Source organism: Vulpes lagopus, chromosome X (genome assembly GCF_018345385.1).
Source record: "Vulpes lagopus strain Blue_001 chromosome X, ASM1834538v1, whole genome shotgun sequence".
Classification (NCBI taxonomy): Eukaryota; Metazoa; Chordata; class Mammalia; order Carnivora; family Canidae; genus Vulpes; species Vulpes lagopus.
This window is the reverse complement of record NC_054848.1, coordinates 50,186,449-50,330,627: the sequence shown is the minus strand read 5'-3', so window position 1 is coordinate 50,330,627 and position 144,179 is coordinate 50,186,449. Positions and strand designations below refer to the sequence as shown.

General features: G+C 41.9%; 1 protein-coding gene and 1 pseudogene across 1 annotated transcript; both read right to left on the bottom strand.

Annotated features, from left to right (window-relative positions):
• Positions 1-52,111: 52,111 nt before the first annotated feature.
• MSN (moesin) lies at positions 52,112-125,580 on the bottom strand. The gene is made up of 13 exons (XM_041741269.1): positions 125,351-125,580; positions 85,450-85,533; positions 68,656-68,751; positions 65,903-66,177; positions 64,385-64,468; positions 63,546-63,692; positions 62,226-62,322; positions 60,235-60,398; positions 56,926-57,056; positions 56,507-56,667; positions 55,140-55,232; positions 54,565-54,789; positions 52,112-54,008 (listed from the first exon to the last, which is right to left on the bottom strand). The coding sequence occupies exons 1-13, from the start codon at positions 125,360-125,362 to the stop codon at positions 53,844-53,846; spliced, it is 1,734 nt and encodes a 577-aa protein (XP_041597203.1). The 5' UTR covers positions 125,363-125,580; the 3' UTR covers positions 52,112-53,843.
• A 5,488-nt stretch (positions 125,581-131,068) lies between these two features.
• On the bottom strand, positions 131,069-131,630 carry LOC121482786 (annotated as a pseudogene).
• Positions 131,631-144,179: the final 12,549 nt, after the last annotated feature.

The window sequence follows — 144,179 nt, the reverse complement described above, 5'->3', positions numbered from 1 at the left end:
CTTTTTTTTGTATTTTAATTTTCATTGTTACACTTACATTCTATCCTTTTATTGTAGTTTTTTGTACATATAAGTTTTTCTTTCATTACAATTTTGGAACCTAGTTTTCTAACAAGAGTACCAAAATATATACAGGATCCAGTATATTGCTCTATTATGTTCACCTGCCAAATTATATTGTTTTTTCCTTTTTTTCAGATTCGAGTATCTTCTGATTTGTTTAGTGTATATGTCTCTGGGGTTCTTGCCATTTTAGTATTTCACTCTCTCATCCATCTATTCTTCTTTGGATAGAATGACAAGACAGAAAAACTCACCCCAAAAAAGAGAACAAGATGCTGTAGTGACTGCCAGGGACATAATCAATATGGATACAAGTAAGAAGTCAGAATTAGAGTTCTGAATAATGATTATAAAGATACTAATGGGTCTTTTATTTAATTTTTAAAAGATTTTATTTCTTTATTCATGAGAGATACAGAGAGGCAGAGACACAGGCAGAGGGAGCAGTAGGCTTCTGGCCGAGAGCCCAACATGGGACTCGATCCTGGATCCCATGATCACGAGCTGAGCCAAAGATAGAGGCTCAATCACTGAGCCACCCAGGCGTCCTGCTTGTGGGGCTTTTAAAAAGTATAGAAGACACTAGAGAATCGCTTTCTGGAGAAATAAAATAACTAAAATCTAATCAAGTTGAAATAAAAAAGACTATTAACAAGATGCAATAAAAAATGGAGGCTCTCTGAGTGGCTCAGTGGGTTAAGCATTTGCCTTCAGCTCAGGTCATGATCCCAGAGTTCTGGGATCAAGTCCCACAGCAGGCTCCCAGATCAGTGGGGAGTCTGCCTTTTCCTCTCCCTCTTTGTTTTGTTTCTTAAATTCCACATATGAATGAAATCATATGGGATTTGTCTTCCTCTGACTGGTGTATTTCACTTAACATTATACTCTTGGGCAGCCTGGATGGCCCAGTGGTTTAGCGCCTGCTTTTGGCCCAGGACGTGATCCTGGAGTCCTGGGATCGAGTCCCACATCAGGCTCCCTGTGTGGAGCCTGCTTCTCCCTCTGCCTGTCTCTCTCTCTCTCTCTCTCTCTCTCTCTCTGTGTGTGTGTGTGTCTCATGAATAAATAAATTAAATCTTAAAAAACCACATTATACTCTCTAGTTCCTTCTATGTTTGCCAAAAAAATGTGAATATATATCACATTTATCCATTCATCAGCTGATGGACATTTGGGCTTTTAACATAATTTGGCTATTGTTAATAATGCTGCAATAAATATAGGGGTACATGTATCCCTTTGAATCAATGTCCTTGCATATTCTTTGTCCTTGCATATTTTGGATAAATATCCAGCAGTGCAATTACTGGATCATAGGATATTCCTAATTTTAACTTTTTGAGGAATCTTCATAATGTTTTCCACAATGGCTGCAATCCTATGAATAGTGTAAAAGGGGTTTATTTTTCTCCACATCCTTACCAACACCTGTTGTTTCTTGTGTTGTTGATTTTTGCCATTCTCACAGATGTGAGGTGATATATCACTGTAGTTTTGATTTGCATTTCCCTAATGGTAAGTGATTTGAGCATCTTTTCATGTCTGTTGGCCATCTGTATGTCTTCTTTGGAGAAATGTCTTTTCATGTCTTCTGCCTATTTTTAAATTGGATTGTTTTTTTTTTTTTGAGTGTTCAGTTGTACATGTTCTTTATATATCTTGAATAGTAACTTATTATCAGATATGTCATTTACAAATATACTCTCCTATTCCATAGGTTGCTTTTTAGTTTTGCGATTGTTTCCTTCTCTGTGCAGAAGCTTTTTATTTTGATGAAGTCCCAACAGTTTATTTTTGTTTTTATCTGCCTGTCTCAGGAGACATATCTAGAAAAATTTTGCTATGGTCAATGTCAGAGACATTACTACCTGAATTGTAAATAATATATATATTTAAAAGTTCAATATTGTCAGGAATATTTACATTTGTCCTGGATAAAATATGATAAGATACTTAAAAGTATTTTCAAGCTTTATGATCAAATAGGGAGCTGATAATCAGAGAATACAAGAATACAAGGAACTTTTGGGGGGCCTTCTCCCCTCAACTAAAAGGAACTATGTACCCAGAGGGAAGGAGAATATCCCAAATCCACTGCGAAATAATTTACTAAAACATTCCAAAAACACACAGCTCTCAATCTAGAACATAAGAATCTTTTGATTTCCATCTTGGTTGAAAATTATTTTCCTTGATATAAAGTAGGAAATGAAAGATGGATAATTGGATTGGTGGGTCAGTCTCTTGACTACAATTCAGATTGCAACCCAATTCTTTGATAAATTGAAAAAAAAAAACTATCTTTGTCCTACAAATCGAGTATTTACAAAAACAGAAATGCAGCTCTAGAAGGTAATCAAAGCCCTCCAATCATTTTAACCAATCCCCAAACCTCCCCTATTTATTTCAAAATGCTTGCAGATTTTGTAAAACATCTGGACATAGAAAACAAAACTCCTTCTTGGAGAAAAAATATATCATTTTTCTGTGCCTTTGAGGTGTTCTACCCTGTCTTCTTTAAGAACCCTGAGCCACAGCGGTTGAACGCCTGCCTTTGCCTCCAGGTGATCCTGGATTCCCCGGATCGAGTCCCACATTGGGCTCCTTGCATGGAGCCTGTTTCTCCCTCTGCCTATGTCTCTGCCTCTCTCTCTCTCTCTCTCATGAATGAATAAATAAAATCTTTAAAAAAAATGTTAACAGTAAGTCCTAAAAAAAAAAAAAAAAAAACTCCTATATAAAAAAAAAAAAAAAAAGAACCCTGAGCTATCTCTTTGAAATGCAAACTTCAGGGAAATAATTTTTATCTGAAGGGGGAAAGTATTCAAAAGGAGGCAAATGAGGGAGCAAGATAGCTGAAGAGTAGGGTCCCCAAGTCCCCTGTCCCCACCAACTTACCTAGATAACTTTCAAATCATCCTGAAAACCTACGAATTCGGCCTGAGATTTAAAGAGAGAACAGCTGGAATGCTACAGTGAGAAGAGTTCGCGCTTCTATCAAGGTAGGAAGACAGAAAAAAAAAATAAAGAAATAAAAAGCATCCAAAGGGGAGGGGCCCCACGATGAGCCGGGCTAAGGCTGCACAGTGAGTGCCCCCAGGACAGAAAAGCCCCATCCTGGAGAAGCAGGAGCTTCACCAATCTTCCCAGACGGAAAGGTGCTCCCAGGGATTTGGAGCAGGATCCCAGGAGGGGCGGGGATGCCCTCAGGCTCCCGGGGGCACTAACAAAGGACCTGCGCCCGGGAGAGCCCGCCACACACCACGGCCAAGCACCCTAAACGGCTACAGCATGCACCAAGCTGGGCCCGGGAGCAGCTCAGAGGCGGCTCCGCACGGAGGGAGCTGAGCAGCCCCGGGAGCGCGATTCAGCAGCAGTGCATGCCCTGGAGCCCAGGGTGCCAAGGGACACAGCCCAGGATCTGGGGCTCCCCCAGGAAGGCAGAGGCTGGGAGGGCACAGGACAGCAAGGACACTCCTCCCGCTGGGCGGCCCCAAGCTGTGCAGATCAATGCCCCCACCCCTGGAGCATCCAGGCCCCTGCGGTCTGGGAGCTGGGGTAGTTACTGCGGGGGGGTGACTCCAGGGCTGAAGAGCTGGCAGATGCCACTGTTGTTGTTCCTCCTGGGGCCTCACAGGAAAAGCAACCCACACTGAGCCTCACAGTGGCCTCAGGATAAACAGGATAAACAACTCCCACTGAGCCCTGCACCAGGCAGGAGCCTGAGCAGCTCCCCCAGGTGCCCACACCTGAGAATCAGCATAGCAGGCCCCTTCCCCAGAAGTTGACCAAGCAGCCCTGGAAAGCTCCAGGGGAAGCCGAGGGATTTACAGTACATAGAGGGATCCCTGGGTGGCGCAACGGTTTGGCGCCTGCCTTTGGCCCAGGGTGCGATCCTGGAGACCCAGGATCAAATCCCACATTGGGCTCCCAGTGCGTGGAGCCTGCTTCTCCCTCTGCCTATGACTGCCTCTCTCTCTCTCTCTGTGACTATCATAAAAAAACAAAAATACAGTACATAGAATCAGAGGATGCTCCCCCCTTTTTTTGCTCCCCCCTTTTTTTCTTTTCTCTTTTTTTTCTCCTTTTCCCAGTACAACCTGTTTTTGACCACTCTGCACTGAGCAAAATGAGTAGAAGGAAAAACTCACCACAAAAGAAAGAATCAGTCCTCTCTCCCACAGAGCTACAAAATTTGGATTACAATTCATTGTCAGAAAGCCAATGCAGAAGTACTATTATAAAGCTACTGGTGGCTATAGAAAAAAATATAAAGGATTCAAGAAACTTTATGACTGTAGAATTTAGATCTAATCAGGCAGAAATTAAAAATAAATTAAATGAGATGCAATCCAAATTAGAGGTCCTAACGACAAGGGTTAACTAGGTAGAAGAAGGAGCGAGTGACATAGACGACAAGTTGATGGCAAGGAGAGAAACTGTGGAAAAAAGAGAAAAACAATTAAAAGATCATAAGTATAGGTTAAGGGAATAAAGGACAGCCTCAGAAGGAAAAAAATCTACATTTATTTGGGGTTCTTGAGGCGTCGAAAGGGACAGAGGTCCAGAAACTGTATTTGACAAAACATAGCTGAGAACTTCCCTAATTTGGGGAGGGAAACAGGCATTCAGATCCAGGAAATAGAAAGATCCCCTCCCTAAAATCAATAAAAACCACTCAACACCTCGACATTTAATAGTGAAACTTGCAAATTCGAAAGGTAAAGAGAAGATCCTTAAAGCAGCAAGAGACAAGAAATCTCTAACTTTTATGGGGAGAAATATTAGATTAACAGCAGACCTCTCCACAGAAACCTGGCAGTCCAGAAAAGGCTGGCAGGATATATTCAGGGTCCTAAATGAGAAGAACATGGAGCCAAGAATATTTGATCCAGCAAGGCTCTCATTCACAAAAGAAGGAGAGATAAAGAGCTTCCAAGATAGGCAGAAACTGAAAGAATAGGTGACCACCAAGTCAGGTCTGCAAGAAATACTAAGGGGGACTCTGTAAAAGAAAGAGGAAGTCCAAGGGAACAATCCACAAAAACAGGGACTGAATAGGTATCATGATGACACTAAATTCATATCTTTCAATAGTAACTCTGAACATGAATGGGCTTAATGACCCCATCAAAAGGCACAGGGTTTCAGACTGGATGAAAAAGCAAGACCGATCTATTTGCTGTCTACAAGAGACTAATTTTAGACATAAGGACATCTCCAGCCTGAAAATAAAAGGTTAGAGAACCATGTACCATTCACATGGTCATCAAAAGAAAGCAGGAGAAGCCATCCTTATATCAGATAAACTAAAGTTTCTCCTGAAGACTGTAGTGAGAAATGAAGAAGGACACTATATCATAGTTAAAGGATCTATCCAACAAGAGGCCTTAACAATCATCAATATTTATGCCCTGAATGTGGGAGCTGCTAAGTATATCAATCAATTCATAACCGAAGTTAAGACATACTTAGATAATAATACACGTATACTTGGTGACTTGAATGTAGTGCTTTCTACAATCGACAGGTCTTCTTCTTTTTTTAAAAAAAAATTTTATTTATTTATGATAGTCACAGAGAGAGAGAGAGAGAGAGAGGCAGAGACACAGGCAGAGGGAGAAGCAGGTTCCATGCACCGGGAGCCCGACGTGGGATTCGATCCCGGGTCTCCAGGATCACGCCCTGGGCCAAAGGCAGGCGCCAAACCGCTGTGCCACCCAGGGATCCCAATCGACAGGTCTTCTAAGCACAACATCACCAAAGAAATAAGAGCTTTATTTTTTTATTTTTTTTTAATTTTTTTTTATTTATTTATGATAGTCACAGAGAGAGAGAGAGAGGCAGAGACACAGGCAGAGGGAGAAGCAGGCTCCATGCACCGAGAGCCCGATGTGGGATTCGATCCCGGGTCTCCAGGATCGGGCCCTGGGCCAAAGGCAGGCGCCAAACCGCTGCGCCACCCAGGGATCCCCGAAATAAGAGCTTTAAAGGATACACTGGACCAGATGGATTTCACAGGTATTTACAGAACTTTACATCCAAACGCAATTGAATTCTCAAGTGCACATGGAACTTTCTCCAGAAGAGACTGCATACTGAGTCACAAATGAAGTCTTAACCAATATCAAAAGATTGGGATCATCCCCTGAATATTTTCAGACCATAATGCTTTGAAATTAGAACTAAATCACAAGAAGAAGTTTGGAAGGATTTCAAACAGATGGAGGATAAGGACCATCCTGCTAAAAGATGAAAGGGTCAACCAGGAAATTAGAGACGAATTAAAAAGATTCATGGAAACTAATGAGAATGAAGACAAAACTGTTCAAAATCTTTGGGATACAGCAAAAGCAGTCCTCAGGGGGAAATATATCACAATACAAGCATCCATCCAAAAACTGGAAAGTACTCAAATGCAAAAGCTAACCTTACTCCAAAAGTCCTGGAGAAAAAACAGCAAATAGATCCTACACCCAGCAGAGGAAGAGAGTTAATAAAGATTCAAGCAGAACTCAATGAAATAGAGAACAGAAGAACTGTGGAACACATCAACAAAACCAGGAGTTGGTTCTTTGAAAGAACTAATAAGATAGATAAACCATTAACCAGCCTTATTAAAAAGAAGAGAGAGAAGACTCATATTAATAAAATCATGAATGAGAAAGGAGAGATCACTACCAACACCAAGGTTATGCAAACGATTTTAAAAACATATTATGAGCAGCTGTATGCTAATTAATCAGGCAATCTAGAAGAAATTGACGCATTACTGGAAAACCACAAACTACCAAAATGGAACAGGAAGAAATAGAAAACCTGAACAGGCCGAAAACCAGTTGACCATAAAGTTGAGGGTCCATTTCTGGGTTCACTATTCTGTTCCATTGATCTATGTGTCTATTTTTGTGCCAGTACCACACTGTAATGATGACCACAGCTTTGTAGTACAACCTGAAATCTGGCATTGTGATGCCCCCAGCTCTCGTTTACTTTTTTTTAAAATTCGGGGTCTTTTCTGATTCCACACAAATCTTAAAATAATTTGTTCTAACTCTCTGAAGAAAGTCCAGGGTATTTTGATAGGGATTGTATTAAACATGTAAATTGCCCTGGGTAACATTGACATTTTCACAATATTAATTCTGCCAATCCATGAGCATGGAATATTTTTCTATCTCTTTGTGTCTTCCTCAATTTCTTTCAGAAGTGTTCTATATTTTTTAGGGTATAGATCCTTTACCTCTTTGGTTAGTTTTATTCCTAAGTATCTTATGCTTTTGGGTGCAATTGTCAATGGGATTGACTCCTTAATTTCTCTTTCTTCAGTCTCATTTTTTGTGCAAGATACATCCACGAAGGCAAAAGAAACAAAAGCAAAAATGAACTATTGGGACTTCATCAAGATCATAGGCTTCTGCACAGCAAAGGATACAGTCAACAAAACTAAAAGACAGCCTACAGAATGGGAGAAGATATTTGCAAATGACGTGTCAGGTAAAGGGCTAGTTTCCAAGATCTATAAAGAACTTATTAAACTCAACACCAAAGAAACAATCCAATCATGAAATGGGCAAAAGACATGAACAGAAACTTCACCAAAAAAGACATAGACATGGCCAACAAGCACCTGAGAAAATAATCCGCATCACTTGCCATCAGGGAAATACAAATCAAAACCACAATGAGATACCACCTCACACCAGTGAAAATGGTGAAAATTAACAAAACAGGAAATAACAGATGTTGGAGAGGATGTGGAGAAAGGGGAACCCCCTTGAACTTTTGGTGGGAATGTGAAGTGCTATAGCCACTCTGGAAAACTGTGTGGAGGTTCCTCCAAGAGTTAAAAATAGATCTGCCCTATGACTCAGCAATTGCACTACTGGGGATTTACCCCAAAGATACTGATGCAGTGAAATGCCGGGACACCTGCACTCCAGTGTTCATAACAATAATGTCCACAATATCCAAATATGGAAGAAGCCGTGATGTCTGTCGACAGGTGAATGGATAAAGAAATGTGGTCTATATATACAATGGAATATTAGCCATTAGAAAGGATGAATACCCAACATTTGCTTCAACGTGGATAGAACTGGAGGGTATTATGCTGATCGAAGTAAGTCAGTTGGAGAAGGACAATCATTATATGGGTTCACTCATACGGGGAATATAAAAAGTAGTGAAAGTGATTACAAGGGAAAGGAGAGAAAATGAGTGGGAAAAATCAGAGGGGGTGACAAAACATGAGAGACTCCTAACTTTGGGAAACAAACAAGGGTTAGTGGAAGGGGAGGTGGCAGGGGGATGCGGTGACTGGGTGTCAGGCACTGAAGGGGGCACTTGACAGGATGAGCACTGGGTGTTACATTAATGTTGGCAAATAGAACTCCAATAAAAATATTTTAAAAAATATTGAAACCCTCCAGCCACTGTGCTATTCAGTGCCCTTTGTGCCAGAAGGGTCAAGCTCAATCCCTTTGCACCCTCTTCTCTCATTCTCTCTCCTTAAGCCTGTGCCAGCCTCACTTCCCAACCCTCTGGGCACCCCCACATGTCCATGGCACAGGAGTGAGTGGCAATATATTGGACTGAAAGTTTTGCCTTTGCAGGAGCCCTGTTGCAGTCCCCGCTGCCACCGGCAGGTGACAGCACAGCCAGCTTCTCACAGGCCAGGATTGCAACCCCATGGCCCAAGCCTCCCATGCTCCCACATCTCTCTGGCAAAGGCAGTAAAGCACAAGTCCCACTGCTTACCACCCATGCATCTGATTTGGCCTATCTCGATGCCCTAAGATCTGCAAGAAGCGTAGAGCAAGATAAACGGTTGAGGAAGTGGGAAAGGAACTGGTGACACTTGAGCTCTACAGAGTAGACAGGCTTCTCACTGGGGTGTGGTGAGAGGTCAAGACTAAAATAGGGGTGGTGGAAGGGGAGGTGGGCGGGGGGTGGGGGTGACTGGGTGACGGGCACTGAGGTGGGCACTTGACGGGATGAGCACTGGGTGTTATTCTGTATGTTGGCAAATTGAACACCAATAAAAAATAAATGTATTTAAAAAATAAAATATTAAACGATCGAACAACAACAACAACAAGAAGACTGAGAGAGGAAGCGCCCCAAGGCGGACTCCACTTCCAGTAGCTTGAAGCCCCGTTAATGCCTAGTGCTCTGCTCCCACCAAACTTGGAGCTAAGGACATCAACTCTTCCTTATTAACAGGTACACTGGAAATAAGTGCTGGGAACTCAGATCCTGAGTACTGACTGAGGTAGGGCAGGGATTTTACTTTGTTCAATCCACCTTTAGAAGCTTTTCCTCCACCAAGCCACAGTTTTTATTCATTTGTTAAATGATGTACCAAATTCATTCAGAGCACTTCTCTGAGGATCTCAGGAGGTAACGAATGTGAAAAAGCACAGCACAGCTCTTGACACATAGTAGTCACTCACTTTTACCTCATTCCTCCTGACCCTTCAACCTTTGAATGATAGAAATCTAACACATTTTCTGACATGGGGGAAGGGTCAGATTCTTGACTTCATCAGCACAAATTATGCTGAATTAGCTACCTCAGAGACCTCAGAGACAAGACCTCAGGAGACAAACTGGGATGGATAGGAAAGGTCTAGAAGAAATGAGGAGGTTGAGAGTGAGAGAATAAAGTCAGGTGACTAAAAAATTCCAAGGAGAGAAAGAGCCTGCAGAAGGAGAAGATACTAGCAGGGGGGAAAATCTCAGAAAGAGGTAGAGTCCCAGGGATTTGAACAGGGGAGCCCCATGAGAAAAATTGGACCCAAGGGGAAAAATGGTAAAGCCTCAGGGATTTAGAGAGGATGCTTGAGGGGGGAGTGGTGCCACAGAGACATAGGAAACGACAAATTCTAAGAGCAAGAAACCCCATAAACCCAGAAGAAAGAAAAGATTGCAGAAGAGTGGCAGAGCCCTACAGAAGGGACTACAAAAAAAAAAAGTAATGGGGTCCCAGGGATGTAGGAAAGGTTCTCTAAGAACAACTGCAGAAAAGAGATAAAATCAGGAGGAAAAGAAGAGTTCTTTAAAGAGAGAAAAACTTAAGAAGGATGGTAGAGGGGTATAGTGACAGGGAACTTAGGGAAGAGAACACAGAAAAGAGAGAAGCCAAGAGATCTAAGTATAGGTGTACCCTGAAGAGATAAGACTACAGAAGAATAAGGAAAGTCCCAAGTAAATATCAAAGGGCTAGGGGCCCAGATAAAATTGGAACCCATATGGGGATGTTATTTTAAATCTAAAGGTGGGGGCATAATCTAGAAGTGAGACAGAAAATTTTGAAAAAGTGATTATATATTATACCAGAAAAGGGATTTGGGGTAAGGATTCCAGAAGAAAAAAAGTGAAGAAAGAGTGGAATTGCAGAAAGGAGACCCCAGAAAAGTGGTATAGCCCCAGGATGTGGGGAGACGTTGAGAAAGAAAAGATCCCTAAAGGGGGTACAGCTTCCTAGATGTAAGGATTAGAGCCCCAGGAGAAAGATAAGAACTGAAAAGAAAAATGAGACCACAGAGAGACATAGAGTAAATCCCAGGAGAAAAAACTTTATAAAAGAGGAAGATGGCTGCTAACAAATATGAGATTTATTTTTAGGATGATGAGAATGTCCTACAAGGGATTATTATAGTGATGGTTATAATTTGATGGTTATAATTTGATTATTATACTAAAAAACATTGAACACTTTAAATGGGTGAATGTTATGGTATCTGAATATCTCAGTAATAGGTATTTCAATAATGTATATATAATCGATATATGATATAATGTTGTATATCATTTATTTTATATAATTTTATGGTATTCAAATGATATCTCAAGTATATATATCTAATTAATATATATTTTGATGTTATACACAGAGACAAAGAGAGGGGAAGAGACAGATGGAGACATACATATTGTTTGACTGAGGGACATAGGAAGGAGAGTTTCAGAGAGAATTTGGAGTCACAAAAGAGATGGTGCTAGAAATGGAGTGAAAAGATACAGAACCCCAGAGAAAAGGTGCCCTGCAAAATTGGTGGGACACAAAATAGGGCAACTACCATATTTGGGGTCAAATAAATTGAAGAAAGGACTGCACAAAAGGGGTGAAGTCACATAAACATAAGAAAGAGTTTCTAGGCAAGAAACAAAAGTGCTGGGATTGCCTAGGTGGCTCAGCTGTTGAGCCTCTGCCTTTGGCTCAGGGCATGATCCTGGTCTGGGTATTGATCGAGTCCTGCATCGGGCTCCCTGCAAAGATCCTGCTTCTCCCTCTGTATATCTCTCTGCCTCTCTCTGTGTATCTCTCATGAATAAATAAATAAAACCTTAAAAAAAAGAAACAAAAGTGCCTAAAAATGAGAGAGTCCCAGGTGTGCAGAGAGTAGACTCTAAGAGAGAAATAGAATTGCTAATAAGAGTTGAAACCCCTGTGATTTGGGAATGGAACTCCAGGGGAGAGGATGAACCCCAGAGATGTGAGGACTGTGACTCTAAGATAGTTATAGGACTTCAGAAAATGGCTACAGCACTAAAGAATGGTTAAAGGTATTTTTTAAAAAAGTGAGGGTAAAGATATTGAAAAAAAATTGAGGGTAAGACACATAAAAGGCACAAAGCTTAAGAGACTCAGTATAATAAGGGGTACCTCATAAAAATTTGGAATACCAGAGACATGGAGAAGAAAGAAAGAAAGATGATCTCTGAAAGATGCTCTTCAAAAGAGAGGTCAGTATCCAGAAAAAAGGTGGATTCCTAGGAGAGAAAGGAAATTCAGCAAGCAAGATAGGCCACAGGGACTAGGGGATGGAGACCCCCCAAAATAGTGTAGCCATGAAGAGGCTTTCAGGGAAGAAGTTTCACCTCAGGAAAGGCCTAAAACCTCAGATTGATCTCCATCTTTTACTTTTTTCTTCCCTGCTACCCCCAACATGATGGGCTGGGATGTCTCTGGTTTAAAGTTGTGATAGATAAGGAGATCCTAAAAATGGTATTAGGCTAGGCCACAACCCTTTCCACTCTAACTTCAGGGTCTTATTAAGAACTCCCCTCCCCCTACTTCTTCTTTTTCCTTAGCTCAGGTACACACACTCACCTTAATTTTAAAGGGATATGGACTACTGTTTTAAATGATTTAGGAGAGTCCTTGCTTTTTTCAGATTTCAGTTACTTAACTACTAGCCTGAGGTTTTTTACCTACTTCTTGAGGGATCATTTTATTTTTGTTTTAGTTACTTTCTTAATGTATAATTATTGTTATTATTATAATTACAAGCACTGTTATCAGCACATTTCCTAAAATATAAGCCTACTAAGGAGAAGTGACATCATATAACAACACAAAGTCAAAAACAATGTATTATATAGTTTTGTTGAACTTAGATGTGCTGAAATAATTCATTTTTCCCATTTGAAATATTACTCAGCCATTAGAAATGACAAATACCCACCATTTGCTTCGATGTGGATGGAACTGGAGGGTATTATGCTGAGTGAAATAAGTCAATCGAAGAAGGACAAACATTATATGGTCTCATTCATTTGGGGAATATAAAAAATAGTGAAAGGAAATAAAGGGGAAAGGAGAAAAAAATGAGTGGGAAATATCAGAAAGGGAGACAGAACATGAGAGACTCCTAACTCTGGGAAACGAACAAGGGGTGGTAGAAAGGGAGGTGGGCAGGGGTTGGGGGTGATTGGGTGATGGGCACTGAAGGGAGCACTTGATGGGATGAGCACTGGGTGTTATGCTATATCTTGGCAAATTGAACTCCAATAAAAATTTTTTTAAAAAAACCAATGTATTATATAGTTTTGTTGAACTTAGATGTGCTGCAATAATTCATTTTTCCCATTTGGGCCTCAGTTTCCTTATTTGAAATTTTCTGTCATTTTGTGATTCTGTAAATCAATATCTTGGTAGATTTACTCATCTATCTCAGAGGGTCAATTAGGGGAGTCAAGGCAGTTGCTGGAGATGGGAGGTTCCATACCTCCTAGTGAAGTCTGGAGAGCTTTCCAGGTAGTCTCATTGCCAAATCATACTAGTAGTCCTGGCTGAACCACCAGCATCTTCTGGGAATCCAAGGTTTGGTGCAGATACAAGAAGATTCTGCTTCCACATTGGGCTTTGTGATCTGTTAGTCACTAATGCTTCCACAGCATATTTATATCAGTGAGTAAGACAAGTGACTGATTGCTTATGTCTGTTGATGACCACTCAGAAAAAAATTCAGATGTCAAGGAGGCAGACTCTGGGGGACCTTGAGCACCCCATTATCTCCAATCTTGACCTCCTAGTCAAGTGCTTTTAGATGGAGTACCAGGAGAACTCCAAGAGTCTTCAATTAGTTTGCCCAGAGATGATCTCTGAAGGATTACACTGTTCCCACAGAGTGCAATGATCTCTCAGTTGCTCCCATTCTACAGGAATCTTCATTTGTTAAATTGGTCAGCTCAGCTAGAATTTTTTTCCAGAGACTGCTGGGTAAATTATCTATCTCCTTGTTCTTTATCTTCCCCACCCAGAATCTTTGCCTTTGGTGGTAGCCACCAAAGAGTAGGAGATCCCTTGGGGGACTGCATTGCTGCTGCTGACACAAACACAAGGAGAGAGACCCAGAGGATAAAGGTTTGTTGATGGATTTTATTGGTAACCTAAAGTTCTAGAAATTGTGTAGGTAACATTTTAAAACTATCACTACTTTTTAGTTTACAGCTAAGTACCCTGTGTAAATTATGGATATTCTTAGCTTGACCAGTTCATTGATACAAAATTTTGCCACTAATAAGTATGGATGCACACTTTTCCCTGACCCATGAATGTGTCCTTGTTTTTTCAGTTCCAACCGGGTCCAAAGACAGCCAACACCTTGTGCCCCAGGTATCTTTCTCCTTCCCATCCCCCCAGCTGAGATGACAGATGCCTGCTTTACTCATAGATTCATGGGAGTGGGAGGAAAGAAACTATCCCTCTCCCTGCTTTTACCTCCCAAGGAAAATACCCCAAAGATAAAGTAGAACCCAAAAAAACCTTCCTAAATGGAAGGAGTAATTAATATTTAGTCTTCAGTCTTTCCAACTTCCTCCCCCTACTGGTCCTACATTTAAGTTAGAGTGAGTCCAAACAACAACTTCATGGATGTCAAAGCTGGAAGGAAACTAGATTGTCCTCATTTTACAAGGAAAACTGAGACTTGGAAAGAAGAAAAGGTTGTTTCAGTTATCCTGTTAGTAACAGAGTAGTATATGGAACCTGTATTACCATGCCTTTCCTTCTCAGCACCACCCCTCCCACACCCCACTCCATGCAATTCTGAGGCCTCTCCAGTATCGAACTGATTCATTCACACTGAAATATTAGCTGCCTAGTGTGTTTCCCTTTCCAAGTGGAGCACCCCTGAAAAGAGGCCCTAAGGAATGGGCTATCCTTAATCAAGGAATGAACCTACCAGATACCTATCAGATCAGGTGTCTGGTATCTGGTATCTGGTAGGAATAGGCTGAGAGAGATTGGAATGGGGAAGTAGAGTGGGGCAGGGTGGAAGGGAACCCAAGCAGGAGGAACATAGACAATGTCTTCATTTTGACTTAGATTTACTAAAGCCCACTCAGCTCATGTATGACCTGCATCACAGTTAACTCTGCACCCCTTTCGCCTACAAAGCCCTGCTCCTGAAGCTAGCCCTAAAACAACTACCTCAAATGGAAGTGAAGGGATTAAAAGCCAAGGTAAACACATACTATTTTATTCTTCACCTACCACACAGTGCTCCAGGCCACCCTTGGTTATTATTTAAAGGTTTTATTATGGAAAATAGGGTTTTCAAGAAGCACCCCTCACCCATTTTTATCACTTACCTTGCCTAGTACTGGATTTTTCTCCCTGGAAGTAAGTTCTTTTTCCCCTGGGTTGTGATACTGTGGGCTGCCTACATAGATTTCTTTACCAGAGAAGGCTTAGGAGTTGGACAAGGAAATAAGCAGTAAAGCTTTGAAGTTTATGAGTTTTTTGTTTTGTTTTGTTTTGTTTTGTTTTGTTTTGTTTTTAGAAGAGGGTAGTATGCATAAAAAGGATCTACTTAAAGGTAGTGGTTTTTAAGAATTCCTCTAGGCCCTGAGTTCTGGTCCATTGTGCATGTCATCTTGGCAGTCTTCTACCCTGAGAACAGGAATAAGAAGGCAAATACTTAACCTTTCTTGCTCTCTGGTGTGACGTCTATGTCAATTATGCCAGTGACTAGTTGTGTGTATGCTCATGGATATATCTGTGACTATGATCATTTGACAATTCAGTTGCACAAGTCCATGTGTTCATATTTCAGCTAAAACTAGTATAATTAACATTACAGTTTAACTTTGGCATGAATGAAAACAAACTTCCAGGGGTTCATAGGTGGCTCAGTAGGTTAAGCATCTGCCTTCATCTTAGTTCATGATCTCAGGGTCCTGAGATAAAGCCCTGCATTGGGCTCTCTGTTCAGCAGTGAGTCTGCTTCTTCCTCTCCCTGTGTGTTCCCTCCCCTCAGTTCATTCTCTCTCTCTCCTTCTCTTTCTCTCTTGCTCTCTCTCAAGCAAATTAATAAAATCTTTTAAAAATCCCAAAAACAAACTTCCAAAGACTAAAATGATATGAGACAAAATCATTTATTCTAATTTCCCTAAATACCACAGAAAGGGTCTGTGTGCACATCAGTGTTGGTAGATACACACACGCGCGTGCGCGCGCGCGCACACACACACACACACACACACACCAGATCATTGGGAGAAGATATTTTTATAGGGACATGGCTCTTGGAGGAGGAACAACAAATGCTGAGTCAAGAGATTGGATCTTTGAAAATGGATTAACTAGAATCCTAGGAAGCTTAGTTCTTATTTTGGCTCTTGAATGATGTGATTTGGGGCAGATCTTTTCAACTCTTCTGGTCTGTTCTTTCTCTCCGTAAACTTGGGCTACTGACCCTAGCTTTCCTTTGCTCAGTTTTGGGAGTTAGGAAGGCAAAGTATACAATACAATACCTGACATAGAGTAGGGGGTTAATATATATTGAGCTGTTGTTCTGTGGAGGGCAAAGTCTATGTCCTCTACTAGCCAGCATATCCCCTGTCCAGCTTTCTCCCTGGAGGAGACATAACTCCATGATCCCAGGGAAGCTCTTGTGAAGGTGACCAAAATGGGTGGTAGGGAGATAGACTGGTTGTTAAAATCACTTTGGGCCCAGAAAGTCCTATCTCCACCAAGTTCACAGCAGGAAGTATTGGCATCAGCCCATTTGTGCTGAACCTCTGCCCAACTGCATATGCAGTGGTGTTATTCCTTTCTGCTTGCTTCCTTGTGATGGTGAAGGCTTTTCTTTAGGACCATGTCTCCAGTACTTCCCCTTCTTTCACCTTCTCCCAGCCATATCCATTCACCTGCTCACTGAGTTTACAAAAAGACCAATGGTTAGACAAGCCATCCATGCAGATGAAGTTGTCACTGCCTCTTCACAGTTTCAGAAGTTTTGAGTAAGGTCCTTTGACTTAAAATAATTATCCTTCTGGATTTTGCTGCTATCTTAACCCTATGAGTTCTAGACACTTCAATAGAAATGACCTTATTAAGAAAGAAGAGGACATGGCTGTGTCTTTGGATAAATTACTCTCCTTTCTGCCTCATTTTATTCATCTGTAATATGAGGCTGATCACTCCCATTTGATTGCTTTATAAGGTCTCATGAGGATCAATGGTCTCATGAACCAAAAAAGCACAGGCCAATTTATCAAGTCTAAGAAATGAAAATCAACAAAAATGAAGAGTGTGGCTGGGGATAAGGCATTATTTGAGTATGAAATTTAGCCCAGGAGGAGGGGCAAGATGGCGGAAGAGTAGGATCCCCAAATCACCTGTCCCCACCAAATTACCTAGATAACCTTCAAATCATCCTGAAAATCTATGAATTCGGTCTGACATTTAAAGAGAGAACAGCTGAAACGCTACAGTGAGAAGAGTTCGTGCTTCTATCAAGGTAGGAAGACGGGGAAAAAGAAATAAAGAAACAAAAGGCATCCAAGGGGGAGGGGCCCCGTGACGAGCCGGGTAAGGCCGGGGCGAGTGTCCCCAGGACAGGAGAGCCCCGTCCCGGAGAAGCAGGAGCTGCACCAATCTTCCTGGGCAGAAAGGGGCCCGTAGGGACTTAGAGCAGGACCCAGGAGGGCGGGGATGCCCTCAGGCTCCCTGGGACACTAACAGACACCTGCGCGCCCAGGAGAGTGCGCCGAGCTCCCTAAGGGCTGCAGCGCACACGCATTGACCCCGGAGCAGCTTGGAGGGGCTCAGGCGGCGGCTCCGCGGAGAGGCGGCTACGCAGCTGGGAGCTCGAATCCAACAGCGCAGGCCTGGGAGCAATGGGCGTCCGGACGCAGCCCAGGATCTGACCTCCCCCCGAGACAGGCAGAGGCCGGGAGGGCCCAGGACAGCAAGGACACTCCTGCCCTGAGCTGAGCAGATCAGCGGCCCCAACCCGGAGGATCCAGGCACCTGCAGACGGAGAGCTCTGTAGTTACTGTGGGAGCTAAATCCAGGTTTCCGTAGCTGGCCGCAGCCACTGTGGTTGTTCCTCCTGGGGCCTCACAGGGTAAACAAAACCCACTGAGCCCTGCACCAGGCAGGGGGCGGAGCAGCTCCCCCAAGTGCTAACACTTGAAAATAAGCACAACAGGCCCCTCCCCCAGAAGACCAGCTAGACTGACAAGTTCCAGGGGAAGTCAAGGGACTTAAAGTATACAGAATCAGAAGATACTCCCCCGTGTTTTTTGTCTTTTTTTTTCTTTTTGATTTCTGATTGCTTCCCCACCCTTTTTTCCCTTTCTTTTTCTTTCTCTTTTTCTTCTCTCTATTTCTTTTTTCTTCCTTTTTTCTTCCTTTTTTCTTTTTTCTTTTTCTCTTTTCCTTCCTTCTTTCTCTCCTCTCTTTTTCTCCTTTTCCCAATACAACTTGTTTTTGGCCACTCTGCACTGAGCAAAATGACTAGAAGGAAAACCTCACCTCAAAAGAAAGAATCAGAAACAGTCCTCTCTCCCACAGAGTTACAAAATCTGGAATACAATTCAATGTCAGAAAGCCAATTCAGAAGCACTATTATAAAGCTACTGGTGGCTCTAGGAAAAAGCATAAAGTACTCAAGAGACTTCATGACTGCAGAATTTAGATCCAAACAGGCAGAAATTAAAAATCAATTGAATGAGATGCAATCCAAACTAGAAGTCCTAACGACAAGGGTTAATGAGGTGGAAGAATGAGTGAGAGACATAGAAGAAAGTTGACGGCAAAGAGGGAAACTGAGGAAAAAAGAGACAAACAATTAAAAGATCTTGAGGAAAGATTAAGGGAAATAAACGACAGCCTGAGGAAGAAAAACCTACGTTTAATTGTGGTTCTCGAGGGCGCCCAAAGCACCAGAGGGCCAGAATATGTATTTGAACAAATCATAGCTGAAAACTTTCCTAATCTGGGAAGGGAAACAGGAATTCAGATCCAGGAAATAGAGAGATCCCCCCCTAAAATCAATAAAAACCGTACAACACCTCGACATTTAATAGTGAAGCTTGCAAATTCCAAAGATAAAAAAGGGTAACAGCAGACCTCTCCACAGAGACATGGCAGGCCAGGAAGGGCTGGCAGGATATATTCAGGGTCCTAAATGAGAAGAACATGCAACCAAGAATACTTTATCCAGCAAGGCTCTCAATTCAAAATGGAAGGAGACATAAAGAGCTTCCAAGACAGGCAGGAACTGAAAGAATATGTGACCTTCAAGCCAGCTCTGCAAGAAATTTTAAGGGGGACTCTTAAAATTTCCCTTTAAGAAGAAGTTCAGTGGAACGATCCACAAAAACAAGGACTGAAGAGATATCATGATGACACTAAACTAATATCTTTCAATAGTAACTCTGAACGTGAACGGGCTTAATGACCCCATCAAAAGGCGCAGGGTTTCAGACTGGATAAAAAAGCAGGACCCATCTATTTGCTGTGTACAAGAGACTCATTTTAGACAGAAGGACACCCAGAGCCTGAAAATGAAAGGTTGGAGATCCAATTACCATTCAAATGGTCCTCAAAAGAAAGCCGGGGTAGCCATCCTTATATCAGATAAACTAAAATTTACCGCGAAGACTGTAGTGAGAGATGAAGAGGGACACTATATCATACTTAAAGGATCTATCCAACAAGAGGACTTAACAATCCTCAATATATATGCCCCAAATGTGGGAGCTGCCAAATATTTAAACCAATTAATAACCAAAGTGAAGACATACTTAGATAATAATACACTTATACTTGGTGACTTCAATCTAGCTCTTTCTACCCTCGATAGGTCTTCTAAGCACAACATCTCCAAAGAAACGAGAACTTTAAATGATACACTGGACCAGATGGATTTCACAGATATCCACAGAACTTTACATCCAAACTCAACTGAATACACATTCTTCTCAAGTGCACATGGAACTTTCTCCAGAAAAGACCACATACTGGGTCACAAATCGGGTCTGAACCGATACCAAAAGATGGGGATCGTCCCCTGCATATTCTCAGACCATAATGCCTTGAAATTAGAACTAAATCACAACAAGAAGTTTGGAAGGACTTCAAACACGTGGAGGTTAAGGACCATCCTGCTAAAAGATGAAAGGGTCAACCAGGAAATTAAGGAAGAATTAAAAAGATTCATGGAAACTAATGAGAATGAAGCTACAACCATTCAAAATCTTTGGGATACAGCAAAAGCAGTCCTCAGGGGGAAATACATCGCAATACAAGCATCCATTCAAAAACTGGAAAGAACTCAAATACAAAAGCTCACCTTCCACATAAAGGAACTAGAGAAAAAACAGCAAATGGACCCTACGCCCAGCAGAAGAAGAGAGTTAATTAAAATTCAAGCAGAACTCAATGAAATCGAGACCAAGAAGAACTGTGGAACAGATCAACAGAACCAGGAGTTGGTTCTTTGAACGAATTAATAAGATAGGTAAACCATTAGCCAGCCTTATTAAAAAGAAGAGAGAGAAGACTCAAATTAATAAAATCATGAATGAGAAAGGAGAGATCACTACCAACACCAAGGAAATACAAATGATTTTAAAAACATATTATGAACAGCTATACGCCAAAAAATTAGGCAATCTAGAAGAAATGGATGCATTTCTGGAACATCACAAACTACCAAAACTGGAACAGGAAGAAATAGAAAACCTGAACAGGCCAATAACCAGGGAGGAAATTGAAGCAGTCATCAAAAACCTCCCAAGACACAAGAGTCCAGGGCCAGATGGCTTCCCAGGGGAATTCTATCAAACCATTAAAGAAGAAATCATACCTATTCTACTAAAGCTGTTTGGAAAGAAAGAAAGAGATGGAGTACTTCCAAATTCGTTCTATGAGGCCAGCATCACCTTAATTCCAAAACCAGACAAAGACCCCACCAAAAAGGAGAATTACAGACCAATATCCCTGATGAACATGGATGCAAAAATTCTGAACAAGATATTAGCTGGACTTATTCACTATCATTTATCAACTCCGTGCACAATTCAAGGTGCTATTCAGTCAATGGTTTCAGGACTTACAGATTTTTACACACGTACACACATACGCACGTACGTGCGTACACGCATGACATTAACTCATACAAACCTCCCTTACCCCCCATAAACTCATGCCATTCACTATACACTTATTTACGCCCTGCCACACCCCAAAAACAGGACTAAGTATGTGCAATATCCACAAGCTTCATCTAAATCTTACACAAGTATATCACTACTCCAGTTAACTTAACTTAGCGGCTTTACATCCGCCTAGTCTCGCAGTCTATCTATAGATAACATTTCCTTAACTTTTTATTTTTTTCCACATACTATAAATTCACACCGACTAACACAAAACGCAATCTTACAAACAAAAGTAAATGTAGCTTAATTAGTAAAGCAAGGCACTGAAAATGCCAAGATGAGTCATAAGACTCCATAAACACAAAGGTTTGGTCCTAGCCTTCCTATTAGTCCTCAGTAAACTTACACATGCAAGCCTCCGCGCCCCAGTGAGAATGCCCTTAAAATCACTAACGATCTAAAGGAGCAGGTATCAAGCACACTCTTAAGTAGCTCATAACACCTTGCTAAGCCACACCCCCACAGGACACAGCAGTGGTAAAAATTAAGCCATGAACGAAAATTCGACTAAGTTATACTAAAGAGGGTTGGTAAATTTCGTGCCAGCCACCGCGGTCATACGATTAACCCAAACTAATAGGCCCATGGCGTAAAGCGTGTTTAAGGTAACACAACACTAAAGTTAAAACTTAACTAAGCCATAAAAAGCTACAGTTACCATAAAATATGCTACAAAAGTGACTTTAAAATCTTCTGACTACACGATAGCTAAGATCCAAACTGGGATTAGATACCCCACTATGCTTAGCCCTAAACATAAATAATTCTATAACAAAACGATTTGCCAGAGAACTACTAGCAACAGCTTAAAACTCAAAGGACTTGGCGGTGCTTTACATCCCTCTAGAGGAGCCTGTTCTATAATCGATAAACCCCGATAAACCTCACCATCCCTTGCTAATAGAGTCTATATACCGCCATCTTCAGCAAACCCTTAAAAGGTAGAATGGTAAGCAAAATCATTCTGCATAAAAAAGTTAGGTCAAGGTGTAACTTATAAGATGGGAAGAAATGGGCTTCATTTTCTATTTCAAGAACACTTCACGAAAGTTTTTATGAAACTAAAAACTGAAGGAGGATTTAGTAGTAAATTAAGAGTAGAGAGCTTAATTGAATAGGGCCATGAAGCACGCACACACCGCCCATCACCCTCCTCAAGTAACAAAACTAAAACCACAACCATATTAACTAAACCAAGACATGAGAGGAGACAAGTCGTAACAAGGTAAGCATACCGGAAGGTGTGCTTGGATCAACCAAAGTGTAGCTTAATAAAAGCATCTGGCTTACACCCAGAAGATTTCATAACTAATGACCACTTTGAACAAAAGCTAGCCCAATCAACCCTAAATTAAAATATCACAGGCGCACAAAATAAAACATTTAGTTAAGCTATAAAAGTATAGGAGATAGAAATTCTAATTGGAGCTATAGAGATAGTACCGTAAGGGAATGATGAAAGACATTTTAAAAGTACAAAACAGCAAAGATTATACCTTTTACCTTTTGCATAATGAGCTAGCCAGAAATAATTTAACAAAGAGAACTTAAGCTAAGTCCCCCGAAACCAGACGAGCTACCTATAAACAATCTAAAAGGATCAACTCATCTATGTAGCAAAATAGTGAGAGGATTTGTAGGTAGAGGTGAAAAGCCTAACAAGCCTGGTGATAGCTGGTTACCCCAAACAGAATTTTAGTTCAACTTTAAATTTACCTAAAAAAAATAAAATTCCAATGTAAATTTAAAATATAGTCTAAAAAGGTACAGCTTTTTAGAACAAGGACACAACCTTCATTAGAGAGTACATATTAACATCACCATAGTTGGCCTAAAAGCAGCCATCAATTGAGAAAGCGTTCAAGCTCAACAAACAATGCAACTTAATCCCGACCATATCACATCAACCCCTAATACACCCCCTGGGTTTTTCTATTTAAATATAGAAGCAATAATGCTAGTATGAGTAACAAGAATTATTTCTCCCCGCATAAGCTTATATCAGAAATGGATAGACCACTGATAGTTAACAACCCGATAAAATTAACCTAAAAATAAAATACTTATCTACTCCATTGTTAACCCAACACAGGCATGCACCTAAGGAAAGATTAAAAGAAGTAAAAGGAACTCGGCAAACATGAACCCCGCCTGTTTACCAAAAACATCACCTCCAGCATCCCCAGTATTGGAGGCACTGCCTGCCCAGTGACACTTGTTCAATGGCCGTGGTATCCTGACTGTGCAAAGGTAGCATAATCATTTGTTATCTAAATAGGGACTTGTATGAATGGCCACATGAGGGTTTGACTGTCTCTTACTTCCAATCAGTGAAATTGACCTTCCCGTGAAGAGGCGGGAATACCACAATAAGACGAGAAGACCCTATGGAGCTTTAATTAATTAGCCCAAACTCATGGACAATACTCACCTACTAGGCATAACATATCACCATCATTATGGGCTAACAATTTAGGTTGGGGTGACCTCGGAATATAAAAAAACTCCCGAGTGATTAAAATTTAGACCTACCAGTCAAAATGTAGCATCACTTATTGATCCAATAATCTTTAATCAATGGAACAAGGGTGGCAGAGCCCGGCAATTGCGTAAAACTTAAGCCTTTATACTCAGAGGTTCAATTCCTCTCCCTAACAATATGTTCTTTATCAATATTATCTCTCTTATTGTCCCAATCCTCCTCGCCGTAGCCTTTCTTACTCTTGTTGAACGAAAAGTTCTAGGCTACATACAACTTCGAAAAGGACCCAACATCGTGGGCCCCTATGGTCTCCTCCAACCAATCGCTGATGCAGTAAAAACTCTTTACAAAAGAGCCCCTACGACCCCTCACATCCTCTATATCAATATTCATTCTAGCACCTATTCTAGCCCTATCACTAGCCCTAACCATATGAATTCCCCTCCCTATACCCTACCCGCTCACCAACATAAACTTAGGGATACTATTCATACTAGCAATATCAAGCCTCGCTGTGTATTCCATCCTTTGGTCAGGATGGGCCTCAAACTCCAAATACGCCTTAATCGGGGCCCTCCGAGCTGTAGCCCAGACAATCTCATACGAAGTCACACTGGCAATCATTCTTCTCTCCGTCCTACTAATGAATGGGTCCTTCACACTATCCACACTCATTATCACCCAAGAATACATATGACTAATCTTCCCCACCTGACCTCTAGCCATAATATGATTTATCTCCACTCTAGCAGAAACAAATCGGGCCCCCTTCAACCTAACTGAAGGAGAATCAGAACTAGTCTCTGGATTCAACGTAGAGTATGCAGCAGGACCCTTCGCCCTATTCTTCTTAGCAGAATACGCAAACATCATTATGATAAATATTCTCACAACAATTCTATTCTTTGGCGCATTCCATAATCCATTTTTACCAGAGCTCTACTCCATTAATTTCACCATTAAAACCCTCCTCTTGACCATCTCCTTCCTATGAATTCGAGCATCATATCCTCGATTCCGCTACGACCAACTAATACACCTACTATGAAAGAACTTCCTACCACTAACTTTAGCCCTATGCATATGACACGTTGCCTTACCCATTATTACCACGAGCATCCCACCCCAAACATAAGAAATATGTCTGACAAAAGAGTTACTTTGATAGAGTAAATTATAGAGGTTTAAAACCTCTTATTTCTAGAATAATAGGCCTCGAACCTAATCCTAAGAATTCAAAGATCTTCGTGCTACCAAATTTACACCATATTCTACAGTAAGGTCAGCTAAATTAAGCTATCGGGCCCATACCCCGAAAATGTTGGTTCATACCCTTCCCGTACTAATAAAACCCCCTATTCTTATTGCTATTCTAGCAACCGTCATGACCAGGACTATAATTGTCACACTAAGCTCACACTGGCTGCTAATCTGAATCGGATTTGAAATAAATATATTAGCCGTCATCCCCATCCTAATAAAAAAATTTAATCCACGAGCCATAGAAGTATCCACAAAATATTTCTTCACATAGGCAACCGCCTCGATACTACTAATAATAGGAGTTACTATCAATCTCCTCTACTCTGGCCAAAGGATAATCTCAAAAATCTTGAACCCTGCCGCATCTATCATAATAACCATTGCCCTGACAATAAAACTAGGCCTATCCCCATATCACTTCTGAGTTCCCGAAGTGACACAAGGAATTTCACTCACATCAGGTATAATCCTGCTGACATGACAGAAAATCGCACCTATATCCATTCTCTACCAAATTTCACCATCAATCAATACTGGCCTCCTAACACTAATAGCCCTCATATCCATCCTAGTAGGAGGCTGACGCAGACTAAACCAAACCCAGCTACGAAAAATCATAGCATACTCCTCCATCGCCCACATAGGCTGGATAGCAGCAATCATTACTTACAACCCCACAATAATAGTTCTAAACCTAGCCCTATATGTCTTAATAACCCTATCAACATTCATACTATTTACACTAAACTCATCTACCACAACCCTATCCCTCTCCCATACATGAAATAAATCCCCCCTAATCGCTTCCATTATCCTAACCCTAATACTATCCCTAGGAGGACTCCCCCCACTATCCGGCTTCATCCCTAAATGAATAATTATCCAAGAACTGACAAAAAATGACATGATTATTCTTCCAACACTTATAGCTATCACCGCCCTACTCAACCTATACTTCTACATACGACTTACATACAGCACTGCACTCACCATATTCCCATCCGCAAACAACATAAAAATAAAATGACAATTTGAGCACGCAAAAAAGACAACCCTGCTACCCCCTCTAATTATCATCTCGACTATACTACTCCCACTAACACTTATACTGTGGATCCTGGACTAGAGGTTTAGGTTAAACAAGACCGAGAGCCTTCAAAGCTCTAAGCAAGTGCTATACACTTAACCCCTGACCAAAGCACCCTAAGGACTGCAAGAATCTATCCTACATCAATTGAATGCAAATAAAACACTTTAATTAAGCTAAGTCCTTACTAGATTGGTGGGCTTCCATCCCACGAAATTTTAGTTAACAGCTAAATACCCTAACAACTGGCTTCAATCTACCTTCTCCGCCGCGTAGGAAAAAAAGGCGGGAGAAGCCCGGGCGGCATCTAGGCTTCTTCTTTGAATTTGCAATTCAATGTGAATAATTCACCACAAGGCTTGGCAAAAAGAGGACTTACGCCCCTATCTTTAGATTTACAGTCTAATGCTTTTATCAGCCATTTTACTTATGTTCATTAACTGATGACTATTTTCTACTAACCACAAAGACATTGGTACTTTATATATACTATTTGGGGCATGAACCAGCATAGTAGGTACTGCCCTGAGCCTCCTTATTCGAGCCGAATTAGGCCAGCCTGGCACCTTATTAGGAGACGATCAGATTTACAATGTGATCGTAACCGCACATGCCTTCGTAATAATCTTCTTTATGGTCATGCCCATTATGATTGGAGGGTTTGGAAATTGACTGGTTTCACTGATGATCGGCGCCCCTGATATGGCGTTCCCTCGAATGAATAATATGAGCTTCTGACTGCTTCCCCCATTCTTCCTCCTATTATTAGCATCTTCTATAGTAGAAGCAGGTGCAGTAACAGGGTGGACTGTATATCCCCCACTGGCTGGCAACCTAGCCCATGCAGGAGCATCAGTAGACCTTACGATCTTCTCTTTGCATCTAGCCGGAGTCTCCTCAATTCTAGGGGTGATCAACTTTATTACCACTATTATCAATATAAAACCCCCTGCCATGTCCCAGTATCAAACCCCTTTATTCGTGTGATCAGTACTAATCACAGCAGTCTTATTACTACTATCACTGCCCGTACTAGCTGCTGGAATCATTATGCTTTTAACAGATCGAAATCTTAACACAACATTTTTTGACCCTGCTGGAGGAGGAGACCCAATTTTATATCAACATCTATTCTGATTTTTTGGACACCCTGAGGTTTATATTTTAATCCTGCCTGGGTTTGGGATAATTTCTCATATTGTTACTTACTATTCCAGGAAAAAAGAGCCCTTTGGCTATATAGGAATGGTCTGAGCAATAATGTCTATCGGGTTCTTAGGCTTTATCGTATGAGCTCACCACATATTCACTGTAGGAATGGACGTAGACACATTGGCATACTTCACCTCCGCTACTATAATTATCGCTATTCCAACAGGCGTTAAAGTATTTAGTTGATTAGCAACACTTCATGGAGGTAATATCAAGTGATCCCCGGCTATACTATGAGCCCTAGGGTTTATCTTCCTGTTCACAGTAGATGGATTAACAGGTATTGTTTTAGCCAACTCGTCCCTAGATATTGTTCTTCACGATACATACTATGTTGTAGCTCATTTCCACTACGTACTTTCAATAGGAGCAGTCTTTGCCATTATAGGCGGGTTTGCCCCCTGATTCCCCCAATTCTCAGGCTATACCCTCAATGACACCTGAGCAAAAATTCACTTTACAGTCATGTTCGTAGGAGTAAACATGACCTTCTTCCCTCAACACTTCCTAGGTTTATCAGGAATACCCCGTCGATATTCTGACTATCCAGATGCGTACACCACCTGAAATACCGTTTCCTCTATAGGCTCATTCATCTCACTCACAGCAGTAATACTTATAATCTTTATGATCTGAGAAGCCTTTGCTTCCAAACAAGAAGTTGCAATAGTAGAGCTTACTACAACTAACATTGAGTGATTGCATGGATGGTCCCCCTCCATACCACACATTTGAAGAACCTATGTACGTCATCCAAAAATAAGAAAGGAAGGAATCGAACTCCCTAAAACTGGTTTCAAGCCAGTGCAATAACCATTATGTCTTTCTCAATTAGGAGGTATTAGTAAAATATTACATGACTTTGTCAAAGTCAAATTATAGGTGAAACCCCCATATATCTCTATGGTGTACCCTTTTCAACTCGGATTACAGGACACAACCTCCCCTATCATAGAGGAATTACTTCATTTCCATGATCATACATTAATAATTGTATTCTTAATCAGCTCTCTAGTTCTTTATATTATTTCACTAATATTAACCACTAAACTAACTCACACAAGCACAATAGTCGCACAAGAAGTAGAAACAGTTTGAACCATTCTACCAGCCATTATCCTTATTCTAATTGCACTGCCTTCTCTCCGAATTCTTTACATGATGGACGAAATCAATAACCCATCCCTGACTGTAAAAACAATAGGCCACCAATGATACTGAAGCTACGAATACACTGACTACGAAGACCTGAACTTTGATTCTTATATAATCCCAACACAATAACTAAAACCAGGAGAACTCCGACTATTAGAAGTCGACAACCAAGTCGTCCTCCCAGTAGAAATAACTGTTTGAATACTTATCTCTTCAGAAGACGTATTACACTCGTGAGCCGTTCCATCACTAGCCTTAAAAACTGATGCCAAAAAAAAAAAAAAAAAAAAAAAAACTGATGCCATCCCAGGACGATTAAACCAAACCACCCTAATAGCTATACGACCAGGGTTATATTACGGCCAATGCTCTGAAATTTGCAGATCTAACCACAGCTTCATACCTATCGTTCTTGAAATAGTCCCCCTATCCTACTTTGAAACCTGATCTGCCTTAATAGTGTAACATAGACTAGTCTTACTCATTGAGAAGCTATAAAGCGTTAACCTTTTAAGTTAAAGACTGAGAGTTTTAACCTCTCCTTAATGAAATGCCACAGCTAGACACATATACTTGATTTATCATAATTCTCTCAATAGTCTTAACCCTCTTTATCCTGTTCCAGTTGAAAGTTTCAAAACACCACTACCCAGAAAACCCAGGACCTAAGCCTACTAAAATTACTAGCCAACGCACCCCTTGAGAAAACAAATGAACAAAAATCTATTCGCCTCTTTCGCTGCCCCCACAATAATAGGCCTCCCAATTGCTATATTAATCATCATATTTCCATCCATTTTATTCCCATCATCTAACCGCCTAATTAATAACCGACTAATCTCTATTCAACAACGACTAATTCAATTAACATCTAAACAAATACTAACAATCCACAACCAAAAGGGACGAACCTGAACCTTCATACTAATATCACTAATCCTATTCATCAGCTCAACCAACCTACTTGGACTATTACCCCACTCATTCACACCTACAACACAGCTATCTATAAACCTAGGAATAGCAATACCCCTATGAGCAGGGACAGTAATTACTGGCTTCCGTTATAAAACCAAAGCATCCCTGGCACACTTTCTACCCCAAGGTACACCTCTCCCCCTAATTCCAATGTTAGTGATTATTGAAACCATTAGCTTATTTATTCAACCCATAGCTTTAGCCATTCGATTAACAGCCAATATCACTGCAGGACATCTCTTAATCCATCTGATTGGAGGAGCCACTCTGGCCCTAATCAGTATTAGTACCTCTACAGCTTTTATTACTTTTATTATCCTAATTTTACTTACCATTCTCGAATTTGCCGTCGCCTTGATCCAGGCCTATATTTTTACCCTGCTACTAAGTCTATACTTACACGACAACACATAAAGACTCACCAAACCCATGCCTACCACATAGTCAACCTAAGCCCATGACCACTAACAGGAGCTCTCTCTGCCCTCCTTATAACATCGGGACTCATTATATGATTTCCCTATAACTCAATGTCCCTACTTATGCTAGGACTCACAACCAACATACTAACCATGTATCAGTGATGACGAGACGTGATACGAGAAGGTACATTCCAGGGACATCATACTCCTATTGTACAAAAAGGGTTGTGATATGGAATAGTCCTATTTATTGTCTCAGAAGTTTTCTTCTTCACAGGGTTCGTCTGAGCCTTTTATCACTCCAGCCTAGCCCCAACCCCGAACTCGGGGGTTGCTGGCCGCCCACTGGCATTATTCCCCTAAACCCATTAGACGTCCCCTACTTAACACCTCAGTCCTCCTGGCCTCAGGACTCTCCATCACCTGAGGTCACCATAGTCTAATAGAAGGAAATCGCAAGCATATGCTTCAAGCCCTATTTATTACAATTTCCCTAGGCCTATACTTCACATTACTACAAGCCTCCGAATATTACGAGACATTCTTTACAATCTCTGACAGAGTCTATGGATCTACCTTTTTCATGGCCACCGGATTTCACGGACTACATGTAATTATTGGCTCCACATTCCTTATCGTATGCTTCCTCCGACAACTGTATTAACACTTCACATCTAACCACCACTTTGGGTTTGAAGCTGCCACATGATATTGACACTTCGTCGACTGTAGTCTGACTATTCCTATATGTCTCTATTTATTGATGAGGATGCTATTGGCTAGTATCCTATTAATAAAAATTATTCACCATGACCAAGTAGGATTTATCCCTGGGACACAAGGCTGGTTCAACACTCGTAAAACAATCAGTGTGATTCAACATATCAGCAAGAGAAAAACCAAGAACCATATGATCCTCTCATTAGATGCAGAGAAAGCATTTGACAAAAGACAGCATCCATTCCTGATCAAAACTCTTCAGAGTGCAGGGATAGAGGGAACATTCCTCGACATCTTAAAAGCCATCTACGGAAAGCCCACAGCAAATATCATTCTCAATGGGGAAGCACTGGGAGCCTTTCCCCTAAGATCAAGAACAAGACAGGGATGTCCACTCTCATTACTGCTATTCAACATAGTACTGGAAGTCCTAGCCTCAGCAATCAGACAACAAAAAGACATTAAAGGCATTCAAATTGGCAAAGAAGAAGTCAAACTCTTCCTCTTCGCCGATGACATGATACTCTATGTAGAAAACCCAAAAGCCTCCACCCCAAGATTGCTAGAACTCATACAGCAATTTGGTAGCGTGGCAAGATACAAAATCCATGCCCAGAAATCAATGGCATTTCTATACACTAACAATGAGACTGAAGAAAGAGAAATTAAGGAGTCAATCCCATTTACAATTGCACCCAAAAGCATAAAATACCTAGGAATAAACCTAACCAAAGAAGTAAAGGATCTATACCTTAAAAACTATAGAACACTTATGAAAGAAACTGAGGAAGACACAAAGAGATGGAAAAATATTCCATGCTCATGGATTGGCAGAATTAGTATTGTGAAAATGTCCATGTTACCCAGGGCAATTTACACGTTTAATGCAATCCCTATCAAAATACCATGGACTTTCTTCAGAGAGTTAGAACAAATTATTTTAAGATTTGTGTGGAATCAGAAAAGACCCCGAATAGCCAGGGGAATTAAAAAAAAAAAAAAACGTATCTGGGGACATCACAATGCCAGATTTCAGGTTGTACTACAAAGCTGTGGTCATCAAGACAGTGTGGTACTGGCACAAAAACAGACACATAGATCAATGGAACAGAATACAGAACCCAGAAGTGGACCCTCAACTTTATGGTCAACTAATATTTGATAAAGGAGGAAAGACTATCCATTGGAAGAAAGACAGTCTCTTCAATAAATGGTACAGGGAAAATTGGACATCCACATACAGAAGAATGAAACTAGACCACTCTCTTTCACCATACACAAAGATAAACTCAAAATGGATGAAAGATCTAAATGTGAGACAAGATTCCATCAAAATCCTAGAGAACACAGGCAACACCCTTTTTGAACTTGGCCACAGTAACTTCTTGCAAGATACATCCAAGAAGGCAAAAGAAACAAAAGCAAAAATGAACTCTTGGGACTTCATCAAGATAAGAAGCTTTTGCACAGCAAACTATACATTCAACAAAACTAAAAGACAACCTACAGAATGGGAGAAGATATTTGCAAATGATATACCAGATAAAGAGCTAGTTTCCAAGATCTATAAAGAACTTATTAAACTCAACAGCAAAGAAACAAACAATCGAATCATGAAATGGGCAAAAGACATGAAGAGAAATCTCACAGAGGAAGACATAGACACGGCCAACAAGCACATGAGAAAATGCTCTGCATCACTTGCCATCAGGGAAATACAAATCAAAACCACAATGAATTACCATCTTACACCCGTGAGAATGGGGAAAATCAACAAGGCAGGAAACAACAAATGTTGGAGAGGATGTGCAGAAAAGCGAACCCTCTTACACTGTTGGTGGGAATGTGAATTGGTGCAGCCACTCTGGAAAACTGTGTGGAGGTTCCTCAAAGAGTTAAAAATAAACCTACCCTACGACCCAGCAATTACACTGTTGGGGATTTACCCCAAAGATACAGATGCAATGAAACGCCGGGACACCTGCACCCCGATGTTTATATCAGCAATGTCCACAATAACCAAACTGTGGAAGGAGCCTCGGTGTCCATCGAAAGATGAATGGATAAAGAAGATGTGGTCTATGTATACAATGGAATATTACGCAGCCATTAGAAACGGCAAATACCCACCATTCTCTTCAACGTGGATGGAACTGGAGGGTATTATGCTGAGTGCAGTAAGTCAATCGGAGAAGGCCAAAAGTGTATGTTCTCATTCATTTGGGGAATACAAACAATAGTGAAAGGGATTATAAGGGAAGGGAGAAGAAATGTGTGGGAAATATCAGGAAGGGAGACAGAACATAAAGACTCCTAACTCTGGGAAACGAAGTAGGGGTGGTGGAAGGGGAGGAGGGTGGGGGTTGGGGGGGAATGGGTGACGGGCACTGAGGTGGGCACTTGACGGGATGAGCACTGGGTGTTATTCTGTATTTTGGTAAATTGAACACCAATAAAAAATAAATTTATTTAAAAAAAAAGAAATTTATTATTTTGTTTTTTGGATTTGCCAAGTGAGTTCATTTATTTGCCACTTTGATTGAGTTGTTTGAATTAAATTCAAACCTGGATCTTATTTTGCTTACGATATCTTTAAAATATTACAATATGATGTATCACTGAAATGAAAAGTACAATGCATTTGAAAGCACAGAAGAAGAGTTATGGAAAATATTTATGGAAAACATAGCAAGTATTTTTCAATGGGGGTGAACTTCAAGTTTTATTTTCATTTATTTATTTATTTATTTATTTAATAAATTAATTTCTATTGGTGTTCAAATTACCAACATACAGAAAAACACCCAGTGCTCATCCCGTCAAGTGTCTGCCTCAATGCCCCTCACCTATTCCCCCCCACCCCCCACCCTCCTCCCCTTCCACCACCCCTAGTTTGTTTCCCAGAGTTAGGAGTCTTTATGTTCTGTCTCCCTTCCTGATATTTCCCACACATTTCTTTTCCCTTCCTTTATATTCCCTTTCACTATTATTTATATTCCCCAAATGAATGAGAACATACATTGTTTGTCCTTCTCCGATTGACTTCCTGCACTCAGCATAATACCCTCCTTTTCCATCCAACTTGAAGCAAATGGTGGGTATTTGTCGTATCTAATGGCTGAGGAATATTCCATTGTATACATAAACCACATCTCCTTTATCCATTCATCTTTCGATGGACACCAAGGCTCCTTCCACAGTATGGCTATTGTGGACATTGCTGCTAGAAACATCGGGGTGCAGGTGTCCCAGCGTTTCATTGCATCTGAATCTTTGGGGTAAATCCCCTACAGTGCAATTGCTGGGTCGTAGGGCAGGTCTATTTTTAACTCTTTGAGGAACCTCCACACAGTTTTCCAGAGTGGCTGCACCAGTTCACATTCCCACCAACAGTGTAAGAGGGTTCCATTTTCTCCGCATCCACTCCAACATTTGTGGTTTCCTGCCTTGTTAATTTTCCCCATTCTCACTGGTGTGAGGTGGTATCTCATTGGGGTTTTGATTTGTATTTCCCTGATGGCAAGTGATGCAGAGCATTTTCTCATGTGCTTGTTGGCCATGTCCATGTCTTCCTCTGTGAGATTTCTGTTCATGTCTTTTGCCCATTTCATGATTGGTTGGTGTGTTTCTTTGGTGTTGAGTTTAATAAGTTCTTTATAGATTTTGGAAACTAGCCCTTTATCTGATATATCCTTTGCAAATATCTTCTCCCATTCTGTAGGTTGTCTTTTAGTTTTGTTGACTGTATCCTTTGCTGTGCAAAAGCTTCTTATCTTGATGAAGTCCCAATAGTTCATTTTTGCTTTTGTTTCTTTTGCCTTTGTGGATGTATCTTGCAAGAAGTTACTGTGGCCAAGTTCAAAAAGGGTGTTGCCTTTGTTCTCCTCTAGGATTTTGATGGAATCTTGTCTCACATTTAGATCTCTCATCCATTTTGATTTTATCTTTGTGTATGGTGAGAGTGGTCCAGTTTCATTCTTCTGCATGTGGACGTCCAATTTTCACAACACCATTTATTAAAGAGACTGTCTTTCTTCCAATGGATAGTCTTTCCTCCTTTATCAAATATTAGTTGACCATACAGTTCAGGTTCCACTTCTGGGTTCTCTATTCTGTTCCATTGATCTATGTGTTTGTTTTTGTGCCAGTACCACACTGTCTTGATGATCACAGCTTTATAGTACAACCTGAAATCTGGCATTGTGATGCCCCCGGCTATGGTTTTCTTTTTTAAAATTCCCCTGGCTATTCGGGGTCTTCTCTGATTCACACAAATCTTAAAATAATTTGTTCTAACTCTCTGAAGAAAGTCCATGGTATTTTGATAGGGATTGCATTAAACGTGTAAATTGCCCTGGGTAACATTGATATTTACAATATTAATTCTGCCAATCCATGAGCATGGAATATTTTTCCATCTCTTTGTGTCTTCCTCAATTTCTTTCAGAAGTATTCTATAGTTTTTAGGGTATAGATCCTTTACCTCTTTGGTTAGGTTTATTCCTAGGTATCTTATGCTTTTGGGTGCAATTGTCAATGGGATTGACTCCTTCATTTCTCTTTCTTCAGTCTCATTGTTAGTGTATAGAAATGCCATTGATTTCTGGGCATGGATTTTGTATCCTGCCATGCTACCAAATTGCTGTATGAGTTCTAGCAATCTTTGGGTGGAGGCTTTTGGATTTTCTATGAAGAGTATCATGTCATCGGCGAAGAGGGAGAGTTTGACTTCTTCTTTGCCAATTCGAATGCCTTTAAAGTCTTTTTGTTGTCTGATTGCTGAGGCGAGGACTTCCAATACTATTTTGAATACAGTGGTGAGAATGGACATCCCTGTCTTGTTCTTGATCTTAGGGGAAAGGCTCCCAGTGCTTCCCCATTGAGAATGATATTTGCTGTGGGCTTTCCGTAGATGGCTTTTAAGATGTCGAGGAATGTTCCCTCTATCCCTACACTCTGAAGTGTTTTGACCAGGAATGGATGCTGTCTTTTGTCAAATGCTTTCTCTGCATCTAATGAGAGGATCATATGGTTCTTGGTTTTTCTCTTGATGATATGATGAATCACATTGATTTTTTTACGAGTGTTGAACCAGCCTTGTGTCCCGGGGTTTAAATCCTACTTGGTCATGGTGAATAATTTTCTTTATGTATTGTTGTATCCTATTGGCTAGTATCTTGTTGAGAATTTTTGCATCCATGTTCATCAGGGATATTGGTCTGTAATTCTCCTTTTTTGTGGGGTCTTTGTCTGGTTTTGGAAATAAGGTGATGCTGGCCTCATAGAAGGAATTTGGAAGTACTCCATCTCTTTCTCTCCTTCCAAAGAGCTTTAGTAGAATAGGTATGATTTCTTCTTTAAACGTTGGATAGAATTCCCCTGGAAAGCCATCTGGACCTGGACTCTTGTGTCTTGGGAGGTTTTTGATGACTGCTTCAATTTCCTCCCTGGTTATTGGCCTGTTCAGGTTTTCTATTTCTTCCTGCTCCAGTGTTGGTAGTTTGTGGCTTTCGAGGAATGTGCCCATTTCTTCTAGATTTCCTAATTTATTGGCGTATAGCTGTTCATAATATGTTTTTAAAATCATTTGTATTTCCTTGGTGTTGGTAGTGATCTCTCCTTTCTCATTCATGATTTTATTAATTTGAGTTCTCTCCCTTATTTTTTTTTTAATTAACTTTTATTGGTGTTCAATTTACCAACATACAGAAAAACACCCAGTGCTCATCCCGTCAAGTGTCCACCTCAGTGCCCGTCACCCATTCCCCTCCAACACCCGCCCTCCTCCCCTTCCACCACCCCTAGTTCGTTTCCCCGAGTTAGGAGTAAGGGAGGCTAATGGTTTATCTATCTTATTAATTCTTTCAAAGAACCAACTCCTGGTTCTGTTGATCTGTTCCACAGTTCGTCTGGTCTCGATTTCATTTAGTTCTGCTCGAATTTTAATCAACTGTCTTCTTCTGCTGGGGGTGGGGTCCATTTGCTGCTTCTTCTCTAGTTCCTTTATGTGTAAGGTGAGCTTTTGAATTTGAGTTCTTTCCAGTTTTTGAATGGATGCTTGTATTGCGATGTATTTCCCCCTCAGGTCTGCTTTTGCTGCATCCCAAAGATTTGGAATGGTTGTATCTTCATTCTCATTAGTTTCCATGAATCTTTTTAATTCTTCTTTAATTTCCTGGTTGACCTTTTCATCTTTTAGCAGGATGGTCCTTAACCTCCACATGTTTGTGGTCCTTCCAAACTTCTTGTTGTGATTAAGTTCTAATTTCAAGGCATTATGGTCTGAGAATATGCAGGGGACGATCCCGATCTTTTGGTATCGTTTCAGACCCGATTTGTGACCCAGTATATGGTCTATTCTGGAGAAAGTTCCATGTGCACTTGAGAAGAATATGTATTCGGTTGAGTTTGGATGTAAAGTTCTGTAGATATCTGTGAAATCCATCTGGTCCAGTGTATCATTTAAAGCTCTCGTTTCTTTGGAGATGTTGTGCTTAGAAGCCCTATCGAGGGTAGAAAGAGGTAGATGGAAGTCACCAAGTGGAAGTGTATTATTATCAAAGTATTTCTTCAGTTTGGTTATTAATTCATTTAAATATTTGGCAGCTCCCACATTCGGGGCATATATATTGAGGATTGTTAAGTCCTCTTGTTGGATAGATCCTTTGAGTATGAGATAGTGTCCCTCTTCATCTCTCACTATAGTCTTCGGGGTAAATTTTAATTTATCTGTTATAAGGATGGCTATCCCTGCTTTCTTTTGAGGACCATTTGAATGGTAAATGTTTCTCCAACCTTTTATTTTCAGGTTGTCGGTGTCCTTCTGTCTAAAATGAGTCTCTTGTAGACAGCAAATAGATGGGTCCTGCTTTTTTATCCAGTCTGAAACCCTGCGCCTTTTGATGGGGTCATTAAGCCCATTCACGTTCAGAGTTACTATTGACAGATATGAGTTTAGTGTCATCATGATATCTATTTATTCCTTGTTTTTGTGGATTGTTCCACTGAACTTCTTCTTTTTTTTAATTTTTATTTATTTATAATAGTCACACACAGAGAGAGAGAGAGAGAGACAGAGACCCAGGCAGAGGGAGAGGCAGGCTCCATGCACCGGGAGCCCGATGTGGGATTCGATCCCGGGTCTCCAGGATCACGCCCTGAGCCAAAGGCAGGCACTAAACTGCTGCGCCACCCAGGGATCCCTGAACTTCTTCTTAAAGGGGAATTTTAAGAGTCCCCCTTAAAATTTCTTGCAGAGCTGGTTTGGAGGTCACATATTCTTTCAGTTGCTGCCTGTCTTGGAAGCTCTTTATCTCTCCTTCCATTTTGAATGGGAGCCTTGCTGGATAAAGTATTCTTGGTTGCATGTTCTTCTCATTTAAGACCCTGAATATATCCTGCCAGCCCTTTCTGGCCTGCCAGGTCTCTGTGGAGAGGTCTGCTGTTACCCTAATATTCCTCCCCATAAAAGTCAGGGACTTTTTTTCTCTTGCTGCTTTAAGGATCTCCTTGTCTTTGGAATTTGCAAGCTTCACTATTAAATGTGAGGTGTTGAACGGTTTTTATTGATTTTAGGTGGGGATCTCTCTATTTCCTGGATCTGAATGCCTGTTTCCCTTCCCAGATTCGGAAAGTTTTCAGCTAGGATTTGTTCAAATACATATTCTGGCCCTCTGTCCCTTTCGGCGCCTTCAGGAACCCCAATTAAACGTAGGTTTTTCTTCCTCAGGCTGTCACTTATTTCCCTTAATCTATCCTCATGGTCTCTTAATTGTCTGTCTCTTTTTTCCTCAGTTTCCCTCTTTGCCATCAACTTGTCTTCTATGTCACTCACTCGTTCTTCCACCTCGTTAAGCCTCGTCGTTAGGACTTCTAGCTTGGATTGCATCTCATTTAATTGATTTTTAATTTCTGCCTGATTGGATCTAAATTCTGCAGTCATGAAGTCTCTTGAGTCCTTTATGGTTTTTTCTAGAGCCACCAGTAGCTGTATAATAGTGCTTCTGAATTGGCTTTCTGACATTGAATTGTAATCCAGATTTTGTAACTCTGTGGGAGAGAGGACTGTTTCTGATTCTTTTTTTTGAGGTGAGGTTTTCCTTCTAGTCATTTTGCTCAGTGCAGAGTGGCCAGAAACAAGTTGTATTGGGAAAAGGAGAAAAAGAGAGAGAAGTAAAGAAAAGAGAAAAAGAAAAAAGAGAAAGAAGGGGGAAAAAAGAGAAGAAAAAGAGAAATAAAATGAAAGAAAGGAGAAAAAAAAGGGGGTGGGGTGGGGTGGGGGAAGCAATCAGAAATCAAAAAGAAAGAAAGAAAAAAAACAGAAAACAAAACAAAACACAAAAAAACACGGGGGCGTATCTTCTTTTTTTTAATTTTTTTTTTCTACTTAGTTATGATAGTCACAGTTAGAGAGAGAGAGAGAGAGGCAGAGACACATGCGGAGGAAGAAGCAGGCTCCATGCACCGGGAGCCTGATGTGGGATTCAATCCGGGGTCTCCAGGATCGCCCCTGGGCCAAAGGCAGGTGCCAAACCGCTGCGCCACCCAGGGATCCCAGGGGCGTGTCTTCCGATTCTGTATACTTTAAGTCCCTTGACTTCCCCTGGAACTGGTCCATCTCGCTGGTCTTCTGGGGGAGGGGCCTGCTGTGCTGATTCTCAGATGTTAGCACTTGGGGGAGCTGCTCTGCCCCTGCCTGGTGCAGGGCTCAGTGGGGGTTGTTTACCCCGTGAGGCCCCAGGAGGAACAGCCACAGTGTGGCGGCAGCTGTGGAAACCTCGTTTCAGCCCCCGGAGAAACTCCGGGGCTCTCCGTCTGCAGGGCCTGGGGGCTCCGGGGCGGGGCCGCTGATCTGCTCAGCTCCAGGCAGGAGCGTCCTTGCTGTCCTGGGCCCTCCCGGTCTCTGCCTGTCCTTGGGGGAGGCCGGATCCTGGGCTGTGTCCCGGCGCCCTGTGCTCCGGGGCCTGCATTGTTGGATTCGTGCTCCCGGCCAGCAGCCCCCTCCACGGAGCCGCTGCCCGAGCCGTGCTCTGGGTTCCGCCGTGCGCGCTGCAAGCCCTTAGGGAACTCGGCGCACTCTCCTGTGCGCTGCAGGTGCCTGTTAGTGTCCCAGGGAGCCCGAGGGCATCCTCGCCCTCCTGGGTCCTGCTCTAACTCCCTGTGGGCGCCTTTCCGCCCGGGAAGATTGGTGAAGCTCCTGCTCCTCCGGGACGGGGCTCTCTTGTCCTGGGGACACTCGCCCCGGCCTCAGCCCGGCTCCTCGCGGGGCCCCTCCCCCTTGGATGCCTTTTCTTTCTTTATTTCTTTTTCCCTGTCTTCCTACCTTGATAGAAGTGCGAACTCTTCTCACTGTAGCATTCCAGCAGGTCTCTCTTTAAATCTCAGGCCGAATTCATAGATTTTCAGGATGATTTGAAGGTTATCTAGGTAATTTGTTGGGGACAGGTGATTTGGGGATCCTACTCTTTCGCCATCTTGCCCCTCCTCCAAAAAAAGAAATTTAGCACAAGTACACTTATATTTCCACTAAGAATTACAAAGGGTAGATGGAACAGATGGATGAAGGTATGGACATCAGTAGATGTCTAACTTTCTCCCCCTTAGTTCGATCACCACCTGAAATGTAGCTACTTGTTCTTTTCTGAATATTTTTATTTTAAATTTTGTTTTTCTTTCTTTTAAGGTGATTTCAACATGAGACATATGGAGATTGAGAGGAAGTGGGGTAGGAGATGGGGGCAGTTTGGGCAAGGCCCTGACAGTGGGCAGTTCCCTTTTTCCAACCCCAGTGTAAGGACCCTGCCCCTTACATTTATTAGGAGATTTTTTTTATGGTGTAAATGGTTTGAGGGCCTGCAACTTTGCTATATTGGAATTGTCCTGACTTCCAACTCTGTACCCATGAACAAAAGACTCCAAAATCACCCTCTTTGTCCAGGCCACTGGAAGCTTACACAGGCTGGATGCTCTCTGTTTTGGTAGAAGCCATCCTACCTCTAGTAAGAAGGATCTAGTGTCAGGTGGCTCCCCAGAAGCCAATAGGCATTTGGGTCGGGTGGAGGTATGAGCAAATGAGACGCAGAATTCTTTCTAGGGACAGAAAAACAACTGGTGGGTGATTGTGAACCATTTTCCTCTAAGTGTCTCTCTTTTTTTCCCCATCCCCTTTGGTAGAAGCATTGAATCTTCCTTAGGGATAGACCTGGGAGCCAACTGATGAGACTGGAGAGATCCAGGAGATGCAGGCCCAATCCTCTCTAACACTGCTCATGAACCAAGTGATCTGAGTCCAGTGTCCCCAGCTGGGCCTTGGGCTTCCTCAATCTATATGACAGCATTGTGAGGATGCCACAAGGCCATGTGCCCAACACAGAGGAGAGCTCAGTAAGTCTCTCTTGAACAGATTCATATATGTGGTAGTGCTTTGAAAATCATAAAGCTCCATACTAAATGGTAGAGATAATTAGAGCACTCTCCCATGCAGTCACATAAAGGAAATATCCCCACCCATTCTCACCCATAATTTGAGATTGGAGAATGGGAGGGAAATGGAGAGAAAGAGAAATTAGAAACTATAAATAAAAGAATAAGAAAACAATAAATAAAAGAAAAACCTAGGGCCAGATGACTATCTGGGGCCAATAGGTATTTGAAAAGGGCAGTGAGGGTATAAGCAGGAGAGACTCAAAGCTCTTTGTAAGGACAGAATAGCAGAGCTCAAATGAACCTTGGATATTTACTTTAAGGCCCCAGCTCCTGTTTGCCTGCCTCCAGTGATGAATAACTGTTTTCCTCTTGAGGCAGTTTATCCTGATCATAACCAGCTCTGACTGTTAGAAAGTATTCCCTTGTGTTAAACTGATAACTGCTTCCCTGCAGCTTGAAATTCTACCTGTTTAGTACCATATAGAAAATGTTAATGCCTTGATACCAACTGATACATTCAGTTAGTGTATGGACATTGACATAGGCAGGTGTTAGGGAGGAGTAGATTATCTCATTCTGTATTTTTATGAGCCAGTCAGCACCTCCTTAGGATTACTGAAAGCTCAATAAATACATGTTGAATGAATGAATGACCATCCCTTGGTATGCATGACTGCTATAAACTCGGGCTGAAGTCATTCCTACGATCTCCAAATCTATTAACCTACCTATCAACCTCTAAGCCATCCCATAGGATTCTGAGTCTTCAGTGTAACTACCTGTTTGTTCAATAATTTGGGACCAAATTGCAATCTTACAGTGGGAAGATAAACTGACATTCTCTTCCACATCCCAAGGCTGATAGAAGGCAAATTGCAGTAATAATTGGAAGTCTAAAGTAAAAGATGACACTTAATCAAAGTATCAAATAGAGGGTTTTATGGTAGCACAAAGGCAGAAGTACTTGAGTCCACCTGGCTGGGAGGGACTGTGGAAGCAGATTCTAAAACTGAATCTGGGACTCCTGGGTGCCCTTCGACCCAGGGGGTGATCCTGGAGTTCTGGGATCGAGTCCTGCATCGGGTTCCTGCAGGAAGCCTGCTTCTCCCTCTGCCTATGTTTCTGCCTTCTCTGTGTGTCTCTCATGAATAAATAAATAAAACCTTAAAAAATAAAAAAATAATAAAAAAATAAAACTGAGTCTTGAAAAGAGCTTCACATAGAGATAAGGTGGAACGATTGGATGTAAAGGGGGCAGGCAGTCCAGATAGAGGGAATTTCATGAAGTCATGAGCAATGTTTCAGGAGAAATGGCAGGAGATTGCAAAATGGCTAAGACTTCCTAAATGGTGCCCCATAATTTGAATAGGGAAGAGAAATAACCATACCTAATTCAATTTGATTCTGGAGCTGATCCAGAGTTTGACTAAAAGCTGGAACACAAGTAATTGTCATAACTACTCTGATCAGTGCATCTTCACTCAGAACAGTTCATCTTCACTGTTTTCATTTCACTTGTTACCATCATAATGACTGCTGGCATCATCACCACTATTAGGACATTGCTTCTACCTGAGGTGTCACCTTAATTACCACCATTCCAATCCACTGTGATCCCCACCATTACTTTGCCCACACCCTTTGCCATTAACATCCACCATCCCTCTTGCTATGGCCCTCCTACACAGTCTTTCTCAAATACTCCAAAAGGCTGAGGGAAATATTCTGTCCTTCCAGGGGACTCCTGAAGATGCAACTCAAAACATCTACGTACAAGTCAAAATATCTCTGAAAATTTAGGCTGTGTACTAAATATTAATACAAATTTTGTTTCCTTTGATATAGCCATGTTATTTTAAGTTTATTTTCCCTTCTCCTAATCTATAAGTAAAACTTCTTGCATGATGTTTTGTGTTTATTCTGCCACTTCGTGTATCCATTAGCATCTGACCCTTTTCCTTGCTTCCATCCCATAAGAATTTATATATTTGCATCTATATGTATCTGTACCTCTATCTATATCAACTGATTGATCAATATAGCTATATCCTAATTTGACAATTGTTTCAGGGGCAGCAGAGCATAACAGTTAAAAGTATAGATCTTAATATCAAATAACTTGGTATGACTCCCACCATATGACTCTGACCTTGGAAGAATTACTTGACCTCTCTCATTTTGTTTTCTCATCTAAAAAACAGAATTAATAATACTGCTCACCACACAATATTATTGTAAGAAATTAATGAGTTAGTGCGTGTTAAGTGCTTAAAACAGTACCTGGTACATAATATGTGCCTGATAATTTTTTAGGGGATGAGAGAGAATCCCATCAGGCTTCATCCCCGGTGTGCAGCCCAATGCAGGGCATGATCCCACCAGCCTGAGATCATGACATGAGTTGAAAAAAAGAGTTGGATGCTCAAGTGACTGAGCCATGCAGGTGCCCCTGTGCCTGACAATTTTTTAAAACTATTACTGAGCCAATCTAGCCTTTTCAGATCACTTAATATATGCCAGGTACAGTGATAACCTATGCTGTTGTGGGAGAAAAAATGGAGTCAGGTGTGAGACTAATCTTTAAATTGTGGGACGCCTGGGTGGCTCAGAGGTTGAGTATCCTTTTGGCTCAGGGTATGATTCTGGGATCCTGGGATAGAGTCCCACATCAGGCTCTCTGTGAGAAGCCTGCTTCTCACTCTGCCTATGTCTCTGCCTCTTTCTCTCTGTGTCTCTCATGAAAAATACATAAAATCTTTTAAAAAAATCTTTAAATTTCCCATGCCTGGTAAGGTAGGGAATGAGGTGAATGGGTTCATTACAGAGTAAGAAGTAAAATGTAATTAATATCATAAAAACAAGTGTCATAAAAATTTGGCATTTAATAAAAATCTTGAAGATAGGTAGGATATACACAGGTGGAAGTGCACCAAATTGAAGGAATCTCGTGGACAAAAGAGCAGAAATGGGAAAATACCAGGCACATTAGAGAGAAACTAGTGTTGCAGTTTGATTGGAGCATGGGATTTTTTGGAATAGTGAAAGATAAGATTGACCTACAACACACACATATATATAGAAAAGAAACTACTAAAAGGGAATTCAGCAACATTGGTACTTTAGTTTCTTTTTAAAAAATATTTTTCAAAATAAGCATAATCATCTTTATATCAAACAAAAACAACAACAAAAAAAACCAAATAGATTTTTTCTTAAAAATGGGGGTGGGACAATTGTGTCAGGTTATCAAAGGGGACTTGAAGGGACCTGTAGGTTAGTACAGCGGAGGCCTCATAATCACCAGCTTACCAGTTCTTTCACTCTCTGATTTTGGGTAAATCTGTCATTCAGTTTCCACATTTAAAATTCATTCATTTATTCAACAAATGTTTATTGAGCACCTAGTATGTGTCAGATATTGTTCTAGATGATGAGGATATGGCAGTGAACAAAACACAAAAGCCTCTGCTCTGTTTATATTTTAAGCTTTAAAATAAAGGTCTTATTTTCACCATGTGAAATCTTCAAAAGTGCCTCCCTTCCTCAGATTCCATAATGCCCTATTAAGGAGATAATTTGTTGGTCTCTATGCCTATCTGCACACCCTTAAAGTGTTTCTATTGACATTTCCTCAGCTGCACGCACCTTCAATGATACTCTTTTCCATCACTTTAAGGATCACTTTCTAAACCAAACAACAAACACACTTTCATTTCCCCAACTGTTCCCAAAAGATCAAGCCATGTGGAAGAGGGTCCAGGACCTGCCTTCATCTACCATGAACACATACTCTATTACCTTGCTGCCCTGTCCCAAATGCAGCTTGGTATTACTTTATAGACTTAGCTGAGCATTGTTCCAGGCACAGTGTTGGACTGGAAATCACTGGAAAAAATTGGAGTTGTAGATGGGCATCTCTGCATTCATTATAGATATCCAAGTTAAAGAGAAACAGGCTAATAACAAAGTTTGTCTCTCAACTCATAAGAAGCCTCTGAAGGAAAGACCTGGATCCTAGTCTTAATTCTGTCACAGTTTCATTACCTCAAAGTGGGACTTCGTGATGAAAGGCAGTATCCCAGCCATGGAGGGGAATGTCCCACAGTGAAAATGCTGAGGGTGGCTACAGAACTCTAAATCTACAATGTACATTACTAGACTGGTTTCATAAAACCTATAGCAGAGCTTAGTAGCCTCAAAACCCTATGGATAAATGGATACAAGATGGTAATATAGGAAGATCTTTAATTCACCTCCTCCCAAGGACAAAAAAAAAAATCTACGGGTATGAAAAAAATTTCCTCTAAAAAATTCCTGGAAACTAGATAAACATCATTTCCACAACAATAGATTAAAAAGCTGCATCAAGACAGGTAGGAAGGGCAGAGACACACTCTTGCCAAAAACCCCATCTGAAGTGTGGCAACCTATAATTGGGAGCAATCTTAAAAGCATGGACCTTCTCCCTGAGGAGCAAGGAGTTTGTCCCCCACATCAGGTACCACCACTCTTGGATTCTGAACTAGAAAGACAATCCCAAAAAATATTTGCCTCTGAAAACCAACAGGAATATGTCCAGGAGAACCATAGTACTTTAGGGAATGAAGAACCTGCTCTTACTGTTTACATGCAGGCTCACTCATCCCAGACCCCAGCACAAAAGCAGTAGTTTGAAAAGCACCATGTATGTATGTGAAGACCCACTTATTAATCTTAACATGGGCAGGAACCTGTTTGGGCTCTCTCCAGAAAAAGAAGTGTTGGTTGTTGCCATTTTTGAGATCTCATTCTGCTTGGCCAATTCTGGGGCTGGCAGTCCCCATTTTGGCAATCTCACTCTAACATGCTAGTGCCACTGAGCAAGCGCCTTCCACCCATGCCAGAGCTGTGCCACAGTCACCAAGTGAGTGTCTCACATCCCCACCATGCTGCAGTCACACTACTGCTAGTGAGGCAAGCATCCCATAGCCCCAAAACTGCAACCATGCCACAGCCAACTAAGTGTGCTCCTCATTCCCCTGCACCACAGACATAGCCCCACCACAGCAAACACAAGGAATGCCCCTTGAGTGTGTGCAGCCAACACAAGGAATGCCCCTTGAGTGGATAAGTCTAGCAGCCAGTGGAAAATGCACCTTTGGGACTCACAAATCATCTCCTACACAAAATCACGTATGTAGGATTAACAGAGGTAGCTATTTCACCTAATACATGGAAAAATATAGACAAATAGGCAAAATGAGAAAGAGGAATATGTCTGACTTGAAAGAATGAGAAAAAAGTCAGAAAAAGACCTTAATAAAATGGAAATAAGTAATTTAAAAGAGTTTAGGGTAGTGGTCATGAAGTGCACTCCAAACTTAAGAGAAGAACAGATGGACACAATGAGAACTTCACCAAAGAGATAGAAAATGTAAGCAATTATCAAACAGAAGTCACAGAGCTGAAGAATGCAATAATTAAATACACTAGACACTAGACAAATACACTAGAAGGGTTAAATAGCAGATTGGATGAAGCAGAACAGATCAGGAAGCTGAAAGACAAAGCAATGGAACCCACACAGATAGAGGAGCAAAAAAGAAAAGAAGAGTTATAAAAAGGAAAGATAGAGTCCAAGATGGTGGCATAAAAAGATCCTGAACTCACCTCTTCCCATGGGCACAATCAATATACATTTATATCAATTCCTCATGAAGAACTGAAGGCTGATTGAACAGCTTCTGAAGAACAAATGATAGAGGGACCACAAAGAGAAGAGTAGGTGAGATGGAGACATGGTAATGACAGGAACTTCACCACAGTGCACTGACCTGCAGTACATAGGGAGAGAGATCTCTGAGAGGCCTGTGCAGACTTACTTGCACTGAACCACAGTGGAAAAATAGTGGTTTAAAGGGTAACTAGCAAAGGGCAAGGTAGCAAAGAGTAGGGGTCCTCCTTTCATCTGGTCCCCTTAATTTAGCCAGATAACTATCAAACCATCCAAGAACACTATCAATTCAAACTGAGATGTATGGAAAGAATGCCTGCAACTCTACAAATGCAAAAGTGACCATTTTTCTCAAGGTAGGAGCACAGAGAAGAGAAACCTAGGGGATATATCAGAAAATAAACAGCAAGGGGAGGGAGCCTTTGTAAATTGGCTCCAGGAAAGTGATAGAACTCTGAAGCTCAAAATTGGAACCTATAGAAAGCTGCTCCTGTGAGAGACTTCCCTACCTGAAAGGTACTCAGCAGTGAAGTGGGACAGAATTGCAGGTGGGGGAGTGGGATGTCAATATTCCTGGAGGCACAGAAAGAACAGGGATGCCTGAGCCAGAGGAGTTCCCAAGAATTGGAGCAGGGAAATGGGTTTAGGTCGGTGAGCCCAGAAGGAGGCTCAGCTTGTTTTGCCATAAAGGGCAAACTACATCCAAATCAGGTGACTGCTCATTGTGTGGGGTCCCTGAAAAGGACTGGAATAAAGCAACCCTCCACCTTTCTCTGGGAGAGATGGAGTAGGTGTGCACTCGACTGTGTAAACAGTCTCCATGCCAGGGCTCTGTAATGCACAGAAATGGAGTGACCCTCCACTTCCTCTGGGAGGGGTAGAGTGGATGCATGAAGGAGTGGGCAAAGGCTTTATCTGCCTTAGCCCTACAGATCACACAAATCCGTGTCTCTGCCTGTCCCTGGGGAGGATTTGAGTAGTTGGGCACCATAGAGTTTGGCACAGAGTTTGGCACACACCAGGATCTCTCAGTTCCAGGGCTGGAGACTGGGGTGCAGCCATTTTTATGCTCACCCTCTAAAGAAGCAGGGAAAGCCTCCAGGGAACAAAAGCCTCACACAGCAAACAGCTTACATTGAGCTGGCACCTCCACCCAGGAACAGACACCTGAGAATCAGCGCAACAGGCCTCTCCCCCAGAAGACTAGCTGGAAGAATAGGTGAACAACAAGTTTGCTGACCAAACAGGACTGGAAAAATCCAGGGTTAGGGGAAAATAGTATATAGAACTTGAAGGGTTTTTTTAAATGGTTTATCTTTCAGTTTAAAAATTTCAAAGTTTTCTTTCTTCTCATTTCGACTAGTATCTTATTTTATTAACTCTTTGTTTCTAAGTCTTTTTATTTTTTATTTATTTATTTTTTTAAATAAATTTATTTTTTATTGGTGTTCAATTTGTCAACATACAGAATAACACCCAGTGCTCATCCGTCAAGTGTCTAAGTCTTTTTAAACTTTCATATGTTACAATTACATGTTATAGATATAGTCTTCATTTTTGGCTTCCTATCAGTGTATTCAATTTTATTTTTGTATATATGTTTGCTTTATTTATAATTTTGGAATTTAGAATCTTTTAACAGAGACCAAAATATCCTCAGGAACAAGTGGATCACCTTGCTTTGTACATTCTGTGAGACTATATTCTTTTCACTCCCCCATTTTGCCCCCCCATTTAAAATTTCTCTCTTCTCTCTCTCTCCCTCTCTCTCTCTCTTTCTCCCCTTTCCTTTGTCTTTTTTCTTTTATTCTCTAGTTTCTGACCTCTTTGGAATTGTCTAGTGTATATTTTGCAGAATACTACCAAACCAAATTCAACAATACATTTAAAAATCAGTCACACACACACACAAAAAAATCAATCACCATGATCAAGTGGGACTTACTCCTGCTATGTAAGGGTGGTTAAATATTCATTAATCAATCGACATTATACAGCACATAAATAAGAGAAAGGATAAAAACCATATGATTTTTTGAATAGATACAGTAAAAGCATTTGACAAAGTACAACATCCATTCATGATAAAAACTCTCAACAAAGTAGGTTTAAAGGGAATATACCTCAATATAATAAAGATTGTTATATTAAGAACCCACAGCTAAATCATACTCAATGGGGAGAACCTGAGAGCTTTCACCCTAAGGTCAGGAATAAAACAAGGATGTCCGTTCTCACCACCTTTAGGTAACACAGTACTGGAAGTCTTAACCACAACAATTAGACAACAAAAAGAAATAAAAGGCATCCAAACCACTAAGGACAAAGTAAAAATCACTATTTTCAGATGACACAACACTATGTAGAAAACCCAAAAGACTCCACCAAAAAAATGCTAGTACTGATAAACACACTCAGTAAAGTCACAGCACACAAAATCAATGTGCAGAAATCTTTTTTAAAGAGATTTTTATTAATTTATTCATGAGAGACACACACACAGAGAGAGAGAGAGAGGCAGAGACACAGGCAGAGGGAGAAGCAGGCTCCATGCAGGGAGCCCAATGTGGGACTCTATCCCGGGACTCCAGGATCTCGCCCTGGGCCAAAGGTGGGCGTTAAACTGCTAAACTGCTGAGCCACCCAGGGATCCCCCAATGTGCAGAAATCTGCTGCATTTCTATATACTAATAATGAGGCAGCAAAAACAGAAATTGAGAACAATTCCATTTACAATTGCACCAAATAAATAAGACACCTAGGAAACCTAACCAAAGAGGTGAAAGAACTGTAGTCTGAAAACTATAAAACACTGATGAAAGAAATTGAAGATGACATAAAGAAATGAAAAACATTCCATGCTCATGGATTGGAAGTATAAGTATTGTTAAAATGTCCATACTACCCAAAGTGATCTATACATGTAATGCAATCCCTATCAAAATACTAATAGCATTTTTCACAGAATTAGTACAAACAATCCTAACATATGTATGGAACCACAAAAGATCCTGGGTTGCAAAAGCAATTTGTAAGAATAAAAGCAAAGCTGGATGTATCATAATTCCAGATTTCAAGATATATTACACAGCTGTAGTAATCAAAATAGTATGGTATTGGCACAAACATAGACACATATATCAATGGAACCGGAAAGAAAACCCAGAAAAGAACCCACAACTATATGGCCAATCAATCTTTTAGAAAGCAGAAAAGAATATCCAGTGGGCAAAAGACAGTCTCTTCAAGAAATGTTGCTGGGAAAACTTGGCAGCTACATGCAAAAGAATGAAACTGGACCACTTTCTTACACCATACACAAAAATAAATTCAAAGCGGACTAAAGACCTAAATCTGAGAACTGAAACCATAAACATTCCAGAAGAAAGGACAGGGAGTAATGTCTCTGACACTGGCCATAACAATTTTTTTCTAGATATGTCTTCTGAGGTTAGGAAAATAAAAGCAAAAATTAACTCTTGGAGCTATATCAAAATAAAAAGCTTCTGCACAGTGAAGGAAACAATCCACAAAACTAAAGGCAACCTACTGTATGGGAGAAGATATTTGCAAATGACATATCTGATAAAGGATTAGTAGCCAAAATATATAAAGGACTTATATAAATCAATACCCAAAAAACAAATAATCCAATTAAAAATTGAGCACAAGAAATGAACAGACATTTCTCCAAAGAAGATAACCAGATCACCAACAGACATATGAAATGAAGCTTAACATCATTCATCCTGAGGGAAATGGAAATCTAAACTACAATGAGATATCACCTCATATTTGTCAGAATCGCTAAAATAAAAAACTCAAGAAACAACAAATATTGGCAAAGATGTAGAGAAGATGGAACCCTCTTGCACTGTTGGTGAGAATGTGAACTGGTGAAGCCACTGTGGAAAACATTATGGAGGTTCCTAAAAAGTTAAAAATAGAACCACCCTATGATCCAGCAATGGCACTACTGGGTATCTATCCCCCCCAAAATGCAAGGACACTGATACAAAGGGATACTTGCACCCCTATGTTTATAGCAGCATTATTTGCAATAGTCAAATTATGGAAGTAGCCCAAGTGTCCATCGACAGATGAATGGATAAAGAAGTGATGTGATACACACACACACACACACACACACACACACACACACACAGAGGAATATTATTCAGCCAGAACAAAAAATGGAATCTTACCATTTGCAATGACATGGATAGAGCTAGGGAATATAATGCTAAGTAAGTCGGTCAGAGAAAGACAAATGCCATGTGATTTCACTCGTGTGGAATTTAATAAAATAAGCAAAGGAAAAAAAAGGAGAGAGGGGCCAACCAAGAAACAGACTCTTAGCTATAGAGAATATATTAATGGTTACCAGAGAGGAGGTAGATGGGGGAGATGGGTGAAACGGGGAATGAGCACTGGGAGATGTATGCAATTGTTGAATCATTGTATTGTATACCTGAAACTAATATAACACTATATGTTAACTATACTGCAGTCAAAATAAAATTTAAAAAATTTTAAAAAGTGTTAAAAAATAGTATGTCTTCAGAGTAGTGGTTCCCAAGTCTGTCTACACATTGAAATCATCAAATATACTGATGCCTATATCCCACTACTACAGACTGCAATTTGATCTGAGCATGTGGTCTATGCTTTTCAATCTTTAATATTCCAATGTGCAGGGACATCTGGGTGGCTCAGCGGTTGAGCATCTGCCTTTGGCTCAGGGTGTGATCCCGGGATCAAGTTCCATGTCGAACTCCCTGCATGGAGCCTGCTTCTCCCTCTGCCTGTGTCTCTGCCTCTCTCTCTCTCTCTTTCTCTGTGTGTGTTTCTCATGAATATGTAAATAAAATCTTTAAAAATAAGAAAACTTTATTATAAAAAATCAAATAAAATTCCACTGTGCAGACAAGTTCAGGTGTTCTGGCTCAAAGGTTTGTTGTGAAGGATTTAAAGCTCACAGAATACATAGTTTGCTTTTTCCTGCAAGTGTTGATTCACCAAGAAGGAGACTGGTAAGTAAGATAATGTGCCAGGTTCAAGACAGCCTAGTAATTATCCGGGTCTCAGTTTCCTCATCTGTAAAACTGGCATAACCCCATTTAGGTTTCAAAACTGATGTGTTTTGTAAGCCATAAGGAACTTCCCGACAGCTTTTTTACATATATATATATATATATATATATATATATATATATATATATATACACACACACACACACAATCTCTCTCTCTCTCTCTCTCTCTCTCTCTCTCTCTCTCTCTCTCTCTCACACACACACACACACACACACACACACACACACACACTCTATCCTCACTTCACACTCCACTCCCCTTTTACAACAGGGCTCAAGGTAATCTTTCTTTCTGACCTTCACTGGTACTGCAATAAGTAACAGTAGTAGGAAGTTGGCAAGCCTGGAGGACCTCCCGAGAAGAAGAAAGGACAGAGCCTAACTATCCCAGGAGGAGTCTAGAGATACAAACCATCCCTCACAAACAACTCTAAAGTCCCAAGTGCAAGCGAGCCACAGAGCATCACATGGTCAATGCAAGGCCCACCTACACTAGAACAGTTGGCCTGGAGCTGTGGAAAGAGCATAAGTGATTAAGACAGTTCTGTGCCCTCGGGTAGTTATTCTTCTTTTTCACGTCCATTGTCCCCTTTTTAAAATGAGGATAGTTATATGCATTCTCCATAGGGCTGAAATGAGGATGAAATGAGACCAAGGATTGGAAGGTGGTCTACAGAATGGAAATTACAGTGAAGTATATTATAGCCACCCACTGATACCACACACACAAAAAAATCAAGTCACAGAGAAGTCTTCCTAAATTTTATTGGCACTGAAATAGAACATGGGTTGAGCATAAACCTCTCCAAAAACAATTTTTTTAAACCCCAAAGATACACACACACAAAAAAAAAAAACCTGAATACAAAATCTAACCTTTATCCCCAGCCTCCCTGTGGATGTGTTATTGTCCTTAAGGCAGCTAGATTGCCCCACAATTCCAGGTTTGAATTTAGCCAGTATAGGGCATATCACCAAGATAGCATCAATATAATTCACAGCAATGCACATAAGACTCCCCTAGGTCAGGCGGGATGGAGTCAGGGAGGAATCGAAGTCAAGGGCTCTGGGCTAGGGGCACTGCATAGAGGGACAGTATGAACTTTAGGGACTGAACTCTGGGGAGAAGAGAAAATAAAAAGAACAACAAAACCAAATACTAAGTACTTTAAGAATGGACTATATGACCTATGGTGACAGGTGACATCACTAATACTGAAAGTTTATTACAATAATGTTTCTGGCAAAATATTCTTTTAAAATATAGTATATGCTTCCCAGGTATGGGGTGGTAAGGAAATGAGGCCAAAATGATCCTGCCTCAAAACTATTATCGTCTAAGAGTACATTAGCAAGAAACACAGAAATAATTATTGAATTAGATGCCACTAGAATATATAATTCTGGTAGAGAATAAAAGAGCACACATGAAATAGAGAGGAGGAGGTTACTCCTGTGTTGAGAGAAAGAGGTTAAAGTGTAGAAGGGATCAGGTCAAAGTCTCCAATAGCTCTCTGAAGCCTAATGTGAACATTTCCCCTCTTTGGCAAGAGTCCTGGATAGGGCTGGCTAGGTTTTTGGGTAACCATCCCTACCACTCTAGCTGGGGGTAATTGGGAACTAGAATGCAGAGGGGCAGATCCCAAGAAGGGAAGAACCCGGAGTAATAGTAAGGGATACCTTTGCTCATAGAGTTCACTTGAAACAAGCCTAGGTTCCCATAAGGCATCGGGGAGGATCTTCTAACCAGTCTTGCCTGAATAGAATGGCCAATAAGTTTCTAAGATGTTGCTGAAGTCTCTTGAAGGTACTGTCTCCTCCCATCTCACTGTGAGGAGAAACTGAATTCCTGAACTCAGGGACAAGACTTCTAAGAATTGAGTTTGTAACAGGTCCAAACTGGGAGGTATAGGGAAGAATGACTGAACATCTCTTTAGCTTCCAATCATTATAAAGCCTACATAACTCTAGAAGAAATGGACATTGGAAGGTCTAATCCTAGGTCAATTGACATCCTAGAGTATATACCTAGGGCCCTGCCTCCTTCCCTAAACCTTGTGCTATTCCAATTGTGCAAATCACAGGACCCTGAAAAGAAAGGCAGTTACAAGGCAGGGATGAGGGCTAGTTTTCAATCTATACCATGCTTCGGTTCTAGAGAACAGTAAATGTGGGGGTATTTCCCCAATCAAGTGGGAAGTGCCTCTGAGCAAGGGAAGTGGTCTCTTCTAAGTAAGCTAGATTAAAATGTGACAGAGGGGGAGGAGAGGGCCCAATTGGCACCATAGTGAGCCATTTATTTGCCCAAGGAAGTGAGGGAGGGATGAGGGGCTAGGTTTGGTCCCATAGTGGCACTGAATGCTTGGCATGACTCCAGGGCTGCTCTAGTTAGTGGCTTCAGCACAGTGTGAGCTAGCAAGAGTACAGGAGTGTGGGGGCAAGGGAGAAGGGAGGGGAGTCCCTAGAGGCTGGGTGAGCATTACATGGACTCAAACTCATCAATACGCTGCTTGGTATTGCCCTGCCGGATCTGACGCAGGGTCTTGTATTTGTCTCGGCCAAGTCGCATGTTCTCAGCATGGATCATATCATTGGCAGTCTTCTTGGACTCATCACGGGCATTGGCCAGTTCTGAAGTAAGGGCCTGTGAGAGTGTAAGGGGTATGAGGTGTTAATGGCTTGCTCTTGCTTTCCCTCCCCCTATTTAACCAGATTCAATCTCTCTCTCTCTCTCTCTCTCTCTCTCTCTCTCTCTCTCTCTCTACACATAGACACACACACACACACACACACACGCACACACTCCTTCACTCCTCTCTTTCTACACAAAAACATACACATTTTTGAGGGCCATTTTTAGCTCTGTTGTGACTGCAGTGAGGGAAAAGAATAAAACAAAATCTCCACAAACTTAGGGGACCAATTGATTGGTGGTAAGTATTCTCTGAGAGTAGAAAAATGTATCAAAGATTCAGCTAGAAATTGGGTCAGGGTATTTTCTGAGTACAAGAGGTAAATGGAGCATGGGGCAAAAAAACAAAAGTAAGAGGTAGCCCAAGGTCTGATGAATAAGTGATGGATGTCTATCCTTAAAACTCTTGTTAGAAAAAGGCTCCAACTCCCATACTCCATTGAGACAGACTAACCTAACCCCCATGACAAGGCATGGTATCTTTGAGCCTTTGCCCCTGCTGGGATACCTTCAGGTGCTTCTGCACACGTTCATTCTTCTCTGCCTCGGTGGTACGTTCCTCCTCACTGCGGTCCTTGGCCATGGCATCAGCCCGCAGGTCAGCACTGGCCTCTGCTCCATTCTCATCCTGCTCATCTTGCTCATTCTCAGCCGGCTCAGCTACATGAGGTGTACTCATAGCAGTCTTCAGCTCAGCACGGGTCTTCTCCAAGTCTTCTTGTACCATCTGAGCCTGTCCAGTAACAGAGGGCAAAAGAACCAGCAGTCAGATCAGGCTAACTTATAGCATCCTACATGTGCATAGAATGGCCCAGCAGGAGGCAGGCACCAGGTAGACCAAGTCATTTTGTCTGCCTTTAATTTCTGCATCTGTACAATAGGAGCGATTTACCAACTTCCCAGGTGCACTAGAGTATTCTGGGAAGTATGTGAGAAAGCCTCAGGCTCCTTCTCCCATGCTAACCTGCTGTCAAGGAAGGATGGAAGGAGTAAGGATCTCAAATCTGAGGAATCTAAGGAATCAAAACCTATGCATGTGGGACCCTTTCAAATAATGCTTTTCCTCTGGGCATTGTGTCTCACCTTCTGCTGCCATTCCACAGCCTCACTTTCCTTTTTCTGTCGGGCCATCTCCAGCTGGGAGATTCGAGCTGTCAACTCTGCCATTTCCAAGGCCTATGGATAAATTGGAAGGTTGTGATATCTGAGCCTTCTGGTCCTCAGGACCCAGGTTATCTTCAACCCCAGTTCCCCTGGAGAAACTGCTGTTCCACTTGCAAACCATCCTGGAAGCCCTTTTACCACACCTCCTCCAGGAAGCCTGGTGGACCACTCTGATTCCCAGATCTACTATTTCTCATCAACTCCAAAATATTTCCTTATAAGTCACAGATCTGCACCTAAACAGACCACCTGAACACAAACACATCATCTATTTCTTCCTCATCTCTCTATCTTTCTTTCTCTCTATCCCTCCCTCCCCCTCTCTTTCTCTCTCACATGCACTACTGCCCACTGCATATTTAGGGCCTCTGTAAAGCTATGGAGATCACCATGTCACTGCCTAAAGTGCCAGACTCTTTCCTGTTTTCCTAGAATGCTCAGGGGGCTCCACTAAGACTCCTCCCAGGACAAGTATAAGAAAGGCACTGTAGTGTCACAAGGGAATCTAAACAAGGGAAAAGCTTATGCACATCCTCACACCTTTGACATATCTCCTAGAGGAAGCTTCCCCCTGGTAATTAGGTCTTAGTTCCTACACTCAGACTCCAAACAGTAGAGGAGAAGAGCATATATCAAGGAATTTGGACATAGGTTATAATTTTTGAGTCAAAAGAGTAAGTAAAGATGAAAGTAAAGATGTTCACCTTCCTCCCCTGAAAAATACATAGACACAGTCTAAAAATGCATAATTGCATATGCTTTTAGAGAACAAAGCCTTCAAAGAGAGGCAAAAATGGGTTCTCATCCTACTCAGCCACATTGTGTGATCTTTAACAAGTATCTTAAACCTTCTTGAGCTCTAATTTCCTAATCTGGGCATAATATCCCACATAGCTTAATACCATAGGGTTATTAGGAGAGGAAATAAGAAAGTAAGGGAAAAGGAAAAGTTGCTAGCATAGCTTGTAACACAGAGTAGGTAGTCAATTAAATATAAGTCCCTTTGCTTTTTTCCTTCTTCCCTTTCCATTGTCAGGTCATCAGCTTGGATCCCCAAGGGCTAAGAAAGTAGAAAAAAAAATAAGGGTTGGGGAAGACTGTTTGCATCCCTTTCTGGGCCACACCAGTGACTTTATAGCTTACTTCTGAATAAGTTAACTGCTGTGGGCCTGTGGACTGGTACCCTGCTGGAAGAAGCCAGCCCTGCAGGCAGGGGTAACTGAATAGGCAGACAGACAGGGGAGAAAATTCATGTACCACAATCCTGGCCCATTTATTAGTTTTACCAGCTGTTCCTGAGTCTTCCTCTGATCCCGGGAGGCCTGCAACAGGGCTTCTTTGGCCTCTTCAGCTTCTTGACGTTCCTTGGCCAATTTTTCAGCCTCGCTCTGGGCACGCTTCCGCTCCTGTTCGAGCTCTAGAGCCCTGCGGGTCTGTTCTTCCAGTTCTGAAAAGAGAAGAAGTGGGAAATGTGGTGAAACATACAGACATGGAAGGAACACCTAGTTTCCTTCCTAGAAATGCTGTACCCAGGGCACAGCCGGCAGAAAGTTCTGGGCACTTATCCTCTTGCCCCATCTTTCATCAGTCTGTAGCCACATATGGATTATATAGCCTGAGTCTGCAGCTCAGGCAGAAGGGTCTCCAACTTGTAGTGAGGCTCTTGGAAAGCCAAGTCTCCAAGGTGACTGACTCTAAGCCTCACCATGCTGAGCCTTCTTAGTCTGTTCCTCAATCTGCTTCAGCCTCTCCATCAGTTCCTCCTTTTCCCGTTCAATCTTCTCCTTCTCCTTTTCTGCCATCTCACGTTTCTTCTTCTCATTTTCCAGCAAAGCACTAAGAAAAAAGAAAGGATGGAATAAGTCACATGAAAAGGCCCTAAGGCTCCCTGGCCCTGGATCCTCAGCTCATACCCATCCAATGCACTTTTGTGAATTGGGACCACATTCCCTTATCTCTACATCCTGTTCTCACATCATAGTCCCATGTGCATCAGTATACCCTGTCAGTTTGTCCCAGAGTCAGGAGATCCAACCTGGACTCCCAGCTCTACTACTCTACTCTCTACTACTAACCAGTGGATGACCCTAGCTATGTCATTTCTTTGCTCTTGTTCTCAGTACCTCTATCTGTAAAATGACCTAATGAGTCCTGCCCTGTCTACCTCATAGTTATAGGGAGTCAGGTTTTGACTTTGTGCTGGGATACTTTGCTTCAAGTCCACTGATCTCTATGGCTAGGGTATCAGTCCTTAGGCCTAATTCTGCAGGCCCTCTGAAGCCCAGCTCTAAGCTCTTTTTCTTCCCAGAATTTGTTGCAAATCTAGAACAAGTATTCACTTTTTCTTGCCCCAAAACTTCTTCCAGGAAGTTGCTTTCTCACCCTAGCCTAGGTATCTTTCTTTATCTGTGCCCTTAGAATATTTGGCCTATCCTTCTCTCCATCCCTCCTCTTTATTATTTTTCTCCACAGCACTTCTTACCATCTCATATATATCTATTATTTGCTTACTTTTTCTGCTTCATCCCACTAAAATGTCAGCTTCCTGAGGATAGAGATTTTTGTCTGTTTTATTTTTCACTGCTCAATAAATATTTGATTGAAAAATGACACAGCATTTATACCTTGAACAGTATGTATATATTGTTTCTCTTTCTTCTACCAGATTGTGAGGTCCTTGATGGTAGAAAGATCCTGCCAGATCCAGCTCTGTAAGCTGCCCTCAATCTCAGTAATTTTTTTCTGAATAAATAAGAAGTCTGGTGTCTAACCTCTCAAACAAGGACTCTTTTTCTAGCCTACTAGATTAGAAGCCTCCCAAGGCTCCAAACTCTTTATGACAGAGTACCTACTAAACCTTAACGTGCATAGTAATCACATGGGATCTTATTTTTTAAATAACTTATTGAGGCAAAATTCACATTATAGTAACCATTAGAAAGCAAAAAAAAAAAAATTGGTGGCATTTAGTACATTTTCAATGTTGTACACTCACCACCTCTATCTAGTTCCAAAACATTTTCATCAACGCAAAGCAAAATCGCATAGCCATGAGTTTCTTCCTATCTCTCCTTCCCATAGCCCCTAATAACCATCAACCTACATTCTGCCTTTACAGATTTATTTATTTTGGATATTTCATATAAATGGAATCATATGGTATGTGAAATTTTGTGTCTGGTTTCTCTAACTTAGCATAATATTATAGAGGTTCATTCACATTGTAATATATATCAGTATTTCATTCCTTTTCATGGCTGAATAATATTCCATTGTATGGCTATATAATGCTTATTCATTCATTTGTTGGACATTTGGGCTGTTTCTACCTCTGACTATTATAAATAGCACTGCTGTGAATACTTGTGTATATGTACTGTTTCAAATTATTTTGAATATCTACCTAGGAGTGGAATTGTGGGATCACATAGTAATTCTATGTTTAACTTTTTTGAGAAACCACCAAACTATTTTCCATAGTAGCTGAAACATTTCCACCAGCAATTTACATGAGTTCCAATTTCTCCATGTCCTTAATAACAGCTATTATTTTCTATATTTATTTATTATATCCATGTTAGTGAGTTATCAAGCTGTACCTCACTGTAGTTTTGATTTGCATTTCCCTAATGACTAAGGAGGTTTTCACATGCCTGTGGCCATTTGCATTCCTTCTTTGGAGAACTGATCACCTAGGATCTTAAGATACAGATTCTGAATCAGTAGGTCTGGAGTAGGGTGTCAGATTCTGCCTTTCTAATAAGTTCCCCAGTTGATGTTACTGTTGCTGAGCCTTTCAGTAGCAAGGAGATTATAGAGCATAGGGGCTTCATAAGGAAAATTCTGGTGGTTCTACTGAATTCCACTCAAAAATCCCTACAGAGTCCATGTTTAAATTTGCACAGAGCTTTCTGCTAATGCCACTACACTGGTCAGACAGCCCAGAGCAACTCAGAATCTGTTTAGAAGAGCAATGGCATGAGGGTCAGAGAAAATCTGGAACTATGAAACACTCCTCCCTCCTGTGAGCCTCTGAAATCCTAGGCTTCTAATACCTGCTTCCTGGGGAAGGGGGAATGCCTGAGACTTTTTTTTTATAAATTTATTTTTTATCGGTGTTCAATTTGCCAACATATAGAATAATACCCAGTGCTCATCCCATCAAGTGCCCACCTCAGTGCCCGTCACCCAGTCACCCCCACCCCCCGCCCACCTCCCTTTCTACTACCCCTAGTTCGTTTCCCAGAGTTAGGAGTCTCTCACGTTCTGTCTCCCTTTCTGATATTTCCCACTCATTTTTTCTCCTTTCCCCTTTATTCCCTGTCACTATTTTTTATATTCCCCAAATGAATGAGAACATATAATGTTGGTCCTTCTCTGATTGACTTATTTCACTCAGCATAATACCCTCCAGTTCCATCCACATCGAAGCAAATGGTGGGTATTTGTCATTTCTAGTGGTTGAGTAATATTCCATTGTATACATAAACCACATCTTCTTTATCCATTCGTCTTTCGGTGGACACCGAGGTTCCTTCCACAGTTTGGCTATTGTGGACATTGCTGCTATAAACATCGGGGTGCAGGTGTTCCGGCGTTTCATTGCATCTGTATCTTTGGGGTAAATGCCCAGCAGTGCAATTGCCGGGTCGTAGGGCAGGTCTATTTTTAACTCTTTGAGGAACCTCCACACAGTTTTCCAGAGTGGCTGCACCAGTTCACATTCCACCAACAGTGCAAGAGGGTTCCCCTTTTCCACATCCTCTCCAACATTTGTTGTTTCCTGTCTTGTTAATTTCCCCCATTCTCACTGGTGTGAGGAGGTATCTCATTGTGATTTTCATTTGTATTTCCCTGATATGCCTGAGACTTAATGGAGGAGGTGTCATCCCTTTACAGCTCTCTCTCTCTCCCCATCCCAGGATGGCTTCATGTCTTTCCTTATCAATATTGACAGTTTTGAGAACCTTCTTTGCCCCAGCTCCAGCCTCCACTCCAGTTCCACAGAACCTACCGTTCCATCTGTTTCTGGTGCTTCTCCTCCCGGGCCTGTGCCTTCATCTGCTGAACCTCAATGGTGTCAGGCTTGCGGCGGCGCATGTATAGTTCATGGTTCCCCATGCACAGAGCCAATATACGCTTGTTAATCCGCAGCCGGGGAGCATAGAAGACAAAGTCCTGATGGGAAACAATCAAAATAAGTTTGGACTGACAGATGAAGGTGATCTTCTACCTTTTGAAAGTATTGGAAGGGTTATTTAGCCCAATTTTCCCATGTTACAGATAGGAAGATTAATTATCAGAGTGGTGAAGTGACTTGTCCAAGATAACAAAGTAGACTACTAGCAAATCGAGGACTAGAACCCAGGCTTCTTGACACTGAAACTAGTGCTCTTTCCGACAAACCACAATTTCTTTCAACCTTTGCTTATGAAAGCATTGCATCCTAAAATATCCCCAATCTAATTGAAAGACAGGAACTGAATCTATCTGCTAACTAGGGATCCTGCTAAATCTCAGAGGCCCAATAATCCCTGCAAAATACACTGATGAGTGCAGTATGGAGGGCTGGATTGTTTCTGTAATCTCATAAAAGCATATCCTAGACAAAAGCCCCATAAATCATTTTTTGGAATAAGGCAAGTTGTAAATATATACATAAATCTGAACATTGATTGTCCTGGTTGTCGTTTTCTAAATAAACCCTCAATCTCAGCTGGCTTTGTTACCTACCTTTTCCCAAAACTTGAATACAGCAGCAGTTTAAGAAAAAAGTAAAACCGCACACACACACACACACACACACACACACACACACACACAGAGAAAATCCAGTGAGTCTCAGTTTTTCACTACAAATTCTACTGGACCAAGGTTACCAACTAATGGTCTAACTACCAGTTCCTCTGCCACTGAACCCAAACTACTACTGTTTCATATAGCTTAGTGTGCAGTAGAAGGAGCACGGGCCCTAGAGGTCAAATAACCTATGTATAAACCCCAGATTTACCATTTTTAGCTGTGTCATCTTGGGCAAATCACTAAATCTCTTTGGGAATTTTTGTTTTTGTTTTTGTTTTTCAAATTCAATTAGTTTCAGATGTAGTGTTCAATCATTTATCAGTTGCATATAACACTCAGTGGTCATCACATCATGTGCACTACTTAATGCCTATCACTCTATCTCTTTGAACATTAATTTTCTCAGTTATAAAATAGATATGCTACTACCTACCTGGCAATGTTGTTGAGGGTTAAACACAGTAACATATATAAAGTGCCTAGCAGCAGAAGTTCAGAGACCTTAGGGCTGGAGAAAAATGTTGAGGCCTCATGAGAAGGCTCTGTCTCGGCATGGCCTTTGACCTTTGTTAGACATAAGGTACATCAAAAGAGGAGACCCTTTTCTGTTTTCTATCCTACTTTCAATCACCAGCTTTCCAGTCTTATCAGCTACAGGCAGCTGAGTAGGTGAAAAGTATGGTGAGCATGTTAGAAGAATGACTGGACCCAAAGCCCTTTTTTGTTGTTGGGTTGCTCTGGAAATAAGTCTTGAGAGTACAGTAGCAAAGTTATACCAAAAAGAAAGTTTGGAAGATCATCTTTGGATCTGGACTCCTGACCTTGTCTTTTCTTCACAATTAAAAATAAATTAAGTACATATACGGTTTCACTTTCTGGAGCCTAGATGCTTTAAAAAATAAGATGCACTCTTTGTTTCCACTCCAGAGCGTAAGGACAGCAGAAGACAGTGGCTAAGGGGCAGCATTTAGACTGCCTGTGGCTCTCCCTCATCTATGCTTTTCCTAACACACAGGTCGCAGGATGCCTTCTGGTCATGTATTGTCATCAATGCTCCCTTCCAGTGCCAATCTCCTTTTGGGCCTCCTATTCCCACCCCCCTCCACAAAAAAAAATGAGAGAAACATACAATGACATGATTTCTCCTAACAGTATCCAGGTCTTGGCAAGTACCTGTCTTGGCCAGGAGGAGGAATCACTTACCGGGGCTTTTTTGTCAATGGGCTTGATGACAAATTTCTTGTCATTGAAAGAAATATTTCTGATTTCACTCCAGGGAAAGCCTATCTTGGGAGTCAGTCTGTAGAGAACAAGAACATCAGGACAAAGGAAAGACAAGAAGGACATAGAGGGCTGGTGGTTTGCCCTCTGCACCCCCAACTTCTTCCTTAAGGAGGAAGATTCATTGTCAGCTCAGCCAGTGTTAATCACCAGGTCAGTTGCCAGCATTGAGGGTGCAAAATGGATCTCCTGATACCACAACCAACCTATTATTCCCTGTCCCAAACTCTAAGGTTTGTTTTATTGTATTTTTTGTTGCGGCATGGACCTTGTAAAAATCTCTCACAAGAATCTCTAGCCCTATTTTACTGGGACTCTCTACCCAAGGTTTTAACAGTTGGGAAGAATGTAAACAATGAGCTCCAAGATTAATGAGTTACATGGAACTTGGGATGCCTAGGTGGCTCAGCGGTTGAGTGTCTGCCTCTGACTCCGGGCGTGATCCTGGAATTCCGGGATCAAGTCCCACATTGGGCTCCTGCAGAGAGCCTGCTTCTTCCTCTGCCTATGTCTCTGCCTCTCTCTGTGTGTCTCTCATGAATAAATAAATAAATCTTTTAAAAAAAGAAGTTACATGAAACAATCATTTATTACATCCAACCTCACCAGACAAAGGGAAAAAGAGCAGACAAAGGGAAAAAAATAAGCAAGTGAGATAAGTCTGTAGCAAGAGGTAATATTGGCCAAAAGGCATATAATCATCCTATAGGAGTAGGATTAATTACAAATCCTGACAGGATGGGTACTAAGCTAATGCTGTCCAATGGAAATATAATGAATGGCACACATGTAATTTTAAATTTTCTAGTAGCCACATGAAAATAAGTAAAAAGAAACAGGTAGGAGTAACTATAAGAACACTTCATTTAACCCAGTATATCCAAAAGTCTGTAATTTGAACATGTAAATTAATATTTAAAAAATATTGAGATATTCATCATTCTGTTTTTCACACTAAGTCTTCAAAGCCTTGTGTATAGTTTACACTTACAGTATATCTCAATTAAAGAGTAGCCACATTTCAAGAGTTTAATAGCCACATGTAGCCAGCAACTACCATACTGGATAGTGCAAGTCTAGTCAATGCAAGATTTAGAGGTCTGGAAGGTTGTGCAATCAGTTGGGCTGATCCAGGTAGAAACAGGTGGGACCCAGGTGGGACCCAGGAGGTAGAGTCCTACTTCATGATGAACCCTAGATGTCAGAATAGTCCAAATTAACTAAGAGAACTCTGAGCTATACCTGTCATTCTGCTCGTAGATGTTGAGACCTAGGGCATCCACCCCCAGCCACAGCTCTGAGCCTTTCTTGTTCTTGATGCTGAAGTAGTTCACACCATACATCTCCAGGTCCTGGGCAATCTTCAGATACTCTAGAACAGCATCTTCCCTAAATAACAGATTTCAGGTGGGGTGGGGAGAGGGGACTGTTATAGAGTGGAACCTGTGAATCAGACCCAGGGAGATAGCCTATCTGCCCTGCACTTCTGAAAAGAACTTTGCAATTGCGGGGGAGTGGGGGGAAGGGGGAAAAAGGTGAGATGATGGAAAATAGAGCACAACCTAACTTTTGTCAAATAAAACGTGCTGACAGGAGCCTAAGATCTGAGGTTTTCAAGGGGAATAAGGGTGGGCTGACTCTTGGTAGCCTCTGGTATGTTAGCTGCAATGAAACCTCTTATGTTCTTAGCAGAGCCCAAATGGTGTGGTGATGTTAAAATAAAATTTGTTCCCCAACTAGACAGTGCCCAATTGATCTGCCATGATTATAGGGCTCCTTCCTCATTTCTTTCTTGGGGAGGAGTTCCTGGTACTCCAGAAGCTCTCTAGGGATCCTGAGGTCCCTCCTGCTTCTTTATGGTAAAAACTATTTAGGCTATCAGTTGCCATCATTCAAAAATATATAACTATATAATGATCCTTAATTTGCCTTCTATCTCTAATTTCCCCTATAATTGCATTCCTATCCCTTTCTCTCCAACATCCTCCAATGCCCCCAGTCCTTTGCCTCTTTCCCCCAGAACCTATTCTTATTCTCCCTGCAAAAGCAGTAGAACCCAGTGTTGCTAGGGTAATATTTACCTGAGCATGCCTCGGTGCTCCTCATGCCACACCTGGATCCGCTCTTCCCACTGGTCCTTGTTGAGTTTATGCTGCTCTAGGACCCTGGAAAGACAATAGATAGTAGTTTCAAGCACAAAACCCCAAATGCAGGAGTAAAGGGAAGCCCACTAAGCACTCTGAGGGATTGAGGCAAAGAAGATATAGAGTCAACCCACTGAAGTCATACTGGAAGTAGACTGAAATTATAGCAGGAGGTATTAAGTAGACATAGGGAGTTGCCTGAGAGGTAGGAGAGATACAAGAATGGGTAGAAAATAAAGACAATGGAAACACCTTCCTTTGTAGTTTTAACCAGAAAATCCAATAATATGCTGTGGTTTCCAAGTAAGGCAGTAATATATCAGGAGTCTATGCTGACCTGAGGAGCTAAGAGTAGAGATGGGCTTCACAGAGGAGGTGTGACACTCTCTCCCAGATCCTTGTGGGACCAATAGTTTGTGTTTATGAAAAAATTGCTCAGGGATGAGATTACAGCCAGTTACTACAGAACAGAGAACTGAGTCCAAATGGCTTTAGAAGAAACTAGCAGGCTCAAGTTCCCAGATCTACTAGATCATAAACAAGACTTGTTTTAAATATGCCATCTCAGACATCAAAGCAGACTCAGAGAGAGTCTTAGGGCACAGCCATTATCCCTTCAGGTAAGTTGTGCATATGCCACAGCTCCAATGGGACTGAGGCTCCCAGAATAACTTTTCCTTCCATCCAAAAGCTTATAAAAATGGCCACTAGATGCTGTAGGGAAAAACCCAGAGTTAAAAATTCAAGAGACTAGGGTTCCAGGTCTCGCACCTCAAATGAGCTGTGAGAGATCTGGCAGCTCAGAGTGAGCACCTTGATCTCTTTCCTTAGCCAGGAAATAAGATATGTCTGTCTTATTCATTTTGTGTATTGTTGTGATGCTAAAACAAAAAATAATGAGTGTTTGAAAGCTTTCAGCTTTGAAATTTATAAAAGCAGAAAGCTCTGTACACTCTTTATTGGTATTTAAAGACTGTTGGAGCTCCCTCATATCCCTGGCTTGGGTATTTCTCCCTTCCTCCTGTGAACCTCTGATATAAGAGGTCTAAATTAGTGAAAAGGATTGAAAAATGGAACCAGGGTAGGAAGAGTCAATCTGTCTCTGGTAATCTGTATAAGCACCTGCTTCCAGAGTAACACAATTCTGTAATTAGGCCAAAGTAGAGAGGGAAAAAAGCCCTTTGAGAGTCAGAGAAACAACAGGGTATGGTGCCATATGCAGATATGTCTCTCTTATACAAACTGCCCCCAAATTTTGAGGTTAGGTTTAAGAAAGCTCCTCTTTGAGGGCTCTCCCAACACCATAAATTAGCAAAGGAAAAACCAGTATTCATAAAATGGTCTTCAGACAGACACTAGTAGAAAGGAACAGATATGGCAGTCCCTGTATAATAAGGCTTGGTCAGCCACAGACCTCCTCCTTGCCAGAGCAGATGACTAAAGGCACCAGCTTACCTCTGTGGCAGCAACTTGTCTCCAGCCAAGTAGCCAGACTTGTGGACTTCCTTATTAAAGTCGCCATACTTAGACTGGACAGCATAGGAGGCCAGCAGCACAGCAGTTTCAGGTGGGCAGTAAATCTCATCACTGAGAATGCCCTCCTTTACTTGCAGGAAGAATAGGCGCTGTGTGATGTCCTGGATCAATTCCTCAGATACATCCTCAGGGTAGAACTTGGCCCGGAACTTGAAGAGCAGGGGGCTTTCCTTTCGTACATCCTGGGCAGTCACCTGAGAGAAACAAGCGGTTATGGGGTTTCAAAAAATAGAGTTTGGTTGTAGGGTGGGGAGAGACACTGAAAGGTCATCAATTTGGCTAATCCCAAAGAGCCAGTGGCAACTGTTCTGGTAATTCAGAAAAGAGATACATTGCTTTCACTGGGAACCCAATCCCATGTCTATAATTGCTTCCTCTTGGGGATTCCTTCCTGAAATGACCTTATACCCAGTGATGGTCATAAGCCTTCAAGGCACCACTATCTGACAATATGCCAAATGCCCCTAAATTTTGAGGTTAGGCTTAAGAAAACTCTTCTTTAAAGGCTCCTCCAACACCATAAATTAGCAAAGTAAAAACTGGTATGTATCATTGGGGCCTGGGAATTGGCTAGACGAAAACAAACTAGGCTGTTTTTTAAAGCCTAAAATTGGCTCTTAACAGCTCCACATTTGTCCAGAAAAAAAGTCTCCACTCTTCAGGAAAATCAGACTTTGCCAGAAGGTGAGGCACTTATCCCTAGACACAATCAGAAACATAAGCCACAAGACATTGGAAACCTCCAAGGATAAAGTTAGGAAGTTTGAGAATACTGAGATGGAGGAACATGACCATGTTCCTTCAGTAAGACTTCTTGGAGGTGAAGAGCCTGAATATGCCTATACTCAAATCATCTCATTTGGAGTTCAACTGAGATAGAATATCAAGAAAGAATGGGTTAAATAGGCGATGGGTATTAAGGAGAGCACTTGTGATGAGCACCAGATGTTGTATGTAAGCAATGAATCACTAAGTTCTATACCTGCTAATAATATTGCACTCTATGTTAACTAGCTACAATTGAAATAAGAAGTTGAAGAAAAAAATATGTATGTTAATAAACTTATGTGTAGGTGCCTATGGGAGAAAGAAAATCAAGAAAGAGAGAAGCAGGGGACGTCTGGGTAGCTCAGTGGTTTAACATCTGCTTCAACTCAGGGTGTGATTCCAGGGTCCTGGAATCGAGCCCCCATTGGGCTCCCCACAGGGAGCCTGATTCTCCCTCTGTCTGTGTCTCTGCCTTTCTCTCTGTGTCTCTCATGGATGAATAAGTTAAATATCTTAAGAAAAAAGAAAAGCCAGGAGCCGCCGCCGCCGAAATGTGTGGGAAATATCAGAAAGGGAGACAGAACATAAAGACTCCTAACTCTGGGAAATGAAATAGGGGTGGTGGAAGGGGAGGAGGGCGGGGGGTGGGAGTGAATGGGTGACGGGCACTGAGGGGGACACTTGACGGGATGAGCACTGGGTGTTATTCTGTATGTTGGTAAATTGAACACCAATAAAAAATTAATTTATTAAAAAAATAAAAATAAAAAAATAAAAAGCTTCTATAGCTCAAGAGTAAAATATTAACTCAAAAATAGGCCAAAGACGGGGGCACCTGGGTGGCTCAGTTAGTTAAGTGTCCACCTCTTGATTTCATCTCAGTTCTTAATCTCAGGATCATGAGCTGAGGCTCCACAATGAACTCTATGCTGGGCATGGAGGCTACTTTAAAAAAAAAAAAAGCAAACATTTGAACAGACACTTCACAAAGGAAAAACTATAAATGGCATATATACAAATGAAAAGTATGCTCAACATCATTGTCATCAGGAAAATGCAAATTTAAACCTCCAGATACTCCTACTACCCACTAGAATAGCTAAAATTAAAAAGAGAAACCATATCAAGTGTTGGCAAGGATGTAAAACAACTGGAAACCTCATATTGTGTTGGTAGAAATAAAAAAGAATACAGCACTTTGGAAAAATTCAGCAATTTCTTATACAGTTAAATATTCACATACTATATGACCCAGAAATCCCCTAGGTATTTACACAAGAAGAATGAGAACCTAGGTCTATACAAAGACTTCCTGCAAGTGTTCATAACTTGCTCATGATAACTTTTATTCATAATAACTCAAAACTGACACAATCTGTAAGTCCATCAAAAAAAGTGGTAAATTGTGCTACATCCCTACAACAGAAAATGACTGTTTTAGAAAAGAACAAAATATTGACATAAAAAAGATCAAGAGGAGAGGACTGACTACAAAAGGCTGGTGGGGAGTTCAATGGACATGTTCTATGTCTTGACTGTGGGGCAATTGTGTGGGTGCATATGTTCAACAAAATTTATTAAACTGTACACTTAAAAAAAAAAGAAAAGAAAATCCATTAATGACTATGGTATAAAACAAGCCGAAGTTTAAGACAGAGCTCCCAGGAGAAAGTGAAGGCTCTCTTCCTCCTGGACACTGGCCGTTCTCAGTGTTAGAAGTCCAAATGGAAACAGGGTAGGAGCTCTGCCTTAGCTGGGTCCTCTGCTCTTATTCTGATCTAGTGGTCAATAGACCACCCGGTGAAAAACACAGCCCTGGATTTGCCAGCTAGCACATATTACTCCCTTGAATAAGATATGATGGAGGAATGAATTCCAAATCCAACAATGAGGTAAGCAGTTACCTTCTTATTGAGTTTCAGCCAAGTGGAGAAGTTTTTAGTGTCCTGGTATTGCAGACCAAAGAACCAAACTTCCCTCAGGCCAATAGTTTTCACCACCTAGAAAAGAAAACAAACAAACAAACAAACAAACAGCCAATGACTGAATGCCTACTTTGTGTCAGGCATAGAGGACACAAAAGTTAAACTGACATGATCCCGGATTTTAAAGGACATAAGGTGTCCAGGGTCTGACAAAGAAATACACTTGGGCAGCAGTCAAATGATATCAGCATCTCTCTACACAAAATACTTTTGCTGAGGTAGGAAACAGATCCATCACTTAGGGCCACTACCACACACCAATAACTATATTCACTATCCCCTTTGATTTTCACAATAGTTCTGTGATACATTTACAATTAGGCCCATTTTATTGATAATGAAAGTAAGATTCTGAGAAGTGGAGGTTCAGTTAGTGAATAGCAGAGGCAGGTCTGTTTGACTCCAAACCCATTCAAATCCAGTGTTTTCTGCCAATTCTTCCCTCTATTATGCCAGGTGCCTTTCTACTCCAGGATGAATTACAGGCTGGAAGTAGAGATTATTAGTTTAACTCCTATATCTTCTATGTTGCTCCTTTATCTTAGCAACTAGGAATATGCCCATACTCTTCTGAGTCCCATTTACAATGCCCCAAGAAAGAATGTTTGGGGAGACATAGCAGGCACTGTGGTATCTATATAATCCAAAGATGTGCTATGTCTGGGTGCTAATATGCTTCTTTCCAGCCCTGATTAGAGGCTAGTTGTGATTCCCCTTACTCACACAGGTTGAAAGTGGAAAAGAGAGTGTAGAAACAGGGTGAGTATCTCAGTAGCTAAGTGGCCCCTGGTGTTCTCGGCCTCTTAGTTAAGCAGTGGTAGGAAAGGGAGGCCAGCCAGGAGATGGGGTTTGTTTTCTAGTCCCTGACATTAGTATATGGTTCTGGCTGACAGCTGAACCCTAGCATGCCTACCACTGGAGATGGAGGCAATAAAGCTGACCCACATTCTAATGATGTTATGCTGACAGTCTTCTTTTTTATTTTTCTTGAGGGGTGGGCAGGGGAGGTAGAAGAGTGAGGTGAAGGAATTTACCTGGAGATAGAAATAGGAAAGAAGAACCCAATATTGCTAATTTCCTTCCTTGTGAATAAATCATATCTCCTCTCAACACACACACACACACACACACACACACACACCTCCACTATATCCACAAAGTTCCTACTATGCACCCAAAGCCAGACCCCATAGTCACTCCTAAGGCTTACAATCTAGAGCTTCAGAGGTCCCAAGGAATAAGTAGCTCAAAACTATTCAGCATCTATTATATACCAGGTAATAAACACTGAACAACCCTGAGATATCTATTCTCTATTTTACAAATGAAGAAACAAAAGTTTGAGGCAACTTGCCTAGAAGACATGAATAGACACTTTTCCATCCAGATGGCTAACAGATACATGAAAAGATGCTCAACATCAGTCATCATTAGGAAAATACAAATATATAATAAAAATAGTGAAAGGGAATAAAGGGGAAAGGAGAAAAAAGGAGTGGGAAATATCAGAAAGGGAGACAGAACATGAAAGACTCCTAACTCTGGGAAATGAACCAGGGGTGGTGGAAGGGGTGGTGGAAAGGAAGGTGGGGGTGGGGGTGATTGGGTGACAGGCACTGAGGTGGGCACTTGATGGGATGAGCACTGGGTGTTATTCTGTATGTTGGTAAATTGAACACCAATAAAAAATAAATTTATTATTAAAAAAATTCTATATGTTGACAAATTGAACACAAATAAAAAAATAAATTTATGGGCAGCCCCCGTGGCGCAGCGGTTTGGTGCCGCCTGCAGCCTGGGGTGTGATCCTGGAGACCCGGGATCGAGTCCCACGTCGGGCTCCCTGCATGGAGCCTGCTTCTCCCTCTCCCTGTGTCTCTGCCTCTCTCTGTGTGTCTATGAATAAATTAATAAAAAAAATAAATTTATATAATAAAAAATAAATAAAAATAAATAAAATGAAAAGTAAAAAGAAGGGAAAATACAAATCAAAACCACAATGAGACACCCCTTCACACCTGTCAGAATGGCTAAAATTAACAACACAAGAAACAACAGGTCTTGGCAAGGATGTGGAGAAAGGGGAATCCTCTAGCACTGTTGGTGGGAATGTAATGCAAACTGATGCAGTCACTCTGGAGAACAGTACGGAGGTTCCTCAAAACGTTAAAAATAGAACCATGCTATGATCCAGCAATTGCACTACTAGGTATTTACCCAAAGTATAAAATTATACTATATGTTGGCAAACTGAATCAAAATTAAATAATTCAGATTCAAAGAGGTACATGTACCCTGTTTATTTATTTTTTATTTTTAAGATGTTATTTATTTATTCATGAGAGACAGAGAGATAGATAGAGATAGAGATAGAGATAGATAGAGATAGAGATAGATAGAGATAGAGAGAGAGAGAGAGAGAGAGAGGCAGAGACACAGGCAGAGGGAGAAGCAGGCTCCATGCAGGGAGCCTGACATGGGACTCGATCCGGGGTCTCCAGGATCACACCCTAGGCTGAAGGCAGGCGCTAAACTGCTGAGCCACCAGGGCTGTCCAGTACCCTGCTTATAGCAGCATTACCAACAATAGGCAAACTATGGAGAGAGCCCAAATGTCCATGAAATGATGAATGGATAAAGAACATGTGGGATATATATATATATATAGGAATTTTACTCAGCCAACAAAAAGAATGAAATCTTGCCACTTGCAATGATGTCCATGGAGCTAGAATATATTATGCTAAGCGAAATTAGTCAACCAGAGAAGGACAAATGGCATATGATTCACTCATATGTAGAATTTAAGAAACATATGGGAAGGGGGAAAGAAAAGGAGAGAGGGAAACAAACCACAAGAGACTCTTAACAATAGAGAACAAACTCAGGGTTGATGGAGGGATGTGGGTGGGTAATGACCTATGATGGGTGATGGATATTAAAGAAGGCACTTGTTGTGATGAGCACTGGGTGTTTTATGTAAGTGATGAATCATTGAATTCTACCCCTGAAACCAATATTTCACTGTATGTCAACTAGAATTTAAATATATATTTTTAATTGCACACCCCTAAAAAGAGGCAACGTACCTAAAACCATAGAGACTAGACTAGAATCCTGATGTGTATGATTTCAAAACCTGTACCCTTTCTTTTATAGAATGCCCTCTTTTAATTCCAAGGATTCATATGAGCTTAGGAACCCTGGAGTTCCCAAGTAACTAACTTCTTTATCTCTCTTCTGCCCACATATCCCAGCCAGGTAATGAACTTTGATCATTTCTGGCTTTCCACTAGGCTCAGTCAACAACCACTTTGGGGAGAAGCCATATCCCCAAATCCTCAACCTTTATTGCCCCTAGGGCATGCATGATGGTCACCCTCCCTTTCATAGCTTAACTCTGGTATCAGGAAACCTGAGTGAAAGTCTCCCTTCTGTCTCTAATTTGCTATGTGATCTTAAGGCAACACATTTCCCTCTCTGGGCCTTAGCTTCCACATCTATCCAGCTTTCCCATCTACTAAAATGGTGTGACTTAGGGCCTCTTTATTCCTTCACATTTATTCCACTAATTAGGTTATTTGTAAATGACTAAGAAATAAAAAAAAAGAAATAGATTCCCATTTCCCACCTACCTCTTGCTGACTTGAGTAACTAGGAACATGATTAGAAAAGAGAAGTTGTCCACATCCTCTCCAACATTTGTTGTTTCCTGTCTTGTTAATTTTCCTCATTCTCAGTGGTGTGAGGTGGTTTTAATCTCATTGTGGTTTTAATTTGTATTTCCCTGACGGCCAGTGATGCGGAGCATTTTCTCATGTGTTTGTTGGCCATGTCTATGTCTTCCTCTGTGAAATTTCTGTTCATGTCTTTTGCCCATTTCAGGACTGGATTGTTTGTTTCTTTGCTGTTGAGTTTAATAAGTTCTTTATAGATCTTGGATACTAGCCCTTTATCTGATAGGTACCTCTTGTACTGTTGGTGGGAATGTGAACTGCTACAGCCACTCTGGAAAACTGTGTGGATGTTCCTCAAAGACTTAAAAATAGATCTGCCCTACGACCCAGCAATTGCACTGCTGGGCATTTACCCCAAAGATACAGATGCAGTGAAACGCCAGGACACTTGCACCCTAATGTTTATCTCAGCAATGTCCACAATAGCCAAACTGTGGAAGGAGCCTTGGTGTCCATCGAAAGATAAATGGATAAAGAAGATGTGGTCTATGTATACAATGGAATATTAGCCATTAGAAATGACAAATACCCACCATTTGTTTCGACGAGGATAGAACTAGAGGGTATTATGCTGAGTGAAGTAAGTCAGTCGGAGAAGGACAAACATTATATGGTCTCATTCATTTGGGGAATATAAAAAATAGTGAAAAGGAATAAAGGGGAAAGGAGAGAAAATGAGTGGGAAATATCAGAGAGGGTGACAGAACATGAGAGACTACTAACTTTGGGAAACGAACAAGGGGTGGTGGAAAGGGAGGTGGGCGGGAGGTTGGGGTGACTGAGTGACGGGCACTGAGGGGGGAACTTTTTTTTTTTGAGTGGTATATACTTTTTTTTATTTTTTTAAATTAATTTTTATTGGTGTTCAATTCAATTTACCAACATACAGAAAAACACCCAGTGCTCATCCCATCAAGTGTCCACCTCAGTGCCCGTCACCCATTCCCCTCCAACACCCGCCCTCCTCCCCTTCCACCACCCCTAGTTCGTTTCCCAGAGTTAGGAGTCTTTATGTTCTGTCTCCCTTCCTGATATTTCCCAACATTTCTTTTCCCTTCCTTTATATTCCCTTTCACTATTATTTATATTCCCCAAATGAATGAGAACATACACTGTTTGACCTTCTCCGATTGACTTATTTCACTCAGCATAATACCCTCCAGTTCCATCCACGTTGAAGCAAATGGTGGGTATTTGTTGTTTCTAATTGCTGAGTAATATTCCATTGTATACATAAACCACTTCTTCTTTATCCATTCATCTTTCGATGGACACCGAGGCTCCTTCCACAGTTTGGCTATTGTGGCCATTGCTGATAGAAACATCGGGGTGCAGGTGTTCCGACGTTTCATTGCATCTGAATCTTAGGGGGGTAATTCCCCAACAGTGCAATTGCTGGGTCGTAGGGCAGGTCTATTTTTAACTCTTTGAGAAACCTCCACACAGTTTTCCAGAGTGGCTGCACCAGTTCACATTCCCACCAACAGTGTAAGAGGGTTCCCTTTTCTCCGCATCCTCTCCAACATTTGTTGTTTCCTGACTTGTTAATTTTCCCCATTCTCACTGGTGTGAGGTGGTATCTCATTGTGGTTTTGATTTGTATTTCCCTGATGGCAAGTGATGCAGACCATTTTCTCATGTGCATGTTGGCCATGTCCATGTCTTCCTCTGTGAGATTTCTGTTCATGTCTTTTGCCCATTTCATGACTGGATTGTTTGTTTCTTTGGTGTTGAGTTTAATAAGTTCTTTATAGATACTGGAAACTAGCCCTTTATCTGATATGTCATCTGCAACTATCTTCTCCCATTCTGTAGGTTGTCTTTTAGTTTTGTTGACTGTATCCTTTGCTGTGCAAAAGCTTCTTATCTTGATGAAGTCCCAATAGTTCATTTTTGCTTTTGTTTCTTTTGCCTTTGTGGATGTATCTTGCAAGAATTTACTGTGGCCAACTTCAAAAAGGGTGTTGCCTGTGTTCTCTTCTATGATTTTGATGGACTCTTGTCTCACATTTAGATCTCTCATCCATTTTGAGTTTATCTTTGTGTATGGTGAAAGAGAGTGGTCCAGTTTCATTCTTCTGCATGTGGATGTCCAATTTTCCCAGCACCATTTATTGAAGAGACTGTCTTTCTTCCAATGGATAGTCTTTCCTCCTTTATCGAATATTAGATGAACATACATTTCAGGGTGCACTTCTGGATTCTCTATTCTGTTCCATTGATCTATGTGTCTGTTTTTGTGCCAGTACCACACTGTCTTGATGACCACAGCTTTGTAGTACAACCTGAAATCTGGCATTGTGATGCCCCCAGCTACGGTTTTCTTTTTTAAAATTCCCCTGGCTATTCGGGGTCTTTTCTGATTCCACACAAATCTTAAAATAATTCGTTCTAACTCGCTGAAGAAAGTCCATGGTATTTTGATAGGGATTGCATTAAATGTGTAAATTGCCCTGGGTAACATTGACATTTTTACAATATTAATTCTGCCAATCCATGAGCATGGAATATTTTTCCATCTCTTTGTGTCTTCCTCCATTTCTTTCAGAAGTGTTCTATAGTTTTTAGGGTATAGATCTTTTACCTCTTTGTTAGGTTTCTTCCTAGGTATCTTATGCTTTTGGGTGCAATTGTCAATGGGATTGACTCCTTAATTTCTCTTTCTTCAGTCTCATTGTTAGTGTATAGAAATGCCATTGATTTCTGGGCATTGATTTTGTATCCTGCCACGCTACCAAATTGCTGTATGAGTTCTAGCAATCTTGGGGTGGAGGCTTTTGGGTTTTCTATGTAGAGTATCATGTCATCGGCGAAGAGGGAGAGTTTGACTTCTTCTTTGCCAATTTGAATGCCTTTAATGTCTTTTTGTTGTCTGATTGCTGAGGCGAGGACTTCCAGAACTATGTTGAACAGCAGTGGTGAGAGTGGACATCCCTGTCTTGTTCCTGATCTTAGGAGAAAGGCTCCCAGTGCTTCCCCATTGAGAATGATATTTGCTGTGGGCTTTTCGTAAATGGCTTTTAAGATGTCGAGGAAAGTTCCCTCTATCCCAACACTCTGAAGGGTTTTGATCAGGAATGGATGCTGTATTTTGTCAAATGCTTTCTCTGCATCTAATGAGAGGATCATATGGTTCTTGGTTTTTCTCTTGCTGATATGATGAATCACATTGATGGTTTTACGAGTGTTGAACCAGCCTTGTGTCCCGGAGATAAATCCTACTTGGTCATGGTGAATAATTTTCTTAATGTGTTGTTGGATCCTATTGGCTAGTATCTTGTTGAGAATTTTTGCATCCATGTTCATCAGGGATATTGGTCTGTAATTCTCCTTTTTGGTGGGGTCTTTGTCTGGTTTCGGAATTAAGGTGATGCTGGCCTCATAGAACAAATTTGGAAGTAGTCCATCTCTTTCTATCTTTCCAAACAGCTTTAGTAGACTAGGTATGATTTCTTCTTTAAACGTTTGATAGAATTCCCCTGGGAAGCCATCTGGCCCTGGACTCTTGTGTCTCGGGAGGTTTTTGATGACTGCTTCAATTTCTTCCCTGGTTATTGGCCTGTTCAGGTTTTCTATTTCTTCCTGCTCCAGTTTTGGTAGTTTGTGGCTTTCCAGGAATGCGTCCATTTCTTCTAGATTGCCTAATTTATTGGCGTACAGCTGTTCATAATATGTTTTTAAAATCGTTTGTATTTCCTTGGTGTTGGTAGCGATCTCTCCTTTCTCATTCATGATTTTATTAGTTTGAGTCTTCTCTCTCTTCTTTTTAATAAGGTTGGCTAATGGTTTATCTATCTTATTAATTCTTTCAAAGAACCAACTCCTGGTTCTGTTGATCTGTTCCACAGTTCTTTTGGTCTCGATATCATTGAGTTCTGCTCGAATTTTAATTAACTGTCTTCTTCTGCTGGGGGTGGGGTCTATTTGTTGCTTTTTCTCTAGTTCCTTTATGTGTAAGGTGAGCTTTTGAATTTGAGATCTTTCCAGTTTTTGAATGGATGCTTGTATTGCGATGTATTTCCCCCTCAGGACTGCTTTTGCTGCATCCCAAAGATTTTGAACCGTTGTATCTTCATTCTCATTAGTTTCCATGAATCTTTTTAATTCTTCCTTAATTTCCTGGTTGACCTTTTCATCTTTTAGCAGGATGGTCCTTAACCTCCACGTGTTTGTGGTCCTTCCAAACTTCTTGTTGTGATTTAGTTCTAATTTCAAGGCATTATGGTCTGAGAATATACAGGGGACTATCCCGATCTTTTGGTATCGGTTCAGACCCGATTTGTGACCCAGTATGTGGTCTATTCTGGAGAAAGTTCCATGTGCACTCGAGAAGAATGTGTATTCAGTTGAGTTTGGATGTAAAGTTCTGTAGATATCTGTGAAATCCATCTGGTCCAGTGTATCATTTAAAGCTCTCGTTTCTTTGGAGATGTTGTGCTTAGAAGACCTATCTAGTATAGAGAGAGCTAGATTGAAATCACCAAGTATAAGTGTATTATTATCAAAGTATTTCTTCAGTTTAGTTATTAATTGGTTTAAATATTTGGCAGCTCCCACATTTGGGGCATATATATTGAGGATTGTTAAGTCCTCTTGTTGGATAGATCCTTTGAGTATGAGATAGTGTCCCTCTTCATCTCTCACTATAGTCTTCGGGGTAAATTTTAGTTTATCTGATATAAGGATGGCTACCCCTGCTTTCTTTTGAGGACCATTCGAATGGTAAATGGTTCTCCAACCTTTTATTTTCAGGTTGTAGGTGTCCTTCTGTCTAAAATGAGTCTCTTGTAGACAGCAAATAGATGGGTCCTGCTTTTTTATCCAGTCTGAAACCCTGCGCCTTTTGATGGGGTCATTAAGCCCGTTCACGTTCAGAGTTACTATTGATAAATATGAGTTTAGTGTCAACATATCTATTCAGTCCTTGTTTTTGTGGATTGTTCCACTGAACTTCTTCTTAAAGGGGAATTTTAAGAGTCCCCCTTAAAATTTCTTGCAGAGCTGGTTTTGAGGTTACATATTCTTTCAGTTCCTGCCTGTCTTGGAAGCTCTTTATCTCTCCTTCCATTCTGAATGAGAGCCTTGCTGGATAAAGTATTCTTGGTTGCATGTTCTTTTCTTTTAGGACCCTGAATATATCCTGCCAGCCCTTTCTGGCCTGCCAGGTCTCTGTGGAGAGGTCTGCTGTTACCCTAATATTCCTCCCCATAAAAGTCAGGGACTTTTTTTCTCTTGCTGTTTTAAGGATCTTCTCCTTATCTTTGGAATTTGCAAGCTTCACTATTAAATGTGGAGGTGTTGAACGGTTTTTGTTGATTTTAGGGGGGGATCTCTCTATTTCCTGGATCTGAATGCCTGTTTCCCTTCCCAGATTAGGAAAGTTTTCAGCTAGGATTTATTCAAATACATATTCTGGCCCTCTGGCCCTTTTCGGCGCCCTCGGGAACCCCAATTAAACGTAGGTTTTTCTTCCTCAGGCTGTCATTTATTACCCTTAATCTATCCTCATGGTCTTTTAATTGCCTCTTTTTTCCTCAGTTTCCCTCTTTGCCATCAACTTGTCTTCTATGTCACTCACTTGTTCTTCCACCTCATCAAGCCTCGTCATTAGGAATTCTAGCTTGGATTGCATCTCATTTAATTGATTTTTAATTTCTGCCTGATTGGATCTAAATTCTGCAGTCATGAAGTCTCTTGAGTCCTTTATGCTTTTTTCTAGAGCCACCAGTAGCTGTAAAATAGTGCTTCTGAATTGGCTTTCTGACATTGAATTGTAATCCATATTTTGTAACTCTGTGGGAGAGAGGGCTGTTTCTGATTCTTTTTTTTGAGGTGCAGTTTTCCTTCTAGTCATTTTGCTCAGTGCAGAGTGGCCAAAAACAAGTTGTATTGGGAAAAGGAGAAAAAGAGAGAGAAGGAAAGAAAAGGGAAAAAGAAAAAAGAGAAAGAAGAAAAAAAAGGGGGGAAAGAGAAGAAAAAGAAAGAAAAAGAAAGAAAGGAGAAAAAAGAAAAAAAGGGGGGGTGGGGTGGGGGAAGCAATCAGAAATCAAGAAGAAAGAAAGAAAAAAAAGCACCAAAAAAAAAAAAAAAAAAACACGGGGGGAGTATCTTCCGATTCTGTATACTTTAAGTCCCTTGTCTTCCCTTGAAACTGGTCCGTCTCCTTGGTCTTCTGGGGGAGGGGCCTGCTGTGCTGATTCTCAGGTGTTAGCACTTGGGGGAGCTGCTCTGCCCCTGCCTGGTGCAGGGCTCAGTGGGGGTGTTCACCCCGTGAGGCCCCGGGAGGAAGCCACAGTGGCGGGGGCAGCTCTGGGACCCTGGAGTCAGCTCCCGCAGTACCTCCGGGGCTCTCCGTCTGCAGGGCCTGGGGGCTCCCGGGCGGGGCCGCTGATCTGCTCAGTTCCAGGCAGGAGCGTCCTTGCTGTCCTGGGCCCTCCCGGCCTCTGCCTGTCCCGGGGGAGGCCGGATCCTGGGCTGTGTCCCGGCGCCCTGTGCTCCGGGGCCTGCGCTGTTGGATTCGCGCTCCCGGCGGTGCAGCCCCCTCCGCGGAGCCGCCGCCGGAGCCCCTCCGAGCTGTTCCCGGAGCCCCGCAGCCCCCTCCGCGGAGCTTCTTTCTCCGCCCGAGCCGCCGCCTCTGAGCTGCTCCCGGAGCCGCGCAGCCCCCTCCGCGGAGCCGCCGCCCGAGCCCCTCCGAGCTGCTCCGGGTCCCGCCGAGCGCTGCAGCCCTTAGGGAGCTCGGAGCATCTCCCGGGGCGCAGTTCCTCTGTTACTGTCCCAGGGAGCCCGAGGGCATCCCGCCCTCCTGGTTCCTGCTCTAACTCCCTGCGAGCCCCTTTCCGCGGGGAAGGTTGGTGCAGCTCCTGCTCCTCCGGGACGGGGCTCTCCTGTCCTGGGGACACTCGCCCCGGCCTCAGCCCGGCTCCTCGCGGGGCCCCTCCCCCTCGGAGGCCTTTTGTTTCTTTATTTCTTTTTTCCGTCTTCCTACCTTGATAGAGGCGTGAACTCTTCTCACTGTAGCGTTCCAGCTGGCCTCTCTTTAAATCTCAGGCCGAATTCGTAGATTTTCGGGATGATTGGATGGTTTTCTAGGTAATTTGTTGAGGACAGGTGATTTGGAGACCCTGCTCTTCCGCCATCTTGCCCCTCCCCCGAGGGGGGCACTTGATGGGATGAGCACTGGGTGTTATGCTATATGTTGGCAAATTGAACTCCAATTAAAAGAAATTTTTAAAAAATAAAGCAGATTGCCCCCCATAATCGGTGTGGGCCTTATCCAAAAAAAAAAAAAAAAAAAAAAAAAGATAAGTTGTGTGTGGGTTATGTTAAGGAAAGATCAAAAGACTTCCATGATTCAATGGCAAGGTGAGTCCCTGAGTCTAAGATAATAGGCAATAGGAATTCCCTATAAGTTTTAGATGGAGAACATAAAAATGTTTATGTTGAAAAGTGATATTTGCTTTTTTTGCAGAGGATAGAGGGGTAGGGTTTGGATATAAAAGATTACTTAATGTACCTCTTATCTCATCCTATATTTAAGGTAGAACCTAATTAACAGTTCTAATGATTTTCCACAGGGTTGTAGGAGAATATTATGTCTAGATGCAATTGGTGGGGAAGAAGTAATTCAGTCCCAGTAGACAAAGAGGCACACTGAAGATGGACAATTAGGGCCAGGACGCTATGTCATGGGATGGCAGACTCAGAACAGAACTGGTAGGACAGCAACTGGCCTCTGCCTGTACCAATTGTAGAGGCTCAGAAACCCCAGAATTAAAAAAGGACTAAGGCAGGTACAGACTATGTGGCCGGTCCTAGAAGTTCCAGGAGTGAGCTCCTTCGCTTCATTTTGCACCATGTTGTCTGTTTCACTAGAAGGATGAGTAGGGATGTAATGAGAAGAATATAACAGGGCCCATAATAGTTCTAGGATCTGCAGTATCTCTGAGGAGCAGTTGAACAAATAACAGCTAAAGTGATATTTAAAAATATATATTTCAATATCAGTAGCAAATTTTAATCTCTCTGAACTCTGCCCCTTCCTTTATGAACACAGCAAAGTCAGATGCATATAAATTTTCCACTTCCTTAGGCTTCAGGGCTTTGAGAGATGAGCAATCTCTCTCAGCATCCACTGAAGTCCCAAAGTGAGGAAATAAGGGTGTGGAGGGAAGGAAATATGATGTAAAGTCAGAACTGAGACTGGAAAAAAAAAAAACAAAGGATAAAACAGATAACCCCTAAACTCCAGGTCATAAGGAAATCTCCCATTTAAGCTCCACAGGGTACTGGGAATCATTTGATTGGGCTACTCGTGTCTCCACTTGGAAATGAGGCCAAGCTTTGCTTGCTTCCAGCTGAGACTTCCACCCAAAAGAAAAGAGAAATCTTATTTTCTAGAGGGAGGGAGTCTCTAGGTCCTTGTTCTAGGAACAACATCTGTGACTAGAGTGACTAGGGTCCTTCCCCAGTCTACTCATAAATGGCTCCATCTCTGATTAAAAGGAAAAAAAAGATTCTTTCTTGGCTCCCTTTGACTCCAGAATGCCAACTTATCTGGCCTGAACTACCACTTCTCAAATCTGCCATGGAAGAAATCCATGAGCAGCAGAAAATAATAAATGCGTATACCCAGAGGACAAAAAGGGTAGGGGAACATATGTAAATGGCTAAAGCCAGAATTTCTTTGAAGCCTCAGGTTTAATTTTAATATATCTGCACATTTTACATTTTACTCCTTAAATATCCTTTTTTTTATTTTTAAAGATTTATTTATTTAGTTAGTTATTTGAGTGAGAGGCATGCATGCCCATGAGTGGGGGGAGGGCATAGGGAGAGAATTCTCAAGCAGACTCCACACTGAGTGTGGAACCTGAAGTAGAGCTCAATCCCACAACCCATGTGATCATGATCTGAAACAAAACCAAGTGTCAGATGCTCAACCGAGACACCTAGGCACCCCAATGTTTTAATGATGAAATAGATAACATCACAAGTAAAACTAATGCTCTAAGATACTGAATCAAATTCTGCCCATAGGTCTGTGTACCTCCTAAAACCTGCCATATATACCTACAGAAACTAGGACTTCAGTGTTTAAGACACTGGCTGTTAATTCTATTGAGCCACACAACAGAAACCCTCACAACAGACTGTGAAGCATTATAAAGTCCAAGCAGCACAAACTAGAAAACTGAGGTTCAGTGAGGGGAAGAGATTTGCCTCTGAGAAAATCCTCACCATTACTAGGAGCGCATCTGATGTAAGAAATAACCCTCTTTGTCTCTCTTCTGCACGTAAAGGCTGCCTACATCTGAGGTCTATGGAGGGAAGAGGAAATCAGGTCAATTCCAGAGCCCAGAGCCCTCCTCTCCATATCCCCCATGCATCTATATTAGTAAACCAACTAGTGATATAATGGGCCACTTCAGAAGCCCAGAGCAGGATTGGGAGACTGAAGCCTCAAAAGGAAAACTGCATGAAAAATCATGTGCAGACCCCATCAATGCCCAAACACCTGAGGCCCACTGAGATCCCACTACAGTCTTGGCAGTAGCTGCATCAACTACCCTCTTGAAAGCAAATCAATGCACTACTAGAAAGTTCTGGTGGGGGCTGCCACCAATGCTGTTTCTGCTACTCTACACTGCCTGTATTCAACCGGCCACCTGCTCTACAGTGTAGAACACACTCAGCTAGGATTCTAAGTTTAGGGAAAAATTTCCTCCACTCAGAATAGGAACAGACAAAAAGAGAGGAGGTCACAGAAGACAGAGCTGACAAAAGCCACCGGGAAAACTGCAAATGATATATGCCTTGATTCAAGCCACTATACCACTTCCTAGCTATCTGACCTTAAACAGGTCTTTTCACCCTTGTAAGCCTAAGTCCTTCATCCATAAGATGAGTATATTACTATTATAATGATAGATGTTATTTTATAAAATAAAAATGGAAGAAAGAGAAGGAAAGGTTGTTGCCGTCAATGCAAAGTCCACAAATCCTAAGGACTTTACAAGCCAGACAAGCTGCCTGATTTAATGGCTCCCTTATCTGAACTCCTAGGGCAATTTCTACTACTTATTTAGTCCTTAATAAGAACAACCAATATTCGAATGTCTGCTATACACAAGACACTTTACTTATTTGAGGATTAAATAAGACCACAAAATCTCTGAAATTAGTTTGGTTACCATTTTACTGAGAAAAGTAAAGTCCTAAGAGGTTAAATGAGCCATCTAAGGCCACACAGCTAGATAGCAGGACAGAATTTGCACCCAAGGATGACACTAAATCCCATACTTTATACACTACATCACTTCCATACATAACCTTATCTTAAAGGGTGTTTTATGCTATGTGGGAAGAAAGTTGCATTGCATTTACTTCTCTCTGCTTCTATAGGATAAGGAACTCCAAGATCCTTAAGGACAGAGACGTGTTTGATAGGTCTAGAGATTTTTCTTGAGACACAGTAGACCTTCAGTCAATAGTGAATCAGTCAATGAACAAATAAGTGAATGGATGCTCTGAGACTTCACCTTTTTTGCACAGCTCAGTATCTTGAAGTAAGGGGTAGGTACAGTTAGAACCACTGGCTGGGGTAGAGCCAAGCAAGGGGTTCTCAAAATGGAACTCATGGTGGTGGCACTGCCTTTTAGTGGCACCTAGGTAATCAAGAGCCCTCTAAAGAACCTCAGGCTTTAGAAGTGGTGGTAAGTGACAGAATTGCTGTAGCAAAACGTGTTCTTTCCATTCCCTAGCTATGTGTACATTCCCAAAAGCAAATGGAGAAATTATGGGCCATACTTCCCTTTCCTACCAGGTCTTATGTCTCCGCAAGCTATGAATTCCTATTATTCCCTGTTATTTATTACTGGTACCAAAGAGGGTGCTTCCTCTCCAGTCAGCTTCCTCTCTAGTCATTGGCCAGACAATTTCTGGGTTCCAGGATGGCCCCAGAGCTTTTGTCAATTTCTTATAAAGAGTCCAACCCCTTCCTCCTAGGCCCCAATGGCACCAAGAGGGCCTCCTTGAATAATGGGTCTCAAAGGCCAGACAGAATAGACTTCTTCCCTATGACTCATCAAGTTAGAGAGAGGGAATAGATCATATCCCCAAATAGCCTGTGAACACATACCTCTGTGGATTCTCATCCAGACCTGCCTCGGCTCTGAGAGTGCTAGATGCTCAAATCCTTGTCTGAGCTCAAATCTTTTTCTGTTTTTCATCCACAAGATCCTAGCTCTGCCCCATCTGACCTCACAGAAAATTACTGCTCCCTCCTTCCTATGACAGCCCCTCAGAAATCTCAAGACAAAGAACACATCTCCTCTTAAAGTCTTCTCAACTCAAACAGCCTCATTCATGCAGGAAGACTATTACAGTGGGAAAACTATAGTTTTATACACAGAGCTGTATTTGAAATTTCATATTACAACTCACTAACATCATAACCTAGAGAATGTTCTTTTACCTCTCAGAGACATGATCATTGCAAGGACTAAAGCACCTAGGCAAGGCTAGTTCATTGTAAGTGCTCAATAAATGATATTTTTCAAAACAACACTGATCTTCCAGATAAGAAATCATGAACTTACTGGTTTTCTCCCTTTCCTCTCTCTATCTAGTATAAAAGATTCAAGTCTCTCAAAGGTTTTGTTTCGGAAGTAGTTACTTTCACAAGTAGCACACCATCTGTCCAGGGCTCCCTACCATCTGAACTTCCTACAGAATAACACCCACAATACACAAATCAAACCAACACTAGCAAAGAATTATCATGCCTTGTGGCTTTTTGAAATTAATGTCTCTTTTTTTCAAGAATTTTTCTACCCTAGGTTCTAAATTATGCCTTCCTCACCCTCCCTCCACAGTTATCCCTCTCCAATGCAACTGAACAAAGCTCCCAGTGTTGAAGGCAGGGGATGGCATCATTTAGCTTGCGAAGGGTAATGTATAGAACCAGGGGTCTGGGAAGAAGTCTGAGAAGAGGTCAAAGGAGCCTTTCTTTCTTTCCCTCCCCAGCTCTGGGTAAGTTCTTAGACAACAGAGGGACTCAGAGGGCAAAGGAGAAAAAGAATCAAGAAAGCCTGGAAAATCCATCAAGGTAACATGTGGTCTCAACATCCTGGACAATATCAGACCCCCACCTCACCAGAAACTGGTAGGAAAATGGGATAATAACCATCTAAAGGGATCCCAGCCTCTGGAAATGGGAGCCCCATTTTTACCCCTTGGAAGTCTGGTCACAAATGGCATATTCCCTTGGCCCCTGGAGAGTCTTTGAATGCTGAAAGATTCTGTGGCCCCCATCTGGCTATTACATTATATATAGAACATCCTTTCTAATAATAGCAACTCCCCATAAAGGGACACCCCTTGTGTTGGACATGGGAATGACATGTCAGCATTATCTGCAGGTATGACTGCAGGATATGAAGTGGTGTTATGTCCTAAGTCCTACTATTATTTTGAGGGAAATGTACATAGAGCACACTACCTCAGGGAGAATAGGTTGATTTCCTTCTACTAGGAAGCAAAAAAAAAAATTACAGAAACCATAAAAATACAGTGACTAGAATGCAGCATTGAAATCCCAGCCAAATACTGGCTAGACAGAATAAGTTATTTAATTTCTGACTCTCATCATTAAAATAGGGAAGATATCACTCACATCTTTCAGAGTTGAGAGGAATATTCCATGTGCTAACATTTTTAGAGCATCTAGCACAGAGTCATACCCTGCTTAACTCTCTTTTCTCCCATGTTCAGGACCAAGGATAAGATTAATTGGAGCCATCCAAAGTGCAGGCTGCCAAAATCAAAGCTTGCCTCCTTTGTTATTATGGCAGGAGTCAACCTTTGTTTTGACCTATCTTGGAGGAGCATGTAGAAGAGATTCCCAAGAAGTGGGTCTTGTGGTAGAAACTATTGGGACAATTGGAAGAGGCTAAGAAACAAATAGTTCCTCCCTTACCTGGTCAAACAGCTGTTTGCCAGTGGTGTTGGGCTGGATGGCAAACTCCAGCTCTGCGTCCATGGTGGTTACACGCACATTGATCTAGGATGAGATCAAAAGAGGCAAGTTAGTTGTCTAGCTCTGTGCTTAGAAGAACCTGGGACAAGTGTATCTGTTCAGTCACAGAAGAGGAAACTAGAATGCTAAGAATCTGAGAAACTTAGATATTGCTGGGAAGGAAAGGAGAATACTGAACCAAACAAACAATATCCTGGCCCTGGCTCCCAAAATCAGCTTACAGAAGACAAAAAAAAACATAGCCACAGAGCAATAATTTTTTTACCTTGTTTTCTCCATGTCCCTTTATTTTTTTAATTTCTTTTTATTGGACTTCAATTTGCCAACATATAGCATACACCCAGTGTCACAGAGCAATACTTACCAAGGAGCTACACAAAAATGCAAATCAGCCTACTATCAAGAGGAAGCAAGTGCTGACTATACTTCTTCCAGGAAGCCTTCCCCACCTACACCAGACAGCTCTGGGCCCACAGCATTCTCTTCCCACCTCTGATCCACAGCCTGGATTATCTTTGCAAACACAAGTTAAGAGCAAGATAAAGAACACTGGGTTCCAAGCTTAGCACTGTAACTGTCTTAGTCTAAAACCTTGGATAAAAGTCTTATCTCCTTCCTAGCCCCTAGTTCACCTCATCTGTACAATAGCAGTAATGCTGGAGGAAGGGTCAATTACACTAGGTGATGACCATATCAGTGCTGGTGTCTATGGTTCTATATATTGACTTGTGTTAATACTTCCTGTATTTATGTCTCATTGGTTTCCTTAAGCACAAAAAAGGAAAGGGGCCTTAGCAAAGGTACATGTGGGTGGAAAAAAGGTGCTACCAAAGTCAAGCCAGCAGAGGGGAAATGGGAAAGGGACAGGCACCAATGAAAATAACAGTTAGCTATGCACACAATTTTATAGGCACTGGAAAAAATACCCTCCACTTTTCCAAAGAGATCCCCTAGCTCAGGTCAATGATAGTTGAAATTTCATAAGTAGATTTGTTTCCTTGGTTGAAAACTTAGTAGTAGTGGTAATAGTAATAGCAATATGCAGTAGCTTTCATGTATGCAGACTTGCTACTCACTAGAAGACTCATGTGTACTATCCCATTTAATATCAACAATCACCTTGTGAAGTAAATAATGTTATCTCCACATTGGAGATGAATAAATAAATATTTGTCTAAAGTCATATCACTAGTAAGTTGGGAAGATGGGGTGTGAATTCAGATTAAGTCTAAACCTCATAATTTAAACCAATACACTAGACCCTCTGTATATCAAAGTGCAAAATATGAAAAGAAATCAAATATTAATTCTTTAAATTGTGGGACATTTTGCATAAGTACTCTATACAGTACAACCACAAACTGGCTTGTTATATAAGGTCATATAAAATATTTTGAAGACTATTTCATGGTCAGGGAAAATAACTCAGTAATATTAAGCGAGGAAGGGTAAGCAACAAGATTGTATGAGTTCAATTCTACAAAAGTATGCACAGAGAGATAATCATTGGAATCCTGCCCAAGTGTTAGTCAGGCTTGGTTTTAAGGTGGTGGTGAGTGTGTTCTCCCTTCTTTAAATCAAAAAAAGAAACTGATCTACATTTTCTAAGATACTTATATAGTACTTATACTATTGGTTCAAGACTAAAAATAGAATTATCAACTATGCAAATCTCCATGGAATGGGTAAGACATTAAGCCTTATCAGTCTTTGACACCTCTGGGTCTTTCCTGAGCATAGGGGTCAGTTAGCAGGGAAGAGGGGGCCAAACAGCTATTTTGCCAGAAGAACAATTCCAATGAGGACCAGACCTGGGGAACAACTTTGTAAATAAATATCACTAGGGAGCCAGGGAGGAAATCTATTTCCAGATTGACAATGGGACAGGAAAGGCCCTGAAGGCAGGAACAAGAAAGGCAAGTTATCCCACTGGGAGACAACGGGCAAGATTAGCCACCTTGACTCGTGTTATCCTAGGCTTCCTGCCAATCCAGTGACCTCTGTAGAATGGGCCTTCATAAGGTAGGAAGAATGAGGCCCAATGGGCTGGAATTTGGCCTCAACATCTAGCTTCAAACCACCCTTGAGCTGAGTCAAGGGAAACCTCAAAATGCCAATGACTGAGGAGATAGGAAAGAGTGGAAAAGAGACAGTAGGACTTTTAGTACACTGAACTTCATCATCACCTCAAGATTTTTGTGTTACTTAGAGTTACATCTCCAGTACCCAAGACTCAGAAGATGTTAGTTAAATGAGCAGTTCTAAGTATGGGAGTATAAGAAATACAGAGATATAACATAGTCTACAGATTCAGAGGTGAGAAGATTTTATATCTTGACCTTTTTACCGTGCCATGGACCCTTCTGGGCAGTCTGATAAAGTCTATGGATCCCCTTCCAGAATATTTGTAAATGCATGAAATTAAGTGATACAAAGAAACCAATTATATTGAAATATGCATAAAAATATGTGCTTTTTATTATATTAATTGTCTAGCACTGCACCTTATTAGTTATTACTAGTGTAATTTCAGCATTGTGTTGAGCATAGTGATATTTTGAGAAATATACAATAACTAGAGAATTGAGTAATGCATTGAATTGCCAAATCACTGTTGTACACTTAAAACTAACATAACATTGTATATCAACTATACTTTAATAGTAATTTTTTAAAAGATTGTATTTATTTATTCATGAGAGACACAGAGAGAGAGAGAGGCAGAGACATAGGCAGAGGGAGAAGCAGGCTCCATGCAGGAAGCCAGATATGGGGCTCCATCCTGGGAGTCCAGGATCATGCCCTGAGCCAAAGGCAGACACTCAACCACTAAGCCACCCAGGTGTCCCAATAATAATCTTTTAAATCAAAATAAAAATTACATTTCACCAAAAAAATGTGATATAAAAGTCTTAGATTTCCATTAATGACAAAGTCACAGGTACTGCCATTTTTACCACTTTTTTGCCTGTATTCATAATTGAAGGAGGTCTAAGTCTCAGTAAGAGGTTAATAAAAACAAATATGTAATTTTTCTCAATCCAAGTTCATAGATGTTTCCCACTTCAGATTATATACATGGGACCCCATGAAGGCCTAAGGATTCCAGGTTAAGGAGCTTCCTATTACTCAGCCATTAGAAATGACAAATACCCACCATTTGCTTCAACGTGGATGGAACTGGAGGGTATTATGCTGAGTGAAATAAGTCAATCGGAGAAGGACAAACGTTATATGTTCTCATTCATTTGGGGAATACAAATAATAGTGAAAGGGAATAGAAGGGAAGGGAGAAGACATGGGTAGGAAATATCAGAAAGGGAGACAGAACATAAAGACTCCTAACTCTGGGAAATGAACTAGGGGTGGTGGAAGGGGAGGAGGGCGGGGGGTGGGGGAGAATGCGTGACGGGCACTGAGGGGGGCACTTGACGGGATGAGCACTGGGTGTTATTCTGTATGTTGGTAAATTGAACACCAATAAAAAATAAATTTATCATTAAAAAATGAAAGTAAAAAAATAAAAAAGGAGCTTCCTATAAATTTATTTCAATTCACCCAATATTTTTTTTAAATTAATTTTTATTGGTGTTCAATTTACCAACATACAGAAAAACACCCAGTGCTCATCCCATCAAGTGTCCACCTCAGTGCCCGTCACCCATTCCCCTCCAACACCCGCCCTCCTCCCCTTCCACGATGTTTCTATCAGCAATGGCCACAATAGCCAAACTGTGGAAGGAGCCTCGGTGTCCATCGAAAGATGAATGGATAAAGAAGATGTGGTTTATGTATACAATGGAATATTACTCAGCAATTAGAAACGACAAATACCCACAATTCACCCAATATTAATGGAACACTACGTTTAAGGAACTATGGTCAGAGTAGAGCTTTAGGACCAGTCCCTGATCCCAAGGCACTTATTGAATAATAGGGAAACTATTAATATACAAGGAAGACCCTAAGAAATGCCATAACAGAAGAAACCTCTTGTAGAGATAAAAAAATAACAGTTCAAAGTGATATTTGTATTGGTCCATAAGGATAAGCTGCATTTTTTAAGAAGAGAGATTACAGGATGGAATCTTGCAACAGAGGAATACCCAAATGTCCCAGATAGAGAAATCATTATATGAAATAGCCCGGATTGAGATAGGAATGGAGATGGCCCATTTAGAAGCAGGTCTACTCCAGGGCGAATGAGGCCTATCCAGTGAAGAGTAGGCAGAGAGGCTGGGAAGGTAAGTGGAGAGCTTTGAAGGCTACTCTAGAAAGCTGGGCCTTAATTCTGTTGCCAGTGGCCAGCCAGCCTGGAGGTTCTGAACAGAGTGGGGCAAAAATCAGAACAGGACTTTTGGAAGAAAGAGCCCAGGAAGGAAACTGTCAAAAGAGGTGGGACTCCAGGGAAACATTCCACAGCCTAGGAATTCCCTTTAATTCACACTACTGGTAAGAATTTTCAAAGTAAATAAGCCAGTGTCAACCACAGATCATGTCAATCACAGGTCATATCAATGTCCCATCTTTTAGGGCCTATTTCAGAAGCCCAAATATTTAAGTTAAATGTTTTTTAAAGAAATGTTTCTTGAATAAATCAGTTGGTAGAAAAGGACTCAGTCTGGGTTAGGAATAAGTATGTCATCCAGGGTAGTGCTGTCTATGCTTCCTTCCCCCTAAATAGAGCATGATCCCAGAACAAGGACCCTCCTAAAAATCTAAATACGTTCAGCTGAAACCAAAATGGAACCTACTTCTCCAGAATCCCTGCTCAAGGTTTCTGCCATTTCCACAGTGGCTGTTACTCCAGGAAGAAGAGCCTAAGATCTCCTGAATTTCACTGAAAGGACAAATAATCTTAGCTTTAAAAAATTAGAAAGAAAAGCAAACACAAAGGGACTTATATTCTTGCCACCATTTAATGCGGAAGAAAATGTGAATCATGAGGACAGGGTCATAGGTCTGTACTCTCCTGTTTTCTGTGTGTCAGAGGTAGGGGGAGGCAATAAGGGTAAAAACATAGCTGGGGCCTAAAGGTGACAGGTAAAGCAGGAGTCTTGATCAAAGAAGATCCCTTGTTCTCCTTTAGACTAATCTGGAACCCAAGTATGTAACATAAGCTGCATGCCCAGACCCACTGCCACACAGGGTCCACCCACTGCTCACCCTAGGAGGTACCCATTGACTTCCTTTGAGGCCTGGTTTCTGCAGTTTCAATCAGAAGAGGGTAGCCTAGTTTGGGAGGCAAGAGCCTGAAAATAAAACCACCAAAGTCAGCAGAAAGTTCCTAGGCAGCCCCTCAGCTTGGCAGGAGTGGAGGAACTGGCCTGGGTGGGTTGTTATTTCAATATGTAGAGAATTTAATCCCTTCCAAAGCCTGTCCCTGAGGACCTAGGCATAGCCTGAGGTTAAAGACTGTGTCTCTGGAGAACACTTAAGGGTTTAGGGAACAAAAAAAACGTTTGGGTGTGGTAGGGACAGTGTCACCCTCTCATATAACTAGCCCTCCCACCTCTAGCCCAAAAACAATACATACACTGTTATTTATTGAACAGTTAAACACAGACAGTTCCCACACTAATGCCCTTCACTGGACACTAACCCATCTCAGTGGCCTGTCATCCAAAGCTCTCAACAAACTGGGATCTCTCCTATGTCCCCACTTGACTGGCCTGGCCTTGGAAACAAAAATAACCAGATCAGATGCTGCAGCAGCTGGGGTACTTTGGACTCTGGGCCTGGGCAGCATCAAAGAAGGGACCAAACCTCTCTTTCTTCTTTAGCCAGGAACATCCAGGTAAGCAGTCAACAGACCACAGTGAAATCAGGGCAATGCTTCCCCTCACTTATCCCATATCACTGAACTATAAGATAGATGGCTCTTCCTGGAGAGGAGTTTGGGGGAGGCAGAGAGAAAGTAGAGAGTCGAATAACCACGAGTAAATTGCCTGAACATGGACATGTAAGCCACGAAGAATTAAAACTACCAGCCCTGAACACCAATAAAAAATAAATTTATAAAAAAATTACCAGCCCCACTTCATGGATGATGAAACTGAGGTACACAGAGGCAGAGACACCTGCGTGGCTGAGTCAGTTAAGTATCTGCCTTCAGCTCAAGTCATGATCCCCGGGTCCTGGAATCAAGCCCAGTGCTGGGCTCCCTGCTCAGTGGGGAGTTTGCTTCTCTCTCTCTCCTTTTGCCTCTCCCTCTGCTTGTGCTCTCTCTCGCTCTCTCTCAAATAAATATTTTTTTAAAAAAGGAGTATGAAGTACACAGAGGCAGGTGACAGGATGGAAATGAACACTTACTGAATATCAACTATGTGCTAAGCCCCATCACCCACAGTTTCACTTAACATCACTGAAACCAAATTTAATCAGTCAGCAAATGGGGAAGACTGGTCTTCTAGACATTCCCGCAGCTCCTTCCATGACTCCACCCCACTCTCTGGTCATGCTGATTTCACTGCTGTCTTCAGACACTGCCTTGGCAACTACTTTGGCCAAGGTCCAAACACCCTGGCATTGAAAGCCTGAGCACATCTGGGAAGCACTCCTTGGGAAGGCCCTCTCGCAGGGGCAGAGCTTGTGAGTCAACCCAGTTGGGTCCAAGCTCAATGACCTCACCTGCACCTGCCATCTCCCCATTCGTCTCAAGGGTCCACTGGCTCTAACATTTCAGTGGAGGTACTGGTATGAAGAAGACAAAGGCAAATGGGGGGCGGGGGGACAAAGGCAGAAAAAGCCTTACTAGGGCAACTTCAGAATTTCAGTCTCTCCACTGGACAGAGAATAGTCACCACAGTGTTACTCAAACTACCTAATCTACAGTATTTAGGCTCCAGCACCCACCATTTCCTGCTGCCAGAACTGAGGCGAGGGCAGGGCAGGGCCGGGCAAGGCCTGGTCTGTCTTGCCTCTTGGGATGACAGCACTGCCTCAAGCAGCTGTTTTCCATAAGGGGGAAAACAAGGGTTGCTTTGAATCTCCGGCCTAGGAGGCATTCTTCCTCTCCACCACCCCCTCCGCCTCCGCTGACTCACTCACTTCCCAGCAACTTAGCCACTGTTGATTTGGAAATGGTACCTGAAACAGTTATGTGTTCTTACCTCTTCCTACCTATCTCTAGACCCTTAACACTGCCGTCAAGACCTTCCTGGGGTTAACCCTTCCTATGCCTGTGACTTTTCCCAGTAGTTTCTTGAAAGGAGAGCCACATCCAACTCCACCATGCACACCCATATCTTAGTGGATCAGCAGTTCTTCAACCACTTCAATTACTGCAAAGGCCATGGGAGACAAGGGTTCCCCTTTTACTTGCTTTGGCCCAGTCCTTCCCTCCAAAAGCTCCCCAAAAAGCACTGGGAGACAAGGGCATATTGGAAATGGAGTGTTGCTCCACCATTCACCATATATTTGGGGGAGTAACCCTCACATGTAACTAATCTCTCTTAGCAATGAGAACATAACTAGTCACTATGGGAATGGCAGTTCAGAGCAGAGGCTAAAGCTGAAAAGGTCAGTGACAATAGGCTACCTTAGCAAGCTGCAGCTTCCCCATTAATCCAGCCTTAATTGCATTACCTTCTGATCAAGCTCAGAGTCCCTCTCTCGACACATGAAGGTCAGGAAGGAAGCTAGAGCTCAACGATTTGCACCTAACTCCAGGACTTACTCTCAAAATCAGCTCAGCCAGAAGTGCCTGGGTGGCTCAGTTGATTTAATCATCTGCCTTCAGCTCAGGTCATGGTCCCAGGGTCCTGGGACTGAGCTCCCTGTTGGGCTCCCTGCTTAACAGGGAGCCTGCTTCTCTCTCCCTCCTGCTCATGCTCTCTCTCACTCTCTCTCTCACCCTCTCTCTCTCCCAAATAAATAAGCAAAAAATTTTTTTTTATAAAATCAGCTCAGCCAAACAATACTCTAGGATCAAATAACACCTACTCCTCTATCCCCTCCCCAGCTCATCTCTTCTTAACTACAGGGGCTGTCCCACCAGATCCTTAGCATAGCTATTTCTCCTCTTTATAATTCCTCAAGATTTCAATCCACTCATTCTAGAATATCATCTGGCTCCTCCAGAATAGCACCCTTTTGAACTTCTCATTACTGTTCGCCAAGAGAATAAACAGTCCAGAATCCCAAACTGTCAGATCAGAAAGGAACCTTAGAGATCATTTGGTTCAAACATGCAACATAACTGCTGGAGAAACTGAGGTCCAGGAAAGGAGAGGCACTATTCTCGAGTCACACGGCTGCTAGGCAGCATGAGATCAAGGATTAAAAAACTGGTTCTTGATCCACTTACCATTTAATCAGCTATAGAATCACCCTGGCACTTAGAAACAGTAGATACCTCAGGTGCACCACTCCTGAAGACTATGAAGACTATGTAGAGGAGGCTGGCCCATCCTGCTTCCATGAAAATCTCCAAGCTCACATGGCTTGGAAGTCTAGCTTTCAACAGAGGGCAGGCATAACTTTCAGGCTCTGAGACATTCACTAACACTCATTTTAGGGAGACTAAACCTTTCATAACACTATAGAAGAAAACTCAAAGATCCCTTGTTTCTAGGACAGCTTCTTTTGCAAAAACTTGGATAGTAACTGATTGGGAGGTTCCCCGATAGCAGACACAGCCAAGATCTGAGCTGGAGGTTGGTGAGGAGAGGGTGGGATGCAAAAGAGAAAGAGGGAGGGAGTTTGAGGAACAGATTTATACCTTGGTAGCTAAGAACAACAGATTCTTCAATTCCTGTAAAACTCTGAAGCTGCTGAAATAAAAGGGGATAGGGCCTGTCATTAATAAAGTAAGTCTCCCAAAAGAGCAAAGCCCCTCTCTGGGACTACACCCAGGTGGATTTTAGTCTCTAACATCAGTTTCCTGCTTGACCCAGCTTCCTACCTGAAAGTTTCATAAAAAATATTTGCAGGCTGGGAACACAGACCATTTGCAACTGCATGGAGATGCCAGGTCTGCCCAGAGCACCAGAAGAGGGCTCTACTTTCTCTGCTCAGGAACACACCCCAGCAACCTCCAGCATCATAGCTCTGAAGCACACTGGAGCTAATCCAAGCCTCAGCTTGAGTTTGAACTAATACTCATGGGATTTCTGCCCTGTATTGTGCTTCTGGTTGTTCAAAATTGCTGAAGCCAGGATCAATTAACTCTGCAGGCACAGGAGGAGACCTAGGCCATCAAAAAGCTCTTTTTAACTCTAGAGGTAGAGTAAGGCCAGCTTTCTGCCAATGAACCTTACTGGTAAGCTGACGGCTAAACCCAGCATGTGGGAAACCCACAAAATTGGAATTCTTGACCCAGAAATAATTGTCTCAGCATTTTGAGGAGTAAAGCATGATATGATAGAAAAAAGTTTTGGAGCTTCTTTGACCTCCCTTTTTTTGAAACTCATTTTCCTAATCTATAAAACAATTCTAATAATATCAACTTCACAACAGGGTTATTGGGAGATTTCAGTTAAAATAATAGACATGAAACTACATAGCACATCATAAGTAGAATAGGATGACTACTAACCCCTCCTTTTAAGACATATTTTTAAAAGATTGATTGATTTAAAAGAGAGTGAGCAAGCATGCAAGATTGAGAGAGAGAGAGAAAGTGTGCACATAGGAAGGCCAGAGGGAGAGGGACAAGCAGACTGCCTGCTGAGCAGGGAGCCTGACCAGGGCCCAGTCCCAGGGCCCCAGGATCATGACCTGAGCCAACGGCACTTAACCAACTGAGCCACTCAGGTGCCTCACTTTTTTAGCTATATTATTACAAATATCCAACCTCTCAGAAATGATTTAAAATGAAAATATGTTAAACTTCAGAGGTCTAGGGCCTACCAAAGAAGATCTCCAGAGAGCCCTTTCAGCATAAAGGATTCTTTCACTTTGGGGGCAAACTCTAAAATGTGATTAGATTTCTAGTGGGTTAGCCATGTGAAGTTCTGCACATCAGGTACACATACACATATCCTTGCATGCATTTTTTTTTTTTTATTTTTTTTTTTTTTATTTTTTTTTTATTAACTTTTATTGGTGTTTAATTTACCAACATACAGAAAAACACCCAGTGCTCATCCCGTCAAGTGTCCACCTCAGTGCCCGTCACCCATTCCCCTCCAACACCCGCCCTCCTCCCCTTCCACCACCCCTAGTTCGTTTCCCCGAGTTAGGAGTCTTTAAATGCCTTCCCTATTATGAGGAATGGGGATTTTCCCCAAGAAGCAGAGCCCCAAGGAGAGGTAGAACACAAAAGAGCACCTATGCTACCCTGTCGTTTTCAGAGGCTGCCTGATCTTCCTTAATCTGGGCTCTGCTTTGTCATTTTCTCCAATCGTATTTCACCAAAATACACAAATCCCCACCCCCTCAATACAACCCACCAGGACCTCCAAACTTTTTTCAGCTGGTATCCAGAAAAATCACAAGCTGAGTCTGCAAACTGGCTTATCAGATCACCTAAGGAAATTTTTAAAATAGATTCCCTGAGCTCACCCACAGAAATATTCCTTTATTATCAAAGGAGGGCCTGGATATCAGAAGTTAAGAACTTCAGATTATTCTAAGGGCCAGTCAGATTTGGGAATATCTGACACAGAACAAACTAGCTTCTCATTGGCTGGAATTATTATGGTCAGAGGGATGCTTGAAGGAAGGAAAACACAATTAGAGAACAACTACAGAGGCATTTAAGCTGCTGGGCCTATTGAACAGCTTTTCAGGGTCGAATACAGTCCACCTCCACAAAAGATCAGCAATGCAATCAGTCCTCTAACTGCCTCCAAACCGCTCTGCAACTTGGTCTCCCTATTTGTAAAACTGGGCATGGATTATCCTTGCCCCTTGCTACCTAGTATCATTACTCCCCACCACTACAGAGACTATTGTGCGCTAAAGCAGTGTCTCTGTTGTAGGAAGAACATAGCTTTATATTCTGAAAACCTATGTGCCAGAATAAGCCATGAGCTCTCCATCTTCCCACCTATAAAGTGGGTATAATGATGCCAACCTGGCAGTGTTGTACAGTAGTAATGTGGTGTTTCCCAAACTTAAGTGATCATAAGAATCATTTGGGGCACTAATTTAAAAACTCAAATTCCTGGATCCCATTCCAACTGACTGAAACACTCTCTAGAAGAGGATCTTGGGAATTAGTGATTTTGCCCCAGGTGATTCTTATCCCTTAGGAAATTTAAAGAAACATCACCTGGCACAGATACTGTTGAGAGGAGATGAGGGGATGGATCAGAGTTCTGGTCTTCTAAACTGCTGTCTGGTCCAGATATCCTCATGACAAGGACCTTTAAGTTAGGGCTCAGTAGAGCAGGCTCTGCAGGCAGAAGAGGGAGGAGACTTTGGAATTCCAAACAGAAAGCTAAGTGCTTTCTGAAATGACCAAATGCTCAGGTCATTGTCCAGAGCCTTCCACCATCCTCACATCTAGTTAAGAATCAGACAATGGGAGAAAACAGCTGATGCAGATACCTCACCAAACAAAACACATTGATCAAAATGTTCTAATTAGGGTCCCAATCAAAGCATTCTTGAGTTCTCTGTCCCTTAAACACTCTATATTCACTCTTTCCTGAGAGAGCTTTCAGACAAGAAGCAGACCTTAAATAATACTTTCCCATTTCCTAGATGCTCTGGGAACTTGGGAGTAAAGAAGAGACATGGGGAGGGGGTTCTATATTTGCATAGAGATGTGAGCAGGTTGGAGGGGTGAAGGAGGTCTGAGATAGGTATGATTAATAACGGTGCGCTAGACTCAGCTTACACTAGCCCTGAATCATGTGCATCTCTTTACAATTCCTCCCTCAAGGACCTCACATTGGTATCTTGGAATTGGCTACGGTGAGAGTATTTATACCACGGGGATCAATACACCGTACAAATCTTGACTTCACCAGAAAGTTTGTTTTTAAATTATTTACTAGCACATGATACACATGTGAAGTAAGCATCTTTAGCCCCATTTTACAAATGAGGAAACTGAGTCTCAATGAAGGGAACAACTGCCATCTTCTAGCTGCGTGACCTTGGCCAAAAGCGAGGTCTGTTTGACTAGCAACAAATTCCTGACTCTCTCTAACAACACCCCAAGAGAGTAGGCAGCCCCTCTTGTTAAAAAGGTGGCTGACCCAAAAGGCTCATCATCAGCTAAAGGCCAAACAAGGGCACTTAAATGTGCCTGGTGCCAAGGAAAGCTAGGGGTAAGACATGAAAGCAACAAGAAACAGTTCCATCACTACCACAGGAGAAAGGCTGGAGTGAGGCAGGGAATGGGTTAGAAAGCTCCAGTGGAAACCATAGCACATTCTTAGGGTCTCTTCATAAATATCTGACAGTGTGGGCTCTGGGGGGAGGCCCCCGTACACTGCAAGCCCTTTGACCTCTTGAAGTCTCAATTTCCCTACAAGTAAAATGAGAGTAATAATGTCTACGTCACAGGATTATTGTGAGGAAAACCATCATCTCCTTTACTTATAAGAAAGTAATGGGGCAGCTGGGAGGCTGAGTTGGTTAAACGTCTGACTTCAGCTTAGGTCATGATCTCAGGGTCCTGGGATAGAGCCTTGCATCTGGCTCCCCATTCAGTGGGACTCTGCTTCTCCCTCTCCCTCTGCCTCTCCCCCTTCTTGTGCTCTCTCTCTCTCTCTCTCTCTCTCTGTCTCTCTCATTCTCTTGCTCTCAAATAAAAAAGTAAATCTTAAAAAGAAAGAAAGAACAAACAAACGGACCTGGCTTGGCACTAAGCATGTATTAGATGCTTGATAAATTTTAGTTCTTTTTCTCCTGAAACCTTATTATCCAATCTAGATTCTTCCAAGGTTCACCCTTATACAATAATAACCATAGCCTTATGTACACAGTACTTTACAGGTTAAAAGACAGTTTTTTATATGTATTCTTTCATCAAATTCAATTCTGTATGAAAGGCAGGGCATAGACAAGCCCAATTTTACAGAAGGGAGAAATGGAGCCTCAGTGAGGTAAACAGCAATTTGTTCAAGTGTGAAGGAGACAGGACTAGAACCCAGGGCTTCCCAGCTACTAGTATACTGTTCTTTACCCTTCCAAATTTCTCTTTAAAAAAAAAGAAAAACAAAGGCTAAAAGAAAGTCCGATGGTTTACTTATTGTCATTTATTGTATCCAAGAAATCTAGTGGCCTCTGGCCTCTAGCTCCATCTCAGGTGCTACAAGAGGAACTGTTCTTGGGATGGGAGAAGATCAATGCAGCAATGGAGTAGGAACAGTCTTCTTGTGGTAGAGGGAGTTACATCATTATCTAGGAGCAACCAACCAGGAACAATGGGCCAAAAATTGGTCCTGGGTCTGGTCCCAATAACCTTGGGATAATCTCCTCCCCTTCTAGGTAGAGTGTCCCCAAATGTACTGGGTAAGTCTTAAAGTCTTAGTCAGTGGTTTTCAATTTTATTATATTCTTAGCAGCTTCTTGCCTCTTCACTCTTCCAAATAGAAAACCACATGCACCTTCAAAGTATGAAGTACATAAAAGCAGAGCTATTCTAGTTAAAGGGGGACTGCAGCTGCCTAGGCAGCTCAGCCAAATCTAGTTTACAAACCACTGGACTACCAATTTAGGGAAATGGAGAGAGCTCCAGGTATAACTTTCTAGAATTTTACCCTGCCACTGATTCTTTACAAGACTTAAAGGACTCTCTTGGCCTCACTTTCCCCATCTAAGGTAGTTGGACCAATTGGCCTTTAAAGGCCCTTTCAGCATTGGGATTTGAGGAAAGGAAGCCCAGCAATCCCCATAGTAAAGAACTGTGAAGAGAGACAATTAAAAGCAAATCCCCATCCTTTTGCTCCTCAGCCTCTGGTGACTCTGAACTCTTCAGTCAGGTCCTCAAGCACTGGGTAAATGGCAACTGGGCGGGTGGGCAGACAGGCAGGAAGGCAGGCACCCCACCCTCCCTTGCACAGGAAGCTAGCCACATCCTCTTTTCCCCACCCCAGGCAGCACATCTCCAAAGATCCCCAACAGAAGTAGTGGGGGCAGGGAGAAGAAGATGATGAGGCCTGAAAAAAAAACTGAACATGCAAATCACCACAGTATGGTAGGGAGCCACCTGGGGGGAGGGGAATGACTAAGGTCCTGGGAAAGAAGCAACAAAGCAGCCCCATTCTTTACTGGGGTCCAGGTCCCCCAACAAAACCTTTCCAAATGGCATATGGCTTCAGGAATCACAAGGCATGAGCTGGTAGTGGGAAGCCTAGGTGCATCCACTCTTTACTACTGAGTTTCTCCAGCCTGAAGAGGTGTGCTTCATGCACAAGTGTTTACAGTTCCTTCTTAGGGTAAGAACACAGACATGTACATATAAGTGTACACATAAGTGAACCCTTAAGAATACAGGGGCTCCTCATGCCTTTCAAAGCCAAGGAGACAGGTACCAGCCCACATGGCCACACCAACAGCCCACTTTCCCATGCCCTCCCCAAACCCTGTGACTGGGGCCCAGCCCTCTCCACATCCTGTTCTCAGAGAACACATGGCTGGCTGGGGAAAGATAATGTCATTACCACATTTCCCCTCCTTGGAGGAGGCTTTGGTTGACTAGGGAGGGAGCTGGAGTTCTCTGCCTGATCAGGCTAAATAATCTGCAGTAAATCTCCCAGTTTCACAGACAGGGACAGGAAGGATGACAAGTTAACACTGAGAGCACTTTCCATATTACAGGATCCATGTCTAGAGACAAATGGTGATGATCCAAAATACTTCTGGAAAAACTAATTTTCCTGGAAAAACATAAAATGGTGACTTCTACATTTGGAAACTGGAAAACAACATGCTAATGCTCTTCCTTGATTAATGAACCAGGAGGTGCAAAAATACAGTAAACTTATTTTTATTTTTTTTTATTTTTATTTTTTTAGTAAACTTATTTTTTAAAAAAAGTCTCCCAAACATTACTCAAGTCATTACGTATTGGTTTTAGATGCCCGTATCACCATTTCTGCTAAAGTAGCATGATCTGCAGGCAGTCTTAACGGGCTATGGACACTAGGAAAAAGAAAATGACTTCAGATCCATAATAAACAGCTCCCCTAACATACTCAGAGTAAGGGATGGCAAGAGAGTACCACAGCTATAGCCCACTCATTGTTCAATTTCCCTTCACTCCTGTCTAACCAGCTGAGTCCCTGGCCCTTCCTTGTCTTTACTTCCTAGACTATAAGTAGCAAAGAATGTGGCTGAACATTCCATCTGAATATTTAGGGAGAATCTCCTCATTTATCCAGAGTGAAGTGAGGACACAGATGACATTTTACAACACAGCATTCACTAAGTGCATATGTTCAGTGCAGCATAATCCTTGGCTAGGCTTTTTTTTTTTTAAAGATTTTATTTATTCATGAGAGCCACAGAGTGAGGCAGAGACATAGGCAGAGAGAGAAGCAGGCTCCCTGTGGGGAACCTGATGAGGGACTAGATCCCAGGATGCAGGAATCAGGACCTGATATTTATTACATAGGCCTTAAGAAAATACTAACTTCTCAGCACCAGCCACCACTGGATGTGCTTGAAGCCAGAAGAGTACTCTCATACTTTCCCTCGGTATCTCTGTTTGTGGCCATAGCTTTATAGTCTTCATTTTTGTCATGGTCATCTTCCTGGAAGCAGAGGTGAAGGGACCCCAAATAATGTCCTTGAGCTCTATGAATCATGATTATTTTGAAAAAGTTACAGAGCAGGGATGGCCAGTAAGAGAACTAAGACATAACAACCAGCTTATTAGTTTTGGTCCCTATATAGATTGATATAACTTCTTTAAAAGCTGGCCTTGTATTTTTTCAGTTAGTAAAACCACATCTTGCCCTCCAAACTACAAGCTCAGCTACCAAATTACTGAGACTGGTAAAAACCATTTAACCGATTCAGCCAACAATACCAGGGGTTTTAGTACTCCTACCACCACAAACATACAATCTTTGCACTCCCTAAAGCTGAGGAGAGCATGCATGAAACCACTCACCTTCCAACACACACACACATGAGTTCTTTGGGTAGACTAAGAAGCCCCTTCCCCCACAACCCTAATTTTGGTCTAGTTTTTTCAAACAGCAGGAAAGAGGCCTACCAGAATCTCTATAGTAATTACCCAGCAGCCTCCCTAATGGCCCATGCAATAGACATTGTTCCATAATCCAAAGTAAACCCTAAAATTGTACCTAAAATTCTAGTAATATTTAGAAAAGCAAATAGGGCCAACTCTTACCTACCTTAGGTGTTTTAGAAAGGATCTATTCCTCTGATACAGTCACATATATACACATGCTGGCTCCATATACCAACTTATCAGACACCAATATGGATCAAGTCTTGAGATTATTTTAATGCTTGCACATGTGTGTGAAAGTGAGTGAATGAGCATGTGAGAGATTTTTTTGGGGGGGTGGGGTGGGGGAGGCAGGAGCATGCAGACAAGTGAATGTGTAATTACCATTCTGTACAGCAAGAGCAGTGATAGAGGTAATCAGAGGGAACTGTGAAAACATAAAGGAGCACTCAGGCCATAATGTAGAAAACAGAAGGGCAGAGAGTTTTTAGAGGAAGAGCTGACATGTCCTGAGATAAATAAGACTGTCACAGGAAAAAAGATGTTAAATGGAAAGGGAAGCGCATAGTGTTCCGGTTAGAGAAATAGCATGTACAACAAGGACGCAGAGGCAAGAAACACAATGCATACCTCCAAATGCTACATGTAAATATATAACATGTGAAAACTGTTCTTAAGGTACAAAGAATCCAAGTCTCCTTTCCCAACCTCCACTCTCTCCCTAGAATTTATCGGAAGAGAGTAAATTATAGACCATTTCAACACCACAATATTAGGCACCAGATCACCAGATTAGGGGGAAAGTTGTTCCACAGGCAGAGAGAGAAACTCCTGAAGACAAAGCCAAACAAGGTGGCCTAACATACGACATACAGATAGGAAGCTGGCTCTGTTCTGCACTGCCCCACCAAAGTACCAGATTAGCGTAATGAGTACTCCCTACCCTAGCTCCCACAAACCTGGAAGGAACCACTCTCCAGACCTCAAGGAAGCCTAATAAAACCCATTCAGTCCATACAGAAAACCTGTCTACCTATAGATAGGCTTGGAAAAGCAACCAGCCGAAGATTTCCATTGTACCCACACCCCACCACACGTACACACACAAAGAGGAAGTGAAAGCTACCAGCACAGCAAGGGCTTGGGCTGGGCCTCAGCCACAGCTGCCTGGCTTCTACAAAGAGGCGGGGCACACTGATTTCACAAAAAAAATTTGCTGTCTTGAGTAAAGTTTCCTTTTTTTAATTAATTAATTTATTTATTTACTTATTTATTTACTCATGAGAGACACAGAAAGAGAGGCAGAGACATAGGCAGAGAGAGAAGCAGACTCCCTGCAGGGAGCCTGATGTAGTACTCAATCCCAGGACCCCAGGACAATGACCTGAGCTGAAGGCAGATGCTCAACCACTGAGCCACGCAGGTGTCTAATCATTTTCTCCTCTGTACATCCTCTCTTCTTTCCACCGCATAACATTCCAGTCTAAGCTGGGTCTCAATATAGCTCTTCTTTCCCCCACTCCCTCCTCCTGAGATTTTCAAGGCTCCCAAGAGTTGAGGTTCCTCTTCACAAAACAAGACATGTCCATATAGATTCTCAGTGCTCCCCAACAGGCTGCAGTGGAAGGTACAGTGGGGTTAACTACAAACTGGGCCAGTAATTGGCATTATTGCTTCAAATATCCGTTTCCTCACCTATTAAAAAAATCATACAGAGATAGTGCTACTGCACATGGGAAGCACACTTACAAATTAGAGGCAAAACCTAATCAGGGTCCTAAAATTTTTTTATGTCAAATAATTAAAGATGGCATAATACCATGAAAGAAATTAAGAGCAGCAGGGTATTTATCAAGCACTTTCAATATGCCAGGCATCCTCCTAGATGTATTTTCACACTTAGGAGCTATTTTCTTTCTCATAAATCCCAAGGAAGTGGGTATCATTATTACCCACATTTTTAAAATGGAAAATTTAGGTTCAGAAATGTTAAATGCCTTACCTAAGGAGGTCATACACCTATAAATAGTAGTTGAAAATGACTATATAATTGACCTACTTTATTTACTTTGTGGCTACCACCCTTCCTTTCTCTCGAATCACCTTGAACAATGCTGACCAGACCCCCACCCAAAAAAGTCACAGGAAAACCTGAGGCAACTCTACTTGGAATGCTCACCATTGTCATGTTGAAACTATTTAAGCTAACTTTACTCACTGACTATCCACAAATATACTTCAATCATTAAGGGTAGAAATATCTTGGGGCACCTGGGTGGGTCAGTAGTTGAGCGTCTGCCTTCAGCTCAGGGCATGATCCTGGGTCTGGGGATGGAGTCCCACAACGGACTGCAGGGAGCCTGCTTCTCCCTCTGCCTGTGTCTCTGCTTCTCTCTCTGTCTCTCATGAATAAATAAATAAAATCTTAAAAATAAAAGAAACATCTTTGCATATTCCACAAGTCTTCTATGTTGTTTGGTAGAAGTGTAGGTTATTGAGGACATTAGGGAAGGGGAAAAGAGGAGCATCTCTGATGAATGCTACTTACTCCTGTGTGCCCTGTTCATCTCAGGTCAGGAAGCCCAGTGGTTGAGTCTTCCTAGTAGTCTGGAGTTGGATGTGTATCCACAAGCCTAGGTGTGTTTGGGTAAGGGTAATCACAGCAGAAGGGAGAAGAAAAGGCATTCCAGAGCAAATCTGGTTCAACTCCTCTTAAAATTATGACTTTTCCAGAAGAGTGACTCAACCTTGGCACTATACTCTTCCCATTTCAAGATTCCCAGACTTGGCATGAATCAGCACAGGTGCCTGAATAGGCATGTACCCCACATCAACACACAAGAGCTAACATAGTGGAAGCCCTCAGAACACTGGATGTAAGGGCTACATATAGAGCTGGGAATGTCTCCATGTCTCAGTAATCCTGTCACTAGAGTTATACTGTAGTATCATGTCCATAACTCCAAACAGTTTCAGTGTCATACTCGAAAAGTACCAGGATTCCTTCTGTTTAGGCATGATCTCAGAGGAACACAAAGGAGGTATCTTCTCAAAAACCTAGGCTGGATTTTAGGAGGCTCAGCAAAGCCAAAGAAAATGTGGGGGAAAAAATAGGAAGAACTAGCTCCAGCTCTTGAATCTTGTGTTGAGTATAGCTTTGGACTTCCGTGTTTTCGTTTTCAGATCTCCTTAATTACTATCAACAGCAGCTGCATACTTATCAGATTTAGGGCCATCTGAAATGAAAAGTTAAATCTTACATAGGAACAGTGAGCTAGAAGAAAGGCATTATCTACCAGGTTCTTTTTACCCTAAGGATACAATCTTAATTCTAAGCCTCGTGACTAAGACCCCAAGTGTACACAAGAAGGAGACGGAGTGGTTCAATTAGTAATCAATGTAGAGAGGGCAGGCTACAAATAGTCCCATCTTAAATCAGGATTCAGAGGCCCACCATATGTGCATGGCTCAGGAATGAGGTGACTATAAAGGTGTCATGAGTTTACAAGACACCTTTGCCCAGGGATGGGCAAACTGCTTCTGTGAGCCACATATGGTCTCTGTAGCATATTCCTCTTTTTTTTCTTTTTAACAATGATTTTTTTCCCTTTTTAACAATGATTACTTTGTGAAACCTATTCTTATGATACATACAAAAACAGGACTCACAAACAAGTTTGCCAACTGCTAGGCTCAACCAAATACTGTCATGCTAGTAACTCCACTCACTATCAGTAAGGCCTCAAATATGAACTAATACCTCTCTTCACATTCTACTTTCCATAAAAGATTGGCAGCAAAGGTATTATCCAAAAGTTAGCCTAAGATAACTGGTCCAAACAATCATACATGGTAGGTTACTCCCTTCCTAAGTAAAACAACTGGGAAAAAAAGTAAAACAACTGGGAAAAAAATAAGCAATAAGCTTAGAGCACTAACCATCTTCCCAAAAGGCTCATTTACATACTAGAAAGGCCCTGGGTCACACTGATTCTCCTCAGTAGTAGGCCCCAGGCCAGAAGCTGAGCCATGGAATGCCTTGCCCCTAGGCCTCTGGGTCAAACCCCAGGCCTTGAAGAATAAGATGCATGCATGAAGTAGAACAAAAGGGACCTTCCCAGCTGACCTTTAAGGGCTCAAGAAATTAATGGACATGTGTGGCTTGCTTTCCCGCCTATCCCCTTAGAAAAGGTTTAAATAATAAAAAGAAATTAAGTCAGAGATGCCAAACTCAATGGGAAGGAGAGCTAAGAATGAAATTAATGCCAACCACAAAGCTCTAAGGCTAAAGATCCCCAATAGTGGTCAACACTGCACACAAGCCTTTCTCCTCTGGACTAGGTCTAGGATTCTCAGAGTCCAGTTAGTACTTGTCTCATAAGGAAGTGGTGAGAAAAACAACCATTCAGGAGTGCCCACCTTCTCACCTCCCACTCTATGCCCTGGATCCTCACATTTACCTCTCCTGTAGAAAAAAAAGAAAAGAAAAACATGTATTTTGAAAGCATGTGTACCCTAAAAATCAACTACTACTAAAAACTATGGACTTCAGGATGCAAGGGATACCACTGATGGCCAATGCTCATATGTAGCTCCTTTCTCCCCATTAGCTTCCAGATTCTTCCCTCAGGAGATGGAGGGTTTCTAGAGAATCTAGTTGGACTCAACAGAGGAAACAGAAGAAGAAAATTCAGCAGCTATTGAGTACTTGCAAAATGTGAGGCAGGGTATTGGACAGTGAGAATACAAAGATTATAATAAGCCCTTACTTCAAAGGGTTCCTCATCTAGTAGTTAAAAAGATATAATTATTGGATCCCACAGAATGCAGTATATGTTATATCCACTCTAAAGCTGTGGTCACCTTTCTTCTCAAATGAAAAGTTCCTTTGGAGGCTAATGGGTGAAAAGAAACCAAGATGTCCTCCTGGCATTGCCTGGTTCTCCACCGTCATGTGCCCCAGAGAGGACTTGGAACAAAATCCCCTTTTCTACCATAGAAGAAGCTTATGCCCTAACTGGACTGTCACACATAAAACAATGAAAAAATAATTACAGAACACATTGTGATATGGTGTCAGGCCTTGTAGGCTATACTTCTAAAAGTATAGAAGTAGCAGGGCCTGGGGCCTACTCAGGTGTAAAAGCCATCTAGCTGAAGCAGGAAACAAAACAAACAGTCTTAGGTTCCCAAGCACCTTGCTTTGAACAGAGGGCAGGGTCCCAGATCAGCACTTCTATATGGAGCTGAAAAATGAAGTCATGGGGTCCTTGGGCTCTTACTCACCAACTCCCTATAATGTTCCCACTAACTGAATTCCTTGGAACCCACAGAATTACTCACTTCCCATCCTGTCCTGTCTTTTCTCCCTACCACCACTGGTCTGCACATGCCCAGACAGTGAATTCCTGCTCTAAAGAGAGCTGTTTACTTCCCAAATCCCCAGTTACTTGGAATCCCACTCCTTCCTCCAGCACTTGTGGTGGGGGAGGGAGCACATAACTTCCATCTCATCCAGGCCCAGGGACCAAGTTTAAAGACTGCCCAGTTGAGCGATCAGGGCCACCTCTACCTCCAGCTACAAGAATGGAGTGAAAAGATCCCTGGACAAATCACAGCTAAGTTCAGCTCTATTCACACTGTGTGGGCACCGGCATAGGCCTCTACTTTTCTCAGACTCCATTTTCTGGAGTCTGTAAACTGAACATGCTTTGATTGAGTGTGTAGTTATCAACTCTAGCCCAACGTTAGACTAGGAAAGCTCTTAAAAATGCTGATGCCCAAAGCCCTAAGCCAGACTGTTTTCCTAATCAGTCTAAACATGCTTCCCAAAGCTGGCCAAGACCAACTGCACAGGAAAGCTAGACTTTCCCAGTGGCTCAGAAGATAAGGAACCTAGCTGGTCCCATGCAAAACTCAGCTCCCTACTATAAGAATAACAGCTCTAACAGTTAAACTCGACCTTCATTCTGGCACCTAGGGCCACTTGGGGAATGAGTTCAAATTTCCCCCTTTTTCTAACCTTGCTTCAGATCTGCAAACAAAAAAATCAAAATCAAAATGTATTAGCACATGTAAACCTCACATGCTCTGAAATCAAGCAAACATTATGACCTTTCCTTCTTCTAAAGGACCAGGCCTATCTACCATTATGAACTAGATTTTATTTTCCATTTGCCACTTCTGGCCCCTATGGCCCAATTTTAAGGAACTCACATCCTAAACAGAGGGGATGGTAACAATGGAGAACTGTTCTTCCTGCTTCCATAGGCTTTGGCTGCTCTAGTGACACATTCCCATGTGACAGTGTCACATTCCTGAGGGCTTACCAGCTACTTGTGATCAGGAACTATCTGGCCAGGGACTATACTAAACCATCAACTTCATGATGTCATTCTATCACCTGTTTCTGATAGGTCCCCTAAAAACTACCTTTCCAGAGTATCTCTTCCTACCTAGACTGAGTCTTACCACCTTACCTGCCTATCCCTCCACCCAGTAATGCTACTTAATACTTAACATTCCCAAAGCTTTTCTTTCTTTTTTTTTTTCCCCAAGGCCTTTCGATGAAGTTCTCCCCTCCAAAATCCAGACACACATGATCTCAAGGTCCTGGGATGGAGCCCTATGTAGGGCTCCCTACTCAGTGGGGAGTCTGTTTCTCCCTCTCTCTCTGCCCCTCCCCCACTCATATTCTCTCTCTCTCTCTCTCTCTCTCTCTCTCTCTCTCTCTCTCTCTCTCTCTCCTCTTTCAAATAAATAAATAAAATCTTTATTTTAAAAAAATCCAGACATAACTGACCACTTCCAACCTCTCAAAGCTGGTAGAGCTGCCTCTTGCCCCAGTTCCCAAGAGAATGAAAATTTGCTGAGATATGGCCACCATCCCCTTACCCAAGGTGGGCAGATCAATGTCCATTGTTGGGGGAATATAACATTTCTGAGTAAATCACAGACTTTCAGAACAGGAATGGCTCTCAGAGATTAGGCAAACTAACTCCTTATAGAACCACCTATGGCCCCAAAAGGCCAAGATTGCCCTGGGAAGCTAGTGGCAGAGCCCACACTAAAAGAGTGCTCTTTTCACAATTTCCCCAATACCTCCATTCACTAACAAGTTTGATCAATGCTCATGATCCCAAGGTACAAACAAGACCCTACCTTAGCTAGGTCAAAGCAGTCCCCCAAAATACTCATTTCCTAACAAGCAACATCTATGTGTTCAGAAGTAAGGCAAAACCAAGTAAGTTATTGGCTCAACCAGGTGGAAAGCTCAACTAGCCTTGAAAGCAGTAGTCTGACATTAGCAAGAATGGTGATACAGGATACCATTCTTGCAAACAAGAGTCAGGCCAGGCCCCAGACAAGCAGAACATAAACTGACAGGTGGATATCCATGCACAAATCCCAGTCACTAAAATCCTTTCTAAACTTTATTCTTGACCCGTAATATATTAGAAAGAGAAACTAAAGAAAGGTTGAGCAACTATTGGTATAGAGGAAAAACCCCATGTTTAAACTTGAAACTTCCTTCCTAGCCTTAGAGCTGTGGCTTAACCATGACTAGAGCTTAAGTCCAGGCCTTTGTGAAACAACGTTTATCTCCCCTTCCCACACTCTACCTTATTATATGGAGTCTAAAACTAAAGTCTTCTGTATCCCACTCAAGTCCTGTTTCCCTTATTCATTAGCTGAATAATTGTGCAGAGTCCCTTAGCCTCTTTGAGCCTCAGTTTTTCCATATGAAAACATGGGGATGGGATCCCTGGGTGGCGCAGCGGTTTGGCGCCTGCCTTTGGCCCAGGGCGCGATCCTGGAGACTCGGGATCGAATCCCACATCGGGCTCCCGGCGCATGGAGCCTGCTTCTCCCTCTGCCTGTGTCTCTGCCTCTCTCTCTTTCTCTCTGTATGACTATCATAAATAAATAAAAAATTTAAAAAAAAAAAAAAAAGAAAACATGGGGATAATAATTTCTATCCTGACAAGTGGAGAGAGCTAATGAATATCACATGACATAGTAACTGGTAAAAACGGTTTTGATAGCTATGATGCCTGTCACAAACATAGAGAATTATTAGTATTTGTGTTGGAGACCTTTTTGTTTTGTTTGTTTGTTGTCCAGGCAAGGGATAAGGAAAGCTAGGAACACTGGAAAATAATTTCAGGACAATGCCAGCCAACCTGTAAAAGGATTCCTTCAATTCACATCTGTCAAGGTTGTTTTAAACAGGGAACTACTTGGAAAGCAGGCACCTCTCCTCTAAACCTGTAACCCCCTCCAAGCTTTCTAACCCACGTATTTCTTTTTCAGAGCTGCTCAAAGCTAGAGGCTCCAGAGGAACTTATCTAGAGGGGTCTCTAAGAGCTCCTTCAAGAGCTCCTCAGTCTTAACACTCCCTGAAAAAGGCTTAATTCCAATACAGTGGGGAAAGGAGAACTGTTCAAACTCACCCTGGAATAACATCTGTGTAGTACAATTTCATACGTGGTCTCTTTTACCTCCACTCTTTGAAGGGTTGCCTCCCTCTCAATCCCAGTCTCATAAATTCATCACCCCTGCCTGAGTTCATAGCCTGGAAGGATGGTACTGGAAGTACCAGGAAAGTAGAAGCCTATTTCTTTTCTTATTCCAGAAGCCAAAGTCCATTATTTTCTTTGTGGTTAAGGTCAGTTATCCACATCAACATAAGAGTAGGACCCTATGGATAACTCAGCAGGAGCACCCTGACCACTTTCTGTCTGGGAAATTGGAAAATATTTCCCTACCTAATTATTCTTGCTTAGACTGTCAGATTCAAATATTCTTCCTTGGTGTGAACGATACCAACATTGTGTGAAGACATGAAAAAAAGGGAGTGGAAATTGTCTGTGAACAAGCTGGCCACTCACAGGTAAACAAGATCTCCAAGGTATATAAGAGGAACAACTCCTCCCCATTCCTTGACACTACTCAGTTCCATTTTGCCAGGGCCCAGGTGGGTCTACATTAGCTAATTTACAGTAGGCCACTGGAATTGTTGTTTGGCTTTCCAGTAGATTTAGCCAAAGAAGTCTGAGAAAGACAATCCAACTTGACAACAGTAGCCATTAATGCATCTATTCAACGTATATTTGTTGAGTACCTCCTCTATGCCAGGTACTGTACTAGGTACTGGGGATACAATAAGTAGTGGGAAACTCTCCCTGTTCTCATGAATTTTACACTCTTAGTGGAAAAGAACACACTCCTGAGAGTCCTGACTCACTATCGGACCTCAAGCAAGTCCCTTCCCTTTGTTGTGTTTTATAGTTAGGAATCTTCCATGGATTCATATAATTTGCTCCCTTTATAAAACAAAATCCTGGGGTAGCTTGGGGATTTTCAAATGGCCAGAACAGCAGCAAGAAGCCATGGTAGTATGTGGAGAAAACAAAAGCAGACTAGATAGAGCAGAATCTCCATCCAAAGACCTTGACCTGGCTTCGATGGTTCCCCATGAGCTATTTGCCCAAGACAGGTGGGGTATTCTTCTTTGAATATATAGTCAGTGACAGACACAGAGACCTGTCCTTCTAACTATGGCAAATTTGGAGCCAGAAGGCCTGAAAGGTACCCAGTTTCACTGCAGCTTCCACAAATATTTCCACCTTCCTTGCATACCTTCCACTAAAGCACTAAGCTGTAGGGCTTGCTCAGGGAAACCATAGCATCTCCCATTCTGGGTTCAGAGGCTTAATAGGAACTACACATAGGAAAGAGCTCTAAGGGGATAACTGGAAAAGTTCTAGCATATCCTAGGCCTTCCCTCCTTCCCTTGTGGCCCATACCTCACAGAGCACTTTCAGATGCATTAGTGGATGAATCTTCACCACAACCCTAAGACGTAGGGTGCTGTTACTCTTTCCATATTGCAGACATGAAACTGAGATCTGGAATGATTTAAGAAGTTTGCACTGGTGGTTGAAGGCCAACAAGACTCTCTCAGCTGCCTCTCCTCCTTATTGGTGCTAATGCATTTTTTCCCTTCTCCAAGGTGTATTTTTTCCATTACTAGTGCCTAGTACCTTCTACCAGGTTCTAATTCAACACTCTTGGATCCCTTGCATACATTACCACTGCTTCTCCTTCTCTATGTCTGTCACTGACTATACATTCTTCAAAGACTTGCCCATCCCTAACCACCTCCACCTGGATAAGAGCCCCCTTCTTGAGGCAAGGGAGTTAGAAACTTTCAAGTCCACGAGTTTACTGAAGAAGAAAATCTGGGAACCCAGAGGATTGCTACACTGCATGGTATGTATCATAACAGAAATTCTTATGAAGGAGTACAGTCAGCATACAGAGGATGGTACAAGTAATACCACCTAAGAGTATTAAAGAAAGCTTCCAGTGGAGGTAACATAGAGTGGAAGGAGGTAAAGAAGACACACTTGACATTTCAAACTGAAAGAAAAGACATATGCTAGAGCTGAAAGATATAAAAGGCATGGCTTACTTGGAAAACCATGATCCCACAAAGCCATAGTACAGCATACATGTGGAGAGGTAAGTCCAGAAAGTAAGCTAGGATGGAGCCAGGTATCAAATGGATCTCTCTATATATCATACTAAGCAGTTTACGGGCAGCCCGGGTGGCTCAGCAGTTTAGCGCCGCCTTCAGCCCAGGGTGTGATCCTGGAGACCTGGGATTGAGTCCCATGTCAGGCTCCCTGCATGGAGCCTGCTTCTCTCTCTGCCTGTGTCTCTGCCTCTCTCTTTTTCTGTGTCTCTCATGAATAAATAAATAAAGTCTTAAAAAAAAGTTTAGACATTCTTTTCACATATACTGCAATGTTATTAATACTAGCAAATGCTGGGAGTAATCTAAATGGCTCCTAAAAGAGTAATGTAAAATTATGGCACAGCCATTGGATGGAATTTTATGAAACCATTAAAGTGTTCACTTTTAAAAAAAAAAACTAAACAGGGATCCCTGGGTGGCGCAGCGGTTTAGCGCCTGCCTTTGGCCCAGGGCACGATCCTGGAGACCCGGGATCGAGTCCCACGTCGGGCTCCTGGTGCATGGAGCCTGCTTCTCCCTCTGCCTATGTCTCTGCCTCTCTCTCTCTCTCTGTGACTATCATAAATAAAAAAAAATTTAAAAAAAACTAAACAAAAAAAAACAGCATTTATCTAAGTTTTTAGTGATATATTAGGTAAGGATAAAGTAGCAGGATTTTTTAATGTATACTATGGCTGCACTATGGAAAATTATATTACATATATGAGCTATGACAAGAAATATACATAAATTGCTATGTTAAAATGGTGGATTTATGGAAGATTTCTTCCTCTACTAAACTTTGTCATATGTCATGTTGGGTTTTATAAAAAGAGGAAATATAAAATTAGCTATTCTTCTTTCATTTGACTCCTCTTTCTTTCTCCCCTTCTCACTAATCCACCTGCTTCCTTACTCTCCCTCACCAACAGTCATTCCAATCTACCATCTGAGAGGCCTCCAGAAAGGAAAGGCTGCCAGCAAGGTGGTTGTACCCAGCAACCTACTTGCTGTAGGTTGCTGTACCCAGCAACCTATTTGCTGTACCCAGCAAGTTCCTACACAGCCTGGAGGCTATTTCTGCCCGATATTGGGGAAGAATTTTCTACCCAAAAGCACTACCCAGCTCTACCCAACTAAGCCTTCTTTGGTTAAATTGCCTTAGGAACTTGTTCCCAAACAAATGAAGACAAATACCAAGAATACTTCTATCATGCCCTCCCCACAGATGGCACAGGGTAGGTAAAGATCAAATTCATGGCCAACTCCTAGATGGCTGAATTATAGCCTAGGATCCTTGATTCACAAGTAAGAACTATACAAAATAGTCAGTAAAGAGGAAGAAGATGGGTGAACAGATCCAGCCCAAAACACATCATTTCTAGGACCTTGCTTATGTCCCATCAGCCCATTAGGCCTTGACAGGAAATTCAAACTCTTCTTTGATCTACAGGTCTAACACCAAAGAAAGCCATATTCACAAAATGCAGGATCAGTTGAAAGTTTAACACTAGGCGTGCAGCAATCTCCCTCACTAGAAATTCCTCCCCTCCTTTCCACCCAAGTCCACATCACCTAGCTCTCCCCATCCAAGAGAAACATAGATATTAGTGACTTAGAGGAAAAGGAAGGGGATCTTAGCAATTTAAGATTTGGCCAAAAGCAATTTCATAGCCCTAAGGAGAGGGATGTTGTGGAGGAAGGGGGTAAGGGAAGTCAAATCAGTTTTGGTTTGTTTCTTAGCCTCCCTCTTCCCTGCTTGAACAATGACAAGGGTCTTCTATTCTTCCTGGAGTCACTAATGACCCAAAATAACCAGCAATTGTGGTTTTCAGGCCAGACTCCAAGGCCCTACCCAAGGCACTTAGTCAACAGTTGTCTCTCCAAGAAGCCAGGATGCCCACAGTGACTCTGTAGTAGGTGGATCTAATACCTCCAAGCAGAGCTCACTGAAATAAAGAGGGCTACTTACACATGGATAGCTGGGTGGGGGGGATGATGCTCCCAATGTTATTGTAAAGAGTGGGCAACTTCTCCAAATAGTCGCTGCTGTCTGTTCTGTTACACTCCTTCCAAAAAGCCTTACTATCTTCTTAAAAACTGGCACAAATAATCAGAATGTCAGGAAAAAACAATGTTCTCCTGACAATAAAATATTAATATTAATAATGTTAATATTTTACAGATATTAAAACTATGGCCCATAGAAATGACTTGCCTAAGGTCACAAGGCAGATACTAAGAAGCAGATATCCTGATTAAGTACGTTATTCTTTTCATTGCACCATTTATATTAAAAAGCATTAAGAAAAAAAACATCTAGAGACGTGTCTCAAGCCTTAAATGTCAAAAGCACAGGTCTTATAACCTAGGGCTAGACTGCTCAGGACTGAGGATGGGAAGCAGAGGGACATTGGACTCATTCCACTCAGGAAAGCCAAGTGAAAAGGTTAGGCATACCAAAGGCACACACAAAGAATTTACTAACTGGAAGGCTTTACCTACTCCAAAGGAACAGTTAAAGATGCTGAGACGCCCAGCATGACCCCGCCCCACCCCCACACTCTGAGCCTTTTTAGATTAAGCAAGACTACCCTTAGGCTGTCAGAGATCTAAGAAGTTAGACAGGGGTGGCCAGACTGGGTCACCAGAGCCAGGAGAGATAAAAAAGAATGAGGAGAAATGAAAGCAGGGTGGAAAAATTACATCATTCCAGAGATCTTCCATATTTCTCTCTTCTCTCCCACTTCTCCCCCACCTCCATGAAAGAGCCTCAATCATCTGCTCCAAGCAAGCCCTACACCAGGCAAAAAAGAAAAGTTTGCAGGTGGCACTATATAAACTATAAAGAGAAATGCATTCCCTGTACCAAAAAACAGCGGGACTAGTTGAGGTAGCAAAGGGCATTTGAGGGGGGAGAAAATAGCCAAATAAGGCATACTTAACTGGTAGGGAATTATCAGGAAAGGGTCCAAAAGCTGACGTCTCAAGGAGGAAGCATTTAGTCATTGGTTTCCTCTGGCAACTGGCCTAAGGCCAGGAGGCAAACTCCCAACCTTAGGAAAATGTCCAGGCTATTGCAGAGAGAAAGACAAGCAAAAGAGATTTTTCCCCAAGCCTAGGTCAGGCTGTGCTGGAGCCTAGCTTTTCAAGTACCAGCAGAGAGGTATAGTAGAACTCTGAAGCAAAATGCCAGATGTTCTCACTAAGCATATTCTAGATTCACCGTGGCCCAGGTGCCAAGATGAGTAAGAAACCTGAAGAGGACTCTGATCTACTCTAGTTACATATTTCTGATATTGTTATAGTTTCATCTTAGAGAAAAGAAAATTTCAAAGGCAAAGAGGTTAAGTGAATTTTGTTCTCAGCAGGGAATTTCTGAGTTATTAACATCCTAGGAATATCTACAAAAATGTTTGGAGAAGAGTTTTGTTCACTTAAAACCTGTGAAGATAGTGGGGTACCTGGGTGGCTCAGTCAGTTAAGCATCCAACTCTTGATTTCAGCTCAGGTCATGATCTCAGGATCATGAGATCAAGCCTCCCATCAGGCTCTGTGCTCAGTGCAGAGTCTGTTTAAGATTCTCTCTCTCCTTTTCCCTTAGCCCCTCCGTCTGCTCATGCTCTATGTCTCTCTAAAATAAATAAATAAATAAATAAATAAATAAATAAACAAACAAACAAACAAAAAAATAAATAAATAAATAAATTCTTAAAAGAAAACACCCTTGAGGATAGCAAAGATTTGTACAACTTAACTGATGACACTCAAATTGTCTATTACCTTGACTCCCACCCTACAACTCCGTAACACAGATTAATCAACCTCAGTCAAAGATTACAACAGATAAGAACTTCTTGGTGTACTTCATCTAACCTTCAGGTTGAGATTTCTGAAAAAGGTTGGGGGATGTGGGAGGGAGTGGTAGATGGCAGATTAGACCAAGACAGCAAAATTAGGAACCTTATCCAAACACACTACACTGGAGATAAATAAAGCCTTGAGCCTTCCCAAGTATCTTTTTTTAAAGAGTTATTTATTTGAGAGAGAGAGAAAAAGAGAGAGAATGACTGGGAGGGGCTGAGGGAGATGGAATATCAAGCAGACTCTGCACTGAGCATGGATCTTAACACGGGAGCTTGATTCTCAGGACCCTGAGCCAAAAGTCAGAAGCTCAACTGACTGCATCACTCAGGCACCCCCCTCTTCCCAGGTATTTAAGGGAGTCCAGAACTAAAGGGAAGAAAGGAAATACTGACCAAACCTGATAGGTATGTAATTGTTCCCCCTTCGAGGCCCTGACCCCTGTCACCTCCCAAATACATATCCAGGAAAGGATTTCTTGGGATTATACTTTGTTTTGTAAGACACCAGATGCCCACTTTTCTCTTTCATTAGGCCCTAACTGACACTCTGTAACACAAAATACCTACATGGGCAACAAAGACAATAAAATTTATTTCAGTTAATTCACCCAATTTTAGAAAATCCAAGGTGCAGTCTTTCCCCAATAGACCCCTTCAGAACTATTGCCTCTAACTGACCATACAAAGAATAACTTGGTCTGTCTAAGCTTACTTACATGTACTCTGTGGCTCTCCTGGAAACACCTGAAGGCTTCCTTCATTTAAGACAAACTCACTTTCTTTCTAAAAATGATTTTATTTATTGATTTGAGAGAGAGAGAGAGAGAGAGCAGCACTAGCAGGAGGACAGAGGGGGAGAAGCAGATGCCCTACTGAGCATGGATTCCAACTTGGGGCTCAATCCCAGGAACCTGGGATCATGCCCTAAGCTGAAGCAGACACTTAACCGACTGAGCCATGTAGGCCCCCCAAACTCACTTTCCAAAGAGCATTAGCCTAGGGTTTATGTCCACATACCAAAGCCACATCACTCTCCTACCCAGAACAGCCACCACTCCCAAGGATACACTTCAAAGTCCTGTTCATGTCCCATTAAACCCCTTTCTCAAAATCCATAGAGATTGCCATATAAAATATATTTTTCTCAAAATGTTTTTAAGTGAGCTAGCCCTAAATCTCCAATTAAACAGAGATCTATGAAGGTAGCAATTGTATACTCCAGTCATTTATTTGTACCCCTTATAGTAAATAGTACCTAGCAACCACTCAATAAATGGTGAGGATGCAACTGCCTGCCTTCTTTCTTATCCATTTTACCTAACACATGGTTGGGTAGTTCGATTCCATAAGTAATTATAATAACTAACATTTGCATCTAACTTATTAGATGCTAGGCATAGTTCTAAGCACTTTACACATATTGCCTCATTTAATCCTCAGAACAACCCTATGAAATAGGTACTATTATTATCTTCACTTTGCAGTTGAAGAAAAATGAGGCATACAAGTTAAGTAACTTGCCCCAGTCTACACAACTAATTGGTCACAGAGCTGGGATTTGAGTCCAAGAAGTCTGGTTCCAGAGTCTGTGCTTTTCTCTACTACTCTATGCTACCCTTCTATGAAGGCCTGAAAAGTCTTTTTTTTTTTTGTAGCAGTAGGGGTGGTCTCTACCTGGCCTAGGCCTGGCCTATAACACCTAGAGGTAAGTAGTGAGGGTTGAGGCCAGGAGATTCCAGTCTGATTTCAAATGGTTGCTACAGCAGCAAATACTGCCACCAAAGTACTAATGAAAGTACCATAATGTTCTCCTAACTCAAGAAACAGGTCAAGCTGGAGCACTGAGTCAGATACAGAAAGGTCAGAACTCAAAATTTAGAAAGAGAAAGCAACAATTTGGGTGAGGGGCAGGCAGGAAAATAAAACAGTCATTCTGGGGCCTCAGAAAAACTGAGTCACACACTGATTGAAACCTCTACAGCAGAAGCTGTTTAGGGGAACTCCACTGCAGCCATCTTGTTAATGTAATCACCACAGAGCCAATTCTCTGGAAGTCTGTGCCCCCATGGTGAACAGAGTCATTCTTCCAAGGCAGGCAAGTTAGTGAGAGACTACTAACTTAGTGATTGGGAAAGCCAAGTTCTCCTTTCCAACTCTATGTGATCCTGAATAAGCTGGCTGACTCCTCTAGCTATGAATATACATAAAAGGAATAACTGTACTCCATTAAGACTCTTAGGACAGTTGAGGCCAGTCTCAAGCAGGAAAATGAGGCTAGTCTCCTCTCTTTACCTCCCTTCAACACACACATCTGTTTTCTACCACCCATTGCAAACAAAGCAAAAAACTCTTACCTTCCTGGGATGTGCTACAAAGAGTCCCAAACACACTGTAAGAGCTTGAACCATCCTGATATAAAGTAACCTTTGAGGTCAGCTGTACACACTCAGAAGGAGTGTGTACAGTTTCCATAGCCATAACACTATGGTCAAGTCACCCTAGTACAAAGGTAGGAAACTCTGAGCACACTACACCAAGTGCCACTTAGAAGGAATATCTTAAAAGTTCCTCCCCTACGGACACCTGGGTGACTCAATCCATTGGACATCTGACTCTTGATTTTGGCTGAGGTCCTGCTCTCCCTAAAATAAATAAATAAATCTTTTTTTTAATGTTCTTTCCCTACACTGGAGGCCAGCTAATTTGAGTTTTAGTCCCAACCTTATTACCATTCCACTTATATCACTTCCCTTTGCTGGACTTTGCTGGCCTTATCTAAAACAAAAAGGTAGAACTAAAAGTTTTAAGGCCTGGTCATTTGGTCTCTGGTTCAAAACACCATGTGAGAAACCTAGACCATCCAGAATAATCAGCTGAAGTGAAGCTTAAGGCTAAGGTCATCCTAAGTAGAGATGCACTTGAAATGTACCTCACAACAGCTAGCCCTCAGATCACTGGTAGTAGATACCTTGGGAAGAGGACCATTATTAGTTCCTCAAGGTCTACCAATATCTAACTACCACACTCATAAGGTTAAAAGTACTTTTGAAACATGACCTAGGGCAGTCCGGGTAGCTCGGCGGTTTAGCGCTGCCTTCAGCCCAGGGCCTGATTCTGGAGCCCTGGGATCGAGTCCTATGTCAGGCTCCTTGCATGGAGCCTGCTTCTCCCTCTGCCTCTCTCTCTCTCTCTCTCTCTCTCTCTCTCTCTCTCTGTGTGTGTGTGTGTGTGTGTGTGTGTCTCATGAATAAAATCTTTGAAAAAAAAAAAGAAACATGACCTAGCAGCTTCCTGACATTTCCATTTCCATTTCCATTTCCATATCCTACAGAGGATATATGCTACTGGCAGCCAGTGAAAAGAAAGGGAAGGAAACTCATGCAATTTTCTGTTTGTCTGAGGCTCCTCAGTCAAATCACAGCCTGCACAATATAATGTCATTTGGTTTCTTTTTTATTCCTCAGTAAGGAAAGACATACCCCGTTCCCCTCTATGCACTTAAGAAGAAACATCAAGGACACTCATTCCACTGTTCTTGTCAGAGCTGCTAATGAAACAAACCAACTCTCCATTCTAAACTCAGCATGCAGTACTATTTTTTTAGTACTCCAGAGGTACACGGGGACAAAGAAGGCATATTCTAGCAAGTGCTGATAAACTGTGTATTCCCAGCAAAGCCTAGCACACTGCCTGGTACATAGAAGGCACTCTAATTTTGAGGGGGAAAATGTCTTAAGAAAAACATACAAATGGGAGGCCTGAAGCTGTATCATCAAGGCACTCAGGGACATTAGTACTGGAGTACACTAGAGTGTACTTATTACTTTTATAGTACCCTCATGACAAACTGGAGAGACTGGGACCCTAAAGAAAGAACTTGCCTAAATATTGACTTCATTTAGATCACTTTATTGAGGACAGGGAAGATGTTATTTTTACATGGAAAGAGAAAAAGAAAAATTCTCAGGTCAGTGTTACTTGCCACTTTCCAAATCAATGGAGTCCTGAGCTACCCTTCAAGTTACTGTACCACAAATCAAAACCTGGAAATGTAAGGTTTTTCAGCTCTATCAAGCAGGAAATGGGAAGGATGAAAAACAAAAGCCATCCTATCATGACAAGACCACCTCTCCAGTTGATCACCAGGCTGGCCAAAGGAGACCACCTTTGTACTCTTTTTTTTTCCTTTGGGGCAGAAGAGTGGGGTGTGGTAGCAGGAAGAAATGATTATGAGTTGGGAAAGATGTACATGATAAACTCAGTTCTATCTTGGAAAATCAGAAACACACTGTTCCCAGCCTATAATAATGCCAATTTTCAGTTACTCTAGCCATTAAAGCATCAATGCTGGTAGTGTTGGTAGCCAGATATTCTCCCTTCTGGAGACCTTGAGTCTGGAAATTCCAGTGAGGGGGACTCCAAGGAAGATACAAAGGAACCTAGACAGACTGTTGCCAAGCAACACAAGTAGAACAGAACTCAGAATAAATGTAGCTGTCATCTCATCTTATCCAAATAGAATTGGATTTGGAGTCAGGAAGAAAGACCAGATGACCTCTAAATATCACTTCACCATCTAGTAAAGCACTCTCCTGAAAGGAGGAAGAGAGAAAAGTAAAAATAACACCCTTAACACAAGCAATTGTTATAGGCAGCTAGAGAATAATGGAGAGTTAGCAGACTAGTGGTCAATATCACCTCTGTCACCCACTCACCAGAAACTTTCCCTTCTACAAAACTAAGTATAGATTAGTCAGTGCCTTCAAGTGTCCTCCTGCCCCACCAGCCCCTCTCTGCCCAGATGGCTATTCAAGAAGCAGCCTAAAGGAAATCCCCAAGATGGTTCCTGCTTTATCTATGCTTTCACAAAGGGCCGAATGAACTAGAGGAATAAAGCGGTGAAGAGATGCAGAATCCAGAGGCATCCTCTCTTACATATAACTTTCATTCCTAATCCCTTGCCCCACCCTGAAGTCTGTAGGCAGGGCTGGTTCGAGGGTTAAAAGACTGAGATTCTGCCTTCTATTCACAAAGTACCAGTTTAGTGCCACTCGAGTGGCTCAAGCAATGCTAGGAATGGCAGGAGAATAAATAGCCCACACAGTCCCTGTTAAAGTTTAGCTGAATGCAGATCCAGAAGCCTTCAAATATTTCAAGGAGGTGGACTCTATATCTGCCCACATGGATGGTCCCCTCAACAATCATTTGATCACCTTTCTCTGACCTATTGAGATAGGGGTAAAAATCCAGCAAGTTGAAAAGGTTTTATTTACCAAGACTGATACTCGAACTAAGACCTAGATTCAAGTCCTGGCTTTCCTACTGACATGCTACATTATTCTAGGTCAGCCCGTCCTTATATGTGGGTCTCAGTTTCCCCATCTATACAATGAGAAGGGTTAGACTTGAAGAGCCTTTTCAACTCTAACAAACCAAAAACTTAAGGAAACCTGAAAATTTAAAACAATCTCTTTTTAGGGAATCAGTCCGAAATATTCTGTGATCTGAAAAAAAATGAAAAAGGGCAGGGAGAGGCAAGGTTTTTTGTTTTGTTTTGGTTTTTGTTTCTTACAAATATCATGGCAGAAAGTGTAGATATCAGTTAAATAAGTCAATCGGAGAAGGACAAACAGTGTATGTTCTCATTCATTTGGGGAATATAAATAATAGTGAAAGGGAATATAAAGGAAGGGAGAAGAAATGTGTGGGAAATATCAGGAAGGGAGATAGAACATAAAGACTCCTAACTCTGGGAAATGAACTAGGGGTGGTGGAAGGGGAGGAGGGTGGGGGTTGGGGAGCAATGGGTGACGGGCACTGAGGGGGACACTTGATGGGATGAGCACTGGGTGTTATTCTGTATGTTGGTAAATTGAACACCAATAAAAATTAATTTATTAAAAAAAAAAGATTCAAAACCAGGCAAGACTCAACCATAGTGTTGATAGCTCAGAATAGTCATTTCCTTCTAGAGGAGAGTATGGACTGGGAAGGGGAATAAGGAGGCTTCTGGGATACGAGAAATATTGTATATGTTGATTTCAGTATTTTAGTGGATATATACATCTGTGAAAACTCATCAAGCTGTATCTTGAGATCGGTGCACTGTAGTGTATAAAACTTGTATGTTCTACTGCAATAAATAGTAAAAAATAAAGAAATAAAAATACCAAAAAAAAAAAAAGCTTCTTCATACTGGCTACTAAAGCAAACTTAGGAAAATGGCAAATAGAAGCAGAATCTAAGAACTGGCAGGGAGAGGGTGCAGAGAAGTATGTTCTAACAGATTTAATGGAGGTTGGGCTTACTAAGGGAGACAATTGACTATAAAAGTAAAACCAACCTTCAACAGAGTATGGACATGGTTCATATGAATGAACGGATTTTATTTTTCCACTATCCTTCCCTATCTATCATACTCCAGAAATAGCCTGGTAGCCTAACTAGTGAAGAAGGAACAGAAAATAGGGAATTTCCATCCTTCATTAAAGCTGGCCTGCAGTGAACTAGTGTATGCCTCTAGATGCACTGAGATGAGGAATGAGAAAAGTAACAGGGGGCAGGAACCTTGTGAAACCCCCAACTCTCACCCAGAGACCACCAAATGCCAATGTTACTTTGTCTATTTTATCTTAGGACCAGGAAGGGCTACGAACAGGGGCAGTTTGCTTTGGCCAGGAGAGAAGACTCCACTTCAAGAACCTAATCACTAAGTCAGAATGGAGGGTCACTGAGATAAGCATCAAAAAGCCTGGGTCCTAATCTTGGTAGGGTCTTTTCTCTTTTTTTAAAGATTTTATTTATTTAACCATGAGACACACACACACACACACACACACAGAGGCAGAGACAGAAGCAGGCTCCATGCAGAGAGCCCAACGTGGGACTCGATCCCGGGTCCCTGGGCTGAAGGCGGCGCTAAACTGCTGAGCCACCCAGGCTGCCTGGTAGGGTCTTTTCTATAGGCCCAATATATTCATTAGTTAAAAGAGATAAATAGTGGGTTGGGGAGAGGGTGAAAGTTGTACTAGACAGTCTCAGAGGTCCCTTTCAGGTCAAGATTGTATGGTCTTAATAGGCATGATATAATTACTTCTGCTAAAATTTGACCATCTCTTAAACTGAACAGAATGGAAAATTCTCCAAAGCTTTTAGACTATAAAAATTCATCCCTCTCCTTCCAATTTGATTCAAGTTTCAGTCAATCTTCATAAAAATACCTTTAGCATTCAGGTACCTAGGCCTGACCTCAAACTGCTCATTCTCCAGCCTCTCTCCAAGACCAGAAAAAGGATCACCACACTATCTTCTTTGCCAATTCTTACTGAGATGGGATGATTAAGGCAACTTTGAGATAATTTCCAGGCCCATCAAGTTGCATTTAAAGGTGAGATATTTTATTTATTTTTTCAGGTTTTTTTCGGTTATTTTTATATAACTCTCAGTTATTTTTTTTAAGATTTTATCTATTTATTCATGAGACACACACACACACAGAGAGAGAGAGAGAGAGAGAGAGAGAGAGAGAGGCAGAGACATAGGTAGAGGGAGAAGCAGACTCCCTGCAAGGAGCCTGATGTGGGACTCAATCCCGGATCCTGGGCAGGATCACGTCCTGAGCCTGGAGGCAGATGCTCAACCGCGTCCCTCAGTTATTTTTTTACATTTATTTTTATTTAAGTTCAATTTACCAACATACAGCATAACACCCAGTGCTCATCCCATCAAGTGCCCTCCGCAGTGCCCATCACCTAGTTACCCCATGCCCCCACTCACCTCCCCTTCAGCAATCCATTGTTTGTTTCTCAGAGTTAGGAGATATTTTAGAATTGAGGATGAAAGATACTACTAGTGAAGAGAGGTCATGGGTCAAAGTCTGTTCCCAGAGATCCACGCATCTTATTTAGGTAAAACCACCCACAGAGAGATAAACTCAAAAGGAATCTCCTGGAAGAATCTTTGTAATCCTCTGTGTTGGCAGAGACAGTGGACTTTTTTTCCTTCTTTCTCTTTCCAAAACCATTCTCTTTCACTTTAAGTGTGTTGGGGGTGGAGGAACAAGTGTAGAAAAACCCCATGTCATAAAACCACGAGCCATTTTTAAAAAGAGAGAATGTAGAAGCACATACGTGTTGAAAATTTGGTGTTTCTAATGGACAGGCAAGAAAAGCAAGAATGACTTGGCAGAAAGGCTGGAATACAGCAATGTGACAACAAAATTCAATATACACCCAAAGAACCAGGCCCCCCACTACTCTCCTCCAGGGACCCTCAGACTTTCTCAAGGCTACTTGTCACTATCTCAGCTCTACAAGGCTCAGGCAGTCCTCTAGGGAGAGGGGTCTGGAAGCACAACAAGCTGTTTGGCCTTAGGGACTCAAGCCAGGGTGGTCACCAGGCCTTCCTGAACAAGAGAAGGGCCTCAGTAGCCTTTTGGTATGACTTGCACAAAAGCAAGCAGGACTCATTACTCAGACAAACCCCTCCCATGCCCCTCCCTTCTGGGCATCCGGCCTCCCTAGGCCCCAACTCCCAGGAGGCTTCTGCTCTTCTCATAATAGCCAGTGGGGTGGAGATCAAATCCTAGAAGCTACCACCATTCTAGAAATGTGTGGCCCAAGAGGGGAGAATCCAAACCCCACAGTCTGGAGGGGATAGGAGGAGGTAAAGAGACATTAAGCAATAGGAAGAACAGGGATCTGTTGGTGGAAAGAAGGAAGAAACCGGTCTTTTACCCTAGGAAGTAGAGCAGACCTTCTCTTCCCAGTGAAGTATTAGTGATCCTAGGTAAAAGCAAACAGCCTCTGATGAGTCCCTCCACAACTCTCTCCTCCACCAACTCTTTCCTCCCCTACTAGTGGGAAACAGCTGGAGCCGCTGGGGGAGACTATGACAAATGTGAATGGGGGTGCAGAATCATCCCATTGCATCTCCCTAAACCCCTCCTTGCTTCTTGGTTCCAGAGCCCCTCCTGGACCATGGCCTTGCCCCCCAAAAAGGCGCCAGTTCCTGATCTGGAGGAAGTGTTCCTCTCCCCTGCCCCCATAGCCTGTCAGGGGCAAGAGGAGACCTCAGGCCCATATGGAACGTTCCCTACTGTCTGATCCCACAGGCAGGAAACTGGAATCTGAAAAAGAGGCCGGCCCCGCCCAGTCCACACTTCTAGCCCGGCAGCCCCTCACACCCCAGGGCTCACCATAGGATAACTCTATTCTTGCCCCTCCCCAACCTAGGCCTTGGGGAGGGCGGCGTTCTGAGTGAGCGGAAGGCTGATCAAGCCCCTAACCACAGCAAGAGGCTACTAGAGTCAGCTAGAGTTCCCAGGGCGGCAGCGCACATCCCCCTACTCACCGTCTTAGGCATGGTGACTGCAGAAGTGGCAGAGTTGATAAAGTTCGGCTAGTTGCTGTCGGGCAGCACTGAGCATACAGTACACACAGCAAGGATTTTGGGGGCTGGGGGGCTCAGATTGGGTCCCTCTCTAGCGTCGGGACAACTGCTCAGCTTCCTGCTAACGGGCCACAACTTCACAAACCCCACCCAGGAAAGAGCCGCCCCTGTCGCGTAGCCGGTTTCTTTATGTGGCCGGGCTTCCGCGCTGCTCCCCGCCCTCGCGCCCGCCTTCTCGCCGGCCGCTGGCCTGGCCCCGCCCAGCCCAGCCTGGCCACACCAGCCACGTGGGGGTCAGGCTGGGCCTGGGCATTCCAAGAAGGACTCCCACCGCCGACCCAGGTCCACTCTTAATCCCACCCCTTTCACAGCCCCTACACCTTCAATTCCAGGCCATCTGGCCCCACCTTCAAGCAGAGCCCAACCCAGGGCAGCACCCTGGCAGAGGTTTACAGCTTCTGACTGCAAGTTTCCACTAATGGGGAGCTCACTACCTATAAAACTGTTCCCTCTCAAGACAGTTCTGACTCTCAAAAAGTCCTTGTGTGTAGCTGAACTCCTTTTCTCTGTGACTTACCCTATGGATCTCAGCTCTGCTCCCTGTGCCCCACAAAAGTCCCCTACTGCCCCTGATAATTCCTTAGAGGTCTGAAGATTACAGATTCCCCCCCACCCAAACTTCTCTTCTCTTGGCTACACTGCCTCAGCTCCACTAACACTTCATTCATTCTCTTCTGTATGTCTCTGTATCGCTTTTCGCATCATATTTCCTCCCTGTTCTTACTCAATTCTCATTTTCAACAGAATGTGGCTTCTTTCCTATTTGTCCTCTGCTTATTTTCCTTCCTTCAAATCCCAGTCTTCACCTTCTTCAAATCAATGGCTTGATGCTTTATCCCCTCCCCCAACACATTCATGATTTACATGTTTACTTCCTGATAAGGCTATAATCTCCCAGGTTGGATGCACCCTCCGTCCAAGCCTTTGATGTGTCTGCCAGCAATCATTCTACTTCTTTCAAGGTCACAGAATCCCAGGACAATGGAGTTCAAGATTGTAGCAGTTATCTGGCTAAGTTTGAGTTTTACTTTGAAAGTGACTGGTCAGGTTTTTTTCCTCTTGTGCATAGGCAACTGTGTGCGGGTATGGTCTGGGTATCCTTTAAAATGTAGGGCACCACATAACTCAAGTATGATAAGCCAACTGGGAGAAGTGGAATGGATATTTGAGATGGGTAGTCAGACACCTGGCTTCTAGTTGTAGCTTTGCCATTAACTCACTCTGACCACTGTGTGGCCTTGGGAAGTCCCTTCCCCTCTCCGGACTTGAGTTTCCCTTTTTTAACAAGAAAACATAGGATTCATGGGCTTCCAAGGTCCTTTCCCACTCTGACATAAAAGGATGAGAAAGAAAGTAGAATCCTTAGAACAATAGATGAGTGTAGCAGGGTTGCATAAAGACTAGCCTTGCATTTGCACTCAGGAATCAGCAGTCTTATTCCCTGCTCCTCTGCTTTCCCAATTCAACACTGTGCATCAATCAGTATGTCTCAGTTTCTCTCACTGCTGTCAAAATTTATTTATGTGTGCTAGGGTAAACAAAGTTCCCCACTCAGCTCATCATCAGGGGAATGTAAATCAAAACTACAAGGAGATATCACCTCATACCTGTCAGAATGGCTAAAATCAACCACACAAGAAACAACAGGTTTTGGAGAGGTTATGGAGAAAAAAGAAACTTCTTGCAACTGTTGGTAGGAATGCAAATGTACAGCCATTCCTGAAAACATATGGAGGTTCCTCAAAAAGTTCAAAATAGAACTACCTTATAATTCAGTAATCATCCTGTGTATTTACCCAAAAAATACAAAAACACTAATTCCAAAGGATACATGCACAAACTATACATGTTTATAGCAACATTATTTACACATAACTGAAGCAGCTCAGTGTCCATCTACAGATGAATGGTTAAAGAAGATATAGTATATACACAATGGAATATTAGTCAGCCATAAAAAAGAATGAAATCTTGCCATTTGCAGTGACATGGATAGAGCTAGAGAGTGTAATGCTGAGTGAAATAAGTGAGTCGAGAAAGATAAATACCATATGATTTCACTCATATGTGGAATATAAAAAAACAAGCAAAACAAGCAAAGTAAAAAAAGAGGCAAACCAAAAAACAGACTCTTAGCTATAGAGAAACTGATGATTATCAGAGGGGAGATAGAGTTGGGAGGATGGGTGAAATAGGTGATAGGAATTAAGGTGTACACTTGTTGTGATGAGTACAGAGTGATGTATGGAATTGTTGAATAACTATATTATTCACCTGAAAGTACTATAACACTCTATGTTAAATATACTGGAATTTAAAATAAAATGTAAAAAATAAAATTACTTTAGATGTATTATACTACTGAAAAAAAAAACCTCCCTGCCCAAACTATTTTCTTAAGCTGAGCAGTTGATCCTCCAAGGAAGAGCAGCACTCCCCAGGAAGCTCAGAAGGAAGGATAGCAAGAGCAGCCAATCATATTCCTTGACATTACCATGTCCCTTTTCTCCCTGAAGTTCAAGGAATTTATGGATTTCCTCATTTATTTTCTCCTAAAACCCACAAGGGCCTCAGATTAGACTAAGTGCCTAAAGAGGGAGGGGAAGTTGATTGGAAACTCCAACTTTCATTACTCATTCTGGAGAGTGGAATCCCCCTGTGTGCCATTCCCCATGTCCCATGTCAACACTCCCTGTAACACACAAGAGAGAGCTGGTCAGGGAGTGTCAAGCAGCTGAACATATTATTAAAAGGGAAAGGGGGCACAGGAGTCCAAATGGGGAAAGAAAGATCAGAGGGTGGGGAAGCTAAGGAAGCTGATGGGAAGAGGGGCCAAGAGAGGATAGGGTTTGCCCTTTGGGGAGGAGAAATGTGAGAAGTAGGAGAAAAACATAGACTATCAGAAACTGTGTAGTCCAGTCCCCATTCAGGTTGAGGAAATTGAGCATTGGAAAGAGGAAAGAACTTATCCATGAGTGGGCAATAGGTGTAAAAAATGGATTCAGGGATAATAGAGAAGACTGAGTTCAGTTAAGCTGTTGTGATAACACAAGCAAGAAATTTTGAAAGTTAGAACAAGGGAAGTAGTCCCCTCTCCAACTTCACCAGACAGAGGCTGATTATGGTGATTACGGTCAAGCAGCTGGACATTGCTTAAAGGGTTACATTTAAAGCCATCTAGCTAGGGAGGGAGCCATCCTAGTTATCCCTTCATCTCCAGAGAAAAGTAGAGGCAGCTGAGGTGCTCTCTTGTTCTTCAAGATGGCCAGAAAAATACACCTTTGTTTTTTACTTCTTTGTAAAACACTTTATACCTATATGGCCAGAACTTCTTATCTTCCCCCACCCCACTCCCTACCATGATATGTGAAATGAGAGCACAATCTTCTTATGGCCAGAGTAATCCCTACACTTAGGTTTAGATATGATGAGGTTTATGCCACTGTTTGTAGAGAGAAGACATGTGTATGAAAGTTAATGTATATTGGCTACCTTGGGTAAGGAAAGTGAAAGGTATAAAGACTTGGATTTTCAGAAGATCTGAATTCAGAAGGTTCAATGAGGAATAGGCAAGTATTTTTCAAGCAGTAAAGGTAGGTGAGATCCAGTTATGAGCAGAGGGTGGTACAGAATCATTCTAGAGCTAGAGTCCAAGGTAGGTGGAGGCATTTGAATCAGAGGATAACAGATGCATAAGATCTGGGCTTTTGGGCCAGACATGAGGTCCAGGTGGAAAGGCTCAGGATTCCTGGGAGACTGGGACTATTATAAAGTAGCAGCAAGTCTGGATATCAAAGTCAAGGAAATTGAAAGCAGGAACTGCATAATGCTGATTTATGTGAAAGCCTATGCCAAACTCAAGAAAGAAATGAGATTGGACTATTGATCACCTCCCACCCCCAATATCTAAACTCAATGCAATAAAGAAGCTTCTGCATTATAAATACTATTTCTCCTTCAGAGGACACAATAGTGCAGGGGAGACAATACCAGAGAGGAATTGGATAGGGAGCAATCCTGAATTCCAGAGATACATTGGATAAAGAAGCACCCCCACACTCCCATTTATTGGATGGTAACAGTTGAAAGATCCCATCACTTAGAACTTTCTGAGGGCTGCTTTTCATCTTCATCACTGTTGGAAAGTCCTTCTTTATATCTACATTAGATCTTTTCTGCTTCACTCAGCACAATTGCTCTTGGCTGATGCTTATGTAAGCAATTAACTAAGCCTCCAAAGTTGCTTTTCTCCCCTCTTCATTTCTTTTCTTTATCTCTCTCTTTCTCTCTCCCTTCCTTCATTTCTTCCTTCCTTCCTTCCTTCTTTATTTCCTTCCTTCCTTCCTTCCTTCCTCCCTTCTTTCCAGGAGGCACCACACTCAGCATGGAGCCCAATGTGGGGCTTGAACTCACCACTCTGAGATCAAGATCTAAGCTGAGATCAAGAGACCAAGGCCTAACCAACTAAGCCACCCTGGCACCCCTCCCCTATTCATAAAAGAGGAATATGGCAGAAATGAGGGCAAACATTAGCTTGAGGCCACACACTCAGGCTCTTTCTCTTACTTCCTTCCACTGGGTCAGTAGACCAAGCACTACGCTAGCTGTACCCTTTACACAAACAAGAGAATAAGCAAAAGAATATACTGCTGTGTCCTCAAAATAGGTCCTCCTGGTATAATATGGCTGTGAGTACACTATGTTTCAGCAGTAGAGAAATACTGTTTTTAAGCATCCTCAGTCTTCTACCCACTTCTTAGAAATAAAAGCTAAGGTTTGGGTGAAAGGGGAGAGGATACATTGAGGCACCTATTGTGTGCTAAGCAGTGAGGAAGATGTTTCAATATCTAGCAAGAAACTGTAGAGGTAGAAATGAGGAATTTGAAGCTTTGAGGAGTGAAGTGACTTATCTAAAAGTCACACAGTTTGTTTACTTGGACAACAAAAACAAGGATTTGGGTCCTGGTTTTGTGAGTCAAAAGGCCACATTCTTTCCACAACCTGACCTGTGATCAGAAAACCCAAGGAGAGAGATGCATTTTAGGATTCATATCACCACTGCACCTCAGTAGTCACACTAGACAGCTTAAGATAGTAGGGAGGTGATAATAAACAGGGGTGATACAGCATCTTGCCAATATCAAGTGCCTGGGAATGTTTATTATTAATCATATTAATGGACCACAATGAAAGGGAAAAGCTTGCCTCTGGCTTTTCCTCTAAAAAGGCTGGAAACTTTTCAAGAGCTTCCCCCAACCAGCTATTATCAATTCAGTTTGAGCCAGTGTCCTCTTGGAATATGAAAGTAGCCTTGCAGAGAGAGTCTCTCAGTCTCCCAATAGAGTCTCTAGCCCTCAGCTCTACCCTCAGTGACCAGAGACCATATGTGGCCAGATAGCCTGCTGAATAAATGGCAATTTCCATGAATGACCCACAGTTCACAAATTCAATACACCTAGAAAGAAACTATTTGTCCACTCCACTCATGCCTCCAGCAGTGACCAGGTGCCTGGTTCTACCTGAGGCTCTACAAGGGGTATTCACCCTCTGCCTCCCTAGGAGCCCTCCTTCCTATATTTTTTTAAGAGTTCAGCTTTTTATTGGGCAGCTTATAGAAGTTTAGTTAAAAAGACCAAAGTCCATATCATCATCAGACTCCTCGGATTCTTCTTTCTTTGCTTCACCTTTTTTTCTCCTTAGCTGGGGCAGCAGTGGTTGAAAGAGCAGAATATCCCGTTGGTGCAGCGCCAGCTGCTGTGGTGAATCCACCAGCTCCTACATTGCAGATGAGGCTCCCAATGTTCATGTTGGCCAGGGCCTTTGCAAACAAACCCGGTCAGAAAGGTTCAACATTCACACCTGCTGCTTTATTATTATTTTTTTTTAATTTTTTTTTAATTTTATTTATTTATGATAGGCACACAGTGAGAGAGAGAGGCAGAGACATAGGCAGAGGGAGAAGCAGGCTCCATGCACCGGGAGCCCGACGTGGGATTCGATCCCGGGTCTCCAGGATCGCGCCCTGGGCCAAAGGCAGGCGCCAAACCGCTGCGCCACCCAGGGATCCCAACACACCTGCTGCTTTAATGAGGGCATTGATCTTATCCTCCGTGACCATCACTTCGTTGTCATGCAGGATGAGGGCTGAGTAGATGCAGGTGAGCTCATAGATGGAGGCCATGGTGAGGGCGAGTGCTGAGCGGGCACTGCCAAAGGCGGTGTTAAGTGGCCAAATGAAGTGAGGGCCTCACCCCAAAGCAGCCTTAGCTTCTTAGACCGAGCACCATAGTGGCAGCTGAGGAAAGGCCTCTCCTTCCTATTGGCACTGTGTCTGTTGGTGGTTTTGCTGTCAGCACCGTCTTCTATGTGCACACCGTTACCATCATTAACTCCCTTCTTCCTGACCCCTACCATCCAGTCACCAAGCCCTGCTGTCTTTCACAACTTCTTCCCCTCATCTCCACTGTCAGTGCCCTAGAACAACCCTCACTGGCTTCCTGGTCTCCCTGCCCCCTGGCTGCCCCATCAGGCCATCCTCCACATAGCCATCCTTCACATGGGCTCCATGATGATCTTCAGAAATGCAGCCATCACCTGTGCTTAGAGTGGGTCAGGTGACCCCCTTTCCCCAGCACACACTTAACCTTTGCAGACTTTTCTTCCTCCTACAGATCCCCAGCATACCCCTTCCCCTGGACCCAGGCTATTTCCACTACATGAACACAGTACAGTGTACTCTTGTCTCTGCACAAATCCCTCCTTTGATCTCTCCTGCCTTCCTTGTACTCTCTGCCTCTCCCCACCTCCTGTAGTGACCAAGGTCTTCAGTGCTTATCTGGCTTCCCTCCCACATCTTTTCTTTGTCTTGTCAACTGTTGTTTTTTTATTATTATTTTATTTTCCTCATTTCAGGCTAGGCTACAGTTGCTTCTGGAAAGGGATCACATTTTGTGTTCCATGCAGAAAGAACCCAACACACTTCCAGGCAAATCTTTGGAGCTGAGGACAAATTGCTCAGCTAGGCCAGGGGAAGAGAGGGATCTGTTATTCTCATGTCTATCCCTGCATGCCTATCAAGTTGTATTATGTCCAGATGTTCCAAGGGCCCAAATTTCCCTTACACTGACTTAAATTCTCCTAGTAGAAGACAAAACTAACAGAACAGAACCTCCTAGTTCTATCCTATCTCATTATTCCTCCCTCCACTTACGACACACACACACTCTCACTCTCTCTCTCTCTTTCCCTCTCTCTATCTCTCTCTCTCATCTCTCCCCCTTTTGTGTGTGTGTGTGTGTGTGTGTGTGTGTGTGTATGTGCACATATGCCAGCTCTGCTACCACTCTACCTTAGGGAAACACATTACTGTTCACAAAGAGGAATTAATAAGAACATTCACTGTGATACTAATATAATTAAGGGAAACAACTAAATGCCCATCACTAGGGGACTAATTATATACAATATACATTATATTATATCCATTCAACAGGATGTTGTTCAGCCTTTTAAAACCATCAACTACCATGAAAAGAACTACTATGACTATGAAGTTACAGAACAATATGAATAGAATGATACTATTTATGAATGAAAATATCCATGTGTTGCGTGATCCCAGAGTCCTGGGATCAAGTCCCGCATTGGGCTCCCTGCATAGGGCCTGCTTCTCGCTCTGTGTCTCTGCCTCTCTCTCTGTGTCTCTCATGAATAAATAAATAAAATGTTTATTTAAAAATCCATGTGTTTATACATATGTAAGTCCCCAGAAAAGGAGAAATATGGACAGTAAACTGATACCGGTTGTTATCTCCAGAAAGGGAACTGGGATTAAAAATGAAAGAGAAATTTTTTTTCTTCTTTGTGTATATATTTCCATATTATTTATTTTTTTCAATTAGCCTGAATTACTACTGTAATTATATAAAATGGTAAAAAGAAAAAGAAAAAAGAAACACGAATAGGAGTAAGAAGAGGAAGAGAGGGAAGAAAAGAACAAAAGAGAAAAAAAGAAGAATCTAAGAGAGAATTTGGATAGGTTGAGCAATGGAGTTAGGATCCAAAAAGTTTGTGACAAGCCCAAATAATGGTAAAACATAAAAGTAGAACAAACTGTAATATTTGTGCTGGAGTCCAAAGAGTCAACATTATGAGGAAAAATGGGGGAAATGTGACTTAGCAGTAGCATGGCTAAAAAGATTTCTGTGGTGATGTATAGAATTGTTGAATTACTATATTACATACCTGAAACTAACATAACACTGTAAATAAAATAAAATGAAATAAAATAATTGAAAAGAAAGACCTCTGATGCTTTACTTGATAATAAACTTCATAAACATTAGCAGTGAGCTGTGGTTTCCAGGAGAGTTAATTCAAACCTAAAAGACTAAGCTCCAGGAGGAAAAGACAGTTCTGTCTTCTTCCCTAGTCATGCCTCATCTAAAAAACTGTATGCCTCTGTAGTCCCCCCAATTTAAGAGAAGACACAAACATTGGGGTATATCCATAGGAGAGTGAGCTAGTTGGGGAGGGCCTGGAACCCAGGATGCATGAGAAATAGTTAGAGGATCTGAGATTGTTTGATTTTGAAGGATTCAGAAGGATGTTGCCTATGTGTTTGGACTTGATCATCCAAGTTCAAACACATAGAATGCCACTGTAAGAATGGTCACCTTAAGAAAAGGTGACAGATGGGCTCTATATGGCTTTAAAGGACAGAGCTGGGAGAAATCTACAATGAGATGCAAGGAATAAGGTTCTTATCATATCTGTCTAAAACTGGAGAGTCACTGAATAAGTACTGAAGTCATGGGGCACCTAGGTGGCTGAGTTGGTTAAGTATCCAACTCTTGATTTTGGCTCAGATCATGATCTCAAGATTCTGAGATCAAGCCCTGAGTCAAGCTCCACATCAGGCTCTGCATTGGGCATGGAGCCTGCTTAAGATTCTCTCTTTCCCTCTCCCTCTGTCTCCCTCTGTCTCTTTCCCTTGAAAAAAGTACTGAAGTCATAATTGGAGATGTGTGAGCAAACATGTTGGAGGAGCCCACACTCTGGGAGGTTGAGGAAGAGATTCCTATGTTCTAAAAATCTATGAAACCAATATGTTAAACACCCTCAAGTGAAAACAAAGCTAATTTCAAATCATTATCTCATTCACTCCTATGAATATTTAAGTTAGATGGAATAGGTAACAATCCTTATTTGACATATAAGTTAACTGAGGCTCAAAAAAGTGAGGTGGCCACTTGGCCATGATCACACTACAAATGAATCTTAAATTCAACAAAAACAAAAAAAAAAGGGCATTCAAATTGGCAAAGAAGAAGTCAAACTCTCCCTCGTTGCCAATGACATGATACTCTACATAGAAAACCCAAAAGAACTCCACCCCAAGATTGCTAGAACTCATACAGCAATTTGGCAGTGTGGCAGGATACAAAATCAATGCCCAGAAATCAGTCACATTTCTATACACTAACAATCAGACTGGAGAAAGAGAAATTAAGGAATTAATGCCTTTTACAATTGCACCCAAACGCGTAAGATACCTAGGAATAAACCTAACCAAAGAAGTGTAAAGGATCTATACACTAAAAACTACAGAACACGTCTGAAAGAAATTGAGGAAGACATAATGAGATGGGAAAATATTCCATGCTCATGGATTGGAAGAATTAATATTGTGAAAATGTCAATGTTATCCAGGGTAATTTACACATTTAATGCAAGGCCTATCAAAATACCATGGACTTTCTTCAGAGAGTTGGAACAAATCATCTTAAGATTTGTGTGGAATCAGAAAAGACCCTGAATAGCCAGGGTAATATTGAAAAAGAAAATCAGAGCCGGGAGCATCACAATGCCAGATTTCAGGTTGTACTACAAAGCTGTGGTCATCAAGACAGTATGATACTGGCACAAAAACAGACACCTAGATCAATGGAACAGAATAGAGAATCCAGAAATGGGCCCTCAACTCTATGGTCAACTAATATTCCACAAAGCAGGAAAAACTATCCACTGGAGAAAGGATAGTCTCTTCAATAAATGGTGCTGGGAAAATTGGACATCCACATGCAGAAGAATGGAACTAGACCATTCTCTTACACCATACACGAAGATAAACTCAAAATGGATGAGAGATCTAAATGTGAGACAAGAATCCATCAAAATCCTAGAGGAGAACACAGGCAACACGCGTTTTTAAGTTGGCCACAGCAACTTCTTGCAAGATACATCTATGGAGGCAAAGGAAAAAAGCCAAGATGAACTGTTGGGACTTAATCAAGATAAAAAGCTTCTGCACAGCAAAAGAAAGAGTCAACAGAACTAAAAGACAACTTACGGAATGGGAGAAGATATTTGCAAATGACCTATCAGGTAAAGGGCTAGTATCCAAGATGTATAAAGAACCTATTAAATTCAACAGCAAAGAAACAAACAATCCAATCATGAAATGCGCCAAAAACATGAACAGAAATTTCACAGAGGAAGACATAGACATGGTCAACAAACACATAAGAAAATGCTCCACATCACTTGCCATCAGGGAAATACAAATCAAAATCACAATGAGATACCCCATAACACCATTGAGAATGGTGAAAATTAACAAGACAGGAAACAATAGATGTTGGAGAGGATTTAGAGGGAGGGGATCCCTCTTGTTGGTGGTGGTGAGAATGTGAACTGATACAACCACTCTGGAAACTTTGGAGATTCCCCAGAGTGAAAAATAGAGCTACCCTATGATCCATCAATGGCAGTACTGGGTATTTACTCCACGGATTTTGATGCAGTGAAAACTGAGACACCTGCTCCCCAATGTTTATAACAGCAGTGTCCACAATAGCCAGACTGTGAATGGAGCCTCGGCATCCTTCAAAAGATATGGATAAAGAAGATGTGGTCTATATATACAATGGAATGTTACTCAGCCATTTGAAACGACGAATACCCACCATTTGCCTCGATGTGGATGGAACTGCAGGGTATTATGCTGAGTGAAGTAAGTCGATTGGAGAAGGACAAACATTATATGGTTTCATTTATATGGGGAATATAAAAAATAGTGAAAGCGATCATAGGAAAAAAGAAAGAAAATGAGTGGGAAAAATAAAAAAGGGTGACAGAACATGAGAGACTCCCTACTCTGGGAAATGAATGATAGGTAATGGAAGAGAAGGTGGTCAGGGGAATGGGGTGATTGGGTGATGGGCATTGATGTGGGCACATGACAGGATGAGCACTGGGTGTTATACTGTATGTTGGTAAATCGAACTCCAATAAAAAGTATACAAAAATAAATTAAGCTAAATTCTTTAGAATCTGAAAAAATGTTGTGATGTATTCATACATATATGAATACACATCATATATCTTATGTATATATCTATACACACTGGTCCACATTTATTCCTCAGTTGGTCAAAGGGTAAGCAAATTTTAAATTTTGATAGTATCACCAAACAATCCTCAGAGAAATTGTCTAACTTCCATTTCCATGATCAGTGCATGCAAGTTCTTTTATCCTACATACCCATCAACATCATAATCTTTGCCAATATGCTACACCAAAAAAATCCTCTTAATCTTTATTTTCATATATTAGTTACTAATGAGATTAAGCATCTTTTCATATAATCATTTATGTTTCTTCTTTTATAAATCTTTTTATTTCCATTGTTCAATTTTTCCTGAGGTATTATCTTTTAATTATTGATTTATAAAATTTCTCTGTTTTAAGGATGGCAGTCCCTTTTATGTTGAATATCTTTTAAATTTGTCCCTAGCTTGTCCTTTGTCTTCTGATTTCAATTTTTGCAGCATAAAATATATTTTTGAATTTTTATATCATCAACCTTTATCAGTATTCATTTTGTTATTTCTGTCTTATCCTGCCAAAGTTACAAAAATATCAATCTGTATTTACTTTTGATACATTAGGCCTTCATTATAGCTACTAACTCTTTCCTTCTCCAACCTCTGCCCTCCATAATAACTCACTACCTGGTATCCACTCTCTTCTGCTTTCTGCTGGGTGACTGCCAGATGAAGGCTCATAAACTGAGAATATGTTAATAGCTGCCTATATGTTCTCAGGCTCCCAGGTATGCTATTTGTTAGGGAATTCTGGGATGTAACTGTTACCCATAGGAATATCTTCCTTTTTAAAAAATATTTTATTTTAATTTATGAGAGACATAGAGAGAGGCAGAGACCCAGGCAAAGGGAGAAGCAAGCTCCCCGTGGGGACCCTGATGGGGGACTCAATCCTAGGACCATGGAATCACAACCTGAGCCCTGGAGTCCATAGCCTTCTTACTTCCCAGAAAGAAAGCAAGCTTCCAATTTGGAATACTCATAATGGGGTCGTGGCTCTGCCACTTATTTATTCTGCAACCTTGGAAAATTCACCTTCACTTCTCAGGGTTTTTGAAAAATGGAGCTCATAATACTTGTCCTACTTCCTCATAATGAGCAAATGAGATAATGAGAGGTCTACATATTTATTACAGCACTTTATGCATGTATTTATTTCATTTAATCCTTACCATAACCCCATGTGGTAAGTATCATGATGCCTGTGTTACAGGATATGAAACTGGGACTCAGGGCAGCCCAGGTGGCTCAGCAGTTTAGCGCCGACTTCAGCCCAGGGTGTGATCCTGGAGACCCAGGATTGAGTCCCACATCCGGCTCCCTGCATGGAGCCTGCTTCTCCCTCTGCCTGTGTTTCTGCCTCTGTGTGTGTGTGTGTGTGTCTCTCTCTCATGAATAAACAAATAAAAACTTAAAAAAAAAGAAACTGGGACTCAGCAGGGTTAAGTAGGTTGTACAAGATCACACAGCTATAAATTAGCACAGTTGGATTTATTTTTTTAATAATAAATGTATTTTTATTGGTGTTCAATTTGCCAACATACAGAATAACACCCAGTGCTCATCTCATCAAGTGCCCCCCTCAGTGCCTGCCACCCAGTCACCCCTCCCCACCCTCCTCCCCTTCCACCACCCCTAGTTCGTTTCCCAGAGTTAGGAGTCTTCCATGTTCCGTCTCCCTTTCTGATATTTCCCACTCATTTCTTCTCCCTTCCCCTCTATTCCCTTTCACTATTATTTATATTCCCCAAATGAATGAGACCATATAATGTTTGTCCTTCTCCAATTGGCTTATTTCACTCAGCATAATACCCTCCAGTTCCATCCACATCGAAGCAAATGGTGGGTATTTGTCATTTCTAATGGCTGAGTAATATTCCATTGTATACATAAACCACATCTTCTTTATCCATTCATCTTTCGATGGACACCGAGGCTCCTTCCACAGTTGGATTTAAATTCAGTTCTGTCTGATTACAGCTGCTCCTACTGAATTCCAGGCACTGTGCTAGGCACTATGGATACCAACATCAAGTCCTGATCCCTCAAAATGCTTACAATATACTAAGGGAAGAAGGTGTATAAATAGATGACCAAGTCACAGAGTGATAAATACAATGACAGAGAGACTATGAGAGAATGGAGGAGGGACATTTAATCCAGCACTGCAGAAGTAGAAAAATTTTACAAAAAGGTGGAGCTTGACATGAGACTTGAAGAATAAGCAGCAGTTTCCCACATCGAACCAGGAGGGGGAAACTAATGCCAGGCAGAAGGAACAGCAAGTACACAAGTCAGAAGTATGGGACCATACATCAACCATAAAAATCTGTAGTAATCGAAGCAGTTTGGTACCAAAGAAACAAACAAACAAATCAGCTGGTCAGCACCAAGTGTATTTACAGTCTCAACTACATAGGTGAATTTATGACTATCATCTGTTAAACTTTATTCAGTGAATATTTAATCAAAAACCTATGATGTGATAGGTGCTATATTTGTACAGGGTACAGCTGTGTAGAAAAATCACTGCCCTATGGACCTTACATTCTAATGGGATGGAACTGGAGGGTATTATGCTGAGTGAAATAAGTCAATTGGAGAAGGACAAATCAGTCTAATATGTAGTAAATTAGATGGTGATAAGTGCTAAATAATAAAGCAAGGGAAGAAATAAGGAAAGAATTTGGAAAAGTAAGTGGAGTGTAAATCATAAACATGCTTAGGCTTGTGTGTCAGGCTAAGGGGTTTTAGATTTTATCAGAATACTGTAGAGCTAGAGAAGTCTTTAAGCAGAAGTGACATGAAGTTGGCTCTTCACTCCAACCTCCACCCTCAAAATATAATAGGTTTCGCTGGCCAGTATGGACACTAGATTGCCCAGGGAGAGTCTGGAAGCAGAAAAGCCAAGCTATTACAACAATCCATGCCAGAAATAGTAAACTAGAGTAAAGGTGAGGGGGGTAGGTCTGAGAAATTCTTTTTTCTCCCTTCCTTTTAAAAGACATTAATAGCACCCTTTTCAGCCTTCTCTATATATACATAATGAGGGGAAAAAGACCAACTGACCTCTAGGATCTCACTCAGCTGAGACACTGTGGTCTTGGGATTTGAAGCACTTTATTAACCTCCTTCCTACTCTCTGGCTGGCTCATAATCTATTACTACTCCTCCCCCTCTCCATTCAAGACCCACTCTGGGGGCAGTGTTACTACTATTTTCTCAGTAGCTAGGGAAGAATAGAAATCAGGTCTCAGTTCTTTTATCACCTGTGAATCTTCTGGCATCCCAGGCTGAATGGAGGGAGGGGTAGGAGCTTTCTGGTATATTTTGAAAACATCTAAAAATAGCCTCAAGGCCTCAGTCAGAGAGCACAGGGCCAGGACAGTGACTGAACCTTGGAACTCAGTCTTTGCCAAGTTCCCACCACAGGCTCCATCCTCTTACTAAATAAGCCAGTTTTCACTCCTTCCTTAGTTGTCTTCTTGGAGGCCCCACCCAAGCCTGAAAAGTTCAAATTTAGCCCTAACTCCCCATCCCTAACTCTCCTAGAAAGGAGATAGCCCAAAATATAGCAGTCAATCCTCTCTAAAAGTCCCTGTGGGTTCTGGGATGGTAAAGAAAATAAGACAGGGAAAAGTTGGGACCAAGACACATGCCCACAAAGGTCAAGAATTAAAGGAAGAGACACTGAGATATGAGAAAAATAGAGAAGGAAAGAACATAAGAATAGAAACAGAAGGATAAGAAAAAGGAAAAATGGACTGAGGCAAAGAAGGAGAAAGACTCAGATATAGAAATAAATAGAGAGGGCAAGAAAAAAAAAAAAGAAAGCGCAAAACAAATACATAGAGTCAGAGACAGGCAGAGAAAAAGGGAGAATGGCAGCCAGAGAAAAGAGAAAGAGCGGCAGCCCCGGTGGCCCAGCAGTTTAGCATCACTTTCAGCCCCGGGTGTGATCCTGGAGACCTGGGATCGAGTCCCACGTTGGGGTCCCTGCTCGGAGCCTGCTTCTCCCTCTGTCTCTGTCTCTCTCTCTGTCTCTGTCTCTCTCTCTCTCTCTCTCTGTCATGAATAAATAAATAAAATCTTAAAAAAAAAAAAGAAAATAGAAAGAGGCTCAGTTCTTTGTTCTGTCCTGAACCTTTGCATCATCCAACAGCCTGTGGCTAGAGGCCTGAATTGAAGCCTAGAGGTAGTCCCTATGGAACCTAATTCCTCAGGGGTGGGAGCAGGCAAGATCTCCTAGAGGTATGACCAACTGAAACATGAAGATAAGCATGCCAGTGAGCCCAAGCAGCCTTCATATTTGCATGGTGTTGTCATTAGGCACTCATACCCACCATGTACTGCAGATAGGCCAATAGTCACCCTCACAGTAATTATACAAAAAATGGCCCCGGGGGGATTCCTGGGTGGCTCAGGTGTTAAACACACCTGCCTTCTGCCCAGGACATGATCCTGGAGTCCCGGGATCGAGTCCCACATTAGGCTCCCTGCATGGAGCCTGCTTCTCCCTCTGCCTGTGTCTCTGCCTCTGTTTCTCTCCGTGTGTGTCTCATGAAATAAATAAAATCTTTAAAAAATGGCCCCCAAGTGAGAACATTTTCCTATTTGATATTTAAAAAGACTTCAAATAAGTAATATCGGAATATTAATAAACTTCTTTACATTGATTTCAATGGTTTATTATTGTATTGTTGTTTTGTTTTTTTAATTATATAGAAGTAGAATCTACTCATCATTTAGGGCCTTTAAAAGTCTTCACCTGACCTGCCACCATAGTTCTGGATATTAGGGTAAGGTGATAGAAAATACATGCTCCCCTTCTGGGCCTGTTTATATGCCTCTTTTAACTGTCCCTTCTCAGTCATCTTTGCCAGGGTCCCTGAACAAGTAGAAACTTTTCAGCAAAGACCTCTTTTGGGAATTGTGAGAACCAGCTGGGGAGAAAGCAAAGAGATTTGGGCAAAAATGTGAAGAAAAGATATCTGGTTTGGTGGTAAGGCATTGAACCATGTAGGTTTAAAGCCTAACTCTACTCCTGAAATACGGTGTAACCTTTGGTACAGATTTAAACTTTCTGAAACTTGGCCTCATTTTTAATAAAATGGAACTATTACCCATTGTGCTAGCATTCTGGTGAGATTTGCAGACGAATAAGCAACTAGAAACTGTGAGTGTAAGAATATTTCCGATTATTACAAGTAGCTTTAGGAAATGTCAGACCATTAAGGTGAACACAGTGCCTAGTACAGATAAGTGAGGCTCTCTGAATTTTATTAGGGCAGGAACAAGAGGAGAGAGCAAGAAAGCCCGAGAGAAGCCGAGAGAAAAAACAGGGGAAACTAGAGCAGAGAGTTAAGAAATGGAAATCTGACTTTATTGTCATAATAAGAACTGAGATGTGATTAATTTTTTATGGCTTTATTGGGCTTTGTTTGGTGATGTGTTAGAGAGGAATCATAAATATGTCTAATATGTAAAGAGCTCTTTATAACAGAAACCCTTGAAAAGGGAGCGTGGCCAGGCCATTAGGGACCCAGGAAGTAGCTGGCTCTTTGCTGGAAGGAGTCTGGACAGGAACCCCTGAGAGGTGGGCACCATGAAAGTCTCCCACCTGTCCAAATGTTGCTTTTAGGGATTATATGGCTCCTCAGTGCTTATGAGGTTAATTTTAAATTTTTTGTAGTATATAAGTCCTTGCTTCAACCTTTCCATGTTCTCCCTAAACTCTGGCTTCTCTCCACCTTTATATCCTTGACCTACAGCCATATTAAAATCCTGTCCCCATAATCTATATTCACTCTCTGTCTGAAATGCATCCTTGTCACCCCTTCCTTTGCTTAGCTAAGCTAACTGAAGAATTTAGTTTAAAGATCACCTTTACTGGGAAGTCTTCCCTGGCCAACTTCTATACCCAGTATTGGGTCTGCTTCATGCCTCCTCCACTCAGGAATCTGGATTGACATTATTCCAAAAGAAAATGAACATTTTGAAGGTGGGAACAATATCATCTTCATCTTTGTAATAATAGTGGGAAGTGACTGATCAGGTACATAGGATTTACTTTTATAGTGATGAAAAAGTTTTAAGTTTATTTTTTTAAGTTTTTATTTAAATTCCAGTTAGTTAACATACAGAGTAATATTAGTTTCAGGTATGCAATTTAGTGATTTAACACTTCCACACATCATGAATTGCTCATGACAAGTGTCCACCTTACTCCCATCAACTATTTAACCCTTCCCCCCACCTCCCCTCTGATAACCATCATTTTGTTCTCCAAAGATAAAAGTGTTTTTCTTGGGTTCCCCCCCTTTTTTTCCCCCTTTGTTTGTTTAGATTTTATTTTATTATATATATATTATATATAATATATATGTATTTTTATTGGAGTTCAATTTGCCAACATATGGCATAACAGCCAGTGCTCATCCCATCAAGTACTCTCCTCAGTGCCCATCACCCAGTCACCCCAACCCCCCCCCCCACTTCCCTTCCCACCACCCCTTGTTTGCTTCCCAGAGTTAGGTGTCTCTCATGTTCTGTCACCCTCACTGATACTTCCCATTCATTTTCTCTCCTTTCCCTTTTATTCCCTTTCACTATTCTGCCCCCTTTTCTCTCTGTTCTTCTTGAGACTCTTGTAATACAAATATTATTATGTTTGATGATCAGTGAGTTCCTTAAGCCTATTCTCTTGTGCATAATTCTCTCTCTCTTTTAAAGATTTTATTTATTTATTCATGAGAGATACAGAGAGAGAGGCAGAGACACAGGCAGAGGGAGAAGCAGGCTCCCTGTAGAAAGCCTGATCTAGGACTTGATCCCAGGACCTCAGGATCACGACCTGAGCCGAAGACAGATGCTCAACCAATGAGCCACCCAGGCACCCTTTCTTTCTCTCTTTTATTTAGCTTCATTATTTCCCATTACTTTAGCATTACTAGGCCAGTAATTCATTCTTCTGCTTCATCCAGCCTGCTGTTACAATGCAATCATCAAGCATGTTTCTAATTGTGTTTATTGAACTCTTCATTTGTGATTGATTTCTTTTTAAATTTTCTTATCTCTGTGGTGAGGGTCACACTGATGTCTTCTATTCTTTTCTCAAGTCTAGTGAGTAACTTGATTATTATGACTATTGCTTTACATTCTCCATCAGGCATGCTAGTTATATCTGTTTCACTTAGATCTCTGGCCTGGACCTTATCTTGTTCTTTCATTTGGGATAAATTCCTCCATATTTACATTTTGTCTAAGTCTCATCCTTCTACTCTGTGTTAGAAAATCTGGTTATGTCTCCTGCTCCTAAATGTAGTGGTCTTATGAAGAAGAT

Bases quoted from the DNA above. Each gene is read 5' to 3' on its own strand.
- MSN (XM_041741269.1), bottom strand. The intron at 63,693-64,384 runs GTAAATATTACC...TCTGTTATTTAG, and splicing joins GAGCACCGAGGCATGCTCAG to GGAAGATGCTGTTCTAGAGT. The intron at 55,233-56,506 runs GTAAAACTAATA...ATTTATCCATAG, and splicing joins GGAAGACTCAGGAACAGCTG to GCCTTGGAAATGGCAGAGTT.